At 40.4% G+C, this 144,179-nt stretch overlaps 3 protein-coding genes across 4 annotated transcripts; all 3 read left to right on the top strand.

Annotated features, from left to right (window-relative positions):
- The first annotated feature begins 5,854 nt into the window (after positions 1-5,854).
- sema3ab (sema domain, immunoglobulin domain (Ig), short basic domain, secreted, (semaphorin) 3Ab) lies at positions 5,855-29,662 on the top strand. Its single transcript, XM_044355816.1, has 17 exons — positions 5,855-6,691; positions 14,515-14,675; positions 15,108-15,170; positions 17,875-17,994; positions 19,046-19,136; positions 19,887-20,006; positions 20,379-20,521; positions 21,713-21,827; positions 21,957-22,026; positions 22,138-22,282; positions 22,380-22,599; positions 22,749-22,840; positions 22,940-22,981; positions 23,581-23,738; positions 25,133-25,200; positions 26,407-26,552; positions 26,884-29,662. The coding sequence occupies exons 1-17, from the start codon at positions 6,574-6,576 to the stop codon at positions 27,433-27,435; spliced, it is 2,424 nt and encodes an 807-aa protein (XP_044211751.1). The 5' UTR covers positions 5,855-6,573; the 3' UTR covers positions 27,436-29,662.
- A 12,767-nt stretch (positions 29,663-42,429) lies between these two features.
- sema3e (sema domain, immunoglobulin domain (Ig), short basic domain, secreted, (semaphorin) 3E) lies at positions 42,430-66,739 on the top strand. 2 transcript variants are annotated; one of them, XM_044357677.1, is made up of 17 exons: positions 42,430-43,521; positions 54,354-54,514; positions 54,870-54,929; positions 55,355-55,474; positions 57,451-57,544; positions 57,814-57,930; positions 59,567-59,709; positions 59,809-59,923; positions 60,898-60,967; positions 61,052-61,196; positions 61,524-61,749; positions 62,091-62,182; positions 62,619-62,660; positions 62,911-63,077; positions 63,450-63,517; positions 63,836-63,969; positions 64,674-66,739. In XM_044357677.1, the coding sequence occupies exons 1-17, from the start codon at positions 43,401-43,403 to the stop codon at positions 65,172-65,174; spliced, it is 2,376 nt and encodes a 791-aa protein (XP_044213612.1). In that variant the 5' UTR covers positions 42,430-43,400; the 3' UTR covers positions 65,175-66,739. The 2 variants fall into 2 exon arrangements, with proteins under 2 accessions (XP_044213612.1, XP_044213611.1); XM_044357676.1 differs by having other exon boundaries at positions 63,447-63,517.
- A 13,752-nt stretch (positions 66,740-80,491) lies between these two features.
- pclob (piccolo presynaptic cytomatrix protein b) lies at positions 80,492-140,988 on the top strand. The gene is made up of 34 exons (XM_044357005.1): positions 80,492-81,626; positions 82,060-82,899; positions 85,198-86,031; positions 86,188-87,084; positions 87,291-88,280; positions 88,535-89,431; positions 90,373-91,230; positions 91,427-92,704; positions 93,066-94,130; positions 94,984-96,159; positions 108,299-109,246; positions 109,919-116,882; positions 117,394-118,961; positions 119,155-119,420; positions 119,792-120,629; positions 120,820-121,870; positions 126,071-126,159; positions 126,306-126,381; positions 126,477-126,602; positions 128,211-128,319; positions 128,542-128,609; positions 128,709-128,950; positions 129,841-129,888; positions 130,025-130,155; positions 131,072-131,098; positions 131,568-131,661; positions 132,615-132,686; positions 133,039-133,339; positions 133,745-133,939; positions 135,999-136,134; positions 136,283-136,345; positions 137,129-137,262; positions 137,388-137,533; positions 138,802-140,988. The coding sequence occupies exons 1-34, from the start codon at positions 80,589-80,591 to the stop codon at positions 138,943-138,945; spliced, it is 23,709 nt and encodes a 7,902-aa protein (XP_044212940.1). The 5' UTR covers positions 80,492-80,588; the 3' UTR covers positions 138,946-140,988.
- The last annotated feature ends 3,191 nt before the right edge of the window (positions 140,989-144,179 follow it).

The following is a 144,179-nucleotide window of genomic DNA, read 5'->3' as shown; positions in this document are numbered from 1 at the left end:
CTAGACCGCTGTCACTCTGAGCTGAGCCAATAAACAGCATCAGTGATGAGTTTCAGCTTGTCTGTCTCCTGCATACATGCGTGCACGCACACAAACACACACACACCCAACTGACAGCAACACAAGAGACACATCAGCTCTGCAAACATCAAGTGATGTATTACTTTTCTATAGCAAAACTGAAAAACTGAAGCAGTTTTACAAATTGTGAAATATACAATTTATATGACAAATAAATAGAGTTTACAGAAAGTATGGACTGTGTTTCAGGTTTGGTTGTGCAGGTCTTATTTTCTTGTTGCATTTCTTTTTTGGTATTTGTCTCCCACCCACAAAATATATTTGTTCTAAGCATCCTATTTTTAGTATAATACAGGGTTTGCTTTGGTGTGATAACATTGAATTTCTGACTATTTTGGGACAGAACCAAAAAGTCAAGCATATGTGTAAAATTTGTCTGCATATGTGTTTTTTTAGTGAGGAAGTATTTTTGTGTGCTGTCAGGATCAGTGCAGATAACTATCAGTGAGCCATTCAGTATTGAAATAGTTTACAGTTTCCAAACTTAGTTTATGAAAGGGTGTTTGGAAAAGTTGTACAGGATCATAGAGCAAGTGACAGTTTCTTTCTGAGGAACCAATAGCACTAATATTATTCTCCAGTTAATGCATTAGTGGATAGCTAAGGCATAAATGGAGCATGACTTAAGCGCACTCTGTGTCTGGTTTGTATCACCCAACCATTAAAACAAATATGAGACAAATACAGTTTAGAACAGGAGCTGATTCACCATGATAGCAGATCACTATAAAGGGAAGACCAAGCATGGAAAAGACTGTGAACAAAATTAGATTTGTCTGCCAAGTGGTGCTGCACAACTTCACCAAGGAACTTGGAACCACAAGTGGAAAGGTTTTGGTGTTGAACACCTCATCCTATCTCCACATATCAATAATATAATTGGCACTTTAGGTATAAAGTTAGAGTCCATTAGCAAAACCCTGAAATCCTTACAGTTCCAGCTCAAACCTCCAAGAAATAAGGGAAACACTTGGGCTTTTGAAGTCATCAAAAGTTGTGCTCACAGAAGTCACAAGGCTTACTGTTATTCATATATAACCCACTGCTATCTATTAGTCTGCACTTTTGTACACATGTTCTCTTATATAGCTCATAGTGTACAATTGCTGAATTGGTGAAACATGTCTTGTTTTATGGATCAATATGGTAGAGCAATGGCTTGAAGAATTTTCTACTAATTATTTTAGAAAATAAGATACAACACACTCAACTCACCAATTAATAAACTCGCTACTAATTATTCTCCAAACTATGAGACTGGAAGTATACAAGCCCATCAATGGCATCAACATTGTCTTTAAGAATTTACAGAGTGGACCTACTTTGAAAAGAGAAAAAAACATCTATTTCATGTCACTCATTTGCAAAGGGGACAAATCATAACATTTGCTGAAGATATGAATTGAACAGGGCCACGGTTAACCACTCTGTAGTTACTGGTGCTGTCACAGCCCCTGTCCTTGTTCGTGCAATCTCTGGGTAGCCACATGCGAGTCAGAGAGAGCCTGTTTTGTTGTTGTTCCCTGCGGAGGTGAGAAGCAGGTAGCCTGAAGGTTGAAATATTGATGGATGATGATAAATTCATGTAGCTGGTGAAAGAGTGAAGCACATTTCCTCTGATAGTGTTTATGCCCGTCTGTGGCAAACTGGTATTGTCCTCAGGAGAAGCGATGCTGTGAATGAAATTGAATTTACATTCTTCTTAATGTGTAGTGGAATTTGAGAATGTGATATGACTATGCTTCAATTTTTGGTGTGCATGCACAATGTACATGTTCCTTTCATCGTTATATGACATGCACATAATATATACTCAGTTTTGCCATAGTGGACCCTCTGGTTGCCACAATAAGGGTGTGGTTGCTTCGGCGTTAAAGACGATACACTGTTCCCAGTAATTTATTCATAGCTCTGAGGTCTTTGGTCTATTTTCATCCATTTTTCATTAAAAAAAGAGTAAATCACCAACAGCATGTGGTTTATTTAGTCATGAATAGTGCATGGCATACTCTGTCTATTTATGCCCCACTCTCATGAGCCTGCTTACTTAGAAGAGTTGGAGTGGAAAAGAGTTTTTCCACAATTTGTTGAAGGCAATGAGGGTGATGACAGACAAGCTCAAGTATGATTTTATTTTGTCCCAGCTAGTGTTTAAAATGGTTCTACTAGTGGTGAGCGTTAGTCTAATCTGATGTGTTTTTCTTGTATATTGTCTCACAGATGCCCTGGTGTAGGTTGGTCAGGACTTGAGCTGATCCCAGTAGCTTGCAAATTGAAGAGAGGCCTTCCTTTTACCTCCATGCCTGCTCAGACAGCTGCCTTCCATCACTGTAGGTTTGTGTAATACAGCAGTCCTGTCATAGGCAACAACCCAATATCCATGGCAATCAAACTTCGTCACTACATCGTATATCTTATCTCATCTTGGGTATGAGAATTAAATGTCATACAATAGTATTTGAATTTTTTTTTATGGTAATTTATTCCACACAAAGGCACGGAAGGCAGATGGACTATGAATACCTTGACAAATTACTTAAACATGTGATTTATACCATGATAAATTTTATGCATGCACTTTACACATATGGGAGCTCTCCATTCTTGCACACTGCCTATTCCATTCACTCACTGCCTATCTTAACTACAGCTGGGTGGGTGGATGCAGGGGTGAATTATGCAGGCTGGTATTGTAAAGGGTAGGTGGGCGGCAAATGTGGTTAATTTGCTTGTCTTGGGCTTGTGGCTCATTTTGCTGAGCCAAATCCTCTCATTTAGGGGATTATGTTCCCAGGCTTGTGAAGATCCACAGGAGAGTAGGTGGAGGTCAGAGAGGATGAAACAGAGAAAAGGTGGAATGGACAGAAGAATGGTGAAAGTGATGGAAGGAGTTTTCGGTGGGGGGTAGAGGTGCAGAAGGATGGGGAGACATGGAGGCAAATGGGGGGTAATGTATGTGCTGGCGTGGAGATGGGGGAGGTGATGATCAGAGAGGAGAAGAGGAAAGCAGCTTGTGTGTGGAGAGATCTGAGGGTTGGGGGTGTACTTGTGTGGGCAGGAGGTGTGGTGAGGTGGGGAGAGTATTGTTTAAGGAGGGCTGAGTGAACTCTGATGGGGGGCTCCAGCTCTCAATGTGTATCGACAGATCTTCTCTGCTGCTTCCCCTGCTCCACAGCCCTCATCAGCCCCACTTCCAAACATACCATGGCTCTCCACAAATTAGAGAACTCCCCCCCTTCCCTCCCCTGCTGCACTCAGTTCTGTTGATGAACTCTGAGATGGTCAGAGTACTCTGGGCCCTCTGTCTTAGTGAATAGAAGAGTTTAGACCATGAGACTGAATTGGTGCTTCAGAAAGGGGCATTCTCCTTGAAACACGCAACTCCTGTTGGGCTCTCAAAAAACCCACACATAGTCAAGGATGTGTCCCCCTTTTTATTGGACCAATGTTATTCAGTATATTTTTTAACCATAGCTAGGCTGAGAGGTGAGACCACTGTGAAACTTAAAAAAATCTGAATCTGAACACATTGAAAACTTTTTTTCCAGGACAATTAGAAACACAAACATTTTGAAGACTTAATAAAGACCCAGGGCAAAGTATAGAAAAGAAAAAGATCAAGAAACAACTGTGAGAGAAAGAGCATAGAATGGATGAGTTAGAATATGATCTGAATTTAGAGGGTTCAGTGGAGGAGTGGAGAACTCTTGAGTTGGAAGCTCTGAATGCCTCCCCTATGATAGGAACTGGGACATTCTCACCGCTGCCTTCTTTCTCTTTGAGGAGGATTTAACAGCCGATTTTCAAGTCTGCATATGCATTTTTGATAAGAATCAAACAGAATAAGTGACAGTAACTAAGAATGTAGATGGCATCATTGAAGATTACAAGAGGCTGTCGTTCCTGTTATCCACTTAACACTTGAATGTCAAATACATGAAAACACTCTGCAGTTATCAACATGCAAGGAGTATGGCCAGCAGAAGTGTGGAGTAACATTCTCAAGTGGGCCATTCACTCCTAATTCACCTCAAACAATCGCTCCGTCTGGCCTTAGTTATGGCAGATTGTGTTACATGATCCCTGGAATAATGAACTGGTACGTCAACACTGCCAATCCCACGTAGAAAAGAAAAAGATCTGTCTGTTCCAGCCCCTAATCCAGTCTGTTTGGGAAGCAGAGACTGTGGCGTGACACTTGTTTCCTATAGTCTCTAGTGTTCTCACTGGAATCTCCGAGCGCCAGCTTCCATTAGCATAACCGTGAGGCCCATCCACTCACTACAGGATTAGTTCAGCTCTCCTCCCACTGTCTGATGGCTCTTTATCCAGATGGATTCAGCCTGTTAGAGGTCCTAACCACACCATGGCCACTAAAGTCATTATCATTCACCACGAGAAGGAATCAGCTCACTGAGGGTCTGGTGTTTAGAGTGAGATTGACATCTCATTTGGGATGGTTTGAGAGAAAAGATGGGGGACTTCCCTTTAGACTATGATGGAGTAGCCAATAAATGCCCAATAAATCTGTCTTTATGCTTAACTGACTATTTAAGATTGTTAATCTGGTCTTGTTCCTGTAATGTTTTTTGGAACATTGATTTAAAATGTGGCCGATTCTCACAGAGCACATAGAGGTTTCTCACCAAGAGCGGCTTAAGCTGTTTACTGTTGTTAATAGAGGTTTGTGCATGGTGTAAAAGTTCTTAAACTTGTTCATTTCAGTGCTCGGATTTGGTAAATTTACTGTATGGGAATGATGTCAATTTCTTGTTTTTCAACAGAATGAGATCTGTCAAACTTTAACCCATATGACAGACTGCAAAGATTGAAAATTAAGTTAAGCTTGAAAATAACCCCATTCTAGGAACTTCTGTGTTCACCCATGTGATTGTTGAAGTGGCGCCATCACCAGACAGATGGGCCTGACAAGATGTATTTGTCTATTGTCCAGATAGTTCCATATAAACCATGAGCTACAACACTGTAATGTCAGCTTCACCACTAATCCATCAGACTCAGGTAAGTTGGATCGCTGATGTTTTTACTTTGCAAAGAAGCCAGTAAAAGAGCATGCAATTGGTATAGTCTCTTTGCAGTCATACTGTCTGGCGTCTTCTCCCAGTAGATGAAACTATATTTGTGATGGAGTCACTGATATTCTTTACTGATACTATAAAGCAAATATCAGTACAGTAAAAGTTGACTTGGCATTTTGGACTTGGACTAATGCATGTGAGCAAAAGGGAAATTAAATATTGGATTGGATTCTAATTCAGTGGACCCAACACTTTACAGGAACCACAACTCTTATGTTCTCATTTGTTATTGTACCAGAATAATGTGGTGTCTTTATGTCATGTGTCGTTGCTAATTGTTTGTCAAAGTGACATAGATTTAATTAAAAAAAATACATATTTATTGTATCTTAAGGTCTAAAACCTTTCCTCTCACTAAGACTGAGTTTCCACAAAATGTTCCGCTTTTATGTTCCACTGTTTTCCTGTTTTCATACTCTTTCTAACCTCTTGCCTTGCCCTAACCTCTCCTCTCCTACTACTTTTGCTTTCACAGTTTTCTTTTCTCTCATGCTTTCTATGCTCTCTCTCACCCTTTCTCCCACCTACACTGCACTCTCTTCTTTTTCCAATCCTTCTCTCTCTCTCTCTCTGTCTCTCTCTCTCTCCGTCTCTCTCTCTCTCTCTCTCACGCTCTCTCTCCCTCTCTCTCTCTCTCTCTCACTCTGACTATGCTGTCTGCCTCAGCTGTTCTCAGTTGCACTGTGTGCCTTGTGCTGTGGGGACAGGGCAGAGCTGCGCTGAGTGGGGCTGAACTAGTCCAGAGGAGTGTTAAGTAGAGAGAAAGGCAGATAGAAAAACAGATTGAAGGGGGGAGAGAGAGAGTCAGCACAGATTGTGCTTAGCAAGCAGACTGGATTAACAGCTGAAACAAACTGGACCTGTTTTTCTTTCTTTAGCTGAAGGTAGAGACTCAACGATAACGTGGATGGCTGTTTAGACAGAGCTGCATGCTGGTTAGGTACCAGGACAGGAAACTATGGCAGTCATACCCAGACCTTGCCACTCTTCCTAGCATTCAGCATGCTGGTGCTCCTCTTGTATTAGTGCTTAGTTTGGTTAAGTTTACCTTGGACCTTGGACTTGCTGCTGTTGGAGGCTGTCTTGCAGTGACATTGACCCATAACCCCCAACTCTTTTTGCAGGTTCTGCCTCCCCTGGAGTTGGACTCTAATTTTGGCTTTTTGACCCCTGGAACAGGAACGGGTTTTTGATCTGGCAGGGGACATGACCTGCTGAGAACCAGTCTGGACTGACCCACCAGCGTTTACTCATAATCACGGGACAACAGGAACTTTTCTTCCAACAGCATTATCCTCTGCAGCACTAAATCTGAGTTGACATTTAGTGTCTTTAGGATTGCGCTGGAGGCGTGTATTTAAAGGACCTCTCTGGCTTTTCTTGCCCCAGGACCATGGGCTCTCTCTGGGGCAGTGTTGTGCTACTGTGTGGGGTGGTTCTGCTCAGGACAGGGGGCGGTGGAGCCCAACAGACCAAGAACAATGTTCCCCGGCTAAAACTTTCATATAAAGGTGAGTACCTTGAATTTGTACTGTCCTTCATTAATGATAAATCTCAAAATTATTTATCTCATTTATCTATATCATCATTTTGTTTGAGGCAAAGACTATATCCTAGCTTCTTACCTTTTGAGCAAATACATTTAAATCCCTAAACAAAAGTTGTTAGCAAAATTTAAAAAAAAAAAATGCCCATATAAGTTGTAGTAACTGCAATATTCTTAATGGCCCTGTGATGCTGTGGCTCTGATTACCTGTAAAAATACCAGCAAAGAAAACTGAATTGATGCATTTAAATTCAGTCTTTACCACTAATGTCCTTTTTTTTGCTTTATCAGGTGTACGCTCTGGTTGTGTGACAGATTCATGCAGATACTGTATGTTGTATATAATTTCAGGAAGGTAGTTAAGATCCATTTTTTAACATAAAAGCTGTTTTAAGGGTGTTGGATCATCTGCATTTCTCTAAAGCAAGTTCTCATTTAATGTCCATTAGTCATGCAGATAACTTTTCCAAATATAGTGTTTATGTTCCATTCATGTTCCGTACATTCAATTCAGCTTGACAAAAAAACAAAAAAACAAAGAAAACAAAAACAAAACAGAAAAAAACTACTCTCCCCACACATAGCAGTAAAAAATAGTATTGTTAATGAATAAACAGCTGGGACTAATAGTTTGATGGGACAACTTTATTAAATATACTGTTATTATGCATTTAGGGCATGGCAGGTACTTAATTTGCCAAATCAGAAGAAGTGCTCCTGTCTAATGTATCTCTACAGTACTACTGAACAGCGTCTTACAGAAGTCTGTCTCCTATGCACTCTCTTGTCCTGTCTCCCTGTTCCTGTTCTGATCAAGTGCTGTTGTCAGTTTTGCAATGAAAAGTGGTGCCAGACATTGACTCCCTGGCAGTTGAGCGTCATTTATTCCTCCCTCCCTTTCTTTTTTTTTCCTGGATGTCATTTTTCCACTCCGTTCTTTAGTGCATGGTAATTATACTCAGGATGAATGGTGTAGGTCTGTTTCAGCAGATGGCTTTCCCAAAGAGAAATGTTTCTCGCTCAGCACTGGGAGATCCATAATTATACACACAAACATGCACACACATACACACGCACACATAAATACACGGCCATCTGTAGATAGCTAATGATACCTGTGAGCATATCAGTCAGTTAAAACCACATGCTGTCAGTTTGGTGAAACACGCCCATGCAGTGATATCTGTATTAGAAGTCGGGCCCTCAGGTAGCAGCCTGGCCAGCCTGGTTATTTGGCTCCCATTTCCACATTCAGCAGTTCCATTATACATCATTTGCATTTTGGCTGGTGGGGATAATATTTGGCGCCATTGCTGGCTGAGGAGTTCTAAGATATTGGACAGGTATAATTTTCATGCCTGAAACATGGTGCAAATATTATTCATGTAATACTGTAGATTTTCATCAAATATTATCCACTGTAGGTCCCATTAGGCAAGTGACATGGGATTATTGCATTATGAATCATTTATATCATCATATAAATTATTTATTACCCCTGTGATAGGTGAAGCAGACTCACATTTACTCATGGAAGGGAGGAAATCAGATGATTCACTGTGGCGAATTAAAGAACAGTACCTTCCTAGACAGCCTAAGAAGTCTTGAGGAAGGGAACGTTTGATCAGTGACATATGGGACTGTGAGGTAAAGGAACTCTGACCCCTACAGGTCACTGGGAATACTGGGAGAGAATCTGTGTGTGTCCAAATTACTGTACTGTGTCGTGTGAGTGCAAGCAGACTCACACTTGCAGATGTTTTCTCATATGAACACAGCAGGGTGGTGTTTATCTCGAAGGCGTGAATCTGAGCAGCAGCCTGCTTCCCCCATGGTATGAGCTCCTCACTGAACATAGTTATACTCTCTTATGCATTCTTTCTGACCAGCCACCACACACGCATACACACACACTTACACACACATCCCCAATCTCCCTGCTGAACCCCAGGGGATTCAAACTGATCTTTAGAAGTTAGGGTTGAGGGGCAGAAGGGCAGTGGAGTAGGGGGAAGGAAAACAATGGTACCCCATGGCTACCTAAACATGAGCTAAGGTCCAACTGTATCAACAATTAAGTGAATGGGTGATGATGAGGTAGTAGGTGGCTGTGGATTTATAGTGCATTGCAACACCTTAAATTAATTAACTTCACATATGATATACTATGTCATAAATTGATATGAGACCGATTCACATCCTAGGGGTAAATGGATCCTCTTGGGAGTAAACAGAGATCCATATGGTTTACAAGTTTATGAGCAAAGTAGAGCACATGTTGTTTACTGTCCAGGGAAGGGAAGAGAGGGTTTTATAGGATATGGGTGTACTGCCAAAAGTACTCCTTCTCTCTGACCTGTCCACCCCTTTCCTGAGCAAAGCCAAGGGCTTGCGCACAAGCACACGCACACTTCCACACACACACTTCCACACATACACACACACATACACACACACACACACACACACACACACACACAGGGAAATACATTCACACAACAGCACAACCAAATCGTTACTCTTGAATACCAAGGAAAGGAAGAGCCAAGAATGGAAACTAGAAACTACAGTAGGAAGCCCTTGTTTTCACTGCTCGCAGAATTGTTCTTCTAGTATCATATATTAAGCTGTTTTGTTTATTGTGTGATTCTTGTTTTCACCGTGGCGTGAATTGACTTTAAATCAGAGTTGGAGAATGGAGACGTTCTCTTAAAGACCTTTAATCCAAGCATGTTAAGAATCTTTGGTGCGGAGATGGGTTTCTCAGGGTGTGTACAGTATAAAGTCTTGGCCATGGGAAGGCATCCTATACATTCAGCGAGCTAGATGTTTGGAGGCTTTCTCGGGTTTTGAAAAGTCTGCTCCTCTACAACCATGTGGAGAGTGTGTGTTCAGTTTATGTTTGACTTGTTTCTCCAGTAGCTTTCAGAGGAGTCTTTGTAGTCATTTGACTTAGTCATCATCTGCACTGGTTGCGGAGTATGACACTTTGAAGAATACATTTTGTTTAAGAAAGTCTGCTTGCATAATCTTCAGTGCTTATGGCTATTAACAGCATAGTGTGATGTAGGGCTGGGCACTGTGGTTGAAATCAATATCACAATATTAATGAGAGCATTTTTCCGATACCGATACACAGTATCACATGACTGCAGTGAAAGACGATATGCAATCATTTTGAATTATTGCTGGGCCATAGTGTGACGTATGTTATGCTGCTGACACAAACCTTAATGCCTAAGACATACAAAATTTTCCTGTCCAGCTTGCCATATATGTGAAAGTTTGAGGAGGTGATTGCTCGCATTTTTTCTTGACACTGAACAAATTACTTGACTAATGAAGCTTTGTGGTGCTTTCCCCGAGGCATGGGTGAACCAGTGACTGTATACACTTAAAGTGACGCAGTGATACATTTTGTTTTGTCGGTGTGCAATCATACACTCAACCATGTGAACAATGAACGTCAATGAAGCTCCTGAGCCTGGGCCGAGCATCATTGTTCCTATTTACAGTACGGCCACACGTGGGTTATTGTTAAGACGTGTTTCTGCTTTTTCTTAGGAAGCACTTAGATAACACTCCCCATGCCCTCCAGTCGAGAACGAGAAAGAGAGAAAGACGGAGAGAATGTAGGGTAAAAGAATTTATTTTTATCAGTCTCACATGGGACTGTTGATTCTTTGCATCCATTCCATCTGCCTGCTCATCCCTCTCTCTCTCTCCCTCTGTCTTTTTCTCTCTCACTTTCCATTTCTCCCTCTCGCTCTTCTGCTCTTTCTGTCCCTCACTCACAAATTCATTGTAACAGAATATGGCAGTGGTAAAAGAGAGAGAGGATGAAATAGAGAGAAAGGGAGAAGGAAGAGAGACAGAAAGGAAGAATAAAATAAAATGTTTTTTTTTTTTTTTATTAAAGCAACTGGGGAGTGTAAAGGACATAAAAAGAGACAGTGAAAGAAAAAGTAGGCAAACAGCTGGTAAAAAGTGACAATTGCAGAGTGACAGGCCTGCCTCAAACATTGTGGGGTGAAAGAGAAAATTAGTAAAATATGGCAGGGCAGCAGCTGACACCTGTTACAGGCAGCATATCCTCCTATCCACCTGTCTGTATGTCGTTGTCTTTCTGTCTGCCTGTTTGTTTGTCTGGATGAAGGAGTCTGTATCTTTTGGACTCTGAAACATTACAGACAGGCTTTATTATTTATTTATTTATTTATTATTATTGTGAAAGTTTTGTCACGGAGCTTCAAAACTGATTAAAAAATGTGGATTTTTGGCTTGAAGTTACAGGTTAAACAAGAAAAAGGTGAAAAGCATGTGTTGCTTTATGCATGCATACCCACCTGTTATAGTTGACCAGAGGGGACACCAGTTCAGACATGTATGCGCTACCACCTCTGGCGTGGCTTGGAAACATCCTGTCTCTTTCCAATAACACAGACCACAGCATGCTGCATAAACACAAATATACACAGAGAGGTCCACACACGATACCCATAGAGTATCTGTCTCAGGATGATTAGCTTTTAATAACTTAGCGGTAGTCTCTGTTGAATGGTCTGTTGCCATGGACACTACTCCCATAGACTCATCTCCGAACCAGAGGCCAGTGTATGTTTATGGTGGGTGGATATGGTGATGCCTTTCCCTATTCTCTCACACAGGGATGTGGTTTGAGGAGAAATGTATTCATCATGTCTGTGCAGTTTTCCTGCAGTTCCTTGACACCGTGGTGTTTATAAAACAGGTGTATTATTCTGCCAGCAGTGACTTATTTCCTTCAAGTAGACATATTATATACAAATTACACAGTTTGTGCTGCTGGCAGTTTGTTTTAAGGACCAGAAGGATCCTTCCTTTTTCTTTCTTCAGGGGCCTCATCACTGTCGCTGGATTCCATAGTAAGGAATTTGCTACGATTTGCAGAGCCATGCGTATTTCTTACAGTTCTGTGGAGCACAAGTAAAAATATCATATGTGGAGGATGGCTTCTCTAGCTTTCTCTCTTTGTCTTTCTCTCCCACACACAAATGCAGCCTTGGTGCAGGTGAAAAAGGGTCAGAGGTAGCAGGCGGGTGTTATTGTGTTGTCAGTGAAGGGCTTATAGTGAATCCACTAATGATTGATCACCATGGCTACAGAGGAACATAAATCTGGGACACAGCTTTGGACTGGGCTGAGAAGTACTTTTACAGCAACTTTTTCTGACCTTGAGTTTCTTTCCATTCTTAAGATGGTGGCCGTGTTATGCGCAGCCCAGCAATCACTTCGTAAAATTAAATTACACATATTCCAAATTAATTGACCCAATAAAATGCTAATAGAATAACCTACTGTAACTTGTCCCAGATCAAGCAGAACTTTGTCTGATTTACAGGCACATAAAAACACTTGATGCAGATGAATAATGTGGATAGTGGGAAGCATTTCCTGAAACATAATTTAAATTGTGTAAGGTTTTTCATGGATAAAACAGCTCTGGCTTGCATTGCTACTGTATGTCTCAACCAGCTTTTTGGATTTGGAACCAGTCCCATTATGTATCTGAGTGACTATAGACTAGATCTGTTCTTTACAACCTCAAGAATGCTCTCAAATCCCTGAGGTCTTATTAAATCAGGTTTAGATGTTTAAGTTCTCAGAAGACTTTGGACTGGGGAGTCAGAGAGCCTGAGGGCTGGGTCACACAGCACCATCAGTTTATATTTGTCTAAATCTCTCCCCATCAGCACTGAGGCACAGGAAACCAACTAAATCACAATAACAACAAAGACAGGGTGTCAACCCATTGTATATTACTAACCTGTGTGTGCAGCACATGTGAGTGAGGCACGCATGCATGTGCAGGCATTTCTATTAGCGAAAATGTCTGTTTTTGACTGAATGCCAATGCCAAAATGTTACATGTAGACAAGGAAATTTGGAATTAGAGCCAAGTGGTTGTTCATTTTTTCATTTCTTTCCCACAGCTGTGTTTCCTCACCCTTTGACATTTAACTATCATTTTAAATCCATTTTTTTTCATGTGTCTCATCACCCTCTATTTTTTTTCCACTTCCTATGTATGGCTATTGTTACCAGCATGCTCATACTGGCCCCCAAAACAGAATATTCACTGACTCAACTCTCCACAGCTTGTTAATTTAAAACAGCTGAACATTTCTATACAAAACATTGACTGGACTTACATGTAGATAATAATGTTTCTATTTGTACAATATATCATTATAATTGTGCTTTTATTCATCCATTATGCTTTGATGCCACAATGCTTTTATAATGGGTTAATAAAAAAAAGTCTAATGCGTCCATTATTATCCCACTTTTACTACTCCCCATAAAGCTTTTTATATAACTTTTGTACAAAAGATGCCTATGGCTGGATATTAAAAAACTAAACTGATGAAAACTCTTTTAATTTGTTTCTCTCTTTCTCAGCTGCCAATTTTGAACAACTTTCATGACCCATGTTTTTCCCTGAAAATTCTTAGTAAAATTAGAATGTTTATGAATGGACAAATAGGTCAATTTGACGCCCTCTCCACTCCAATTTTCTTTTCTTTTAAACCAGCTTTGCTTTAGCTTGTGTCTTCTCACTCTCTCGGGTTCTGACACACTTCAGAGAGGGGGCATTCTCCCTGCTAAAACATTCATGAGCTTTTTTGTTATTTACTCCCCGAGAAATAGGGAGAAAGCAAGAGAGCGAGAGCACCAAAGGAACCAGTTCTCCACTGTTCCATAACTCTCCACCCTTTTGTGTGGGTGGTCAATGGGAGGGGGTCATAGTGTGGTTTTGCGGGTGAGAACAAAATGTGAGAAGGAAAGAGCATGAATATGTGTGTGTCTGTGTCTGTGTGTGTATACACATATTACACAAAAGGTGTCATAATGCCATAGTCATAATACCACCTTTAGAGGTCGTTACGGTAATGAGATCTTCAATATCTGTTTGTGACAAGTTTGGCTTTCCACTGTGAAAGCAGTGTCGCTTCTTTGGCAGACTTGGCAGACCCTCAGATTACACAACAAAACGTGAGCTGTTGCCCCTAGTTACATGTTCTAATAGTTGCTGCAGTTCGCAGTAATCCTGCAGTTTAGACTGTGGAATATTAGCAGAGTAATATGACATTAAATATTCCTCCCAGTTTTCCACTGTGAGTGGAGTTCTGCTTGGCTGCTCTGGTCAAGGTCACTTCCCCATGCAGACAGTTTGATCGTTGGCTCCTAGTGCTGGCATTACCTGCCCAGTTCACTTTGGCTTGGCAGTGCCTCTTCACTATCTGTCAGCTGCCTTGCTTGGCCAAGTTGCACAATTTCTAGTCCTGAGATCATTTTGTAAAGGAAAGGCGATGAACATTTTACACACAAAAATACGTAAAATTATGTGGTAAAAAGAACGAGAGCACCAGTGTATATAGGCAAAACATCCTAATCTAACATTCATTCTGATTTATTCAGCATGTCCTCAAGGCATAGAGCAGTGATCCTCAGTGGCAGTGCATATGGCACATACAACAGGGCAGACAGACTAGTGAATGGAGAGGTGAAGTTGTGGTCACAGGAATTCTAGGTGGTTGGAAATGTTGAAAGCTTTCTAAAACTAAGGATGTTTCTTTCAAGCAGCCGCTGGAAATTGAATAAAAAATGTAATATAAATATTGACCTGATGGATTTTCTACAACTGAAGCATATCTGTTTTCATGCTGCCCTCAGTTCTTTTCATTTTCATGAAAAAGATTATCATATTATGCTGATCCTGACTTTTCTTTCCTCTTTTCTCTGCAGATATGTTGGAGTCTAACAACCTTGTGACATTTGAAGGCCTGGCCAACAGTTCGGCTTACCACACCTTCCTGTTGGACGAGGAGAAAGGGAGACTTGTGGTGGGAGCCAAAGACCACATCTTCTCCTTTAACCTCCTCAACATCAGCAAAGACTATGCACAGGTAAAAACACCATGTTTGATTTTCTGTCTGTCTGTCTAGTGGTTTCAAACATTCATCCATCCATGACGGTAAGTATATTTGCGCTTCTGACCGACTTAATATCTACCTTGAGTGTGTGCATCTTCATCCAGAGTGCCAGTCAGGGGCTCAGGTATCTCGGGACTCACTTTTCTGTTTCTACAGAAAAGTGTCTCATGAATATTTCAGACCAGTACTGTCGCACACGATCACACGCTGTGCCAGGCATGTTAGCTGCTCTTTGCTCACCTGGATGAATAATGGAGTAAACTGAAACAAAGTGGATAACAAATCGCATTGTGACCCCTTCAACCCTCATATATACACATGCATGCACACAAGCTGTAGCTCTATTGACTGACTCTGTGTAGTGATTCTTTTCTAACATGCTCAGTAACTGTGTCTGTGTTGCAGATCCCTTGGCCAGCTTCTCCCGCCAGAAGAGATGAATGCAAGTGGGCAGGAAAAGATCTCTCGGTAAGAACTAAAATCATCCATCTTGCGAGTGGGTGTCAGCATCTTGCCCCTACATCCCCATAGATCTTTTAAAATGTCTTTGTTCTTCTTGTACTGAGAGAGATGTGCAACTCTGCAGTTCTCAAAGTAAACCACACATTTTGCACTTGTTGTTGCACCGGGATTACATGGCATATGTGCTCCATATAGACTATATATTGCATTTTAATCGCAGACAATAAAAGCTGCTATAGAAAAGCTGCTAAAGCAATAAAAGTTGCTTTTATATCTCTTAGCTTGTTTTCCCTAGTGTGTTGACATATCCAATCTGTCACATGGACAACACACTGCCTAGCTCACCATAGGCCTGATCATAATCTCAGAGCCGAGAAATAGAACATCATTTGACCTTGTTTCTCTGTTTGTGCTGTTGAATTTAAAAGTATGTGTGTACATAAATTCCCCTTTTTTGAAAGATATTTTCCTCGAGGAACAAGCCAAAAGTGGAATTGTCCCTGACTCACTATAAATTGAGTTTGCAGCATTTAAATTGGAGAGACTCATTTATTAATTTTAAATTAGAGGAGCTGCTGCCTGTTGGAAATTAAGTATTCAAACACTTTCAGTTTAGCTACAGTAATAAAGACAGCTAAACTATAGTGGAAACTACATCATAAAGCATCATAAAGAGCATTATTATTATCTTGAGCCTATATTATCATATATCATCCAGTAATATATTTGAAAACACAAACACTTAATCACCTGGGACGTCTAATAATTTGTTTAGGGTGATAATCTTTCATCAGATTTGATGAGTTCAAGTCAAAACTGATACAAAAGATGAGCTGATGTTGCAGCATTAAGATCTAAGAGCTTTTTCAGATTCCTTACCTCACTCAACCCCTTCATGACAAGCCAAGCATCACATCTCCCCGTATCTGGCCGAGTGCAGTTTTAGAGCAGCTTGTTTGCTGTGGTGAAACTTTATGTAAACACACTGAGAGGTTGTTTCTTCCCCCCCGCAAGCTGCATTATGAATTCTATCTTCAATAAGGCCTAAGGCAATGGACTGGAATGTAGGATCATGGTGATTCTGTTTGTGCCTCAGTTCACAGCCTGGGCTTTGGCCAGGACATGGCAAGCTCTCCTATCCCCTCCTATCCTTTGTATGGCTGATTTGAATGGCCATGAAGTCGTTTGTCTGTTTTCTGTAAACACTGTGGCATGGATGAATAAGGTGCCCTTAAGGGTGGTCTTTCCGTTATAGAGTCGGAGGAGAGTGAGAATTAAAGGGAGGTGGAGAGCGATGGAGAATGAGTTCACTTATGCCCCCTGATGCATTGAAAGCAAACACTTCTGGAAATGAAGCATAGAGGAGAGAAAGAGATAGATGGGTGTGAAAGGTGTGACAGTCCACCCACAAGAGAGAGGAAAGCTGTAGCTCCTGCCTATAGCAAATATGTTTATACTGTATCACCTTCTCGGTATCATGATGCAAAATATTCAGAGGTGTCACAAGTGTCACGCTGCAGAGAGACCTTGCAGATTCTTATAATAGCCTGTTATCGCCTGTAATAGTAATGTCAATTACTCACATAAATGCATACAGTATGTTGTAAATCCAAGGAAAGACACTGCTGAAATGACAACAAAAGCTTTCATAAACAAAGGCTGCTGTCTGCTGATGACCTAGTAAAGCCAGATCAACGTAGTCATGCATACTTTGTGGTGTTATTGTCTTTTTTCTGTTTTTTTTGCTTTTTGAATATGTGATGACACATTCAGTTTTATTTGAGGTCAAGTCTGCTCAGGCATGTGCTACCAGAGCATGAGGAAATATATGTGCCTGCCATATGGCACCAGAGCAATATATACAAAACACATACAGATGCCTGTTGTACCACACAAGGAAATAAATAAAAAAAACAAGATGGAAATAAATCCCAGATCTGGAAGATTACGCATAATAAGTAAGTAGTAAGCGCAGCCACAGAATCCAAAAAGATACTTATTATCTCAATATCACAACATAATGATAAAATAAAGCCATAAGAGCCTAGTAGAAGGCAAAATCATGAACAGCACTACTGACAGACTGACAATCAGCCAATATACTGCTTTATTCTACTGTTGTAAACTCCATTTTGGTATAGGGTTATTATGGTTGACTTCCCTCCTTTATGGATTTCACAGTAATTCCATGGGACATTATGCAGCTCAGGTGCATAAAAGCTCTGCGGCCAGCAATGACAGATGTCACTGAGTTCAGAGAGAAAGACTGAAGCGCGTATGTGTGTCATGGTAGATGTGCAGCGAGGAGAGCTGTAAGAAGAGGAGGTGAAAAAATACAGAGTCAGGGATGATCATGCTTAATCTGGTCATAAATTATTTCCAGAATCATTACTCAGCATCATGCTGGGATATAGTGGGCCATCTCTGGGGAATTACACTCAGCTGTGCTCTCTCTTATCATTACAGATCTTTTTAAATAAGTATCGGATTTTCCTCTATGAGAGGTCTGACCTATTTGTTTATCCTGCAGATCAACAGTAAAATGGATTGGCTTCGGTGTTAACCACTTTCTACTGACCCAAATGTGCTGAGTGCTTAACCATGGCACCAATGGCCACTGTCAGAAAAGACTGTAAAATTTGTTTTGTGGCAATGGTCAAAAACTCCTCTATCTCACTGATTCATATGTTCTTTGTCTCTGACCCATCAGAGGGAGTGCTCAAATTTCATCAAGGTGTTGCAGCCGTTCAACCAGACCCATTTCTATGTGTGTGGGACAGGAGCCTTCCACCCTGTGTGTTCCTACCTGGAGGTGGGAAAGAAACCAGAGGTATAAGCACATTTCTTTTAGTATTTTTTGTAGTAGTATTTGTTTAAAGATGTGAAGGACCATGTCTAGTTGGGTGTGAGTGCATTCTCCTCCCAATAAATGATTTGCTAAATACATACAAATGGTTTCATTCAGCAAAATGAGGTGGAAAATTAAATACGAGTTTCCATAGTCTGCAAGATTTCCAATTCATCACTCTAATATGGAACTGCTGTGTGTGTGTGTGTGTGTGTGTGTGTGTGTGTGTGTGTGTGTGTGTGTGTGTGTGTGTGTGTGTGTGTATGTTTGGTGTGTTCATTTATGTATGAGAGAAGGAAATTGCTCTCTTCTCCTCCAAATGTCACTGAGTCAGACTTATAAATGTGCGTTTCCTATTCATTAGACAGCTATTTACAGACGATTAGGGGTAGGAAATATCCCTGAGAAAAGCCATCTACTGTATATAGATCATAATCTAAAAATGTAATTCATCTGATGGGTTCCCTATGAGTGCCAAGGTCACTAAGTCATAAAGAATGATGAGATTTATTGTTTTCACTCTCAAGCCTTTCCTGTTATAGTTGTACCAGTGGAAACATGGTTTAAAGTTAGTTAAAACATATCCTGTACGATAATGCTGCTTGTTAAAACGACTCTTTGAAACAAACCACAATGTCATTTGTCATCATTTGATGACTACATCATTAAATTATGTTATTCTGTGAATCAACATAAGAAATTTGTCAACTTCATGGTCTGGACTAAAATCTAAAAATCTGCTTATTGAGCAGCCAAAATGATTGGCTGCTCAATAAGCCTTTGTAATAATATCTTGACTGAGTGAAAATTGGACTTAGAGGCTGAAACAAACCAATTAACCCTCAAATAAATAAATCCATGTATTTTTTTAACCTTGACCGATTGTTTTTGATGGTTTTCTCCAAACCTTAATGTCATGACATGCTTTTAATGCATACTGAGGCAACTCCCTTTTCCTGAGTAATCCGTACCTTCAATGCCCGTATTTAACACTTCTTTACAAGTCCTGTGACTTTCTGTCTCTCTTGTCCAGGACAGCGTGTTCAGACTGGAGTCTCACATAGAAAATGGGCGAGGGAAGAGTCCCTATGATCCAAAGCTGCTCACTGCATCCATGCTAATTGGTGAGTTTAAGACCGGATACTCTGTGCTGCTCTTCTATGTGTTAGAGGAAGCTCACATAAAAACATGGGAGTCCTGAAAACACCCTCTGCCTTGCCCTTTCATTTTAGCAGATATATAGGGTGTAAACTAAATTCCTGTCATTCATTATAAGTGGATCTGCTCTGTAGTTGGTATTTACACATTGTGAACCCCTCATTGGCAGACCTGTAAACTCTTAAGTGTTGGGCGTGTGGGGCAGGTTACATTTTATTGGGTTTTCTTTGCATTGAATCCACAGTTTTTGTCTAATAGAGCAAGATTGTGTGTGCATGACTTTCCTCTCTACCCCCAATTATTGCCAGTCACATTGTGTTATATCACAACATTTAACCTACCAGATGGCCATTTTCCAGTCCATCACCCCTCATCTCCTCTCCCCTTTCTCTCTCCCCTCTCACCAGCATTATTATGTACTCCCCCTGTCTCACACCTCTGTCCTGTCCCTCCTCATCTGCTCCACCATCCATTCATCCTTCCCTCGCCTCTGCTCTCAGCCCTGCCTACTGTTTTAATGTCAATTTCACACTCCTGATGCTCATCACGTCAGTCACTATCTGTGTTTTCTCTCAGGACTTCATGTTTACCTGTACAGTTAAGCCCCTGAACAATTCCTCAGACTTTTACACCTGCATCATTGGGGAGAAATCACCTCGGACTGTTTTCTGATCCAGTGTTACTATGCTAACACACTTCACTCTTTTTACTGTCAGATGGGGAACTGTATGCCGGAACATCAGCTGACTTCATGGGGCGGGACTTTGCCATCTTCCGCACGCTTGGCATGCATCACCCAATCAGGACGGAGCAGCATGATTCCCGTTGGCTCAATGGTAAGTGAGAAGAGGAAAATCATTATCTCTCTCTCTTTTTTTAAAACCTATTTATTTAAGAAATAGAAAAACTATCAAATTAAAAAATTTCAGTGGTAGTTGATGATGACAGATCTGATGATGCTGTTTTCACTGCCTCAAGGGTCTGCTCTTGCTCTTATTTTATTTCCTACTGTATCTATATGCTACCATTGGGTTTTTACATTAGTTGTTTTAATATAACTTTCCACTTTTGTATAGACAACACTCAACTGTACTTGCTAGATACTTCATGGTAAACGCTTTTCATTGTGAAGCACTTTGTAACTCTTTAACAAAAAATACTTACATGATTCTGTTTATCCCAAATCTGTGCGTCCATATATATTGTAGATCCCAGGTTTGTGGGCGTTCATCTGATTCCAGAGAGTGACAACCCAGAAGATGATAAAATCTACCTGTTCTTCAGAGAGAACGCTATGGATGGAGAGCATGCTGGGAAAGCCACACATGCTCGCATTGGCCAGCTCTGCAAAGTACGTGTACACTCAGCTACATGTCCAAGCAAACACACACTCACACATACTGGCTCTCGCATAGGGAAATTTAGACACACAAAATGACACACACACACACACACACACACACATACTCATACACTCACACACCCACACCGGCATTATGTGAAATAGCTTCTGTATCTGGAAAAACACTTGACGGGTGTCTGAGTGGCTTTCATTATGGCAGCTTTTCAGAAGCTGTTATCTGTGATTATTTTTAGCCTGGAGAAGAGTGGGCTTTGTTGTGCATGGTACAATCACCCCCTGAAGACAGAAACCTGAGAGAAATGTTAAATGTCACCAGAACCTGAGAGGCAAAGACGTTGTCAATGGCAGCACTGTTATCCTAATGCCCTGCTTTGGCACTGATCGGGCCTGCTACACCCTCCAGCTCCAGGGGACGGTTATGTTAAATCGCTGGCCCTCTATCAGCTTTCACATTCCACATCCTTTTCATATTTATTAAGCAGAAATCCACGAAGTTGACTGCAGATCAGTGAGTAATGTCCAGCCTCAGCCTCCCATTTTACTGCATGTCGTGCTTCCCTCATAACAGCCTGATTGCCCAGAATGTCAGGAATCTGCTATGCTCAACACAAGACAAGACATCCATTATGCAAGATGCGGTATTAATTTGGTTCTATGCATATTTGGACACATTGTAATTTACTGTCATAAATCAACACCAAGATGGATAGATTTTTATGAGCCAGCAATTCTCTGTGTATGTGCGCTATGTTCTGGAAGACAAACACAATACTGTGAGGCACACAGGCACATATTAAGGGTGTGTGCTGGAACATACTTAGACATCTTCTGTCTATACAAGACATAGACTATACAATGACAGGTTTGTTTAATAAGTACGATAAAAACACATTCTGCGTTCCAAATATATCATCACCATTAATGAAAAATTTCTTTTTCAGATAGTAAGCGTTAAAAATCTACTTCATGGAATATATTTTAATAACACATTTTCAACAACCAACAAACACAATTAATGGTATCCCATGGTCAAATGTATGTTGGAAATGGTAAAGTAACTGTAGAAAATGAAACATTCATGCCTGTACTCTGCCTGTACAGTGTTCTCTGAAATTGAAAATTAACTACTTGTCTGAGTTTTACAATTAAGTAAACTTCTGCCTGTGATCTGTCCAACAGAATGACCTGGGAGGTCACAGGAGTCTGGTAAATAAGTGGACCACCTTCTTGAAGGCTCGACTTATTTGCTCTGTGCCTGGCAGTAATGGAATAGACACGCACTTTGATGAACTACGTGAGTGAATGTTCCCTCATCGTAAAATGTGTTTATACACACATTATTTGCAGAAGATGAAGAAGACATGCCATATTTTCAGTGGAGGATATGTCTGTAATATATGTCTGCCTTCTCTTTGGCTTTCAGAGGATGTTTTTCTCATGAGCACAAAGGATCCCAAGAGCCCAATCATCTATGCAGTATTTACCACTTCCAGGTACTGTGGCTAAGATTGGAATAGTTGTGGCCACAATCACTGATTGCATGACACGTTTTCAACAACAACCTGCCCTTTCCTTATCTGATTCATTTTCTTTTTTCCATTTAGCAACATCTTTAAAGGTTCAGCTGTGTGTATGTACAGCATGACAGATATTAGGAGAGTATTTCTGGGTCCTTACGCTCATAGAGATGGACCCAATTATCAATGGGTGCCCTTCCAGGGACGCGTTCCCTACCCACGACCTGGCACAGTAAGTGTGATAACCTTGACTTTTGAGTATAATCTTAAAGTAAATTTTCCTATTTGTTGCTTTATAGATGTTAAAACAATTACCATTTTCTCCACAGTGCCCTAGCAAGACATTTGGAGGATTTGATACAACCAAGGACCTTCCTGATGAAGTCGTAACCTTTGCCAGAAGCCATCCGGCCATGTTCAATCCTATCTACCCAATTAACCATCGACCGATCATAGTCAAAACAGATGTAGACTATCAGTTCACCCAGATAGTGGTAGATAAAGTAGAAGCAGAAGATGGACAGTATGACGTCATGTTCATAGGCACAGGTATACCCTTTTATACATTTGCATATGCAAACAGAAACATTAAAACAGTGATTACTTCATCTGACTGATTTAAAGACATAATGAGTGAGTGAGCATGAACTGTAGACTACATATTAACTCAGGTAATGTGTGCTTTCGTTGTGTGCTAGACATGGGGACAATTCTGAAAGTCGTGTCCATCCCCAGAGGCTCCTGGCATGACCTGGAGGAAGTCTTACTGGAGGAAATGACTGTCTTCAGAGTAGGTTATTCTCTCATCACTTGCATAACCTCTCCAGGTCATATAGGATGACAGTAGTGTCAAATATTGATTTGTAATATTTCAATATTATTCTTACAGGAGCCAACAGCCATTAAAGCAATGGAACTTTCAACAAAACAGGTATTGAATTGTCATTACACAATCTAACATGCATGATTCATGATTTAACATAGTAACACATGCAGTAGGTGAAAGCACTGTAGCCATAGCAGAGACAAGAGACGGGTGAGTGACAGTATATGACAAATGTCACAAGTGACTACTGTTTTTTTGTGTTTGTCTAAAAAAAAAATCCCCATGGTTTAGAGAGTGAAAGCTCTTCTGTATAGGTGACACACCTTGCTGCAGGGCTGAAAGACAGAATAAATATTTGTCTGCACATTTCAAACACATTGAGATCAACTAATGTGTTATCACACAAAGATCTCAATTGTTGGCTTTTAAACCAAGAAAGAACTAGCCCATCAACTTAAATTGCAGGGAGAGACAAAAGACAACAGCTAACTGACAGGTAGGGGAGTGCTGAGCACCTATAATAAATTGGTCTGTCCACATTCCTGACTTGTATTTTCGTTTCAGTAACAAACATAGGCTGAGCCAAAAATAGATGTATTACTCAAAGCACACCATCTATACAGACTTAAAATCAAAATTTTGGCTCTTAAGACATAAAATATCTGATATTGAAAATTTAGGTTTTTTCTCCTCTATTTCTGCAGCAACAACTGTACCTGGGCTCAGACATTGGCGTGTCCCAGATGCCTTTGCACCGGTGTGAGGTTTATGGGAAAGCCTGCGCTGAATGCTGCCTGGCCAGGGACCCTTACTGTGCGTGGGATGGCACTGAATGCTCCAGATACTTCCCTATGGCTAAGAGGTACAGTATACATACTCTACATTCATACTTGTCATGCTGCCATCCTGCCATACTGTTTAACAAGCTGCTTAACACCTTGTACACATTGACAAAGTGCTTCAAAACACTGAGCAGACATTTGTGAAGTTTGCCTAAAACGCAATATGATACTTCCAGCCTATCTCACAACAGCAGAGCTGGCCAGGTAATAATAACTATTTATTTTTATATAGGTACACACACAGAATATGAAGTATGCTTTGCATAAATCAACACATTCTCGAACTGAAACCCACTGCAATGCTTAGGATCATATGAAACCACACCTCAATGGGAAGATGTATTTGTGTTTTACTTAAGAGCAACCTGCTTTAGATTTAAACATGACAGATGTAGAACACATGTTTGAATCATGCTTGTTTAAGAATTACTTTTTGTTAACATACAATATTGAGGGAACTCTAGATCAGATAGAGGGGTTTTCATGTACAGTAAAGATTGAGGACATTTGCATTCAGGGCTCGCAGTAAGGCACACTTACTATATAGTGCAGGCTTTGTATATTTGCCAAAAAACCCCAAAGCTACAGCATCGTATTTCTACCAGAAAGCTAGAAATATAACCTGCCTCATGTGTTTACTGTAAATTAGAACCAATGTTAGCAGTGTCTGGAGGCTGTCTGGGTGAACCAGGGGTGAAGTAGGTGTTAGAGGTTTACTTGTAACAGTTATAGTAGTGGACTGATCTGTGTGTGTGTGTGTGTGTGTGTGTGTGTGTGTGTGTGTGTGTGTGTGTGTGTGTGTGTGTGTGTGTGTGTGTGTGTGTGTGTGTACTTGTGTGTGCTTACTGTACAGCCTCCCACTCATAGCTCCATGGGGCTTATTGATTTGAAAGCTAGCTGCACAGTATCAAGTTCTCGCTGTTAGTTGGACTCCAGAGTCTTACATTCAGAAAGAAGGCAACCAGAGCAAACTCTTACCTCCAATTACCAGCACACCAATGCTAGGTTAGAACAATGGGAGGCAGAGAGGGTGAAGTTACCAGTTTGTTTTGGTGTCTCCATAGTTTCTTCAATAATTATTTACAGAAAATATCCTCAGGGCTATGTTAGACACTGTATTTGAAACTTCTCCTTTGCATCTGCAACCCAGAGAGATGACAGGCTGGAGTGATTGATTAGGTTTGAATTCCTCTGTCATACACACCCAGTAATTAAAGATTTTCTATGATGCTACAGGCTACCCACTGTTAGTTTATCTATTTGCTTTGGCTTTCAACTATTGCTACACAAACACAACACATTAAAATATACACCTACACACAAACAAACTCCCTGTGCATACATATTCACACGGATACAAAGAAGTAAATGTCTCTGCTGACTCATGAAGGTGTTTATATTTGTGTTTCTGCAGGAGAACAAGGAGACAAGATATCAGGAATGGAGACCCACTCACACAGTGTTCAGATCTGCAACACCATGGTACATATACAGAAAAATATGTTTTTATGACTTAAGTATTTTAGAAACTATGATAATAATCAAGGCGATGTTTGATTAAATATTTTTCTATTGGTTTTAGTTCAGACATCATAATAACATACTGTATATACACTTTTCAAATAGTTTATTGAAGCAAATAAAAAACCTTACCATTTTACCAACTGCACAACATGTGATTTTGTGTTGAGGATTTCATTCTACTTTGAACATAGAAATGGTCAAAGCAGCTAGCCTTTCCTGAGGTGATCAAAGAATAGAAAACTCTGCATGAATGTGTGTCATGTTGTGTCTGTGTGTTTTATGTGTTTCTGGTGGTGTGAAGATTAGAGTCCGTCCATGTGAAGCTTACAATTAACAAGTTCAGGATTTGTCCAAACCCTCTGTCTATCGCCAAGCCCTCCACTCTACTGCTCTGTTAGTGGTCTTAGTTCAAAAATAGGACTCATACTGTGGTCCAGTACACAGTCTTACTCTCCTAATTTTATTTTATACTTTTATTTCATTTAACTGGAAAAAGAAACAAGAAATTATATTATTTAAAGCTGTGGATTTGAGGAGGATGAGTTCAAGCACACACAAATATTTTTAACACTTTTGATTTGTGCAATTTGCTCGTAGATCCCCAAATGTGAATTATTAGATTTACAACAAGATTTAAGAAGAACATATACCTTACAGTGCAAAAATTCAACTTATGTGCATGGCACATACTGCATAAAACTCAGGTTTCAGTTATAGCCCATTTCCACAAATTACGGCCTCTGTGGTGGGGGCCGCCTATTCTAAAAATGATTGAGTGTGATAAGAGAAGAGACAGAATAATGGCACAAAATAATGTAAAATGCAGTCACACACTCACATGCACACACACACACACACACACACACACACACACACACACAAAAAAAAAGGAATTCAGGCCCCAAACAGAGGCAGTTCTTGGAGAACAAAGCTTTGTACTTTTCAGTCAGAGAAAAGCACAGCGAATTGAATAAAGAACATCCCAAAAGCTGGATATAGCTGCATGGGTATAGAGTTTCCAATGTATCAGCTTGTTAAAGAAATCACATAACATTCAGCCATAACCACAACCAGTTATCAAACTTGCGACAAACTACAGAAATCATGTAGTTACAGTAAACTAAAAAATCCTGTATGACTGATATATTATGATTGTTTGTCTAGATGAACTAACTGGGCAGACAACTCTCCTGGATAAAACTGTGTATGGTGTGGAGAACAGCAGCACTTTCCTTGAATGCAGCCCAAAGTCCCAGAGAGCCCTGACATATTGGCAGTATCAGCACTCCACTGAAGACCGCAAACAAGAGGTTGGCACTACCTCAGCAGCACACACATATCTATTTTGTTGAAATAGACTGAGATACAATCTCTTTGCAGAGCTTATAATTAATGATAGATGGTACTTCTTAATGAAGATCATTTTAGATAGTACAGTATCATATTTTATTAAATGCCATCGTTGATCAAGTGAAAGACATTTTGTGTAATCAAAACAGCCATCAGACATAGCTGGTTAGATTTCATGACCACATGATATTATAATTGCTTATTCTGAAATATTGAATCTAATTTCTTTCCTGTCTATATCTTTCTGGCCTTCACTCTTTCTCTATCACTTCCAATTTTCTCATGCTGTAGATCAAATCAGAGGAACGTTTCATCCGCACAGACCAGGGCCTGCTGATTCGCACACTTAACAAGAAGGATTCTGGCATCTATCTGTGCCAGGCGGTGGAGCACGGCTTCATGCAGTCGCTTTTGAAGGTGACCTTAGAAGTCATTGACACTGAACGCCTGGAGGATCTGCTACATCGTGATGAAGAGGCGGCTGCCAGTGCCCCCGTCCAGGACCTTACTACACCTCGAGAAACTCCCAATCAAAAGCTGTGGTACAGAGACTTCCTGTCTTTGGTCAACCACCCGACTCTGAACAGCGTGGATGAGTTCTGTGAGCAGGTTTGGAAGAGGGAGAGGAAGCACAGGAGGCAGAAAGCTCACCTGGTGCAGCAAGTACAAATACACCAGCAGCAACAGCAGCAGCAGCAACAGCAGCAGCAGAAGGTTGTGGTGAGCCCTCACAGCCACATGCATGCTCAAGGGCTGGCAGCCAAGTGGAAACACCTGCAAGAGAGGCAGAAGGGACGCAACCGCAGGACCCACGAACTGGAGAGGGCCCCCCGCAGTGTCTGACTTATAGACCTTGACTTTATCGCCAAACCTGAAACCGTACCCAGTTCTTATTCTGTAACCCTGATTAACTTACCCAGTTTTTTCCTTCATACTGAGTTACAGACTTCTTCCACAGTGACTGGATAGAAAAGTAAAAGTGTAATACTTCCCTGATCTGCCGGCTGGTGCGTTCTGTGCGTGGGCAGCCATGTTTACAGTACACCAGTAAAGAGGACTGCAGGAAACAGGATGTTGTATCACACCAGACCATTGGAGCATATTATCTCAGCTGGCCTCTGTGGCCTGAACACCGCAGAGGGACAGTGTCAACCAGCACAAGAACTGAATATATAAACCCACCCTATAGACCTGACTGACTCCATGTTGAGATGGCTGTGTCAATGGCATTGTCTCATGGCATGCTAGTTAGGTGTCTTTGTCAGTGTGCAATTAATGAGATACCTGGAAATACCTGAGAATCTCTTTTCTACTACACAAATATGAAAGAAGAGGAGGTGGGATTGTATTAAAAAAAAAAAACAGCCTGGACATTAAAGTGGACTTGCAGCGGAAATACAAGCACGAAATAGGTGAAGCTGATGGAAAGCACAAGATGGGTTTTTGCTATTAAAGTTAGTTTAATCAATCAACATGAGAGAGAAAAACGCCCGAGCACTGCACGAAACTGGGAGCGACACTCACCACTTGTCAACAAATATAACTATGTAGCTACGATGTGTAAATACTGTATTCTGTGACATCTCATACTAAAGGGAATGGCTTGCAGTTGTCTTGTTGCTTTATGTTGTTTCCCATGATAGAAATTTATTTATGGAAAAGTCTTTTGAAAGCAGTTGTAAACATGGAGATTTTGTACTAGTCTGTGTGTCTACGCCCTAGATAAGCTTCCCAAACAATAACAAAGGTTTTATTATTCTGTTTTGTTTATCTAGTGGTTTTTTTTGTTTTTGTTTTTGTTTTTTTGGTGGGGGTGGGGTGGGGGCATCATCAGATTCCTTCCAGTGTCAGCAGTCATAAAGTTGACTGTCACTTCGCAGGGACGTCTGCCAACTGCATCATCTCAGTGCACAAAATGTCATCCTGAGTTCTTCCAAGTTGACTTAATTCTTCTTTGTATACACTTTGTTTCCACTACATGTGTATTTATTGATATACAGTTATGTACATTGTGAAAATATTTTCCGATGTGCAGTCTTTTTTTGTCCCTTAGTATGATCTATCTGTAATTTCTCATTTGATTTGATTATTTGAGTTACAGGACCAATCTCCTAAAATAACTGTATTATCAGAAATACTGTAATAAGACTGGAAATATCCATGAGTTATTTGTCAGTATAGGTCAATATTACATGCATTGCATATCAAATGCACTGAGCAATAACCCAGTATCCATATTGTATTTTTCTTCCACATTTATTGCCTCATATCCATATTCTTCACAGGCAGCGCAGTGTAACATCTCCATTTCACTGCATGAAACATAAGAAACCTCTAGTTTTTGGGCATAACAATTAATATACAGCACACATAAACACAAACCTGGAATGTAGCTGTGAACATTATGTAAATAGAAATACTATACTCTATGTTTGACAAGTATGACACTGTGTACTAGTGCATGTGAATACTATTGTAGTGTTCCTGTTTTGCCATAGCAATGATATACTAGTCTGATGTTGTCACTGTTATTCTGTTGTTTTCTTATGCAGTACACAATATTAACTATTTCAAAGATGTAAATATTATTTCTGGTAGGACTCTAAACTGTATAATTGATAATTCCTGAGGTAGGTATTCAAAAAAAGATATAAACATGATCTAAACAGGATCTCAGCGTGGATTTAAACATCCGCAGACCAGGTAACAATTAACAATGTCAGTGGAGCGTTGCAAGACGTCAGTATGTCAGATGTCTATTGAGTGTTTGCAAGCTTCATCTGCTTTTGGAATCTATGATGGTGGAAAATAATAAACAGTTGGAGCCAGTCTTGAGAAAGTGATTTTAGGCTAACTAGACAAGTTGGAAACCAGAGTTGTGGAACTTTCAGTAGAGATGGGCATATGATAAGATCATCATTATGAAGAGAGAATATAGGGTTCCTCACTGCATCTGTCATGGACATACAGTGAAAGTGAGGAAATGAAGTGCTGCTGCTGCTGCTTTTTTGGCATGATTATGATGATGGTGATGTTATTCTACTGATCTAATAAATGTCTCTTCATAAAGTGCTGGTTTCATTAAATCTATTTTTAATGTCCTTCTATCACAGTATGTGGTGAGTGAGAAGAAAAGTTTCCTGTAGCGTAGATGATCAGATTAGATTTTGGAGCACCTTGCTGCGTACATTTCCATATAAATGAAAAATGTTTTTTAGAAACTTGTGTAACTTATCCTTAATATTGAGACTCATATAGTGAAGTACTTTCTGTTATGTCGAGACAAGTGCTGTATACTGACATAGAAAAAGTAGTGATTTAATTAGCTGAAGTAATTAATATGACTGATTATATATTAAAAATCAGCATGGTTAAGGAAGAATGTCAGTCAGCTCATGCCTCTTATTTTATAATGCGTACTGAATAGTACAGCAATGTACTTTGGTGTGCCTCAGGCAGTAGAGGAATTACTGTAAGTTGTTATTAAGACCTTGATGTGAGATGTGATGTGAATAATACATGAGGGTCCCTACAGTTTTCAACTGAGACCCAGCTGTTTTATTTGCATACCAACAGGAGTTGGTGGTTAAAGATACAGTACGTAACTCAAACAGAATCAGTAGAAATAAAATGTAGAAAAAAACAACACATTTTGTCAAAAACACATTCTCAGTGGTTTGACAGAAGTTAATTTCAATATCCTGCAACAAAATATAAACTGTGTCATACCACTGCCCTCTAGAGGCTGTAATAGAAAAGCACATGTTTATCCAAAAATGGAAAAGATTTCATTTTTTCCATCTGTTGTATAGAAAATAGTGATTATTATGCTATTGGTGATTGATATAGATATAGCAGTTCTGGAGCTGCAGTTGAAAACAAAACAGACTTGTTGTGTCTGTTGACATCTTTGGTCACCTTTGATACAAGGTCAAAGGTCAGATGACATATGTCCCATGTGAGTTTTGACCTTGACCTCCAAACTCAGTTCAACTGCTGCTGTGGGAGCTTGTGAGTTTCAGTCCAAACTGCCTAAGGCGCTTCAAATGGAACATTAATGATATGTTTTGATGTGGGAGAACACACACAGTTTTCATCTGGGAACAGATGGATACTTTATGAGAGGTTGTGGAAAATGAGATGCATGAGAGCCACTGTTGTTCTTAAGACACAACACTACGTGAGGCTCAGACAGAGAGAGTAACCCCTGGGCCACACTGGATGCGTGAGCAGCGCGTGTTCGTCACGGAACCTCTTGCTTTTCATTTCGGCGCCCATGTTAACAGGTTAGAGCGGCCACACTGCCCGCGTTAGACGTTACGTTACGCCTGGGACACACTGGATGCGTGGGCAGCGCGTGTGCGTGTGTGTCGCTGAACTGCTGCGTCTCTCACGCTTGCAGCGTTCACACTGGAAGCGTGTGTGCTGCGGCGCTTCTGCCACTGGCAACCCTATCTTTCTCGTTTTCCCTGTCCTGCTGAGAACCGCGCGCGTCACGCGGAGAAAATAGACGATACCTCGAATCTCTAGATGAAGCGACGCAGCAGCCTCTAACCTGTTAACATGGGCGCCGAAATGAAAAGCAAGAGGTTCGGCGACGCACACGTGCTGCTCACGCATCCAGTGTGGCCCAGGGGTTATACATACCCAAGTTAGCTTTTATGCTGGGTTATGACCTGACTTTGTGAGCCTGTTCTTGACCATGGATGTTGCCCGAATTTAATATGAAAGGGTGAACACAAGTGTGTGTACTAAACCATACCATACCATACTGTAAAAATCTTTTGGAATCACTATGAAATTATATTAAATTAGCCGAAACCAAAATGCAAAGAGTACTATAGGCAGAAACAGAGTCGGGGAGAGATGCAGATTTAATTGTATCCCTATGAAACAAAAGTCCTGCATGCAGTCACACATTTTGTGGCTTTTTCTCCATCTGCCTCCATTCACAAAGGTCCTTGATAGAATTGCTCTTTGGCAATGTTCATACCTGTGTAACACAGAGCATGACTGCCCTCCAGTGGCTGAGGGGAAGGCTCAGCTGCAATATCCAACTCAGCCTAATGGAAAATAGTAGTTCCCCCCTTGACTCCCCGCCAAGGTCATGGATGAGTGAGAAGGACCGCCCTGACACTCACATAAAGGACTGCTACACTCAATGGAAAAACTGACACATGAATAGAGAGATCAGGGAGAAGGTAATGACCTTCTTGTTGATGTTTTTATTGAACTGAAACTGCTCTGGTACTTTAAAACTGTTTGTTTGTGGAGATTGTTGGTCAGTAAAGAAGTTTTGTTTTAGAAGCTTTGGTAGGAGTTAAATGATCTCAAATGCATCTTCACACCTCTCACAGCTCAAGTCAATTCAATAAAATCCAATTTTCTGATAGAAACTTCTTTTGCAGAGGCAGATAAAACATTTTTCAACGGGTATACAGAATCTAAAATGAATATTATATATCACAATACCATTCAAAAGCACTGGGTAACACTATGATATATGACTGAATAAATAATCTGAAACAGAGTAACTGGAGAGACTTTCATAGACCTTGTCTGTTTCATCATGTGCCCACCATCTTGCCCACATATATGTAGACTCTTCACAAGAACAGTCATGAAAAAGGTGAGGATCAGGAGTCATCTGGCAGACAGCTGAGTGAATAATGTAAAAGACACTGTTTGCATGCAGACACACACAGTGCATTAAACTCTTTTCCATGGACACTCATCATCTTTTACTGCAGCTTTGGGGAAGAGGCATCAATGTATTCCCTTCTATGGGGAGGCTTGGAAAAAGTGAAATGGAGCAGAGATAGTAATTTATTTTAAACTAGTGACAATACACCAGCTTTGACACTTCACTAGGCCCAGTGGGGTTCTGCTGCAGACATGTACATGCATGCACAGATAACTGGGGGGGTACCAACTGGTCCGTTCTGGGTCACCTCAAGAGATAACACATTGGTTTATCTGGAAGCTTGATGGAAAATTCCAAAAGCAGAAGATTCAGCAGTAACATTAAGTATATGCTATACATTGACATAATGTTGTTGATGTTTGGCTCATAAAGCAAATCACTGACATGGATTTTCCCACATGGATTTTGCTACTCTCCCATAGGAAGACAGCTGGGAGACATGAAGAGAGCTACATCACCTTCAGAGCCCCAATATGCAGTCAAACATGACCCAATCAGCCACAACATGTCTGACATTTACTCAACTTAAGATTGACCCCTGACAGCATCCAGCCCATTATCCAGGCGAGAAATAACATTCATATGTCATAGAAGAGTATGGTATATCACAGTGCTCTCTGAATGAGGTAATGATCTATTATTTTCCCTCCAGCTGTCACTTATCAAAGCCATGTTGCTTTCTGGCAGTGTTCCTGTCTGCCGTCATAGGGTCAGTAGTGGTGGCGGGTGTGTTTATATGTGAGTGTGAGTCGGGGTTTACAAAGTGATTTTCGGGAAAACCTAATTTAGTATGCTGGCAGGGGTTTACTTGATCATCGATGGATAATGCTTTGAAGCGAGGTCAGGTTTGTGTCTGTGTGTGTGTGTGTGTGCTGCTCTCTATTAGACTTTGGTAGCGTGTTAGCATTGTGTTAGTATGCAGCGGCACACCCCTTGCCTGGGGTAACACAGAGGACAGAGTATTTAGCTGTGGCAACTTGGCAGCAGGTGGTGTGCTGTACAGTTGGCAGAGACCTCGAGTGCCTCTCTGCTATGAGTGACAGCATGGTGCAAGAGGTTTAGACTGGAGTTATGACAAGACCTTTAATTCATTTCCTATGTGGGAAAGACCAGCTCCAGTGTTGTCACATACTCAGAATGTAGTCTACATACTCTTATGGAACAAAAATGTACTGATATTATTATGAGCTATATTGAAAACTATATATATCATAACTTAATCCTATATAACCTTCATCCTATATAAATTCCTGTGGTTAAAGCAGGCATGATGGGATTACAGACAATATTTCACCACTCCATGTCAAAACTGTCAGATATAATATAACTGTAAACATAATAAGTGTTTTATTGTTACTCCATAAGTACCACAAAATTACACTGTAATTTGCAGGCTGTCATCTAAAGTGTTGTCACTACAGTTTTGACAGTTCACAAGTCTAAATCTCATTTTTTAATCGGAGGAGGGTCTGTCAGTTTATTTCCTCCAGACATTTGATGGAATCAGTTTTGAAACAGCTTACGGATCTAGTCAACAAAAAAATCGGGAAGTCTTTTTCTTCCTTCACCCTCACTAGTTCACACTTGACTCATCGAGTGCACTGGTAAACATATAATTATATTGGAATAAACTTCACCACGAATGGTCAGTCATCCTATGTCTCTTTGTAAGCTCCTTAGAATTGTTTGGCCAGAGGCAGATATACAAGCTCAGTAAATCAGGTTACGTGTACAGTATGGTGTTGTCTAGACAGTCCATTATTAGCATTGGCAAGAATGTGAATCTGAGACAATTTGAATAAGAATGTGAATTTGAGTGGTTATCTACCACATCATGGTCAGACTGATGAATGATAATGTAGATATGGAGTTTACACTGATAACTAAAATCCACAGCTGCCAATTCTTTTCTCTACTATTTATGTGGTAAATGTGTTGATAGACTGACAATAATGCAGAAACAAAATAGAAAGTTGATGGCTGATTATCTCCCAAGCCCACAAGGCAAAGGCTGTTGGCTGAAGCAGATATCAGGCTAAATGCATCAGAAGGGGCAATGAAAACAAAAGCATGAAAGCCGCTGAAAGGAGCTGATGAGGTAGGATCAGCCTTTGGCTTGACTTTAGGTGACCCTGAGATGGATCAAACGTCTGTGCACCAAAGAGCAGAGGTCAATTTATCTAGAGAAATGTGTCTAGGTAGCCTGCCCTGAGTCTGACTGTTGGCTGCTCCCTTCCACACTTCTAATCTCTAACTGATTGAGGTCTGCTTAAGCAAGGTTTGGCTGGAGCTCCTGGAACACATCACCCAGTGCAAGGCTTAGCTTGGTGTCATTCTGGGTGGAAACCAGGCCCTGCTCTCTGAGTATTAGAGGGATAAAGAGTCAGTGACTCCTCATTTGAAAGAAATTGATCCACACAAAATTTGTTAGAAAGCACAAACACAAGCCTAATCTGATTTTGTATGTATCTTTTGTCAAATATAACCACGAGCAAAGTCTTTCTCTCAACTTAACCAAATTGTTAAAATGTCCAAAACACTGCAAGAATTTGCACATATACACAAATAAATCCCCCTCTCCATCTCTGTCCCCTTCCAAGTGTAACCCCTCTCTCTAAATGTGGTTCACACATGTGCACGTGAAAAATGTGTTGATGTTATTTGTGATAAATTAGAAACACTGTAACCTAAACATTCACCTCAAAAATTAATCTTTGTCAGCACAGATTAGCTATTGCAGCCATATACTGGAGAGCATATGCTTTTCTGGTAGCACTGAACATACTCTTAGCCATTTATGAAAAATACTGCTATTTTAGTCTAGCTGTAATTAAAATCTACGGCAGCAAAACAAATATTTATCAGCATAAATTTGCAATTCTGAGTCTGCTACACACAACACTTGATGTGCTTACCAAGCAGCATGCATGTAATAATAATAAGAAATCCACATTGCTAATTGACTTTATAGTTTCTTCTATCTTAAATGTTCTTTCATGTTGAAAAGGAAAAACAACAAATGAGAAGACATACAAGACAGTCAGTGATCAAGTTTCACTCATTTAGTATTGAGCAAGCAAATTCCATACATTTTATGCAAAGCATACTGTGCTTGCTCAGTCTAGTTGTCTAGTTGTTACAGATATTTTTACAAGCACAATCTTTGTTTTTTTTTCTTCACTCCAGCCACAAAACTTTAGCTTTCTATATTGTGTCCTAGGACCAGGACTTGTATGTGCTATGGCCATGTAATAGATAGAAAGAGTACTTTATTAATCCCGGAAGGAAATTGCATTGTTACATCAGCTAAATCTTGAAAAAATAAGACAAACAGGAGATGTATAAGGCACAAAGTACGGTAAAGAAATCACAGCACACACAGATCTGTTTGTTGTAAAAATGCAGGGGCTGTATGGCCTTGGCCTTTGACAGTCACTGGGTTGTTTTCAGGGAGTATTTTGATTTATTGATAGCTGTCAAGATGAATGTAAGTGTTGTTAAACAGGAACTTTAATTACAGGTGTTACCTTCAAGGTGTTTTCTTGTTTAAATTTAACCATTAGCTGATCTTTTTTCATGTGGCGAACAGATGAAAATAGCACATCTGTTATGTGTTGTTGTCGCATTATCCAATTAGTGGTCGAGGAAAGAAATTCTTTCAGCCACTGCATGATCTACTTTTCACAGCTCATGCCGGATGTGCAAGACTGTGCTGATGAGTATATACTGGTTGGTCAAAATATGTGACCGAAAACAAGTGTGTTTTGTTCCAGGAAAAGACTTTTTCAGTTGATATAAAACGTTGATTTTATTGACTCTGAAAACCCCAGTGTTTACCTCCAGTCCTCCTCACAAAGTCTGTGGAATTGTTAATCCAGTAATTACAGACACATGAAGTGACAAACAAAGACATTGGAGTTTACAACAGAGAAACTACTGCAGACACCAGCCTTAATGGCATTGCTCCCATTAGTGCCACAATGGCGTCAGTCTGAAACTGTAACCTATTAATAATTTTATATCTTAAAGGATTGTCTTTTATTTAATTTGTGTAGAAGTTGAAGGAACTGCTGGGAATTATTGTTTTGGTTGGAAGGAGACATGTGCGGAAGTTAAGCTATAATGTCTTTGGTCCAGCGGGGAAAAATGCAAAGGCTATCTTTGTTTTTCTAAGGTTATGATACTGCCTACTACATTCTTGGTCTGTAAATGTGTGTATGTTTGAATGTCTACATGTGTATGCATACAGTTTGAAGGCATGTTTGTGTTTAGATATATCTGGAATATGTCTTATTCTGATTGAATTGACTAAGGTTATTAATCAGAGTTAGGGAGAAATGTAAACTTTTTGGCATCTGCAGATGGATTAACATGGGGATTTAAAACAGCCAGAGTGATATAGTGTAGGTTAACAGGTTAACTGATACTTCTGCCAGAAAGAACAGCACATCTGGAACAAGCATTAGCCCTGATACTGTCAAACCCAATTCTCATCTTCCCACTCACATTCTTACTTACTATGTTTGACAGTGACAAACACATACGGCAGGTCAGTGTCTGAGCAGTGTGTGCAGGTGAAGTGCAGTGAAACTTGTCGGTACTGAAGGGTCGTCTCACACCTCGTCCCCTTGATAAGCAAGTCATGAGCTCAGATAGGGACAAGGTGTTGATGTGAAACTGGCATTTGTAGGGAGGTAACAATGCAGGAAACAACACATACTAGCCCCTAATTTACTCAGAGAGATACACCCAAACTATGACTCACACCGTTAATTCATGGATGTGGATATGTACTATTTTTTCAAGCATTTGGTCTCAATAAACTTATTTGTTTCCAGTCTTTCTACATCAAACAGGGGCTTCTTTTTTATAAAGTTTATTTGTCAGATTGGTTGAGAAATTAGTGTCAGGATTTAAACATGAGAGCGAGCATTTATTGGTCACAGGCAATCATTCCCTATAGGATTTGGAGGAACTCTTGCTGCTTGCTGAGCCACTTCAAAGCAGACTGTCATAAAATGGAGGCAGATAGAAATTGCCACAACATTTCCCTTGTAACTGCAGCGCATGGTGGTCCTGCCCTGCAGCAGGATGGGATAACTCTGATTCGATTTACGTGTCACTATTCATATTTCATAAACACAGGCATATGCATAAACATATGCAATGTCTCTCACACACAGATGTCATGCACTCACACACACACACAACGCGCACCGCATACACGGTACACGCACACCCACAGTCACACTGAGAAAAGTTGTTTTCTCCAGTATTTTATATGGAGAGACCTTCCTTCCGCAGAGCTAAAAAAATATTGTTTTGATGCAATGTAGAACACTGCATATCCCCCACAATAATTCAAACTCAGCTGTTTTTCCAACTATCCATCCATGTATTTTAGCTATGGTGTTGAATGAAATGTGTCTGACATCCCTGTGTGGGCACAAACCAGTGAGCTGGGAAAAAACTGCTGTAACTACATGTTGAAGGCAGATGTTTAGTCTATACTTGTCACCTTTATTATTATATCTATCTCAATTTTGTCTGCTAGCAGTGATCATAGCTAAGTATATTTAAGAACAATGGCTGAGAGACAGATGAGACTGAATTAAAGAAAGCTTGTCAAGAGGTCTGGTTTTTCAATCCTAAACATTTCTGCAAAAATACACTCATGTCACTATGCCAAGCATGACGGATGACAATGCACAGGAGGATAAATCAGTAGGTTACTTCCACATGTTAGTGTGCTTTTTTCTTTATTGTGCACAAACCTGACAAAATTCACCTGAAATCACATAAACACAGACACACAATTCACAGCAGACACCATACCCACGCACACACCTGTAAACGTGTGTGTGTGTGTGTGTGTGTGCACTTGTAAATGTGATGGTTACCATGATGATGGATGAGAATACACAGGAGGCCAGATGGTCACTTCCACATATCACTCCAGAGGCGTAACCCATTCCTCCTCTTCACCATCTGTGACTGCAAAGCAAAGACTTGGGCTGGGTTTCCCATTACTAACCCTGTAACTAAGAAAAATGTCCTGAGAGTTGAATCACAGGAAGCAAAGAAAGCCAAAAGAGTGGCCACGTAGCTTTGATAGCAACCGACTGAGCTTGAATAACACACCGTGGTTCCTGGCTTTATAGTTGCCAAATTGAGAATGTGTTTACCAGAGCCTGTCCTCCCAAGAAAAACGACATTATAGGTCTTAATGTCAGTCGCTAACAGACCTATATGACCTATAGTTACCTTTGAGTGTCAGACGCCATCTAGTGGCCAGAGTAATTATGACCCGGAGAAGTGACGCAGTTCAGATGACGTCTGTATAAGGTGACAAATTTCCATATTCGGAGGTGGCAGGTTGGGTGGCTAGATCCTAACTTGCAAAAAGTGGACTTCGGACTTTGCTGCAGGAGATCACTGTTTGCTCATATTTGCTTCCATTTCCAACCTCGAGTTGTTGTTTTTTTAAAAACCATAACTATGATTGTCGTGGTGTTTACTGTTGCCATGACAATAAAGGTTGCCTAACTTTAAGGAAGAAGTAACTTTAACCCACACCACATTTCAAGTGATCATTTTTAACCCAAACCATGATCTTTACCTAACCATAACCAAGTGCCTAAACCTAACCAGACCTTAACCACAGCATTGTCACACCATAAAACATCATTATTTATTAACAGTGATTTGTAAGGGTTTTGGAAACCAAAGACAAAATATGTTGTCCTGCTGATTACTGCAGATAGAGGCGGCATATTAGAAAACAATCCTTTGGGTTGGACTTGTTGGTTTACTACATATTCATGCCATGGCACTCATGCGAGACATGCATCTACTTTGGGCCTCACCTGAGGATTCATAGCACTCAGTAGGGTCGATGTTGGGAAATAATGGAGTGTGACTGAATATATACAGATTTCTTTCCACTTATCCACAGACATATGTTAAAAGTGGCTGCTTACGTTGTACAAATAGGAATTCATATGTGTGAAGGTGTGCATAGCTGGTTTTATACCATAATGTTCGCACTCAGCAGACACAGCTAAGCCAACCATAACACACCTGGCTTCTCAGTCAGAGTAGGTCTGCTCCTGCTCTGCCGCTGTCTACCTCTCCCCCAGGTTGTTCATTTGTGGCTCACAGTGACTCACTCTCTGCATGGTATGACACACAAAGCAACATGAGCTCTCTGATAGAATCTGTAAACCACTGATATGGGATAATAGCCAGTCAAATAATATCCTCTAATCACTGATGTATTGCAAGGAAACAAGTGCTGCTACCTGCCTTCAAATTCTGATTGATGTGTCTTTAGTCAGTGTGGGCCATCGAGACAAACCTCACTGGCCATATGATAGCCACCTGTGTAAACGGTTGGAGTATCTAGTGGCTCTGAAACACTGGATCCTTAGAGTGCTGCTTCTGTTGCCGCGGGAGACCACAGGCCTGACCTCTCTTTAGCAGAGGGGAGCCCTGCAGGCAGTCAATGGTAGACATTACACTAACATACACACAATTTCATGCATAAATGCATGTATACATACTCACCCACTTATGTCTATCTGGCTTTTAATCTCTTAGTTTCCTTTTCTCTCTCACACTGTAACATATAGCAGTTGAGTGCATACAAAGCACTTGCATGGACATAAACAGTGTATGTTGAGGAGGAGGAGAAGTGTACATGTCTGTCTCCGTGGGTCAAACAGGAGGTGAGAGAGGCTTCTGTTGAACAGGGCGGATATTGACACAGCATTAACATGAATGAAAATATTTTCTATGTTCAGAGAGCATGAAAGGAACACCGCCAGACGTTTGGACATGGCTTATTCAAACAAACGCTAGACATCAGCACTCAATCAAACAGTCTTTTCACACACTCAGGCTTCCTAAAACAGCAGCTAAAGGTAGGAGGCATCCAGTGATGTGACAAGGCTGCAGGTCAAATTTTGTGACCATGAACAATACTGTTTTGAAATTTGACGCATTCATAGAGCTCTGCAGAGCCAATACCTCTGCAGTACACTTGTACTGAATAAAAATTCGAGGTATTAGAGGAATCCCAGGGACACACGTAAAGATACAGAATTTCAGTGGAGGTGCGGGTGTATAGCTACTGTGGTTACTATGTGTAGGAGTGCTGCATGGGAGGGTCCTTAGCACAAGCTACTAACACAGCCAGAATCATACTAATGGAAACATCAAGAGCTGAATGTACAACACAAATCAAGAAAACGGGAGGCAAGCATGGACAGAGTGAGAGAGGGATAGTAAAAAAGGAGTGGAGAGGAGGGGGACTGAGCTGTTTCTGGTCTGAGTTAGATTTCTGACTGATTACTGCTATTAGACTGGGTGAAGGGAGGATAGACTCATTGAGTCACATAGGGGCCAGTGTGAGTAAGTGGATGCTGTGCCTACTGGCCTATGTGCATTAGTCTCTTTAAATGGCCATTAATCTGAGGTAGTGGCTTAAGAGATCGGAAATGAAAATCTTCCAGAGCTTTCATCAGGATGCAAGACTAAAATATGTTCCTACACAAATGCTCAGGTTCAAACTGATGAAATTGTGTGTCACAGTCAGTGAAATAGTGTTGGCTCCGAGGAAGCTGACGCTGAACAGTTGTCTCACCCTCAACAACAGATGAGAGTCCATAATAGCACCCAGCAATGGAATAACAGAGATAGTGTATGTTACGAGACCTCCACACACACAAAGTCCTTCTGTTCTGGCAGAGAACAGGTGCAACGTGGGAGTTGGAGTCATCAGATCCCATGGTGGTGCAGGGGGGTATGGGCAGCTGCTACAGCCTGATGCAATCATTTCCAATTTCATATTTCTGTATGTGTCTTACTTTATAGGCTTGCCATTTGGTGATGGGTACACATTCACACTCTGTCCACATCTCTCTCTTTCAATTTTTACCCATTCATTTTATTGAATCATTGATATTCATTTGCTTTGTTTGTGTATGAGTTTGTGCTATTTGTGCAGTTATTATTTTTTCCATTAATTGTTATTTTTTCCATCAATGCAGAAATCTCAGTTATGACTGCGGATTACCACTGGGAAATGTTCTCATTAAATCCCTGTTGTGCAAATTAAAAAAAGCAGTCATAACACCATGTGAACCAGACACAGATTTGTGAAAAATAAAGGAAACTCTTTTTTGCAGACTGATGGAATGCTTCCATGTTAGGGATCTTCATGACTTAATGTTTATGTCACCGCAGAGCCATGAGAAAGAGACAGAGAGAAACAGATGTATTCCAGAGAGCTTTACGGGAGACAGACGACACCCTGCTCCAGTAATTGGACACCTGTGGGACTTTCTTGTGGTATATGGGCAAATTCAAAAATGATTTCTGTCGCATCTTGGACATTTATGTGTGTGTGTGTGTGTGTGTGTGTGTGTGTGTGTGTGTGTGTGTGTGTGTGTGTGTGCTTTTGCTTATCAGTCAGAAAGCTGTGGGCCTTGAGACAAAACAAAAGACTACAAAGATATGGTGCAAGATTGCATGTTAATGAGCTCAATGTGAATATTTTACATTATACTGACAATACCTGAAATCCTGTACTCACACATAGGTACACATACGCAAACACTACTGGAAAAAGAGACAGATACCAACTTAGTGACAACAGAGTACAGTGGCAGATAATGAGAAAGAATATCAAAAAAGAGAAAAAAGCCTGTCAAGCAGGAATTGCTGGACACAAGGACACACTAATAACTGGGTTTTTACAGAACTGAGCAGTGCGAGAGAGATGGGAAGACAGATAAAGAGAAGGAGATTAAATGGGCAAGGACAAGAAATTGCCATGAAAAAAACCTTGTACATGGAAATCCATGGTAACAGTCATAATGGCTGTCTACATGGAAACAAACACAAAGAGGACAACAATTGAAAATGAAAGAAGTGCCACAGTTAAGAGGCTGAAAACCTTGGCTCGGGTCCATGTTAATGCAGTGGAGGTAGGAGCAAAAAGGAGGAGGGCAAGGGGAGAGGAGAAGCGAGGGGTGGTCTGTAGAGTGACATGAGAGGCGGTATTTCTTAGAGGAGAGCTGGGGAGAGTCTTACAGAGCCTGTCTGGGAGGCACAGCGCACTTAATCCAGCTGCCTGGGAGGGAGGGAGAGAGATCTCAATGCAATCTAGAGGAGGGAGTAGGCAATTTTCAGCCATTCAAACTGATATACACTCAATACATTACCAACCACACACACAATCTTTTCCTCACATACATACACCACACCATGGCAGGTGCCCTGTGCCCAGATCAGTGGCAGTGGTAGAGACCATCTTAACTGACTCACTGAGGTTTGAGCTGAGGTCTGGATCCTCTCTGACTGTTAGAGCGTGAGCAGAGTTAGGAGCTTCACTTTCCCCAGTGCAGCAAGACCGCACGCCAGGCACGAGGCTCCCCACTCCTCCCCTCTCCCACTCTGCCTTTTCCTGGGCTTCTGTCCAGAGAATGACTGGCTCCTGTGGACCCAAGAGGAGCAACGCAGCCTGAAGATACTGTACACATCTCCAGCTCTGCCTCCCTGCTGGAACAGACAAATGCAGTGAGGTTTTTATAAATCGGCAGCAACAACACCTTTGTGGGATTCATTTTCTTTCATCAGATCAGAAAGAGTGGATCTGAGCTGGGCATACAGACAGACAAACAGACGGACTGACATATGGACAGAAAGCAGCAGGCACTGCGGCGTGAATGTAGCAACTGGACTTCTCTTCTCCCTGGTTACTAAAACCAAACAAGGATAATAGACAGAGCTATCCTGTCCACCAAGGTAGTGGGTGGATGCAGCTTTCAGCAGACGGCTATAGGGGAAAGCACAGACTGTATAGAAGCTGCAGACATACATCTACTTGATCCACATTGTGGTGATGATCAGAAAATGGGCTGTTACCTTTAAGTAGACTCATTTTGGATTGCTATACTTAAGCTCATCCCTTATTATACAGTGTTTGCAGGGAGTTGCAGAGCAAAGAACTGTGGACTTTTTCTCTTTTCATAGACTTTGCTGCCCATGTTGAGCGTACTTGCAGGCTTTCTGTGTAGATGAACGTGGAGTGTGTGCCTCGATGAGGATGGCAGAGTGCATAAGGACTGTGTGTGTGACACTGATGCTGCTGTATTTGGCTCCGCTAAGCACGGCTCACACAGCACACAGCGTTTACCCAAGGATACGGCTCTCCTACAAAGGTAAGAAACACATAGTGTGTGTTTATGTGTTTGCATGTTATTTTTATTATAATTTTAAAGTTTGGCAACAAATTGTTATATTGCACAAATTCAAATGTTCCAATGTATTGCACCAATGTAAAGGTGGTGATTGCAGCACAGTGTGTAGAACTGTCAGGAATAGTCAATGCAGCCTGAATAGAAACTTGCATTCTCTGCTCAGTGCCTTCATGGCAGATTGAGAATAAGACAGGTGTAACAGTGCAAAAAGAATTTCACACTTTAATTGACTTCTACTTTAAATTTATTGCAGTATATATATTTTTGTTAGTAACAGTGAAATGATTTAAATGCATTCATAGAGATAGTTGTTATGATCAAGGTGAATTTAACATAGTTTCTGACATGTCTTTCTCTTCAACATATACGTAGAATGCAAGTGTAATGGTGAAAACTAGTGTGAAAACACACTAATACCAAGATCATACTGTGAGTCAGTAGAGAGGCGGCATCCTCTGTGAGTGAGTAAAAGAAGCCGCAGGTTATCATTACCATGTAATGAGATGGTCATCCATCAAGATTTATGTTTTAGCCTGAGAGAAAAAGTTACCATGCAGAGCTGGATTGGTGATCCTCTGCTCTGACACTGTGAAGTGCATACATTTTTTTTATTGACTGTTAATGCTCAAGGAGCCTGCTTGTGGTTTGTTTTGGTCTTTTGGCCACGGTGGCTGAGAATCCACAATGTGGCTTTCTCTCATGCTATAGTGGCGGAGTGATGGAGGAGGTATTCAGGCTTGGGAATGGATGGTGTTGTGTATGTGTCTGAGAGAAGAAGCGTGTGTATGTGCGTGTTTACATGTGTGTGGGAGTGTGTGATATAGATGTTCATGCACTGGTATGCAGACTGATTGTTGTGTATCTCTTGGACAATAATGAGGGTTTTATCTTTGTAGATAAAACTCTTGAGTAAACATTGCCTTTTTTCTCACTGCTTCTTTGATCTTTATAGCAACTGAAGGTGGTGATTCCACATAAGCCTGTTAGTCATGGTTGAATATAGGTGTGGAATTTGGATGGTCGATAACTCATAAATACGGCGCTGTTGGTCCTTTATGAGAGTTGACAAGTCTGGTTCATCAGTTACATCTTTGAGGGGGGTTTGGTGTTTATTGGTATGTACTGTAAGACTTACTTACATAACTTTTTGCAACTTGTGTTAGGCACAAGAAAATGAATACATTTAGTAGGAAACAGAGAAAGACACAATGAAAAGTAATAGAAATGGAAGTAAAAAATAAGGAAAGACAAACTAAGACAAAAACATTAGAAAAAGAGATTTGGACTTTACGCTAGAGTAAATGCAAAGTTCATATATCAACAAAAGTGCGCAGATTAGTGCTGATGTATTTAGTAATAAATGCCACATCAACATCTGTTATGATCATGACTTTCATATACTGTACCACCCAATTCATTAACTGCCTGAAGGGAAAGCTGCTACAGTGATTGACACTCCACCTCTCTCTCCCTCGCTCTCTTCTGTGATACATGTTCTGGCTAGCACAGAGCGCTATGAAAAGGCTTCAGTTGGATCCTATCATTATGGAATGAAAAACAACTAAGCCTTAATATATGCCTCATGGGCTTTGCCAGTGATTTTTGCACACACCCTTAAGTTCACACAAACTCATACAAACACACACACATGCACAGGCGGAATACTGTGAATTCTTCACATGCCAATGACTTGGATGCGGTTCACAGAGATGAAGCGGGATGTGGTTTTAACTATTCACCCTTAGGACAAAGAGAATATTACCATAACATCTGGTATCAAAACAGTATGGCAAAAATAAATAGATTCTCCTCTTTGAGAGAAAGCTTGATAATGGCAAGGAAATATTTATAATATCAGTGCTGAAATTCAACCCGCTTCTTGTCAGATGGGCTGATATCAAGTGTGGGATCAATAAAAATCTCAATAAAATATCAACTTTCTCCTGGTTTCTGGAAATTAATTCCTCTGGGCACATTATCATGTGTTTCAAGAATGACCTGACAACAAAGCATTATGGATCTCTGCATGCTTTGATGTTAGCCACACTTCACACATGGTGTGCAATTACTATTCTCTTCTCTTTCATCTATTCTTTATCTTCTTGTCTAGACTTCTGGGCCAGTAATTTTTTTTCCAAATGCATTTGATGCACTTTCATCCCAGGCATCCTTTCATTTGCTTACACCCCCAATTAACTCCAGTTCCAAAAGGTTGTTACCTAAATCATGTGGAATATTGAATTACAATCATAGACTTTCTGCTGTCTTTGGAGCAGACTCGACCCTAATCTTTGGCTGCACATCTTTCAAAGACTTTAAACACAGGCTATTGATGGTAATATGCCTAAACTGCTTTTGGCCAATCAAACTCCTTAATTCCTGGGCCATTATATGTAGAAATACCCTGCAGTGAGATTCGTTCACTAAAGAATTGAAATGAGAACGTTTGTTTTTGTTACTATGTTTGTCCCTTTAGACACAGTTTCATTAGTTTTGAAATTGCACTGTCCTAGGCTCTTGGCAACAGCTTCTTCAAATTCTCCAGGCCTGTGGAGTGAAATGAACTCTACTTTTAGAACAACCATCAATTCTGCTGCTAATGGAGCTGTTGCACAGCTAGCATGTGTCAGAATCACGGCAGGTTGCAGGTAGGTGTCCCGACATACTTACTTCTCTGCCTCTACAGCACTGTCATCATGCTTGGCTTGAGCTGCAAAGAATGTGGTGCAGCAATTTTCATTATAGTGATGACCAAATCAGACCAAAGTCATTTACAACAACTTTTCTGCATAGTTTAATATGCTAGATAACATAGTTATCTTTGTGCTTACCTCTGAAGGTGAGGTTGTGTTGGACATTCAGTTCCTGCTCATTCAGTCACGTTAGTTCATTTCAATCCAGCAGTGTTTTCAAACAACTCAGGATAATGCATACTTAGATACTAGGGGTGTGCCCAAATATAAATACATTATTTGGCAAAGCAGAAATAGAGGGTTTTTTATGAATATTTGTTTCATACAAATATTTTGAAAATTATTTGTTTTCGAGAAGAAAAAAAACCCATGTCAAATGCCAGCATGCAGGTCGGTTACATCGCCATCTCAGTCTCTCTCCTCTGCTCCGCTGTTACGTCTATCAGCCGGCCTCAATGAGGAGAGTCACATCCACCTGCTACATGATGCACATTTCCTTATTTGGACATCGTTCCTGGAGCTGGGGGTGTTCACCAGAGATAGAGCTGAGCTACTGACACACACAAAGTGCTCCCAAGGGACTGTCCATAACCTGTTGTTCCCCTTTTCCTTTCCACAAAGTTATGTTGTAAAAAATAGGCAATAAATGAAAAGTGCACAGCAATAATCTCCTTTGAAGTTCTTCCCTACACTTTACAAGGTGTGCTGTCTCTGCGTTATGAGTGTATAAATAGGTAGAGGTCTGTCTGCAATGAGGCGATGAATAAAGTTTTAGCTCAGTAGTCAGCACAGTTGTCTATGATCTGGGAGACTCCAGTTTGAGAGCCGGTGTGGGGACCTCCTTTGTAAGGTAGTTTATTCATGAACACTTATTGTAACACTTTAATTTTCTAATCATCTTTCCACTTTTATTCAAATACAAATACAAATAATTTTGCTGCCTCAACAAATATAGATACAAATACAAATACTGGGGCCTCTGCACACCCCTACTAGATACATAATAATAGATATCTATCCTATCCAACTACTCTGTCAATGTTTATTTACAGCAGAGAAATCTGTTCATGAAAATATAGAAAACAGCAACATCAAATCTAAATTCTTCCCTGAGTGAGTCTAGGTGTCATCGCTTCTGTTTGCAGTAAAAAGAAAAAAATACTGGATTGTGATGTGAGCAGTGTAATGAAAAAACAAAATCTAAAAATGTTTTTCTCATTCCTGAGAAATAACACAAGTTACAGGTTATTATTGCAGACAAGCTTGTCTCTCATGAAAACATTTTTTCAATTCAGTAAAACTATTTGTCAGAGCAGCAATGGCAAACACATGGAATAAAACGTGACCCCTTCATAATAATTAAATTGACCATGCATACACTAAGCATGTATGCCATGCCAAAGACATGTTTACCTAACAGTCATGATCATTTAGTAAGATATAAGCTTTTCTTAAGCTTGTCTGTAAAAGTGAATAAAGTTATCAGTTGATGTAAAACTCTTCTGACTGTATATATCAGCTTATATAAATAAAGGCATCTCCCAATTTTAGCCCAACCTTTACCTCATAGAAAATTCAAACAAAAGATGCTTAAAGCACTCAAGACTGAATTTAATCACACACTATGTGAGTGTGTGTCAGGTGTACTAAAAATGAATGAATGAGAATTTAAGCACACACAGTATAGTGAGGCTATTGAAAATACTGGCCAGCAGCAAATGCTAAAGCTTAGATGTTTTTTTTTTCTTTTCCTCCACATTTACTGAAAATAGATGAGATACAGGCATGTGTGAACACAGTGACTACTCAGGTAGTAATTACAACTGTACCAATTACTTCTGTAATTTTAAACCTTCCTCTTCAGAGAAGAAAAAACTTTCTCTATATATTTTACAGTCTTGAAATGATGTGGCTGTAGGTGACTTTCCTCTGAGGTTGAGATGGGGAATACCAGTATGGCCTAAAGTTGTGTCTGACAGTAAAGGGGGGATTTTTATCTTATATTTTTTCTACTTAAAGCTAATGTGCAAAGTGAGGAGTTCCATTAACTTTCTTCCACCTACATGAGCAGAGACCTATAATTAACATTTACTACGTTGGATCGTGGCCATAAGGCAGTCATACCTTAAATCAAACCACTGGAAAATGGATGAATGGTGACACCTTTTAGGTCAGCAAAGTCAAAAGGATATTTTTTCCCGTCTACCCTTCCCTTCCTTCCACATTCACCTCTCTCCCTCTTTCTCATTTTGTCTGTGTACATCTCAGCGTCCTTTTCTCTCCCATTGTGTTAGGTGTGTGCTCTCCAGTTCATTAATGAGATGTCCAAAGGGGAAGGCAGCTGGTGAAAACCTAATATCCTTTCTGACCTTTTCCTGGTGAAGGGACCAGAGAGAGGAGATGAGTTAAGTTTGTGACATGGGAAAAGAAGGGAAGGCACAAAGATTGTTTGAGTCTTCTGAGTTTATGTTGCAATAATATTATAGACCAGAAAAACAGAATGAAGGATGGTAGGCACTTCTGAAATGCCAAGTGGATATTGTTTATTATAGGCTAGTAGTTAAAAGAAAGCTAAGCTTGTCTGTCTTTATTTGACTTTGCTTTTGGAGGACAGAGAAGAAGCAGAGAGGAGAATGGCTACACAAGTTGGAAGTTAGCAAACTTTTTTCTGTGCTGTATTCAATAGATATTAGATATTCACTGCAAATGACTGTTCATGTGTACTTTCACAAAAATCCTCTCCACACATTAATGTATCGAAAAGTAATTTTAATGTGGAATGACACTGATACATTTGGGCTCTGAGGTCATACTGTATGCATGTATGGTTGAGGCTAGGGTTTAATCCTGGGAAACAAGATTCCTGGGAATACTCATCCAAACCATTTCCAGTTTCCCAAGAAATATAATAATGGGAAGAGAGGAAAAACACTTTTTCAAACAATTACAACATACTGGAATATATTTAGAAAATATGTAGGCATACAGTTTACTTTCTTAAAAGATATATGCAACAACTGTGTGCGTGTGCAGGTGGAACACACTGAAAGCTTACTGTAATTAATAAACACAAAGACCCATTAATTCAAAGCCCATACACTTGTGACCTTTTGTGATTGCGCCATGACCGTTAATGCAATTAGTATGGTAACTTCCTTTTGGCCCACCGAATTCATCTGTTGTAGGCGCTACCATCACTAACACAACACAATGTCTGCCACCAGCTTTGCGTGGAAATACTTCTGCTCTGTGAACAAGTGATCAAATGTGCCAGAGGTTCAACAATATTTAACCCACTGAATTTGCTTAGATGAACATTGCACAATGTTGAGGTAAAATAAAGAAATGCTCTGTTAACTTTGAGTGATCATTGGCTTTGTTACTAGGCTATATCTAACATTACTTGACTATTACAGAGGGCTGGCACCAGCAGCCTCTGAACACTTACAGAATATGGAATCCATCTCAGTTTAATAGAATTACTTTGAATGAGCCTACTTGCTAGGAGTGTGCCCGAATACAAATATGTTATTTGGCAAAGCACAAATAGTGGGTTTTTTTTTAACAAATATTTGTTTCATACAGATATTTTAAAAATTAAAAATAAAAATAAACTCAGTCTCTCTCCTCTGTTCCGCTGTTACATCTATCAGCATGTCTTAATGAGGGGAGTCACATCCACCTGCTACATGACGCATATTTCCTAATTTGGACATCATTCCCAGAGTTGGGGGTGTTCCCCAGAGATAAAGTTGAGCTATTGACACATGCTTCATGAACAAGCTTCATGAACACTTATTGTAACACTTTAATGTACTAAAATTAAAAGCGTAATAAAAACAAAAACAGGATTTTTAAGCCTTTTTCCACTTTTATTCAAATACAAATACAAATTCAAATACAAATAATGTTGCTGCCTCAACAAATACAGATACAAATACAAATGCTGGGCCCTCTGCACATCCCTACTACTTGCTTTAATGAATTTCATTTTTTTATACAATGAAGAATTGACAAATAGCCTATCAGTTCCATGAGGCTGTTGTCAGGTCACAGATCACAGGTAATGAACATTGCATTTCATATTATTCATATATATTCTAGAGCGAAGTTCAAGCTGCATTCAAAGTTTATATTAGGCTATGTTCATTCTAATGTTGAGTAACATAAATGGTGTTCTTTTGCCTTACTAATTACCACCAGTACCACCAAACAATGCTCTAAAGAGGTCAGGTTGACAACCCATAGGTTTATGCATATTTCTTCTTGTTAAATTTAGTGTTGCTTGAAATATGACCAATGCGTTTTGACTGTAGCTGAAGTTGTCACGTAAAAACAAGCCCAGTTCCCAGGATTCACAGGATAGTGTGCTTTGGGATAGATAGTATCTCATTTTCAGGAAAAATATGAATCCCTAGTTGAGGCAGTATGGCCTGGAACAGAAGATGATAGACATTGTTTAAATGTCAGTCAAAATGTCACACTCCTTTATTTGGAAATCCTTTTTAAAAGATGACACATGAATATGTTTGTGAATGTCTGTACTGTTTGATAAATAGGTATCTATTGGAGTTAATCAAAACATGAACTGCCAGTTGTTAGGGTATTCTCCTGATTTATAATATCAATTAGGTTACAGACTTGCACTATGTCTTTATTACAGAGAAATAGAGAAACACACTTTGCTCTCTCCCTCTCCTCTCATCCTGCTTGGACACTCCATGTGGCTTTCATTTTCCTCCGTGACATCATTCTCCCCTACACAAGGGGATTGTGGAACACAAGGCCATATACCGATAATGGCATAACACAGTTCTCCAGCTCCTGACCCCCACCCCCAGGGGCTCCGCAGTCTCGCTCCGGCCTTAACAGCACAAGGAGAACAGACTCCCTCCTTATTCCTGTCCCCTTTAACTCCAGTTCATTCCAATAATTCTCTTTGTTTCTGTTCCAGCAGAAGTCCCATTACTCAATGTGTAAACATAGACTTTCTCTGGACTTCTCTGGAAATATGAAACTGCTACCACAAGTTTAACATCTGACATGAAAGTTTAGTATTGGCAATAGATCAAATTATGTTAGCAAATTTAATTTGTGTTTTTAAGTTTTTTATGATCTCCTGTGTGCATTTATCTTGGTTTCTTTGACTAAAAATGAATATTTCCCGCCCTGCTGCTAAGAGACCTATAATTCAAAGTAGCTTGCTATTGCACACACAAACACACACATACACACACACATATTGTTCTTCCTGGTGCAGGAAAACACTGTTTCCATACATGGATAAAGAGGAGATCAGAAAGTTTATTTTGATTTCACTTCACCAAATCTTCTCAGGCATCTCTCAGCGCTCCTCAGACAGCCGATGAAAGTGTCTGTCTTGAGGGAGTCCTTTTTCTCTGTGTTTTCCATTTGAAGTGGGATCACAGTAGGGCCATGTGTCTCCCTGGCTCAGTTGCTGATGGAGAAACACCCTCCTCCTTCTCCTCCTCCTCTCAGTTCCTTAGCTGATGGCTAAGAAGCGCTCGCTGGCTGCAGACAAAACTTGGAGAGCAGAGAAAAAAGACATAGAAAGGATAAACGGAAATCCCCTCTTTCTCTTTTTCAGTCTGGGCAGTGGCCGCAACTGTCTGTAGCTGGTGCACATAATAACAGGGGAGAAACTTTTTAAACAGCATTGTGCACACCTAAGCATCTCTTAGTGAGTCAGTGTAATCAAAAGATGCACCAAGTGCGTTTTATAGTAACTGTGTAATTATGTGTAAGTCAGCAAATTAATGAACACCTTATTTTATTATAAACTTGATTATAGTTTCATATACTGGTGTTTCTCTCTTTTTCTTTCTTTCTCACGGTGGTTACTGTTAGAGTTTCCTCCTTTTGATTAATCAAATGAACAGGGAATGGAAACATCACATCTAAGATATCATATTTACCATTCTACATATGTAAACAATCCCAGAGTGAAACCTATCTGCGTGAGTGTGTATGTGTGTGTTTGAGAGAGAGAGAGCTTGCACATGGCTATGCATCTCATCGTGTGTATGTGTCTATATGCATCAGCTGCCACTCATCATTATTAACAAAGACAAGTGAAAAGTAGATGGAAAATGGGTTTGGCATATGCACTGTTTACTCCATCGCTTTAAATAGGCATCTGAGTCTGTCAACTAAATAAGTGGTAGCAGATCTGACTTCACATAAAGAAAGAGCTGATTGTTCGGGAGCCAGCCTAACACTTATAGAAAAGTTGGAGTGGAATGTTATAGTACCGTCCTTGATCTAAGTTCAGCTTAACTCAGAGGCAACTATGGGGAGATATAGGGGGGAGAGAGTGTGTGTGCACAAGAGAGAGGAAGAGACAGAGAGCTGCAAGTGTGTGTGGATTAGATAATTACAGGAAGCATGTCTGAGCCCTGGCAGAACACCACTGCCACATCCCCTCAGTCTCTGCCACCTAACCACCCGAGATCTAATTCTATTCAAACAAACAGTCGCCTGTTTCCACCATAGAAATATTAATAGCAACAAAATATACACACTCACCCACTCCTCTGTGGATACCTAATCCTATTTTAAACAAATAAAATCTTCCATGGAGTGTATGCTGTTGCTATGAGTCATCTACAAAATGGGATAAACACACTCTCCTTATATCTTGGAGATCAAGTATCACTAAAAATATACAGATGTTAGAAAAACATATCATACAATTACCCCCTGCAACCCCAGCATGTAGAGACACCTCAGCATCATTTGAGGTAGTTGAAAGGTTTGCACGTATTACAGTCATGCAGTCTTTTTTTCTCTCTCTTCATTTAAAGAGAGTTTGCTGAGGAATAGTGCATGGATGGCATAAGTTGTGCATAAAATAGAACACATATAGAACACATTTGAGAACACAGCCTGTGCAATGCTGGAAGCCTACTATAAATTTTATCACAAACCGTAGCTTGTCTGCTTAAATCTGTCTGAAGTTTCTAAAGTTCTGCTAACACACTCCAGATCCCCGTTTCTACTTTTACAAGGACACCCAGGCCAACCCGTTTGTGTGTTAATGAAAGCTTTTTCAGGCCAGTGCAACTCACAGGAAGTGCACACCTGGGGGTGTGCACTGGGGCTTTAGCACTTAGTTTAAATCTTTCACCCTCAACCCTGCTCTCCAGAAGCTCACAGAGAGCAGGTATAGACGAGGTGACTGTCAGGTTCAATCAGGTAGATAGAAGTGGGTGTGTGTTTTGCATGTGTGCATGCACATGCAAACTAACTGAGAGTCTGCCGGCGTAGAATATGAATAAGATACTTTAAAAGATCTGTGGAGTGTGTGTTTATATTACGGCTTCCTTTTTTTAATAGGATTTCAAATCACCTAAAGGAGGACTGACAGGGAGTAGCTTGCAATCTCAAACTAATGTCTGATTAAGAGAACGGTTCCGTTTCCTGTCTGATAAAACTGCTTCCTCCTCGTAGAAAAGACTGCATACATCAAATGGCCCTCTCAATAATCACAGCATCTTTCCCAGGACTCATATGTTCCACTTTTTCCCTGATTCTGAGGAGAATCTTTATAGTTTCCAGAGTGTCTTTGTGGTTGAGCTATGTCAAAGGTTAGCAGTAGTCCTTATAGCAATTTAATGGTATGTGGTGCTTGGGAGGGCTGCTTTGAACTTCCCTACATACTTGTTTATGAACTTTTAGTGATGATAAAAACAAGATGTCTATAACTGAACCAATGACACACTGTATGAGAGTAGCTGAATTGAGTGAGAGGAGGTATAGGTGCCACATGGGAGGGAGAGATGAGATGAAATGATAACCCTGCTGTTGCTCTCTGCCATTCTCTGGGGAAGTGATGAATCAGAAACATATGTTGCAATGTGCCCTTGGCCATGGGAGCAGTTGGGACTTAGGCACATGGAGAAGAGTTAGAAATCCCTTGAGAGAGGGCTTGGGTCAAATCTTACGGGTAGCTAGCAAGATATAGTTTTCATTGAAAATATGAATTTTAATCTTGCTTCTTGTTTGCTATCTAGCTAAATATATGTAGTGCTTCTGTCGTGTTGTTATAATTTCTATCTTGTTATGTTATTATCTCTACAGAGCTTTGGCAGCTGAACAGGACCTGGGTGTTCCAGGGGCATGGAACAGCTCTTCAGCCCCAGACCATGCTGTTGGATGATGGCCATGAGAGGCTTTATGTCGGGGCCAAGAATACTCTGTTCTCCCTAAGTCTGGACCGGGTTAACACACACTACAGAGAGGTAGGCCTGTTTTCACCCCCCATGCCCCACCCCCACCCCTGCCTGCCAGGTAGTGAGACACATTGATCTCTTTCACCCATGGAGCAATAAGTCAGCCAAACTGGGTGTGCATATGTGTGTCTGTCTGTGTGTATGTACACAATGCGTAGTTTTGAATTAGAAACTGAAATAGCATGGTACAATACCCTGTCAGATTATTTAAGCAATATGTGCTCTCACATTCTTAAAATGCAGTGGAGATAATATTGTTTGGTCAAATTTTCAACTATTAACCTAACTTTGTAAATATTTTTTTTCTTTTTTATATTTTAAAATGAAATAACACTGTTGTAAACGTAACTGTCTTCTCTTTCAGATCCAGTGGGCCAGTACTGAATCTCAGATAGAGGAATGTTTGATGAAGGGGAGGGAAAAGGTAAGGGACACTCTTTACAGATTAGTAAAATATAACTGACAGCATGACTGCATATGTTATCATCTGAGTGCTAATATTAGTGTGGTTGACGATCAAGGGCAAAGCATAAATGCCCAGTTGGTAATGTGAATTAACTTTATGTGCATTTATAATAGTATAATTGATGTATTCCAGTTTGTGGGCAGATCAATTATAGAGATAGATACTGTCAGCATGTATGGATTGATTTACATATCTCACTGTGCTCATTAACCTTTGTTTAACCTGAAGTATTGATGTTATTGATGATGCAGTAAAAGCCTGGCAATTTTCCATTTCCCCATCTTCTCTGTGTGGCCTCAATCCTCCCTCACGACCCTTCTACCACCCCCACCCCCAACCCACTCTCCCTACCCACTGCTTCATCTCTGTATTTCCTCCAACAGTCGGAGTGTGCAAACTATATCAAGGTCTTGCAGCAGTACAACCAGACCCATTTACTGGTCTGTGGAACAGGAGCCTTTAACCCCATCTGTTCCCTGGTCAGGGTGGGACACACAGGGCAGGTGAGTCCCAAGGACTGAATTTGGTTTAACAGCCAAATATTTAAGTTGTATTTTTTAAAGTCAAACAGCACAGTGACCTGACATTTTGGTCTGGTTATTTATTGTGGAAGTTTCTTGTTATGCAGTGTTTTCCTTTGCCTGTGCACCAGATTTTCACTGTTAATGACTTGCAGCAAAACAGCCAATCATTCCAATGAAAATGTTGCAGATTTCTGTTATGCAGCCAGCCAAATTTTACATTGTACTCTTTTACTCTACACTCTTTTCTCTTACATAAAACCTTGTATAGCCAGAACCTTCTTCACAGTGTTTTGGAAATATTTTAGCCAGAAGCTCTTAGTAACTATTAGTACAGCTTGGACCTGAGCTGTTAAACACACAAGCTACAAGATGAGTTTATCCTCCTAGCAACACGGAGTAATGTGAGGTAGAGCTGGAAAAGACAGTGAGTGAGAGAGGGTGGAGTTTTGTTTTCCTTGCGGGGAAAGAATTTGCCACACGGTTCTCATTTATATTATAAAAAACTGAAACCACCACCGGTCAGGTAAAATGGGCCAGGTGCTGCTTTCTTTAGGAGGGATTTGGAGGACAGGAAAGACTAATGTTCTGTCTCTGTACTCTAGGGTCAATTCAAGTGTGTATGTCAGGAATGTTTGTGCATACTGTTGGGCATGCAAAATTGCCTGCATACATCTATGTGAGCATGATTGTCTAGACGTATGACACGTATCTCCCAGATGTCAAACACTGAGCAGCCCTTGGGTGCGTGCGTGTGTGTGTGTGTGTGTGTGTGTGTGTGTGTGTGTGTGTGTGTGTGTGTGTGCGTGTGTGTGTGGGGTGTATTTAGAGAGAGAGGAGGGGAGAGACCTTCTCACCCTGCATTCCTTCACTGGTCCAGTAGATCGACCAGGCCAGTTACACCTTTCAAACAGGAACCACACTCAATCATCACTCATATCATTGGAATGCTCATAGAGTGAGCAAAACTGGATCAGCTATGGCTGGTTGCTTTATGTATATGCAACCAAATCTCTCTTCAAGCATGAATTGCCTCACATAAATTTCCTCTATGTTGTATGAGATTACATCTTGTCTAGAATTACCATTAAGCCTGAGCTGAATAATATTTATGTAACGATAAATTAAGATAAGGCAACCACTGGCTAAAAAACTGAATATTTATGCCTACTGGCTCTGTTATTTTAATGAAAAACACCCCATGTTTCCGAGCATGTATGGTGATAGTGATTCAACGTTATTTTACCTATTTTCTGTTCAGTTTTGACAGATCACATCATATGATGAATGAGTTTAACCCAGAAACTGACTTCTGTTACAGTCACGCAGGGTTTTAGTCACAGCACAGTGGGGTTCCTGCTCTACTCATAAATCAATGACATCCTCTCTGATCTGCCAGTGACAGTCATAAACACTGTGGTGGCCCACAACATATGAGCTAGTTCTATAGGAAGTTGAGGTCTGTCTTTATGTGTGTGTGTGTGTGTGTAGGGGGTGGGGTGGGGGGGGGCGTCTGTGTTTCTGCCACCTGCTGTGCAAGGCATCAAGATCAGAAGAGTAGTAGTTAACTCACTGTGATATAAGAGCATAGCATAGTGGGTTATACAGACAACAGTCCTTCATTTGGTCATCCATCACTCCTTGTCTCATCTATCTTCACTCCTCCTTCTCATCCATCACTTTCTGATCACTCCTCTCTCTAATTCACCTCTCTCTTTCTCACCTCCTGGGGTTCGTCTGGATGTTGTTAAAGGCTTTGTACGGGTACATCTTTTGAATATGTGCTTGCAACGTTTATGTTTCTGCATATTTGTGTGTGAATAACTTTGAACTTTGTGCTTGCCTGTGCGTGTGTCTCTGTGTGTGTGTGTGTGTGTGTGTGTGTGTGTGTTTGTGTGTGTGTGTGTGTGTGTGTGTGTGTGTGTGTGTGTGTGTGTGTGTGTGTGTGTTGTTCACAGGATAGGCGGTTTGCTCTTGAAGAGGAGAGTATTACAAGTGGCAGAGGACGTTGTCCGTATGACCCCAACAGTCCCTGCACATCTACATTCTCCAGTAAGAACTTATCACCTCACCAACACTTGTGAGACTACAATGTATGTTTTCATTTCAGTTGGGTGAATACATAACATACAATTCCACTGAAGAGGTTTGCTCACTTTGTTGACATCTAAGGATCCAATACTGCCATCTTGTGGTGCTTTTTCATGCCGGTATTTTAATCACAGTAAAAGGGGTTTGCAGTTTTGATAACACATATCTTGTTATTAAGTTTCTGCTTGATTGTGTGTGTGTGTGTGTGTGTGTGTGTGTGTGTACATTAGGAGGAGAGCTGTATATTGGCCTGTACACTGACTACTGGGAGAATGACGGTGCTTTGTGTCGACTTAACAACCAGACCTACACACGCACTGAGAGAGACGACAGGCAGCAACTCAATGGTTGGTGTATATTACAGAATAATTACATGTCCCTTATAGTCTGCTGCAAATAGATATACCTTATAAAAAATCCTAAGTTTGTTCTCAGAAAATAAATAAAAAAATGTCCAATAGCGCAAACAGTAAGATGTTACTTTAATGAGATGTTATTAGGGCCCTTCTTTCTCTTCGTCTTCTTCTTCTTCTTCTTCTTCTTCTTCTTCTTCTTCTTCTTCTTCTTCTTCTTCTTCTTCTTCTTCTTCTTCTTCTTCTTCTTCTTCTTCTTCTTTCATCTTTATTGTTACGCCACTTCAACCCTTAATTTGACCCCCTAAACATGCTCAAAAACTCACCAAATTTGGCACACACATCAGGTCTGGAGAAATATTTGATAAAATGTAAAAATTAACTCCTAAAGTGCCAGAATGTGCTCTCTAGAGCCACCTATGTAACTAAAATTACGGCCCGTAGGAATGTCGTAGAGAGATCAAACCAAAAGTCAATTATTCATCTCATCAAGACCTACAAATCATATGCTGACACCCCGACCTAAATCCAACAGAAAGTCCGCAATTAGCCTTTCAAAATAAGACTTTGCCCCAATTTTGGCCCCCGAACAAACGCTATCTCCTCCGAGGGCGTTAATGGTATCGGCTTCAAACTTTAATGGGTGACTTATGACACTATGCTGAAAAAAAGTTGCTAAAAACTTTGTAATAACTCGAATGGTTTGGATTTAATAAGCCCTGAAAGTTGCAGTGCCATATCACACCTTACAATGTAAACCAATGGGGAGGCAATCTATGGGCATGAACTTTGTGTCAAACAGAGGCTTCTGACGTCAAAACTATAAGTCTGACCACTTTAAAACCTGTATCAATGTATTCGCAATGAAATTTCCTACCAAGAAATGTGATTTTTAATGTAAGCTTTGGCCAAAGTAATGGGATTTATGAGGAGATTTCACAAAACAGCGTACTCTAAAATCATCCTCTCCAACTGCTCCTGGTGATGTCACTCACTCAGTGCTGTGAAACATTCTGCAATACACACTCATTATAAAATCACAAGAGGAGCAAGAAGACTTTAAAACTCACACTCTAATATCTCAAAAACAATAAAAGATAGAAAAAACATGTAAATTCAAGATTTGTAGGTCAAAGTCTCATCACTCATTTAAAGTTCAAATGAAGTTTGTATCTAAAACTATGTGGAAGCAGTAAATGTTCAAAAAGGTGTGGGTTCTCAAATTCTCATCCTGTCAATCAAACTTTCAAAATAAAAGCACATCACACTTGTAAGAAATATCTCTCATTTTTAAAAAGCAAAATGATCTGATCCCGACCGACCAGAGTGCGAGGTCCCGACCAATGCTGCTTGAAGCTTTAATTTAGTTTGTGTTTTAAATCTATTTTATTCATACATATAGGCCTATATATATGTAGATGGTCTCAGACATGACTTGACAAATATTAAATTCTTTTTTCAGACCTGCATACCATAAAAGACGTGAATTTTTACCATATGAATTTTACCAGCTTATAATGAGCATACTGTTTTCTCCACCTAGTGACATCAACAACCTCCACTTTTTAACCTTATGTAAACTTTATGTTTCACTGCAGGCCTTTTTTGTTACAAATTCTACTTTCCACAGAACCTAACTTTGTGGGGTCAGCAGTTATCCCTGACAATGATGACAGGGATGATGATAAAGTTTACTTCTTCTTCACTGAACGAGAGATGGATGCTGAGGGGGCGAACAAGGCTGTGTATACCCGTGTTGGACGAGTCTGTGTGGTAAGAATGCAAATGCTGTGCACCTTTTCTGGACTTAAACCAGCCAAAGCCAAAGTACTGACAGTGCCGTCACAATTTATATCTTCCCTCATTTCTCAGAACGACCAGGGAGGACAGAGAATGCTGGTGAATAGATGGAGCTCTTTTCTGAAAACTCGTCTTATCTGCTCAGTGGCTGGACCCAATGGCATTGATACACACTTTGATGATCTTGGTAGGGCTACGAGGACATTTTTTTTGCATGTCATCGGATTTATTGATTATTAAAGCGATAGCTTTTTAGTATCCATCTGTCAAGATTTGTTGAGGTGGGAAAGTCAGAATGGTACTGAGGATTTTTGTTGCTATATGTGTCTGTGCTGCAGCAGTGCTAACAAATTTATTTTTTTATTTTTTTATTTAGTAATGAAGCAACACATCACAATACTTGAGATTGTTTCTATAAGATGTACAGCCAGCAAAATTTACTACATTTCATGTAGAGTGACACTCATTACCAATTTTCACTTGTTCAAACTACATGCACATCACTTACAACTTCTTTAACAGACAAGACTAGACAAGTACAGTTTTGCTGGACTGTGAGTGAACCCAGGTTAGTGACTATAAGATCAAGTTACTCAGCAATCAAATCAAACTGCAGATTTGCAGAGCAGTGTTGGTAACTCTCTTCAAGGGAAAGTAGTTAATATCTACCTAAAAAGTTGACTAAGTGTTGTGGTTATATAAAGATACATTTACATGAAATTATCCAAATGTTAGAACTAGTGTTATTTCTCACAATTTTAAGTTTATTTTAGGAAAACATTCTCAAATAGAGATCCTCTGTCATCCAGTAATTTTATTGGATGTTAGAGAGGGTGTCCCATTGGTTGGTCTTGAAAATGTTGCTTATGCACATTTGAGCAATGTGTTTCAGTCATATTAAGACCTTGACTTAAAAAGCACCCAAAAAATGTCAGTACTTTAACAATACTATGAATTTGTAGCCATATTTGCTAGCAGCTTTGCGTGGCTATAGTTAGGCACAGCCATGCTTTGAGCTAAAGTCATTATTACAACATACTCACAATGACAATATTAACATGCTGATCTTTAGCAGGTAATGTACCACATTCACAATGACAATAGTTGTCAAGAAATTTCACTAAAAAAACACAAAAAAAAATTCTACACTTTGTGTTTCAGAGGATGTCTTTGTTCTCAGAAACAAGGATGGGAAAAACCCAGAAATCTTTGGCCTTTTTAGCACAACAAGGTGAGTGGAGGAAGACATCAGCATTTCATTATTCAGGCACAATTTTGTTATCCATTAAATTACCAATAAAACCTTCTTTTGCAGTGCTGTGTTTAAAGGCTACGCTGTGTGTGTCTATAACATGGAAGACATCAGAGCAGCTTTTAATGGTCCATTTGCCTACCGGGAGAGACCTGAGCATCGCTGGTCACCTTATGAGGACAGAGTCCCCTACCCTCGACCTGGATCTGTGAGTTTTAATGTCTGAATAAAGTCATTTTTGTGGAACTTCATTTCTTGATGCTCCAGCATTATGCATTCACAGCACTCTCCTTTAGTCTGTGTCCGTGACAGGCGTCCTTAGAGAGGGAAAGTGTTGTGAGCATGTAGGACACTCTGGTGAATGTCAGCACTGTTGTAGCTACATCAGCAGGTCATACAGGGACAGTCTGAGCCAGACTAAAGCATGTCAGCTTTTTTTCTTTTTCTCTATAATACAGACAGTGCAGATGCAATTAATGACCCTCCTCTGTCTCTGCCTTTGCTCCTTCCTTTACTCTGAATTCTTCTTTAACAGTGTGCCAGTAAAGTGAACGGTGGTGGCTTCTCCAGCTCTAAGGACTTTCCTGACGAGGTTTTGCGGTTTGTGCGTGCTCATCCTGTGATGTATCATCCAGTCCTTCCCCAGCATCGTAGACCTGTCCTGTTGCAGACAGAGCCAGGCAGGAGAAAGCTGACCCAGATTGCAGTAGACAGGGTCCAAGCCCAGGATGGACACTACCATGTTCTCTACATCGGCACTGGTATATACATACTGTGAAGAATGAATATCCACTGCAATAAGCTTATATATGCATATATGCAACAAAAATGCATATTAGTAGTTGCAAAATAAAATTAAAGGAGGCACTCTTAACATTTAACACACATGATGTGACATTTTGATGGCACACAGTCACACTTTAAACAAATATTAGTATAATACTGACACTTGTTGCATGCTAAGACAATTTTGAACCTGAATTGATTTAGGAAATAACACATTTTATTCATTCATTTGATGTCAAGGCAACTACATTAACTGTAAAACTTTTGTTTAAGCAACAGTGTAACATTCATGCCGAGTACTTCTTCTTTTCATTAGATGACTCAGTGGTGTTGAAAGTTATCACCATCTACAACAAAGACACAGACACTATGGAGGAGGTGCTGCTGGAAGAGCTGCAAGTATTCAAGGTACTCTATTTTTAGCTACAAAATGTGAAAGCAAATTAGACTTTGTCACCACACAAATTCTGCATTTTACTGCATATTTATCATAGTCCATTACTGCTGCAGTTGCACCATTAGAGTGACTGTTTAGAAAACACTGCATTGCTGATTTACTTCATTTACATCATCAGAGGAGAACATGAATGGTGTGATATGAATATATCAGTTCTACTTAGAGCAGTTATTTGAAAACTAGTATTAGGGGCAAGCAGTGACTGCTGCCATTTTAATTAAGAAATAATTTTGGATGGATAGAAGCATGACAGGAGGGCTCCAGTGACAAAGAACTATATGCCAGCTCTTACTGGCACTTTATTCTTACTTTATTCTAACTTTTGATGAACCACTGATTCAATATCATTGTTGAATACTGTAAAAGCAAAATATTGTCTATTTGCAGGTGCCAGCACCAATAAAAGAGATCATAATATCACCAAAAAGGGTAAGAGGAGCATCTGAATCCATATACTGTTGTTCATACCTGCAATTCTGTTGTTTAGCCACAAGATGATAACATTGCAACACTTTGCTTTACTTTGCATTGACATTGACAATTTTGATGTACTGTAGCCTACTTTTGTGAGCCTACTAAGTAGCCCTGCTAGATGAGGTAAAAACAGAAAGGATATGTAACATTTGATTCCAATTAAATTTTGTCTTGATATCAATGGTCCATGTTTTTGGGTCCACAGCAACAGCTGTATGTGGGGTCAGAAGTGGGTGTGGCCCAGGTCAGACTACATCAGTGTGACCTCTATGGCTCAGAATGTGCTGATTGTTGTCTGGCCAGAGACCCTTACTGTGCCTGGGATGGCCTCACCTGCTCCAGATACTATCCCGCTGGAGTCTACACGAAGAGGTAACAGCACACAGCTCCGAAAGAAGGCCTGTTTTTCTTCTTCCTGCAGATGTGTGTGTGTGTATGTGTGTGTGATATCAGCTGTTCACACCTTTACTAGTACACCTCTGTTCCATCATAGCATCTTGCCCTGAATGTCACAATGCTCTGCTGCCAGACTATCAAGCCATTATCACAGGCACTGAGAGACATGACAGCCAGGTGTTATGCAATACTGATCAGTATGCACTTGGTTTCCACCCTTCTTCTTCTTTCAGTTTTTCCCTCTCTTTCTCCCTCTTTCTTTCTCTCCTTCCCTTCACTGATCCCTCACGCTTTCATCACATGTTCAAAATTTCTCTCTCTTTACTTCCCTCTCTTCCATCTCAGCAGACGATTCAGGCGGCAAGATGTTCGTCATGGCAACGCTGTCCAGCTGTGCAATGGAATGCAAATTGATGGTTAGTGTATAAGTGACTGTGTGATTGGTGTGTGTACGTGTGCGCAGACTAGACTGTGTGTAGTTATGCAGTTATTGGCATCTGAAATGTTGTCAAACGAATACCGTAAACCGCAAGGAAACGATGTAGTTCTTCAGAAGCACTAGACAGAATATAAATACCAACTCTTATGTATCATTGCATTTGGCTAAGGTGAGGTTAGTGCGGTTTTATAATGGATGTAGATTGTGGTAAAACAATCCACTCTTTGCCATCTCACTTGCACAGGCACTATTTGTTATGATCTTTTATGATGTGTATGTGTATGCTTGTTCGTAGATGAAAAATGGCACAGAGCCGAGGAGAGGCTGGTGTACGGTGTCGAGAGCAACAGCACTTTACTTGAGTGCGTCCCTCGATCACTTCAGGCCAAAGTCCTCTGGTTCTTACAGAAAGGAAGAGAGAAAAACGAGGTGAGTTTTATGTCCCAAAATATGTAAAGAAATGCAAATGCAACCATATAGAAGACACTACACCATACACATGAACAAATGATATGAAATTATACAATACATTGGAAAAAAGAAAAGTATAGTACAATTAAGGTTCCAGTTACAAACCCATATCGTATTCTTCCTCTCACTAGTCTCACTAGTCATACACATAGTTTTGATTTGACTTTAAGCTGATATTTCTGCTGCTACCTCAGTTTTTGGCAAAAATCGACATTTAAATAGTGAGGTCTGTGGATTTTCCTGAGGACATTGTTTCTGTTTTTCAAATGTAATGTTTCAATGCACCACAAACTAAATTCAGTTCTCCTTTGTACTGGAGTGGTATGCATCCCAGCAATATCTCAAAACACTGGGAAATACATTTAAAAGAATCTTTATATCTTAAATATTTAGATTTAGATATGCAGTATATATTACCATTAAACAAAAACTGGTATAGTTATTTACTTCACAGAACCTTAAGTATAGAAATCACTGTATCGAGTGCACTATTGGAGGACTACCCTGCTTTAATTTATCCTTTTTTTAATTAAAATTCTTCTAGGGAGAAGAAAAAAAATCAGCAGCATTGCTGCAGTTGTCTGAATCACTAGAGTAGCCTTAAAGAATGGCTACATCACAGGCTAATACTATATATTCTTTTGTTTTTTTCCTCCATGTAGGTTCGAAGTGATGAGCGAGTTATCATGACCTCCCACGGGCTGCTGTTCTTACGTGTGAGAAGCTCTGATGCTGGTGTGTATGTGTGCCAGACAGTGGAACACGGATATGTGCACACATTATTACGTGTCACTCTACACGTGCTGAAAGGGGAGAGGGTGGAGTCTGCGATCCACAGAGCTAATGATGGAGAGGGAGAGAAAGCTGGAGCTTCATGCCACCCCCCAATGGGCTCCCTGCCAGGCCCAAGCATCAGCCCCAGGGCTCTAGTGCCGTCCTCAGTCCCAGGCCCCCACTCCAGGCTGTGGTACAAGGAGTTCCTCCAGCTTATTGGCTATGGGGATGCCCAGAGAGTAGAAGAGTACTGTGAGAGAGTGTGGTGCTCTGATAAAAAACGTAAAAAGACCAAAAGAAGATATGCTCCTCCAGGTGGCGAGAAGAGAGGGAAAGGGAGGGGAGAGGAGAACTCCCACAGAGCACCCAGGCACACCTTGGACACCTGAGGAGAACAGAGATTAACTGCACATACACATACACACACACACACACGCACACATACATAGTCTAAAGGTCAGACTCACTCAGTGTTTGCACCATGTAAAAGGTTTTCACTTTGCTTTCAACAAGAGCAGTAACGCACAAACAACAGTAGCCAGCTGTCTCGCTACTGTAGCTACATTTATTACTCAATAGTTTGACTATGCTGTTACCAATTATTTTAAAAATACTAATTATCTGGCGCAGACCCTGAGTAAATACTATAAACGTCAGTGTCAGTGCAAAGCAGAGGCCCTGGAATGAGATGGGTGACTGATTACACGACATTGCCTCTGATCTGAAGAGGCAGAACATATATATCAGCTCCTGTGGACTGACCCAGCCCAACCCAGCTGTCAATCCAAACGCACACAGAGACTACTTCACCAAATCTCTGCTCTATCTCTCATTATGGCTCAATATGACTCTTACTGTATCAGTTATGAGAGAAAACAACGTGTTAAAAGGTAATGGCATTCTTTTTTTTTTGGTACAATGATAACTTATTTTCTTAGTTTCTACTTTAAGTTCTGTAGTTGTTTAGATGTCATAAACTGGAAAAAATAGTGTTGTTTTTGTACAGTGAAAAATGCTTTGAGCTTTATGATACTGCTTTGATTTTAATGTGGTCATGGCTGTGGTGTGTGTGGTTACAATAGCCACAATTCATACAGTAAAATGTTGCAATGCCACTATTATGAATATTTGAAACATGTTTTAATTATAATTATGCCCTCAATGAAAGTAAGTACTATTTAAGCACTTGTAAACCCTGTTACAGTAAACCAGTGGATATTATTGTTATTTTAAGTGTCTACATTTAGATCTGCAGTTGTGGTCAAATGTACCAACAGTATTGTGTGTATTGTATATTGTATTTATCTAAAATTAAGGGTGGTCTTTGTGTGCACATCTGGTAACTGTGTATTCAAAAACTCACCCTTCTCTGCTATCCCCCCCTCTTTCCCTTAATCTCTCTCTCTCTCTCTTCATCTCTCTATCAGGCCTTACTCCCTCTTCACCGCCCCATTTGTTTGTTTGTAACAATGTTGCAGATGGGATTCATAATTACCACCACAGACAATAATGTAGAACACCACATGTCCCTTAGAAGAGACAGACAAATAAATGTTAGGGTGACCATCCAAGCATGTCATTAGGAAAACTGATGAGTCAGCCCCATGAATATACAGCTACTCCTCAGATGACAGAAACATCAAAGAATCTGATGTCAACATGAAAAGTATTGTAGTGGATATGTTAATAACAGAGTCTGGGGGAATCACGTCTTGTTCCATGTCGTGCCTTACTTACTTATCTCTCGGTTTTGTCACTTTATAGTTTGGATCTGGCTGTCTTTACCACATCCATAATGTGGTAAAGACAATAGCTTGGTCTCTGTCAAGGCCTTATACTCTTATCTTCACTCATCATTCTCTTTGAATGTTTTGAAGAGTTTTGACTTTGATTGAAAATGCTGTGTCTGCTATACCCCTTATAAATACCTGCCATTAAAAAAAGATGGACCATCCTTCCCTGGTGTCATCTCTGTGGTTTGGCCATCTATTATGACAAAGTATACGCTGTGCATGTGCAGACACACATGCACATTCACACACTCACAGACACACACTCACACACATAGAGGCTGAGCCAATGAAGCATAAAGAGAAGAGAGACAGCCTTGTGCAGTCGTCACTAGATTAAAACATAGAGATTTTGTATTATGCAACACTACTACAATTCAATTAGACAATTGTTTACAGATTAGACTACAACAAGTGTTGTAGTCTAATCTTTTTTCTAGGTATTTTTTGCATTGAGCCTCTTCTTGTTGTGGTACTGTAGTGTGTTCTGGGAAGATTCTGTATGTGAATCTTTCTTTTTTTCACAGACTCACAGTGTGCTGTACACTGGGAAACCATACTCATTCAAATTCTGTCTAGGTCTACCTGAGTGGGTGGGGTGCTGAAGGCATCTGAGAATGGAATCCATGCTGCTGATTTATTCCACATGGCTACCATAGCAACAGGCTCTGAACCAGTTCAGCTCCCCTCCTCATCAAAGCTCTCTCCTCTCTCTGTCAAGTTTAACAAGTTTTACTCTGGCCCCTGGGCCCCTCTAACCAATGGTCCCTGTAGCCACTCATATATCACACTCTAATGTATGAGATTGGTCCTCTTACTTAAGCCAAAATGTGTCTTCTTGTCCTCTGGGACTGACGCTGGCATTTGCATACAGGATGGAGCTTCTGACCCCACAGATAGATACCATCTGAGCAGCTTTGGGAACAGATGCAAAAATAGTGCACTAATCTAGAGCTGAAATCATACATTTCAGGGTGCCAGAGGCCAATTTAATGTAACGAGATGCTGTAAATCTATTCATTGATCTACAAAGTGACAAAAGGTCAAAGGCCACTTCAATAAATGGGTGACAGTACATGTTTCTGTCACTGTGTGAAGATGACAGTGCTTATCCTTTTCGTCTATTGGCACTCTCTCCCTTTTTGACTGCCCCCCTTTTTTGTCCCCACACAGTGCTGTTTCTATCAGGATCCAATGCAGCAGAACGCTTTATTGCAAATGAAAATGTCAGGGAGGGATGGAGAGGTTATGAGGCAGCGGAAAATGAACATTGGAATTCAAACAGTAATCGAGCCTCTACAGCTAGTAACACTCCACATGTTGTCAGTGGGCACGGTATACTGTGTGTGTATGTGTACAAGATTTTGTGACTTTTATGTGCATTTGCATACAAGCCCTCATGGTTATGTCTGTGTAAATAAGGATGAAAGCCCAGTAAATATCAACAGATAGATGTCTCTCTCTTCCTCCTTTGATTAGTGTTATCAGTGACATGCAAGGCTAACCTTACACACACATCTTGAGCACACCCCTGTGGCAAAATGTTTCTCGCTTTCATAGCATTCACCTCACATTTACTTCATAAACGCTGTCTCTTTTTTCTTCCATCCTGACCTGACAGATGTTCACATTCTAGATTACAGTGCTCAATTGCACTGCAACATTTGTAATATTTTCACAAAGTTCACCTTTTTAGATTTGCAAAGGTGCAATAATTCTATAATAATGTTTCATATTTGTGTATCAGTTGCTCCATGCAGAAGCAGAGGACAGAGCAAGTCTTTGTTTTTATCTCCTGATGTTCTCAGCACATAGGTGCGCCAAGTGAAGGTTAAACATCAAATACAATACTCTTCACACCGATAACAGCTCTGATAAGCACAGGGAGACTATTATCAGTGGAGGCACAGGCAGTAGCTTGTCCTGCATATCAGGTTAGAACAAAAAGGAGTCCAGTTTTTGAAGTAAGGTGTATATTTGTCACTAATAAACACAATGACGACATACACGCACAGAGATACACAGGCAAATACACAGAATACACAAAGGGGAATCCAAAATGATATACAGTAGACATCAGCACACTGTACACACACAGCAGTGTGTCAACATGTACTATGTGTTATCTCGCTGACACAGCTGTCACTGAGGTACAGTATCCCCCCTCAGCAGTTCAGTACATTAAATAACCAGCACCAGGACTGACCCCTGCAAAATGTCATTTATTGCGTGTCTATTTATTCATCTGTTTGTGTCTATGATCTTTGTTTTTGTCCCATACATGGCTTCCAAATGTGTATAACATCGATATAGCCTTATAAAAATTAATCCATTCATTCAGCATGTTTCACTAGGCTTCACGTGTGTGTGTCTCTGTGACAGCCCTGGGAAGAGTTTGTATATATAAAAGATGCCTACCACCTATCATTCTGTGATGTTTCCCACAGCTCACATACATCAAAACACACAAGAGGCTTAGAGAGGACAGCCAAGGGAGTGAGAAAGATGGGAGGTATAGATCATCTGGCTTTTTCCTACTACTGATAGCCAAGGGAAAGCAGAGATGGCAGAGTGATTCAATGAGAGAGAGAGTGTGAAGTGAGCGAAGCAGTGAAAAGGAAAAGGAACAGGGGGAAAAAGGAGAGAGCAAGGGAACGTGCATGTGGGGAGGCGTGTGATGTGAAGCTCTACACTCTCCTCACCTTGGGGTTTTGCCTCTCATGGGACCAACAAGTCTTTGAATTATATTGCTGCCGTATCTTGCAACCTGAACTAAGTCTCTAGTCTCTAAGTCTGTCGAGAGAAGTGGAACAGGTAAATGATGCAAGTGAGAAACACAGATGCCCCAAATATGGTGAAAGCGAACGAATGTCAGACAGGCATAAATTAGTGATGCTGTTTAGCATAGCCAAATATAAGTTTCAGTGTCATGTGTTTATTGTTAGAATGCAGTTCTAGCAGAATGTCTATAATAATTTCTATTACATAAAACCACTCATGCAACTTTGTTAGGGTGCACGTGTCTGTGTTTTTATGCATTAAAAGTACATTATGTCCAGTGAAAGTAATGCCCATGCCATGAATGTGTGCGTGTGTGTGACACAGTGAGTGCTGTGTCATTAATCTGGGTGTAATCACTACATTCATGTCCCTGTGGGGGCTGTTCTACTTTCTAATCCATCCCTTTATCCCTGCAGCTTTCTCATTACATCATTCTGACCTTTGCACTGTGGCAGCCCTAGCAGCTGGCCAAGGCTGTTAAACAACAAACAGCACATGCAGTCAAGCAACACACCGTATTGTTTTACATAGTGAGGAAAAGAGGAAGAGCACAAATCAAAAAGTGCGGAATTATACACAAAAGGCTATACCACAATATGCATATGATACCAGGGTTTCGAGTATCGCTTACAAAAGCTTGACTATAAATACAGAGATATGAAATATGAATGCTTTGAGCTCTACTCTCAGGGATGGAATATAGTAACAAGAATTCATTTTCATCTTGCCAGAAATCCCAAAAGATTTTAATAAAGACATGCATGTATTGGATATTCAAGGTCTTGTGTTTGATTAATATACTGTAGGCAGCTGTTATGTTTGCCTGTTCCACTGGAGTGAGCTGGTTGTGGACTGAGCTGCTCTATTCGTCTAATCAATATGCCTACCTTGATACTCTTTAACTCTGTTTGTCTGTTTATCTATATGAAAATTAGTGCAAAGCCAATAAGCATGACTAAACATGCGACTAAACATGAGAAAGGGAGAGGGAATACGTTTGAACATGTTTTTTCTGAGTTGTGCTCAGAAAGCTAATTCTTTATAAATAAAAAGAAAAGAAACAAAGTATAAAATCCAAATTGTTTATAAAGTGAGAATAACAAATAGCTTAGCTGTAAGAAATTAAAAATTAGTATATAACAACTTAGAGCTTTCCCTCATTGCAGAGAAGAGATAAGTGATAAGGAACATAAAACACAAGATGTTACCCAAAAGTCAGTTAGGCCTCATACTCAAAGCTGCATTGAGAAACACAGTTTAAGGCAGCTAGATATTACAAGAGCTGCAAAGACAGAAATTCAAAAAGTAAGGATTTATATGAGTGATTTCATTAAAAGTATTAAGCAGATTGTTCATCCTTTACGACAATCTTCAAAGCTTCTTGTAGTCCACTAATACTTTGGTAAGAGAACACACCGCGGTTCGTGTGTCATGATTAAATATGATTTGCCTCAGCTGTAATACATCACAGATTAACTCTCACAGCTTCACTTTAGCCACCCAGTGCTTGTTACATGAACCCCTACAATAGTAGAAGAGTCAAATGCCATCTAGTTTAATAAATTTGCCTCAACAGTGCATGAAAACTTCATCAAACATGCATATTTGAAAATAGTGCCCTTGCACATTGCTTATAATTGTATGTATTAAAGTGTGTTGAAGAATTGCTTGAATTAATTTCCCCCACTATCCTTCATCCACAGCAGTTGCATTTGCAGCACCAGGCTGAGCTGACAGCATTTCATGACAATGTGAAACAAGTCAGCTATGAAATTCATTCCTCCAATGGTATATCACCATGAAAGGCAGCAGATACTGTAAACTGTGTATCTTTCTCTGTGGCTGGCTAAAAAAATTCTTTGACAGGGAAAACACACGGACTTCCAGTAAAACTGTCTGTTTTTCCATATCTGAAGTGAATGATGAATGTTGGTGAACTGCTAAGTTGAGTATCTGGGAGGGAGGTTACGTCTTGACCTTCTTTGGCATTTTCTGTGTTCTGCCAGCAGTGTAATACTATACTTGCTTATTTTGAGGAAATATTTTTGACTAATCTAAAATAGTGTATTTATAATTTTAGAATGAACTTTAGAATGTGGTGTTTGGTACTCTTATGCTGTTCACTGTATTGTTAATATGTAAGATTATACAACATATATTAAGCAACATCATTACTTAACTTATTGTTTGTTACATATGTATTATTATTCATATTTTGTCTTCTGTGTTACAATACAATACATATTTTGCTAACTGTGTGTCTGTTCCATCATTCCTCTTCAGCACAAGTTTCCATTTTGGTTATGGACTTCTTGGTATTCATAATTTATAGGTTCACATTTGAGTCATATCAGTTTCAAGTCACATACAAGATTTTCTTCTTTCAAAGGCAGTAATAAATGCTGATTAATGCTACCATTTTGATAGACTGATTCATTTCCCACTTTAAAGTTACCCAATCACATGTTTAAGCATTTCCTTTAAGTTATTGTAGCTGTCAGGAAAGAGGAAAAATAAAGCATTAAAAATGCATGAAATGTTTTTAAAGTATATGTGAATGATGATGCACATTCACATTAGGTGGGGATATTCTGCACTGGAAGTGCATGGGCAGGCCACGTGTTTTTCAGTTGATCTACACCCAGAAATGGATTTTTCTCTTAGAATTTAGCAACTCAGCCAGCTTGTATTCAAGTGGGAGATTTGCTGTGTCCAGGTGTGTATGTATGGTAGTTAAACTTGAAGCTGAGCTGCATAAACCTGAAAAAAATGATCCTCAAAATGGACTGTTCAAATATTTTATGGGGCACTTTTTCCAGCGAATACATCAGGCACCCATAACAATGCAATGTGTGTGCATTATAGCAGCAGGCAGCTGGGAGCCTGTGGTTGTTGGTGAATATTTGATGAGAGAATGGATCCTCTCCCTGGGCAGGTTGAGTACAGTGTGCATACTCAATCGTCTGCACACACACACACACACACACGCAGTAGTACACGGATGTACACACACACCAGGTGGTACAGTTTCTCTGCTGTTCCACAGTCTTACGCCAAGCAGGTGCCAGTGAAGGTGATATTAGAGTATACTGTATAATTCCCAGTGGAAAAGCACACCAAAAAGTGACGCCTCTTATCCTCAACTGTCTCCCTCTTTGCAAATCATTGCGACACAAACTCATGCACACATCCAAGGTCATCTTCTCTTTCACACTGATAGCTTTCCAGTGGCAAGAGAGGAATACTAAGAGAGAGTCAAAGACAGGGACGTCCAGAGATTGAGCAATTACTAGTGCACTTGTCCATTCTTCACCATAATTTAGCATCCCACACTTAGAGGAACCTACCAGCATTTATGCATGTTTTAGCGCTTTCTAGAGGTAAGATTGATTTTATTTTATTTTTTCTGTGCAGTACTGTGCAGACTTTCAGATTAATGTAACTCCATTTAGCATAATTTAGCATAAAATGGTAACACATCTCTAACAACAAAACAATCAGACAGGACCTTCATTTTGATGAAGTTTTAAGCATCTGTAAGTTGTTTATCACATTGTAGTAGAAGGAAGAAAAACACAAATCAAAAATCTAAAACGCAATACAGAAACTGATATATATGTTATTTGTGAATGGTAAATAGATTTCAGGGGTTTAAACGCCCTCGGACATGATGGAAAGTGTGACTGAAATCATACCGTCCACCAAAATAGAATTCAAATATTTGTTCACTCATCTATATCTTTAGTAACAATGGTACTGAATGAGTCTGGGTTTATTCAAAAGAAAAAATGGTACAGTACCTACATGTTAACTGAACAAAGTTTATCTCTGACACTGTACACTGGTGAGGCAGGAGTACTCTGGTAGTCTAAAACCCCATCTTCTTTTACACCTCTTCAATTATATACAGACTGCTGTCTAGACCTTATCAGAGCACCTCTACAAACATTCTGATGTCTTACTGCAGAGCAGCAAACAACACTGTGCGCCAAACAGCAATATAGAAACACCAACTATTTAAGTTTTATCTTTGGAGGTAGGGTGAATTTTGTTTCTGTGATTTTCTGTTTTTTGGTTGAAATTTGTATTTCACAGGTTTCATCATACTGCCAAGAAAAAAGGAAGAGCATTTCTGAGAAAACAATGTAGATGTGCACAGTATTAAATCCAATATTAGATACCACTAATTGCCATAAATGTTAGATACGTCTGGCGCAAGAAAGACAGTGATGAATATTAACTCAAGGCATTTGCCACTTCCAATAAAAATTTACATTAGCACTGAAGCGGCTGCAGCTCTGCCACATCTTCCTTCCTTTTCTATTTAGAGCATCATTGAGACTGCTTTTCCACTTGATTCCTGTCCTCACATCTGGTGACTTTTTTCTCTTATCTTTATGGTATTTATCAATTCAGCGCCCTCATTTCCATTATCAGGCCAGATGTATTTTTATCCTGCCCTCTGTTTTTTTTATTCTCATTTTCATTCTCTCCCATTCTTCTCTCCTTTGCCAGTCTGACTCTGATCAGCAGTGATTTCCTGCTCACTGATTTGTAGGATTTGGGGGCGTGAACTGTGTTATCCTTAGAATTCTCCCATGACAAGGCAACAGAGGGAGGGGCTGGTGGGAAAAGCGAGATAAGAACAGGGGAAGTAGAGATAAGGATGTACTGATGTCTCATGGACACTGTCTCTTTAAGAGTATTTTTAGTATAGCAGTGGTCACTCCTCTGGAAAAAAAAAAGGCTCGGTGGCATGAGAGACTTGTGCAGTGCTCTAGCATGATGCTGAGTGAGGAAGGGAGAAGGCGAAGCATATGCTCCCTAGAGATATGCAGCAGACTGCCAAAGCTTGGTAACTCTACCTGCGTATCATGCACATTCAAACACAATCAAGTTATCAGTCAGTCAGTTACATTGTTGGAACGTTTAGAATGTGTTACAAAGTACTGGCTTGAATCCCTCCAAGAGTAAGCAGGTGTTCAAGAGGAAAAGGGACTCATGATGAAAAGCTGTTTAACTTAAATATCTGTCCGTTTCTATCCAAGAACCACTGAGACAATGAGCTAATATATTCTAGCAGTTAATATGATAAAAAAACAACATGGCAGATTACATGATGCAGTTTTTATCTAGTCCTAAAAGCCATACTTTAAAATCAAATTGATTACAGTCAACTTTAATTTTCTATTTGCTGTTTTGGTCCATTCCATTGGTCGTTTGGTTCCATCTACAGAGTAGTGTCGTGAGTCCATATTTTCCCCTCCTCTGGGCTGATATGTAAATTTAATGACACTGGCAAAGTGTGTGTGATCAGGTTACTGTATAGATTACATGGTGACCCTTCTAAACACACAGGTACAGAGACCTAGAGACCTAGAGAGGACAGCAATACCCTTTCATGCAGGTCACAGCTCCACACTGCTCCGGCTCTGCTCCAGGGAAAACCATGCCGGGAAAAAACTGCTTTGCCTTCCTCAAGGGTCAACGTCAGAGGTGCGTCTTTTTGCAAACTATTTCTTTTTCCAAAAATAGTTTTTAAAAAAGGCGTTGGAAGCAACTATTTTGTTGCTGTTATTTTGGAAGTTGCAGTCTCATCCATAAGAATTACAGCTGAGGGACTTAGAAACTGCTATGCAGCATAATGCTCCACTGTGTCGGCTTAATTAAAATGAGAGCAAGATAAGTACTGCTTCTGAGCTCTGTTTGTTTGAGAGTGTTTGTGTATGAGAGAACCAGATAGAGAAAGAGAGAGAGAGAGAGAGAGAGAGAGAGAGAGAGAGAGAGATGGGTTTGTGAGTGCCAGGATCAGGCTCAACTGTGCAGTGAAGAATACAAATGCTGTATAGATGTGATGTCTTTCTAATGGTGTATGCCTGAGTGAGCAGAAAGGCAATGCTGCAGAAAAGAGAATTACAGAGGCGTCTGGTCAACTGTCAGACAAGACATGCCCTAATGTCTGTATTAATGTTTGGAAAATGGAAATCAGGGCTAAGTACACTCTTAGTTAGCATTAATAGACTCCAGGTTTGTCCCAGGGCAGCAAGGTGGTTTGGTGGTTTGTACTGTTGCCTCTCAGTAAACAGGTTCTAGGTTTAAACCCAACCTGGACCTGCAGGTTAGGTGCACTGAAAACTCAACTACTAAAGCACCGGAAGGTTAAACGGCATGTTGGTGTCAATACACTTATCTTCATTTGTAACCCACATCTATAAGTTGCAGGATATACAGTTTAAAAAATGGATGGATGGATTTGTCCACATGGAGATAAATAGTTTAAGGTGCACAATAGTTTGTACTGGATTGAATTAGCACACAGCATTTTAGACAAACCTTAAGGCCTGTCATTACAACAACCCTTTGAACATATAACATTATTGCCTAACACTTTTCATCATTAATATTTATTGTGAAATGCTAGAGTGAGTGTTTGGTGTTGACGCTACAAGAAATACAAGCCCAACCTTTTGTAGATCATACTGTATACCTGAACTGAAGAAATCATGTGACTTGAGGGGTAAATTATTATGGGCTCAAACCACAGAGAGACAGCAGAGTGACTGATGCTGCTCATCTTTAGAAATTACTATTGTGAATCCTGTCTGTTTTCTTAGAGAAGCTGCTTGAATGGAAAAGGGGGAAAAAAATAATAATAAAGAGGCCCTTAAAAGAAATTTTATCTCAGTCCCTTGCATGAATTTACTCACCACACACATGGTGAAACGAGACAAAGGAACCCACAGGCAAAACATGTTTTAATATTCAAGCTTTTCAAATGGTTCCCCATGAACAGCTTGAATTCTTTTCACTCCTCAATACACACGAGAGCATACAATTCATTTTGGGGTTCCTCTCTATGAGTGACTGATGCTGTTAAAGTCCGTGATGCCTCAGCTGTGTGAGCGCAGGATTTAAGTCTGGCCTGGTGTTATCAGAGAGTGCGTGGGAGAAAAAAAGGATGGTGACAGTGGAGATTGTGGTTATTGCATTTAAACTGACAAGCGGGGAGTGATCAAAAGAAAAGAACATGATGGTACCGCATCTGGTGATTGCCTGCTGTCTTAAAGTCTTACATAATGTTGTTGATTTATAAACACGGCTCATTTATGGTGCAGGATGAAAACAGTTTAACAGCATCAGAAACATTCATGATAATGTTTTGGCATTTGCTTGTTTACCATCATGTGCTTTAACAACCCAAAGAACCACAGTCATGCATTATTCTTAGGATATTAAGTGGTACGAGGGTTAGACGAAATTTCCAGTTACATATACCACCGGATAATAAATAGTGACTTAAAAGGACATTAACCTGTTTTTATATAATTCCTATTCTGATACTCCACAAAAACAGGAAGAGGATCATCACTTATTATGTCCACCAAAAAGATTTTGAAGGACCAGATTGTGAGGATGAGGTAGATATAAGCAGTCTAAGATTACCTAAAGGATTTCCGGCCTATGCACAATCCCACAGCAAAGCTACAGCCTATATCCACAGATGGAGATTGTGCTGATAAATGTTTCCTGTGTGTGTATGTGTGTGTGTGTGTCTGCAATGAAGCCAAATCTGGCGCTTTCCAAAGAGAGACCATAGCGATTCTACTGCTCACGCATCACCCATGACGTAACTCTTCCACACGCCCACACACCACTTGCTCTCCATCCGTCCCACACATCTCACACACACTACCCACGTACTGAATAGGAATTTATGGCTCGTGTAAATTTGCATGTGAGTGTGTGGGGGCATGTGTGTCTCATTGAAGATAAATCCTTTCCTCAGATGATAAGCAATCATTGGTGTTGAGTTCTTTCTCTTATGGCAGAAGGGTGATCTATAGAGGTGAGATTTTTTCTTCCACACTTCTTGATGTATTCTCCTCTTGTTCTTAAATCAAGTCTTCTAAACCTCCAGATTGTATTCTCTCAACCAATTTAAGCAAATGCTTTATTTTAATGCCCTATAAGGCATCAAGTGTGCTGTTTAGGTTGTAGGAATTTTATGATTATTATCATTTAATAGATGTGCATATTCTACAGAGTTGTATAAAGATGCTTTTAAAGGACCATGGTCAATTCATGGTTGAAAAGAAGTCTCAAAATGTCTATTCGTCTGGCCTGAGCTGCAGAAAAGAAAGCCAGCAAGTTTTGTTTTCTTTTTTTTTTTTAATATCACACTGACAGCGGCACTGGATGAGCTTGCCCAGATTGTCTCTTCACATCACATCTGCTCTGTAGAAAAACTCTTGTGGGAGAAATGCCAGAATAAGAAGGTCGGTGCAGGAAGAAGAGAGAGGTTACAAAAACTGAAGAGGTGCTTTGTGGCAGTGGGTGTTTGCCTTTTATTACATACATTTTCAATAACTCTGTCTACTAAAATGCAAACAACAGCACAACCTCTAATTCAGATCCAAGAGGAAATGCCAAGACAGTGTATGCACAGTGTGCAAATTACTGCATACCAAAGACAGGTGTCACTGTATGTTAGGCATATAGTGTGCAGCAGAAGCTCATCTGGAGGGAAGTCTGTATGGATGGAGCAAATGAGCTTGCTAAACTGACAAGGAGACAGAAATATAAAAAGCACATTGTAGTGATAATTCTGAGGCGTATTGATTTCTGTCTGAAATTAGTTGTGTTACACCGTATATAGACAGGGGTGAAGGATGATGTTAAAGATATGGAGGTAAGACGGAGATGGATGATCTATGACAATAATTTTCTTGTTGAATAGTATCAGGTATGGACAGATATCTTCATAAAGTCAAAGGGGACACATAGCTGGCTCACTTTGAGTGATGACCTGGCATGCAACTGCACACATATAGCCTACAGTATGTGAAATACTCTGCCTCACCAGTGCTCTTTGTTAATTGATATAAAGTAGCCTATACATGATAAACAACAGGAAGGGTGTGGGCATCATAACACACTGTGATGTCTTCAAATAATTTAGCCTAGAGAGAATGGGATAAAAAAAATGAATTGAATAGGTTACACTTGATATTGCTGTGATGGCTCAGCACACTCGGGGCTGAAATCACATTATCCTTCTTTATACTCATGATCACCACTATGACATTTCAAATATGTCAATGGTCGCTTAGAAAATGTCCAACTTATCACGCGTGAGGGTAAATCTTAAGGTCTTCGCCGCTGATCACACGTGACTCCGGGGAAATAAATCTTCTTGTCCCCTTTAATTTCAATTTCCGTGCGTGATATATATTGTGATCACCTGTCAGATGCGGCGGCTGCGCACTGGAGAGGGAGGCGGAGTAGATGCTGATCGCTCTCTATCTGCTGCCCTGTGCCCTCCATCCCTCGGCGATCAGACAGACACGGACGGGGGATATCCGAGAAGGTTTGGGCGAGGATGGGGAGACAGATCTGCTGTTGCTGAAGGTATAAATTTCCATCGCTGTCACTGGAATACCGCACTTCACTGTTTGACATTGTGACCGTGGAGGGTGAAGGATGCTCGGCTGCAGGATGGGAGGAGATGAGCGGGGAGACACGGAGCGGATAACAGATGGTATTTTTGGGGATGCCACCGATGACAGGGCTTTGCTGGGTTTCCTCGCTGATTTGGGCTGGTTTCGAATTATTCAGAAGAGTTCAGCATATGAATTATTGCCAAATCTGACCAGGCTCCTGGTCAAGGGCACACAAATATGTGATTATGTGTTTTCTTAATCTGCGCTCACCCGCGACTCGGAGCTGTCATCACCTCGTACCCTCTGCGGACTAACATATTGTCGGGTTTAATGTGGTCGGGTGTAATGTAGGCTCCTTTTTCATTATGATAAAACACTGTGGATAGGCTACATCAGATCTTTTTAACCGACTATGGGTGACCGATTGCTGCTTGTGAGTGTAGTAAATCTGAAATCCAGCTGTTATAGAAAGACAATTGTTCATCACACACCCGAATTGCCTTTGGTGTTGCTTTTAAAAATGAAACTATCAGTATTAAATTCCCCATGCATTATTTGATGGGCCCCTACCCGGATGTGCCTGCAGTTTCTCCAGAGAGAGCGCTAGATTTCCTGTGTTTACTCGTCCTGCTGCTGTAAAACATGTAGCCTACTGGACGAGATTTCTCACTCCCTGACACTCGGTGCCATTTGGGTGATGAATGAGGAGAACAGAGGGTCAAATTCATTCACCGTGGAAGAAATATAGTCATGTGGACCAGTGAGTCCACCTTTAATGGTCATTTAAATTGGGTTTGTAGTAGCCGGGTCTATTGAGTGCGGTATCCGCCTCCTGTGTTGCTCATTGGTCTGTACTGTATTGCTGGCTGTAAGGGATCTCTGGGGTTTGTATACGCTGTGATCAACAGAGCGGCTCTGACCCTGTCCATGGTGCTGAAAGCAACAGACGGAGCGGAGTAAATCAAAGTGAGGCTGAATCATTAATGGCTTTCGTTAGATAGAGGTGACGACTGCTATGCAAATGATAATCGTTTCAGGCGGGATGACAGTATTTTTTTTTATTTATCAAGCGCTGTGGTGTGTCACAGATGCAGTTTCTTATTTACAGTGTATTGAGATGTAAATTCCTTTAATGTAAAATGTGTTTACCGATCTAGAAGACGCACCTCTCTAAACAGGAGAGTTAACCACATGCTATTATATAACACACTTGGTGGACTTATTAGTAATAACTTGTTACAATCCTGTCTCAATATGTAAGGAGATGATCAAATATCCACCTCAGACGGTGGATAAGTGGATGAATGGTATTATGCTTCCTCTGCATCCATTATACGTTAGTACACTGTTGCAGCATGTTGTAATTTTGTTTACCAGACAGCATATTGGCACAGACAGCACTGTATACGTGGTTCACAAATTCTCACACTCTCTTTCATTGTCCCCCCATCTTGTCTTGTTTCCTGTCATCTCACACTTCGATCCTTCTCAATCTCCCCACTCTGCCTTCCTATCTCATGCATTTAGGAAATCTGATGTAGATGCTGAGCCAGAGGAGAGTCCAGGGAGCAGCAGCAGTAGCAGCAGCAGTGGGGCTGTAGATGCCCTCTCCACTGCTCAGGCCCCAGTCCCCCCTCAGGCCTCTGCAGGAGAGCCAGGACAGAGAGGAGACAGCTCCTGCTCTGACTCTGACAGTCCTGTAGATTCCAGCTCCTGTGAGGAGGAGGAGGAGGAGGAGGAGGAGGAGGAGGAAGAGGAGGAGGAGGAAGAGGAGGAGGAGGAAGACCCCACTATGTTCTCCTCCAAATTCCTTAGCGGGGCCAACCCCCTCAATGCTGTGTCCTCTGCTGTGAATAAGTTTGGTTTATTTGGAGATGATGGGGAGGGGGGTAAAAATCAGAATGCACCTCCCCAGCAGGGGCGGAAGTCATCTGGAGAACAGCAGCCAGGAGCAGGCAAAGGCCCTCAACAGCAGCAGGGACCCCAAAAATCTGGCCAGGGCCCTCCTTCACAGAAGAGCCAGCCTCTTCCTAAACAGGAATCACCACAGCTGCATGGAAATGGACAGGCAGGACCGCAAATCAAGCCTGGTGGGCAACAAGCTGCTCCAAAGGCAGGAACGCAGCCTGGCAGCCAGCTTAAAGGACAGCCACAAAAAACTCAACCTAAGGGCCCGCCACAGCAAGGTTCACCCAAGCCTGGAGCTCAACAACAGATTCTGACTAAGAGTGGAGCACAACCAGAATCTCCAAAGACATCATCACAACAACAGGCTCCACCTAAGACAGGTATGCAACAACAAGGGCCCACTAAGACTGTTGCACAGCAACAAGAACCTGCAAAGACTGCGATGCAAGGGTCCACAAAGGTTGGGTCACTAAAAACTGGCTCACAACAAGGGTCACCTAAAGTAGGACAGCAACAGCAGGGATCACCAAAAATTGGACAGCAACAACATGGGTCACCGAAACCTTCACAGCAACAACAGGGTTCCCCTAAAGTTGCACAGCAACAACAGGGCTCACCTAAGGTGGGGCAACAGCAGCAAGGCCTCAGAACTGCACCCCAGCAGCAGTCCTCTGATAAGCCTGGGCCTCAGCAGCAAGGCCCTAAGGGACCTAGTACACCTGACCTGTCCCGGGCAGGGTCTTCATCACCAGGAGCAACCAAAGCTACATCTCAGTCAAAAGCAGTATCCAAGTCCCTTTGTCCAGTGTGTAACACAACAGAACTCAATATGCACACCAAGGAACCACCTAACCATAAAACCTGTACACAGTGTAAAATGGAAGTATGCAGCTTGTGTGGCTTCAGCCCACCAGACTCTGATGTAAGTAGTGGTTTGATGTTGTATATAATTTTTTTTATATTTTCTGAAATTACTATGCTTTGTTCAAACTGAATGTGCATGTGCAGTATTTTAGATCTGTAAAGTACAGAACATAGTTTTTGCAACTAATTTAATATGGTTCTGTTTGACAGCTGAAAAGTCGTAGTAGGGCAGTCTTAGTGGATGAAAGTTCACTCAACATAAAGCTTTTTTTTTTTTTTAGAGCATATTTGGTTTAGATTTACTATGACACATATACTTTCAATACATTACCCTGTCTGACTTGAATTAAAATAAAATTGACCATGAATTAAAAGAACATTAAAGCAAAATTTTAAGCAACAGGTCTCAGACATGTCAATGAATAAGGCCAACTATGAATGTATACTAATGTATATACGTTTTTTGTTTGTTCGTTTGTTTCTTTGTATAGGGACGTGAGTGGCTTTGTCTTACCTGCCAGATACAGAGAGCTCAAGGAACTTCTGAAACACAAGGACCTCCCATGAAAAAGCCAACACCTAACAAAGTCTTAGCTGCACCAACACCTGCTGCACCTGTTAAAAAAGAGACATCAGCACCAGGTTCACCTCAGAAAATGCAGTCTGCATCAGCAAAAGGGCCAGCAAAGGGTGAAGCTGTTAAAGGACCAGACAGTCAAAAACAGGCCAGCCCAGCGTCTGTTCAGAAAATGACACATGAGACCCAGAGAACATCAGGGTCTCAGAAACCAGATCAGACTAGTCAAACTGGACGCAAGCAAAGCAGTGCCACTCCAGCTACCCAGCAGGAGTCAAGAGGTTTGTTTGGCTTTGGTGGTTCTAAAACAGAAGCTGCAAAGCCTGAGGAGTCAGTGAGTGGGAAGATGTTTGGTTTTAGTGCCTCCATTTTCAGTTCTGCATCTACTTTGATAGCCTCAGCTGTTCAGGATGAGCCTAAAACTACACCACCAGTTTCTCCCAAAATGCAGCCTACTAAGCAGACCAAACCACCTACTGCCCAAAAGTCAGAGCAAGACAAGAAACAAGAGCAACCCCAGCAGGCAAAGGCTCATCCAGCAGGACAGGCCAAAGTGGACAAAGCTCCATCCGAGACACCAAAAACAGCAGTGACCTCCAGCAATGCTACTAAAACAGGCCAATCTGCTTGTCCACTCTGTAAGGTGGTGCTCAACGTGGGCTCAAAGGATCCTCCCAACTACAACACCTGCACTGAATGCAAAAGCACTGTGTGCAACCAATGTGGATTTAACCCCATGCCAAATGTTAAAGAGGTAAGACGTGGGATATTTATTGAATTAACTAATTAATTAATTGTTTACAAGAAGAAGAAAAATATTAATTTTGATCACAAAAAAGTTAAATACCTGTATATCACTTTACAATTTTATAATTTGTTTTCTGGGTGATGCGATTGATCTTACAGAAGTTGTAGGAGTTGTTACACTATTGCCTCAGTGTCTCCAATGTGTTCATTACCTAGATTTAGTGCTGTAGAATGCTCATAATACTTAGAATTAAGCTCTTTGAAGCTGTTAAGTTCCCATTTGATGATCAGAGTGCTTTCTTAAGTAGTTTCATTTTATTGTTTTAGTGCAATCCCCAAATGGTAGACCTCATTTACATGAATAGATGACAAGTGAGGCAATTCTTCTTTTCTTTTCTTTTTTGTTTAACTGTATATAGTTGAAGTCCAGCTTATGGCCTTGGTATGTTTTGGAAATGTCTTCAAATTTTATTAACAGATACACCAAACAAATATAAACAGAATCCACACTGAAGTGGTGTTTGTCTTTGTTTTCACTGTGCACACCTCTAAAAATGTTGTTAGATCACTGAAAACAGAAATCCTTGAATTTAAGTTTCAAAGTTTCAAAGCCATTTTAATTCTATATCCTACTCACAGTGCTTTTAGTCTCTAAACAGTGAGAAGGCCATGAGTCAGACTCTTTAGCCAGACCTGGCAGACAAGGGCTACACTCGCATACAAAAGCAGCTCCACACACCTCTGGTGTCACAGTACAATGAATTACAGTTTATTTTTTTGTAATAACATTACTGGGACTATTTAGACTGTGTTAAATACTGTTGCTGGAGATACTTGCTTTGAAAACTGTATGCAAAAATGCACATACACATACACACCACATACACCTCATGGGGATTTTCTTGTAGGGAAGACCCCGTACTGTATATGGTAAATGGACATGGCATCTTCCAGGCTACCTGAAGCACAAAGGACTTGACATTTGACTCTGTAATTCAATGCACAATGCAGAGTTACTAGGCTAGCTTGCCAAGATAGTCCAAGGCTACTTGATCTTGTGATACTGATGTGTTCTGCTTAAACTAATGACTAAAACAGCGGTGAACCAAGACCAAGATGAACATATCATTCTGTGCATGTTTTGACATGTGTATTTTATTTGAATTTCGTACATAGAATTTACAAAAAAGGTTGATCAGCAAACATAAATACATATATTATGGACTTGTATATAGTGCGTTACTAGCATATATGCTTTGCTTACACACACAGGTAAACATAGACTACTCAAAGGACAATTTGTGAGTTATGAGTTTGTAGCATAAACATTGCATTACCACAATCAGATGCTACAATACAAAAAAAAGAGAGAAAAGGAGAAATAAATAAAATAAATCAGGAAACCAAAAAACAAAAGAGTACAAGGCTGTATCATATGACATTGAGGCTATATAAATAATATAAACCTTGGTATTACAAGAGGCTGAGATATATCTTTAAGGTCCATTAAGATAGTTAAGAAAAGTTCCCCATTTCATATAGTACTTGTTTAATCTATCCATGAAGGAAAAGGATACTTTTTCATATGCAGCCACTCTAATAATCAGGATATGTCAGTCTGTAAGTGATGGGACATGCACTGACTTACAGTGGTCCTCTGAATGCATTCATCAAAGAATAGAAGAAATTTTATCTATTAGAGTGGAAGAATCTCCTAGTATGAATAATCATGGGCAGTAGGGAACCTCCTGATCAATGTGATATGTATAGTTTAAACCACTGAAATGTAGTCATAACTGTCACTTGGTTTTATAATTTGTCCTAAGGAACAGGTGGCAGGTGTTCACTTTTTTATTAGCTTAATTTTGCACTCTTGAAATAATAGAACTTTAAACACAATTAATAAAATACAAATATCTAACATCATGCAATTTTCCCACCTAGAGTACCAGCCAAAAGTTTGGAAACACTTTCTTATACAAGGAAATGAGAAGGTGTGTCCAAACTTTTGACCAGTGCTGTGCATCAGTCCCATTTGGAGCAACCCAGTCCCGTCTTCATCTAAATTGCTGTATCCATCTACAGAGTCCGTTCACTGTATATGTATGAGGCACTACTGTCACACAACTCTTTGTTTGTGTGTGTGTGTGTGTGTGTGTGTGTGTGTGTCTGTTCAGAATAGAGCACTTCAACCTATAGCCTCTATTTGTTTTTTTTTCTTTTATTTATTTTAGAGTTTTTATTATGAATTAATTTGTTAAATCATTTACATGTATAATTTGTTTATTTGTCTGTGTTTTTAAAGGCAAAGGAGTGGCTTTGTCTAAACTGCCAGGTGAAACGAGCTGCTGGAGGAATAGAACCTCAGAAAGACACATCTTTGGTCAATTCATCATTAAAAAAGACTACTTCAGGACAGCCTGCACCACAAAAGACTTCTGCACCAGGCTCTCCTCAGAGGAAAGTATCTACACCAGCAGCAGAGCCAGCCAAGGCTGAAGCTGCTAAAGGACCAGACACTCAGATACAGGCCAGCCCAGCTCTTGGCCAGAAAACACCCCAGGGGAGCCAGAAGACAGGTCCTCAGAAACAACCATACCAGACAAATCTAACTGCACAAAAGCAAGGAAATGCCACTGCAGGTACACAGCAAGAGTCAGGAGGCTTCTTTGGTTTTGGTGGTCCTAAAAGCCAGACCGATGCTGCAAAGCCTGCAGAGTCAGTGACTGGGAAGATGTTTGGTTTTGGTTCCTCCATCTTTAGTTCTGCTTCCACTTTGATTTCCTCAGCTGCTCAAGATGAGCCCAAAAGCACACCACCAGTTTCTCCAAAAATGCCTGCAGCAAAAGACTCCAAATCCCCGGCCAAGAAACCAGAACAGGAGCAAAAACCAGAACAACCCCAGCAGGCCAAGGGTCCTCCATCAGTACAGCCAAAAACAGACAAACCTCTGTCAGAGCCTCCAAAGAAAGCATACACTCCCCCAGTTGTTTCCAAAGCTGGTCAGTCTACCTGCCCTCTCTGTAAATTGGAACTCAATGTGGGCTCTAAAGATCCTCCCAACTACAACACCTGTACTGAGTGTAATAACATTGTCTGTAACCAATGCGGATTTAATCCCATGCCAAATGTCAAGGAGGTAAGATAATAAGACTACTATAGATTACAGAAAAGTTACTTGAACAATTCTTCTTACATTGCGTCTTTTTTTAATATGTTGGCAGAAGTAAAATAAAATGTATTGTGTGACAACACTGATCTAAATGTTACAAATTAACTGTTTTCTCTTACATAGGTGAAGGAGTGGTTATGTCTCAACTGCCAGATGCAAAGAGCGCTAGGAGCATCTGAGCCACCAGGAACTCCCATGATAAAACTACAGGCCTCACCAAACAAAGTTCCTGTACCTGCTAATACCCTAGAGAAGGAAGCGCCTCAAAAATTTGAAAAGAAAGACATTCCAACACCTGCTGAATCTCAAATTAAGGAGACCTCTGAACCTGGGTCCTCTCAGAGGAAATCACCAAGATCAGCAGAACAGCTAGGAAATGCTGAGGTTGTGAAAGGACCAGAAAGTCAGAAACAGGTCAGTCCAGCTCCTGGTCAGAAAACTCCACTGGAGGGCCGGAAGACAGGTCCTCAGACAACACAAGACATGACAAGTAAAACTGGACGTAAGCAGAGTAATGCTACCTCAACTACACAAGAGGAGTCGGGAGGGTTCCTATTTGGTGGTCCTAAACATCAGCCTGATGCAGCTAAGCCTGCTGAATCAATGAGTGGAAAAATGTTTGGCTTCGGTTCCTCCATCTTCAGCTCTGCATCCACTTTAATAAACTCAGCAGTTCAAGATGAATCCAAAACACCACCACCCTCTGCCAAGATACCTGCTGCAAATGTGACCAAATCACCTCTTGCTCAGAAACAAGAGCAGGTGAAGAAATTAGAGCAAGTCCAGCAGCCCAAGACTTCTCCATTGGTCCAATCAAAAGTAGAAAAAGGTGCATCAGCAACTCCAAAGGATGCAGCTGCTTCCATAGCAGCTTTGAAGGCAGGCCAATCTACCTGTCCACTCTGTAAGGTGGAACTCAATTTTGGCTCTAAGGATCCTCCCAACTACAACAACTGCACTGAATGCAAGAACACTGTCTGTAACCAGTGTGGATTTAATCCAATGCCAAATGTGGCAGAGGTAATAAAAGCAAAGATGACAACATTTCCCAATTTCCCAAATAAAATACTGTACATAATTATGAAGTGTAAAACTAAAATGTGACAGCCCATAATTGAACAGGAATACATAATGAACTATAAATTCATATTTTGACATGGTGAAATGATTACATGCAGATTTTGCAAATGCTTTGCATTTTAAATCAACATATTTTCTTTTTTCAGGTAAAAGAATGGTTATGCCTGAACTGTCAGATGCAGAGAGCTCTTAGTGCATCTGAATCCCACGGACCTCCTTTGAAACCTCACAATGAAGCTAATAAAATATCTCCATCTGCTGTGCATCAGAAGACAACAGCTCAAAAACAAGAGGAAACTATAAAGAAGGAATTATCGAAATCCAATGCACCTCTAAAGATGGAGACTCCAATGCCTGACACACTTCATAAGAAGGGAAGTTCTGCACCAGGTTCCCCCCAGAAGACACAGCATACAGCAGCAACACAGTCAACTAAGGTTGATAAAGGACCAGAGAGTGACAAACAGGCTAGCCAAACCCCTGTTCAGGAACCTCCTCTGGATGTCCAGAGGACATCCGGTTCTCAAAAACCACCTGACCAGACAGGTACAGCTGGATTAAAACAGAGTAAGGTCACCCCAGATACAAAACAGGAGTCAGCAAACTTATTTAGCTCGAGTGGCACTAAAACAGGGCCTGCTGTTTCAAAAACAACAGAATCCATGACTGGGAAGATGTTTGGCTTTGGTTCTTCCATTTTCAGCTCAGCATCTACTTTGATATCATCTGCGGTTCAGGAGGAATCGCGCATTACACCACCAGGCTCTCGTAAGATGTCTGCACCAGTGCAACTCTCTCCCAAGATGTCTGCTGTGCCCAAGATTTCTCCCAAAAGTACACCAACAGTTTCTCCCAAAACATCTCCAGCAAGAGAGCCCAAAACTCTTGTTCAGAAGTCAGAGCAGGAGAAGAAACCTGTGCCATCACACCAGAGCAAAGAGGACAAAGCTCCATCACAGCCTCCAAAGGCAGCCACAGTCTCCCAAACTCCTCCTAATGCAGGCCAGGCAAACTGTCCACTGTGTAACGTTAAGCTTAACATTGGCTCCAAGGACCCTTTGAACTACAACACTTGCACTGAGTGCAAGACCACTGTCTGTACCCAGTGTGGATTTAACTCCATGCCTATAGGAGAGGTAAGTGAAGGAACACATGAAAACAAATCTTCTTTGTGATGAAAGAAATTGAATATACTGCATACACCGACACTATATTTACTGTCAGCACATTTAAAATTAAATTTCTTCATTGAACTGTGATCTGTGACTTATTTATAATGATTGACCTGTAGTGCAGTTTTGAGTTGTTAGTCTAACTATTCAGGTTGTTTTGAATTACTGTAATTCTCATTACCAAAGCAACACATAACCAAGTGTCTACTGTATTTTAGGTGAATGAGTGGCTATGTCTTAACTGTCAAATGAAAAGAGCAGTTGGAGCATCTGAGCCCCCAGGCTCTCCAACAATTAAGTCTCAAACATCATCCAGTAAAGTTCCTACACCTGCTGCAGTCCAGTTGAAGGATACTTCCAAACCAACTACACCTCAAAAGGACAGTCCAGGCCCTGTTGTGCAAAAGAAGGAGACCTCAGAACCTGTCTCCCCACAGAGAAGACAGTCTACATCATCAGTGCATTCAGGGAAACCTGAAACTGCCTCTACAACATTGAAACCGGCCAGCCCAGCTCCTGATAATAAAACACCACAGGAAAGTCAGAACACAGATCCCAAGAAAACACTAGCTCAGGTTAGCCAACCTGGACATAAGCAGAGTAATGCCACTGCAGCTACACAGCAAGGGTCAGGAGGTTTATTTGGCTTTGGTGGAGCTAAATCTCAACCTGATGCTGCGAAATCTGCAGAGTCAGTTACTGGGAAGATGTTTGGCTTTGGTTCTTCCATCTTCAGTTCTGCATCTACTTTGATACCCTCAGCTGTTCAGGACCAACTCAAGACTACTCCACCAGTTTCTCCCAAGATGTCTCCTGCAAAAGAGATCAAGTCCCCTTCTACTGAGAAGCTGGAGCAGCAGAAGAAGACAGAGCCATGCCAGCAGACCAAGCCACCTCCATCAGGACAGATCAAAGGGGGTAAAGTCCCATCAGTGCCTCCACAGGCTGCAGCAGCTTCCCAATTAGCTGTCAAACCAGGCCAGTCTACCTGTCCACTCTGCAAGGTTGAACTCAACATGGGTTCCAAGGATCTACCAAACTATAATACCTGCACTGAATGCAAGAACACTGTATGTAACCAGTGTGGATTTAACCCCATGCCAAATGAAGCAATGGTAAGATTAAAGAGAACTAATGTAAGTATATATATATATATATATACAGTACTGTGCAAAAGTTTTAGGCACCCTAGATGTATAGATTCTTATCCATTATGCAATACCATCAGGGAGGTGTCTGATTGGTCCCAAATTTATTCATGACATGACAATGACCCCAAGCATACAGCTTGTATAGTAGTCATAAAGAACTATTTTCAGCAACAAGAAGAATGATGAGTCCTGCAACAGATGGTATGGTATGGCCCCCACAGTGTCCTGATCTCAACATCATGGAGTCAGTCTGGGATTACATGAAGAAGTACCTGAGATGGCCTAAATAATAAATCCACAGAAGAACGTTCTTTCTCCAGGATGGTTACAACAACCTACCTGCAAGTTAACATGAAAAACTGTGTTAAAGTGTACCAAGGAGAACTGCTGCTGTTTTAAAGGCAAAGCTGCTCATAGCAAATATTGATTTCATTTAGGTTTCTGCTGTTTACTCAACTTTGTAAGTAGTTAATTGATAAATTAAAACAATTTATAGCAATATTTTTGTAGCATTCTCACTTTACTTTTATTGCCTAAAATTTTTGCACAGTACTGTACGTGTGTTTGTGTGTGTGTGTGTGTGTATATATGTATGTATACTAATATATACATGTGTATGTATGTATGTATGTATGTATGTATGTATGTATGTATGTATGTATGTATGTATGTATATAAACATATATATATATATATATATATATATATATATATATATATATATATATATATTTAAGAGTGTATCTTTCTGGAACACTGAAATCCCCATTTACTCTCTGTTACTGGATTTATAACAGCTACTGAAATAAAACAGAATAAACCAGACTGCCTAACAAAATGAATATAAAGCATTGTGTGAAATTATACACAGATTAACAGTCCAAACTGAACATTTCTTTTTTTAGGCGAAGGAGTGGTTGTGTCTCACCTGCCAGATGCAGCGGGCTCTAGGAGCAACACAGCCTCCAGTAGTCGCTTCTGTCAACTCTCAGATACCTGCCAAACCCCAAAAGACAGACATCACCAGCCCAGCTGAACCTGAAAAGAAGGAGTCATCCACACCGCACTCACCTCAGAGAACACAGTTGGCTGTAACAGCACAGCCTGTTACAGCTGTGGCTGCTAATAAGCCAGAAGGTCAGAAACAGGCCAGTCCGGTTCCTACTAAGAAAATTCCACAGGAGCCCCAGAAAATATCAGGCCCTAACAAATCACCAGTCCAGACAAGGCAAACTGAACGTAAGGAGAGTAATGCCACTTCAGCAACACAGCAAGAGTCAGGAGGCTTCTTTGGTTTTGGTGGTGGTAAAACTCAACCTGATGCTGCAAAGCCGGCAGAATCTGTGACTGGGAAAATGTTTGGCTTTGGTTCTTCCATTTTCAGTTCTGCATCCACTTTGATTACCTCAGTTGCTCCGGACCAGCCAAAGACAACTCCACCAGTTTCCCCCAAGATGTCCCCAGCGAAAGAGATCAAATCCCCTGCTGCCCAAAAGAAAGAACAACAGAAGAAGCCGGAACAGCCCTTGCAGACCAAGACACCTCCATCAGGACAGGCCAAAGTGGACACAGCTCCATCAGAAACTCCAAAGCCTGCAGCAGCCTCCCAAGCAGCTGTCAAACCATCCCAGTCCACCTGTCCACTCTGTAAGATTGAACTCAACATGGGGTCCAAGGATCTTCCAAACTACAGTACCTGCACTGAATGCAAGAACACTGTCTGTAACCAGTGTGGATTTAACCCCATGCCAAATGTGTCAGCAGTAAGTGAGACTCACTCAAGATGTGTGTATTATTGGTTTTATTTTACACTCAAAATTGATGAGACAGTGTACTTTCACATAACATATATACAAATACACACACACACACTGCCCTTTTTGTGCTGTACTGTAATGTTATCATCATTTTCTATGTTTTACAGACACACTCACTCAAAATAATATGTTTTTCCCACAGATGAAGGAGTGGCTGTGTCTGACATGTCAGATGCAAAGAGCTCTCACAGCAACAGAATCAGTAGAGCCTCCATGGATGAAACCACAGGCATCACCCAACAAAGTGTCTACACCTGCAGCTGCCCAAAAAGACGCCACTGCCAATCAAAAGAAAGATATCATTTCCACACAAAAAGCAGACATGCCAGACAAAAATCAGAAGGACAGTCCAACACCAATTGCACCACAAAGGAAAGACGAAACCAAACCTTCTTCTCAAATGGATATAACCCAAACATCAACCCCTGCCTCTCCACTTGCAAAAGAGACCCCAGGTACTGTTTCTGCCCCAACAAAAGATGAGAAAGCTGGTTCACCACCTACCCACGAGGTTCCAACCTCCACTGCTCTTCCCACCAAAGAGTTGGCAGCTGAAAATTCAGACCTCAATAAACCAATGGAAGCTCAAACTTCTCCTGTCAGCAAAGATAGTGAAACTTCCTCCAAGAAGAAAAAAGATCTTACTCCACCAACCTCCCCTGCAACTAAACATGTATCAGAAACGAAAGAGGAGAAAGTTGAAACAGTTCAGAAGTCTGCTGATCAACTAGTCAAGTCATCTGATGAGGTACAGTCCCAACAAGCCCTAAACAAAGAAACAAATCCTGTTGAAACACCACTTGTCAAATCTGTTCCCACAGCAGCACAGCCAACAAATCAAGAATCAGGAAGTTTCTTCAGCTTTGGTAGTCCTAAATCTCAGCGTGCTGCCTCAAAAACGACTGACGCAGTGACTGGGAAGATGTTGGGATTTGGTTCATCCCTCTTTAGCTCAGCATCCACTTTGATAACATCTGCAGTTAAGGAGGAGTCCCGCACAACACCACCAAGTTCCCGCAAAATGTCTGCCCCAGCACAAGTCTCTGACAAGATGTCAGCATTGCAGATTTCTCCAAAGTCCAGTCCTCCACCTTCTCCAAGGCTAACTTCAGCAAAGGAGGCTAAACCACCTGCTGCTCAGAAACCAATTCTGGAAAAGATACCAGACCAAGCTCAGCAGGCCAAGGCTTCTCCTTCAGGACAGGACAAAGTGGACAAAGGTCCACTAGAGCCTGCAAAACCAGAGGCCTCCCAAGCTCCTCCAAAAGTGACCCCCAAAATGGCCCAGTCTACTTGTCCACTCTGTAAGGCAGAACTCAACATGGGCTCCGAAGATCTTCCCAATTACAACACCTGTACTGAATGTAAAACTGCAGTCTGTAACAAATGTGGATTTAGTCCCATGCCAAATGTAGCAGAGGTAATTAAACAACTAATTAAAATAAAAAATACTAGAATTATTTTCCCATCCATAATTATTGGTCAGCAGACTATGTAATAAATTGATCTTTTTTATCTATATACGTATGTTGGCTATTGAGTCACAGTTTTTACTTTTGTTTGGAATTTTGAAATAGAAAGAACTTAAAAATTGATTAATTGTAAATCAATTTCCCTTGTTCCCATGCCTTTTAACTTATTAGGACTTTGCTACTTTTCTCCAATCTCTGTTGTTTCTTCCACCCAAACAATATATTTGAACCAATAGATTCACATAGTGTTTTGGGAGTTTGTTATTAACAAATGCAAAGAATGTTACCCATGTTTTATTTGTTTTTCAGGTGAAAGAATGGCTTTGTCTCAACTGCCAGATGCAGAGAGCACTTGGGGCTTCTGAACCTCTAGGCCTTCCCATGATAAAACCTCAACCTTCACCAAGCAAAGAGGTCCCTGCCCCCACACAGGGGAAAGACACACCAATATCAACTTCTCAGGAAGACATCCCGAAAGTAGCCTCATCCAACAATGAGCTTGTTAAGGTTGCCACAACCAAAGAAACTGAATCCCCAGCCCTTAGTGAACCAACAAAGAAAGTTACCCCTGCGGCTGCCTCATTGCCTGACAAAAGTGTTACATCCATTATCCCAAAGACTGATGTTCCACCGGCTTCTCAAAAGCCTTCTGGAGGGACACCCAAAGGACAACCTGGAACACCCCAGCAACAGCCTCCAAATGCTGTGACTTCTACTGTTAAGTCTGCTCCTCCACCAGGTACAGACACAGGAAAGCCACCCCCTCAACAGTTTCCAAAAGCTGGGACCTCTCCAGCAAAGTCTGTACCACAACCGGCTCAGCCTGCAAAACAGGAGTCAGGAGGCTTCTTTGGTTTTGGTGGTCCTAAAACACAGCCTACTGCAGCAAAAACTGCTGAGTCAGTGACTGGAAAGATGTTTGGCTTTGGGTCATCTTTCTTAAGCTCTGCATCCACTCTGATAACATCAGCTGTTCAGGATGAACCTAAAACTACACCACCGACTCCACGTAAGATGTCCACTACAGTCCATGTCTCTCCTAAAACTACACCACCAGCCTCTCCTAAAAAATTACCTGCAAAGGACACCAAACCACCTGCTGTCCAGAAAACTGAGGAGAGGAAACCAGAGAAACCACAACAGGAAAAGACTCCTTCAACAGTGCAAACCAAAGTGGACAAAGCTCCACCAGAGCCCCACAAGGCACCAGCAGACACCCAAAGGGTTCCAAAATCAGATCAGTCCATCTGTCCTCTCTGTAAGGTGGAACTCAACATGGACTCCAAAGATCCTCCCAACTACAACACTTGCACAGAATGCAAGACTATTGTCTGCAAGCAATGTGGATTTAATCCAATGCCCACTGAGGCAGAGGTAAATCAGTCTCTCCATTAATATTGCATTTGCTTTAACTCATCTTTTTTAAGAAAATGGAAGAAGAATGAGAGCATCTAAGCATCTCACAACTGAACAATACACATGGGCATTTTACAAATTTAATCATCATTGTTTATGGGCCCGGCAGTGGAAATATATAATTCAATATGAAAGTTCAATATTGTTTAATGATCAATAGGTTTGACATTGATCAAGTTTAGCACCACAACTAGAATTTTTTTATTATCAACTAATCTGCCAATAATTTTCCTGATTGATTGATTAATAGTTTGGTCTATAAAATACTAGAAGATAGTTAAAATGTCTATCACAATATCCTCCAGTCCAAGGTGATGTCATCAGTAATCTTGTTTTGTATGACCAACAGTCCAATATCCAAAGATATTCAATATACTATAATGTTAGACAAGGAAAAGCAGGAAATTCTCACATTTGAGGAGCTGGAACAAGAGAATTTTTGGCGTTTTACTTGAAAATAATAGTTGGCTTTTTACTTGTCTGTCAATCATTTAATTGAGTAATCGACTAATCGTTGCAGCTCTTATCAGTTTAACTGCATTTTACCTGGAATCTGGATTTTTACTTTAATTCCATAGAAAGTAATTATAATTGCCAGAATTGCCTAACCCTAACCCACATTAATTAAGAAGTAACATATATTACCATAACAATGGACATGATTATAGTTCATATACATGAATGATAAATGAATAAATACATGTGACATGAGGATATTTGTGCTGTAAGATCATTGTTCCTTCATTTGTCTATCAAAACATTGTGTACTTATTTTTAATAACAATTTATACATTCCATTGCTTTCTTTTAGGTAAAGGAATGGCTTTGTCTGAACTGCCAGATGCAGAGAGCCCTAGCAGCATCTGATCCCACTGGACCTACTGTAGTGAAACCACAGCCCTCCCCAAGCAAGGTTATCGCACCTCTCAGCTCTGAACAGGAGGATATGCCAATATTAGGCCAGAAGGAGAAGTCTACAGAATCTACAGCAGTCAAAAAAGATGTCACTCAAGCAACTCAATTCAAAAAAGAAACCCCCAAATCTGAGGCCCCAGTGCCAACTTCAGTCCAAAAGACGGACTCACCACGACGTGATTCTATGCAAAAGACACAGGTCCTTTCAGGTACTGAACAAGGACAAGCCCAGGATGTGGCTGCCCAGCAGCAGCCTGTTGGGAAACCCCCACAAGTACAGATTTCTAAAACTACAAAACCAGAAGTCAAGGAAGGTCTTGCAAAACAAGAAGCTGGAAAACCACCACAACAGCCCTCAAAATCTACGACTGCCCCAGCCAAATCTGCACCACCACCAGCTCAGCCTACTAAACAGGAGTCTGGAGGCTTCTTTGGCTTTGGTGGTCCTAAAACACAACCTGCTGCAGCAAAGTCTGCTGAGTCAGTGACTGGGAAGATGTTTGGTTTTGGTTCCTCTATCTTCAGCTCTGCATCTACATTAATAACCTCAGCTGTTCAGGATGAACCTAAAACTACACCTCCAGTTTCGCCTAAGATGTCCCCTGCAAAGGAGACCAAGCCATCTGCTGCACAGAAATCACAGCCACCTCAACAGGTCAAGCCTGCTCCATCAGCACAGGCCAAAGTAGAGAAAGCTACACCAGAGCCTACAAAAGCCACAGAAGTGACCCAGGTTGCTCCTAAAGCAGGTCTGTCAACTTCAGCAAAGGAGGCTAAACCACCTGCTGTTCAGAAACCAATTCTGGAAAAGATATCAGACCAACCTCAGCAGGCCAAGGCTCTTCCATCAGGACAGGACAAAGTGGACAAAGGTCCATCAGAACTTGTAAAACCAGAGGCCTCCCAAGCTGCTCCCAAAGTGACCCCCAAAATGGCCCAGTCTACTTGCCCACTCTGTAAGGTTGAACTCAACATGGCCTCCAAGGAATCTCCCAATTACAATACCTGCACTGAATGCAAGAACACTGTCTGCAATCTTTGTGGATTTAACCCCATGCCTCATACAGCAGTGGTAAGTACCATAAACATTTATGTCAATCTTACATCAGTTTTTTTTTTCAGGTTTGGTCCAGAAAAAATTTTACCTCATGGTCTCCATGTCAAACTTTGCCATATAGGCAAATACTAATGGCGAAAACAAAACCGGCAAATTTATAAAAATGCAACTGAAGAAAAATCGTCATTCAGATCTTTACCTTTAAAAGTGTCTCATGTCTAATATGCACGTTAATGCTTTTATTTAGAACAAATTTGCACCTCCACTTGGAGAAAATGTTGTCATGTGTCATTGAATCACAATGTTACTGGTCAATGGTTTGGTCTCATGTCAAAAATAAAACTCAGCATGGTTCTACATATTATTAACAGCTGCCTTATGTGCTGTAAGTGCTGTCTCTTTGTATTCCCTTCAGTAAGCCATGTCATATGAAACAGTTCATTTGATAGTTCTTACTTATTTAAGAACACAATTTCTTGTGCTACAAAGTACTTATACTTGTTATTTCCCTTGCTGTTTATTGTTAATTCTCATGCAGTCAAACATGGCTTCCTCTTTTTCCTTAATGAATATGCAGTGTAAAGGGTAAAAACAAATGGACAGTTTGGCTGCCATACAGTCTTTTATTTCTAATGAAAATACCACACATAATAGGCTGAATTTTACTCTGTTGTTGATTTGGTTTGCTTGACAAAGAACATACATTTTATAACTATAGTGGAATAATAATGAAGATACCACAGCAGAGAACATATAAATCTTTGTGCAGTTAATTAATTAAATCTATTTCAATCATTGACCGACTTTAAGAGATCTCAAACAAAATTAAAACATACTAAAATGCAGACTACATCGTGGATGACTGTCGTGGCTATCCCCCCACTGTAGTGGCCTGAGTTACAGTATTATATAACGGTTCATGAGAAGAGTCCTTCAGCAGACCAGCAGCACTGAAAATGTATTAAAGTGATTGAGGGTTGTGCAACAGCATTAGTGAGATGGGATCTGCTGTCATAGCAGACCAGCGACCAGGGAATCTCCAGCCCCCGTGAGAGATTTGAGATGGCAAAGCCCTGTGATATGCCAATAAGCAGAGGTGAAACAGATTAAGTCCAACACAATACAGTGCAGGACATGAGAGCAGCAGACATTTCCTTTCAGGCCATCTGCTCTCATAGATCAGTGGCCTCCACGTAATTCAACAATTTCCCCTTCATTTTATTTGGATGGCATTAGTACACATGCAACTTAGCCACACATGCAGGTTAGTGTTGAATGCAAGGCTGTGTACCCTTGAATTTTCATATCCTTCAGGTTAGGTGCAGTAATACTTTGCTCTCCACATCACTTTTTTTCTGGGCTGAACAGCTCACATTTCCCTGTGGGGGAAGTCTGTTTTTCTGGCAAACAGTATTAACAGTTAATGCCTTAAATCATTTGTTTTGTTTTGTCAGACCCATCTAGAATTATTTGGAAAAAAGGCTTTTATTCTTCTGTCATAGTTATTGCAATAGTCACTTTGAAGGAGTTCAAATGATACAACACTGTGCTACAAGTATTTAAAATGTGTGTACAGTTCAATAATGTGTAATGTCAGTCAACAGTGTTAGTCATTTTACTGGAGGCTTTCAAATAAGGTCATTTTTGATGCCAATACTTTTGTAATGGGAGATAATATTATATAAGAGAACATTTTGGTTATTTTAAATCTGATAAATATGCATTTATTGAAATAATGTGACCCTTTATTCAGTCGTTTTAGAAATAGTAAATTTGTATTTCTGTCTGACAGTTGTTTGTATGAGAGCTGGGACAATATTCTTTGCATTTTGTTGACACTCGGTAAACAAAACTAATCTCTGTTGTAATTGAGTGACTGTGAGAATTACTTTTTCTTTTTTATTTATTTCTACCCTCAGTTTGGTTTCATAGAGGCAGATTACCACACTCTCAGCCCAAATGGCGGATTAGTAGGGAGTAATAACAATGAGAGAGATGTGTCTCTTATGTAATTGACACTTCTCACGTTTTTCGTGGACACCAGAGAGGGGGAAGAGCCTAAGGGTAGCGGTTGAATGGGGGAGGGGACAAGCGTGAATGATTGCTGCTGTGTATACAACATATATTTATTCCCCTTAATAGCCTAGCAAAACAGAAATAGCTTAGCTTTAACACAACTGGATAGGATGAGCCACTATTGCTGTCCTACAACCTGCTTTATCATGAAAGTGTGTGGCTTTTTAGTAGGAAAGCAGAAATCCCCATTTTAAAATATGAAAAGGACTTGTAAGGTTCGAAAGAAGAGGGGCCCACTTTGGATAAAGTGAGTGCCAGCAGCAAGTCTATCCATTTTTCCTTTTGCCTGTTCTGCTTCAGCTGATGCCATCAAAAGCCTGGGAGTGACTGCTGTCTGATAAGTAGGACACACGTGTGTGGTGCTTTTCCAGCTAAAGCTTTGTGTTTGACAGATGAGACAGAATGATAGTTCCTCAGTAATGTTATTTTTTATGGTACCAGGTAGCTATTTCTCTCACCTCTACGATGCTGTGTACAAAGCAGTCACTACCTCATATTTAATAAAATATATATTTATTATAATATCATCTCATCGGAGGAACTGTTTTGGAACCAATTTGCCAGGACTATGAATATCCAATGAGAAGGTAAAAGGTAACTTCACACTTTTGAAGTCTTTTAATTAGCTTCAAAGTTTTCGTATTCTTTACATACAGGAGTTTTATGTAAAGGCAGATGTTTTTTCTGTTGGCGGCCACACAACAGTAGACTGTTGGCCCTGTGATAAGGAGGAGACACCCCCCGGTGCACCTAGTGACAGCGTTAAAAATAGTTTCTCTATGGAGAGACCATGCACAGTCTACCTGCTGCATCCCTACTCCTTTTCCACAGCCATTTTTTGAGACTACGGTGGGCGTAGCAGTGCCGAAATTGACTAGGCTCAATCTTTGGTCTTGACACTGCATTAGAGCATTTTTGAAATAGTCATATTATTGTGATAAATTCAATCATTACATTATTGGTTTATTGCCACTGACCTCAGTTCTTTTTTATATTATTGTTTCACTCTGTTGGCTTTTAGTATGCTGTATGTTTCGTGACACATCCCTCAAGCTACTATGATTTACATGAATATGAGAAAGTTATCCATGTTGCTATTGTATTATATATGACGTCTTTCTGTCAGAGGAGAAGGAATAGGACCTCCCCTAAGAAGTTCAGCTTTATTAATGTATAGTACTTCCTGGTGTCTAGCATTTCAGTGTCCTCATTCTATTTATACCACACCCTTTCACTCCCTCTTCTACCCCAATCTTCCCCCCATTGCACCTTGCCATCAAAGGAAAGTTTGCTGATGCGCCATTTGTCAGATTGGAAAAAGCAGGGGGTGTATTTCCTTGTCTTTAGAATGAAGCACTCTGCTTATTACAGATTGGTAGGTCAACGTTCTCTATTATCAGAGGGCTTGATTTATGTGGAGTTCTGCTCTGTAGGGGCCGCTGAAAGCCAAGTACATTAGCCAGCTACAGCTTGTGCCAAAGGAATCTGCCAGAAAATCAATCAGAAACTCACCAGCCCCAGTATCAACAGCAGGAAAGCGCTGTAGAGAGGCTGAGAAATCGTGATGTAGTCAACAGCCCAAAGGCCATCCCTTTAGTGTTGTTATCGTAAATTGTAAATTTCAAGTGGTTGCTGTCTTATAAGAAGGTTTGGTTCGTACAAATTATACAAATTCGAATTAGTGGATTGATTCATTAGTGTGGAAATGCAAGAGTTGAGAGCTGTTTGATAGATATTTGGGCATTTGAATTTTACATTTGATTTATAATGTTTTTGTTGAACCATACCTGGTGTACACAACACTGATAGTGAACAAGAATTGTTCCCCTTGTCATTTATCCATTAATGCACTGTGTACACTGTGCCAAACGTGTATGAAGGATATGAATACCAATAAATAAATAGAAAATATTTTGATTTTTTTAAAAAGTCAAAGTTTGAGGGAATTTTGTGCGAGAAGTGAAAGGTTTTGCACAAATGCAGAGTGTCTTTTGCTGTGAAATAAGTGAACAGGACAATTTGTCATAAAGCTACAGTAAGCAGATCCAACCTAATGCAGTAGGCCTGTGTGTCAAGAGCATCATTTCCTGACTGCTGTCATTGTGAAAGTCTGGTAATCCAGCTCACAGGCTAATCGTGGGGAGCAGCCTCTCCCACAGCTCGCTGCTTGGGGCTTCTGCTCTTTACTCATAAAACAGATTTAATTAGACAAAAGGATGATGGCGACTTTCCAAACCCCGTGGCTCTGATGCATGGCTCGGAGACTGAGTGGCTATGAGGCAGTAACTGGCGCTGAAGGGGAATGTGATGGGATTAGGTCTTTATGTTGACTTAGATTTTTTTTTTTTGCAGACTGATTTAGAATTAGCAGGTTAAATGAGTTATACGATGCAACGTCGGTGCAGTGAGGGAGACTAATAGTACATGATCTGTCTCAATCAAGCTTTTGCGATGTTGTGGCTACCTTTATTTGATAGTTACCCTAACAGTTTGATGGCCAATCCAAGACCATGAGGCTACGCAGTACCAAATGGTGCAGCCTGTGATACCTGCCTCTGGTCACTTTGTGAACATGGTGGGAAATGAAAGCCTGTACAGCTCAAAATCATTGTGCAGAAGAGGAAACATGTTTGATATAGGCCTAATCATTTGCATACTTCTGTAATTGCTCTGTCCATCTGTTCTTTACTTTGGTTATAGATGGTAAAAAAAGGTCAGTTATCATGCTGAGACTGGGACCTGTGCCACACCAACACCTGGAGAGGTGTGAGGGGCAGGACCATATTTAGACTGCAGGAGAGGGAGAATAGACCAGCAGAAAGACTCAAGAATGCATGGCCATGACTCAGCCATCTGTGAACACTGCTGTTTGATCTCTCTCGGTCTTTCTTGATAGTTCCTTTTAAGTTTGTCCTGTTAGAGGGAAGCAGAAGTAGAGTGGTGAATTGGCCATAATGTTGAATTTTAATGTGTTATGCAAATGTGGTGTTTGACAATCCTGTGGTTTCTTCATGTATTGTTAATTATGTGTTCATTTAAGTGTGCAATTATTGTCAGTGGCTGAAAATGAATTTTGGTCAAATCCAGTTTTCCATAAAGTTAATGCTATGAAGTAGCAAGCTGGTGGAAGCACAATGATGGACATCTTAAGAAAGTTTAGAATCTAATGTTATTATATTTATTGACACATCAGCATCTCATTGCCATTTTATATAAAATGCAACCTGTTATTACAGCTTGTGCTTTTTCGTTTCCTATTGCTTCAGACTATGGTTGTGACAGCTCATGATGTCATCTACAAAGACAAAATATATATTTTAAATATCTCTTCTTCTAAAATGGCAATTATATACTGGTATAATTCATTTTATTTTCATAGCTGGCATATGAGCTGTCTCTGATAAGGCCATTGTGCTGGGTGTATAAGATGATCAGAAAAGCAGGAGGTGTTGGAGTTTCTGATTACTAATTTATCATCTGAAGGGCCTTGCTAGTGACATGATTTTGCTGATTAGCATATGTATGTGACAGGAGCATGTTCCTTGTTAAATGTAATTGCATCCTGCAAGCGTGACAGAGGAGGAGAGGGAGAAGTAGAGGGATATGTGGGGATTATACCACTGAGGGATGTTTAAAGCAGAATATTGAGCTTTATAGGTTTGTCATTTAAGAAAATCCACACATAATGTACAGATTAGCTTTAATAATGAACTATTTTATGAAGTCAATTTAAGAGGCACTGAGCTATTCTGTAATCTAAAAGAACTAGATGCAAGTATGACAGTGTCTTCATTTTTTATGAAGAAAAATAAATTACCTTAAGGTTTAGCTTTTATTTGCCATATATAACATATGGCTTAGTCTTTGACCAACATCAAAGGTAGATTTCAATGAGGCTGAGCTTAGGTTTGAATGATTTAATGGTTAACATAGTTATCAGCATCATGCACAATGCTGATGAGGCTTTGTTTGTTACCATTAGGAACAAATAGGATTACCATATTCCTGACTAAACCACAAATGACTAAACAAAATTATCTCAGTATCAACGTAACTGGATGCATCAGTATCAGTTTTCAGTCAAGCACTGTTCTAGATTAATTAGGACATTATTTTTAAAGACTGTATACACTGGCTGTAATTTTGTTTGCCATGCATATATCTCAGTAAGTGAAAGCATTTTACAGCAATGCAGCTAATTGTACTACTGTCTTGCAGTGTTGCTGCTATCAACAGTTTCAGAATAGAATATGAATATTTATATTTTCAGGCATGCAATAGATTCATGCTAACATGTTTTTACCCAAATATCTAATCTCTGTAAAGAAATTGGACAATTTGAAGTTTGAAACAATAATAGTAATCTTCAGCAGGACAAATACAAATAACATGTCACCATTGACTTCGTGTGATGGTATTTTGCCAGTTTTGACCAATGATACTTAAATCTTCACTCTGGGCTTGTCTTTCTATTTAAAAGTATGGGTCTTAGCAGTGTTATTTTAGGCTTGTTTATGGGAATAAAGATGAGATGTCCAGTACAGCTGGATTTTAAGAGCAGGCCTAAGCCAGGGTATGACAGAGGGTACATTACATCACTCTCTAAAGCTAAACTCAGCACACAAGCCCATGAACTATGTTATTTGTTTACATCACTGGATCCCAAACCAACACTAATCTCTAAGACGTAACATGTGTGTTTAGAGACACATCCACATACTTCTGCATGAACATGAGTGCATGAACATTAGTGTGGCCATATAGCCATTGTGGTTCCATAATCAAGAGGTGTTAAATGTGTACAGGCTCTAATATTTTATCTCATCGATAAAACAATTAAAATGTGTTGATTCACAAACAGAATGTGTGCAATATAGTCTCCTCCTCTATAGTGGTTATTAGAAGTGCTCTCCCTGGCTCTGCAGAGGCAGGCGCATTGCTGTGATTTGGTCTGCTACGTTGCTACAGACTCACTGCTTTGTCTATTGACAGCTTATGCTTTCCTCTCCTCCTTAGCTGTCTATTATTGGAGCTTAGATGTGATAAGAAATGTGTCTTCAGAGGATTACATTTTAAAAGTAATAGCATTGCTCATAAAATGTGATTTGCTCTTTTTCAAGGTAAGCATTTTTATTGCTGTCTTACAAGTATCGTTAGTTTTAGTGTAACAGCAGCAAGCATGTTAATAGTAGAGACCATAAGTTTCTATTGACAAATGTTATTTATGGTTAATATTCCTGTATAAATGCTTTGGTTGTTTGAATTGTCCAGCTACAATAGTGCTGGGTGAAGACTGAATTTATGTTACTTTGGATGCTATGGTACTACTCTGCATAAGAAACTATGTTATATTGTAGCATGTGGTTGTCTATAACAAGTCAAAGACATCTTTGGTAGTAGAAAACATGAACGCTATGAGTTATTATCTACTGCAACGCACCGCAATACCTAATTACCTTGGCACAGATTACATTATGCTGTTAGTGTTTGTTTTGTTTTTGTTTTTGTTTTTGTTTTTGTTTTTGTTTTGTTTTTTACTCTTGTTTTTTTAATACCTCACATTCATGTAATTTCAACTTTACAATTACAGAGACCTAAACATGCCAAACTACCAAAAATCTGATTGGAACCTGATTTTACTCACAGATTCAATAAAACAATTTTAATATTAAGACTTGACACCAGAGAACTAAGTACATGTTATAATGTTTTTTGTTGCAGGTTTGTTTGTGTCTATAGTCTTACTAAAAACTGAAGCAAAATGTAGGATAATTTCACAAAAAAAGAGTTAAGGCATTCTTATCTCAGTAAATCAGGCTAATTTTCAGCAAATTCAGTTTTTAAAAATGAGCTATGTTACAATGAAAACTATAATTCCAGTCTAAAACTGAAACCCTGAATCTCTGTCAGGCTGCTTTTTAGGGTTTGCTCAGACTCTTAGACTTAACTACTGTAACAATCTTTGATCAGACTAAAATGCTGACTCTGTTGATTTCCATTCCTTCCACTCCCTCATCGCTGTTATAATGACCATAATTCTGAATAAAATGCAAAGTAAAGAAAAAAAAGGATGCATCAAACTTAGTAGGCACTTCTTGTTACTTTCATTATTACTTACTTGCACTAGTGCAAAGTCTCTATACAGCACACACACCGGACAACAACCACAAAGAGAATTGGAGTAAGCAGAGCACAAGAAAAGTCCTCTGCTTACTCCAGTTATCTTGGTGAACAGGTACTTTATTCAGTAACATTTTATAATAACAATCAGTAGTAAGTCATTTTTAAGACATTAGTTAACAATGGACTAATCATAAACAAAACATTAATATACCTTTGTAAATCACTTGTGAGCTATTCAAAGCAATTATAAGAAATTATGCTATTATATGAAGAAAGCATTGTCAAACAATTCATAAATAATTCATTTTTATGTGGATAAGCATTTACAAATGATTTACAGTCAGGGCAAATACACAGACCTACCACCAGAGATTTTCAACCTCAGTTTTCCTGTGTTTCCAGTATTGGCCAGGTGCTTCGTAAAACACAAGTGGCAGTGTTTGTGGGTCTGTAGGAGTGGGATAATGTGAATCCCCAACTACTTTCATCAGTGTTCCGTATCTGTTATAAATGATGTGAATATGAATAAATCATTTATAATTCATTTACAAGTGCTTTTGCATCCCCCCAATCTAAAGTGTAAACAATTCATCATACATAAATGTCTAACCTATCACTTTCAGATTACTTTTACCTGTTACAAAGGCTTATGCATGTACATAAGGCTTTTACAAATCTTTTTGCATCCCTCTAATAAAGTGTAAACAAATAAGCGAAGTAAAGTCTAAGTGAAAAAGAGAGGAAAAAGGGCTCAACCAACTTCATTAAAGTCAACATATGAATTATATCATTCAATTAAGTAAAACTTTAGAGAATTTTCAATAAAAAATGAGTTGTATCAACTGTAACAGTCAATTTTAAACATTTTTACCAACTGCTCTTTTTTAAGTATGATGTCAAATATATAATATAAATACATTAATATAATATATCAGAATAATACATTGTCACATTTTTTAATGAAAGCATAAATATACAGTTCAAGAGACAGGTGATGCTTCATTCCTTTAGTCTTGCTGGAGAAAAACATAAAGCTTTATTTGTAAAGATAAAATCAACAAACAACATCTAGAACAAGCTTATCTTGGAATGTTTTTTTATAAACTCTGTAAAAGAGCCTTAAACACACACAGTGCCAGTCAGGAGGAGGACATTTCTCTTTGTCTGATAACGTTAAAAGCAAAGTTAGACTTTGCTGTCGGCTTCCCAACTCATTATTTGAAAAAACGAGCGAAAAAGATGGAGAGAGAGCTGCTGTGGTCGAGTGAGCTGGAGAGTGAATGAAGAGAGGGAGCGCTGGTAGTGAGAAAGCCGGTGAATCAGATCAATAAAACGTTATTTTCTGATTGTTTCACAGCGGTTACGTTCTAGAGCACAAATAAACATGCCCACACTCCCACACACCTCCGCTCACCCCTGCGGTGGTGGGCTGCACCACCTGATTTGGTTGGCCTAACCATGATAATGCTAATGTTAATTTTTGCTAGCAAAAAACAGGCTTAAAACCATTAAAACAAAATTAAATTACCGGAAAACTGAACATCTGACTCCTTAGAGGGTCTTTTAGTACATCCAAATGCTGAACAAAACTTTTTTGAGCAACCAAAATGTTACGATTAACTTTAGTGAACTGAAAACACACTGAAATAACAATAGCTACAGCCATCTGGAGCCAGGCTTATGCTCTGTGAATCCAGGGTTGCACCATGTTTATGTTACCTAACCAACGTTGTCGCCATGGTAGGGACTTGTCAATCGCAATGTAGCCACACCTTAAAGCCTGACTTTATCATAAAATTTAAATTAAATGGGACAATAGTTTACAAAATGAACATCATACTGTACTGAAGAAGACTTGAAACTAGTGATTGAAAACCCATTAGGAAACTGTTTACTGAGGTAATAAATCAAGTGAGAAGTAGGGTCATTTTCTCATAGACTTCCATACAAACAGATTTCTTTTTGGAGCCAATGGAGTAGCCCCCTGATGGCCATTAGATAAAATGCAGGTTTCAGTCACTTCTGCATTGGCTTTATTTTTCAGACCCAGAACTACCCGCTTGATCACAACTCATGCATTTACCCACTGTAGATTGAAATATGTTCTTACTCAGGTGGTACAACTTTACATTAACCAAAATTATAGAAATAATCTGTTGTCTACCAACATGCTAACATGGGCTAGCATGCTAACGGGCTAATCGCAACTAGCATCACAACTTTTACAAACTGCATCAAATTGATAGTGTTGAAAATATACATATATGTATTTACCTTCTCTAAATTGCACTTAATCCTATATCAGGTCGTATAACTCTCCCATTAACCGAAAGTTATTCTGCCAAATATCTGTGTCTACTTTCCCTACCTTCCCTATGTTATAGCCCGCAGGTGCCTCTTGTAGTGTTGACTCTACACCAGTGACTAAAACTCAGATTTAAACACTGAATAATTTTATTAAATTCAATTCAATTCAATTTTATTTAGGCTATATAGCACCAAATCACAACAGATGTTATCTCAGGGCACTTTTTTACATAGAGCAGGTTTAGACTGTACTCTTTATTTTACAGAGACTCAATAATCAATCCCCCATGAGCAAGCACTTGGCGGCTGCAGCAAGGAAAAACTCCCCTTTAAGGGGAAGAAACCTCAAGCAGAACCAGGCTCTAGGTGGGCGGCCATCTGTCTTGACTGGTTGGGTTGAGAGAGAAAGAGGGAGGGGGAGGGGGGACAGAGAGACACAGAGAAGCACACTAACAACAATAATAACAATAACAACAACCATAATAATAGAAATATGACTAATCATAATAATAATAAGAGCCTACTTATGTGTCTTTAGTAGAATATAATTCACATGAGATTCCACACACAACCGACCCCAACAAAGCATCAGCACTGCCAGCACATCAAGTTCAACCTGGTTCTGTGGAGCAGGGCGGGTCATCAGTAACTTTTGATATAAGCGTAATTATTGAGTTATTGGACTCAACTTACTACAAAGTTTTCTAAACCTTGATTTTGTAACACCTCTTAAAAAGGACATGTAAATGTATAAATTAAACTTTTACTATTCATGTGCAAAGCTTTTTGCAGACTATTAAGTTGGAAAACAATCTACAGCCAAAGAATGTGCATATATAATGAAATAATTTCATATAATCGCTTTGAGTGGCTCACAAGTGATTCATAATATATCAACAAATCATTAATTAATCATCCAGTGTACTAATGATTTTTTCTTGAAGATTCTTCATAATTACCTAATCATTTAGATGACTTACAACATATCTGTGATATGTTACCATAGAATTAAGTAATCATTTACAAAGGTATATTAATGTTTTGTTCATGATTAGTTCATCATTGACTAATGTCATAATTGGCTTACAACTGATTATTATTTTAAAGTGTTACCCATTATTCTGACACATCACATTAGCTCTGAGTTGGCTTTGCGGAATAGATTAATCCTGGATCAGTAAGTTAGGTTCACTCAAGGCAGACATTCCACAATAGACCCCTTTCACAGCAGACATTCTGACTTTTGAAAGCAGTAAACGCACAGCTGTAAATAACAACACTAATGATGGCTCCATTCCATTAAGTATACCACTAAGCCATGTCAGTGAGCATACACAATGCCAGAGCCCTGGAACTGGCTCACCTAAATGCAATTCAGCCATCATTAATGTTACTGAATCCTCCTGTGCTTGATAAGTCAAAATGTCTCCTGTGAAAAAGGTAAAAAAAAACAAAACCAGAAACACTCTGTCCGTATCCTCCTTTATGAAATACTTCTCTAAGCCTTTGAATTGTAATCTGTAAAGAAACCAGCAAACTATTGCTTTAACATTGACTGAATGTATAACTGAGTAAGTTATATATGTAATATATCATATTGGTGTAGTGTGTAATCATATGTTGTGTTGTGTTGTTTGTTTGTTCACAGAAGGAATGGCTGTGTCTGAACTGCCAGACTCAAAGGGCTTTGTTGGGGCAGCTGGGAGACTCAGGAAAAATGCCACAGCCTTCCCCTGTATCAGCCAAACCAGACACCCAAGCCACACCTGCAGCCAAAAAGGCAGAGCCCAAAGCTGCCCCTACAAAGACAGAGCCCACACCTGTGGCCACAAAATCACAGCCCACCGATGCCCCCACCAAGGAAGTAACAACAGTTCAAACCCCAATAGCAAATACAGAGCCTACATCTGTCAAGATGGAAACCACGGCTACAGCAGCTTCCACACAAAACAAGCTCGAGACAACACTCACACCCACAGCACCAAAAGTTCTACCTGTCACAGCAGAAAACCAGCCTTTAGCAGCATCTACAGCAGAGCCCATTATACCCACTATGGCTCCTGTGCAACAGACAGTAGCAACACCAAAAGTTGAAGTGCCAAACATAGATATTCCCAAGACTGGAAAAGTGGAAAGTAAAGAAGAGGCAGTGAAAGTGGAGCTCAGTGTGACAGAATTTTCCCAAGCTGAAGAGTCTAAACCTGACCCTCCAAAAGTCAAAGTTGAAGCAGGTGTAGCTGCAGCTTCCTCTGTCCCTGTGACGGAGGCTACAGTTGCACTCACCTCCCCTATTGCTGCAGACATTGCTATGGCTGGAGTTGTTCCAGGGACTGACACAAAGCCAGAATTGTCTGCTCCAGAGAAGATTATCAAGGAAATGCAACCTGCAGATCAAATCAAATTGACAGAGCCAACAAAATCTTTACAGCAAGTTGAGCTGGAACCACAGTCACAAGAACCACAGCTGGTATTGGAAAAAGAACCACTCACAGTAGATGACAGCAAGCAAGTGGCTGACAAGTTGGTTGAAAAAGTAAATGATGTCACCTCAATTCCAGAGCCACAACCAATATCAACAACAAATATCACCATACAAGTAAGAGCAGCTCTTCTTCATAAATAAGAATTGTTGTATTGACAAATGTTCAGTAGGACATTATAAAATCAACATTATATAAGAAAATAATTAGATACTATGGAAAGCCATTCTGTCATTACAACCATCCTGGCGACCTTCCCTATATTTATAAAAATTGAGGAGCTTGAGGATTAAATACAGATGTTGTCTTTGAGACATATAGGCATCTACTTCCTAACTGATTTTGATATTGCTGTTTGGCTAACTATATGCAGCTGTGACAGTAGGGAAGACGGTAAAGTTGTGCAACAAGCATTATTTTAATATACAGTATATGTTGTATTTTAGCCATTTCATGCAGATTTTTGTTAATCTCACTTCAATTATTTTCCATTTTGGTGATAAGTGTAATGACACCAAAACTAGTACATATGACACTGATTATCTCAAGAGGGGGAGGGGGACTACATCTTCATTATTCATGTGTCTTCTGAAATATGTTCACTGTTATCTTATATGGACAATACTTGGGTGATGCACCTCTCCACCCCATTCCACCATTTTCATAATTACATCTAAATAACATGCTACAGTTACAAATAAAAACAAGGTAAAATATCTGGCACTGCAAGTCTGATTCTTTCTAATACGAAATGTATTTACTGTCATTTTGTTTTCTCACATTTTCAGGACCAAGATGAAACCAAACAAGAACCAATGAAAGAAGGAAAGGACTCCATTCCTACTGGGCAGGTTAAATTGGCAAACACTGTTGTCCCTGTGACAGCTACTCAGGCCAAATCTAAAGCAGAGAAGAATGATGAAGATCAACCCCAGATTTTACCCATATCACAAGAATTGAAGGATGGGCAGGTGGTTAGGGATGTACCTGAAAAAGATATAAAAACAGATACATCCATGCCAGTAAAGGAGGAGGTTAAAACTGAGAGAAGGCGCCTAAGTTTCCAAGCAATGGAAGAGAGCAGTGAAAGTGAGCTCACACCCTCACCTAAAGTTCAGAGGAGAAGGCTGGAGGTAAGCAATATTTCATCCAGCAGTGAGGACATCAAAACTGAAAGTGCTGACTCCTCTATAGAAGATGAAGACTTCATTCGCAAGCAGATAATGGGTATGGGTGATGAAGAAGAAATGTCTCTTTCAGAAGATGAGAAAGAGAAGAAATTGGCAAATGAGGAGGCTGAGCTTGATACTGCTTCAGTGGAACTCAAATCACTGTCCACAAAAGGTAGTACAGATAATGAAGACAGCCCAGCCAGGAGAAAAGCCCTCCTGAAAACTGATGCTGCAACTACTCAGGAAGCTCCTGAAACAGTGCCCAGCACCACTTTCAAGAAAGCTATTCCAGTCATGAGACAGAGACAAAGCACTGATGAAGAAGTAGAGAGCATCACAGAATCCCTGTCAAAGGGATCATCTAGTGTTCAGGCATCTAGCTTTACTCCAGGATCTTCACCTACATCTGCCTCATCTCTAGAGGAGGACAGTGATAGCAGTCCCAGCCACAGGAAAGTCAGTGGGGACAAACAGTATCGCAAAGGTAAGCACAGGCAGCCAACCCAGCCTCTCCCCACCATCGAAGACTCCTCTGAGGAAGAGAAGATGAGAGAGGAAGAGAAGTCTAGGAAAGACAAAGACGAACTAATGCTCCATGGCCAACGTCTGTCTCCAACTGAGGATGCATCCTCCATAGAGGATCTGAGACAGGTCACCACAATGGATGAAACCAGTAGAACATCTGGCTCTGAGTACTCTGGCAGTATAGAATCGGAACCGGAGGCTAGGCGAGCTGTACAGAGAGGACGTAAGCCTTCACCAACAGTGATACCATACACTCCTTCTGACCCATTTAAAGAGAAGCATATGGTGTCAAAATCTTTAAAGAGTGCTGAAGAGGCATATGAGGAAATTATTCAGAAAACAAAAGCTATTCCAGGGGAGAGTCCTCCTGATATTGAGCCACTCTATGGGGGAATGGCAATAGAGGACTATCTTTACGAATCCTTAGTTGAGGAGCCTGAAGTTAGGATAATTGAATCTCAAGAGGAAGAACCCAAATGGGATACTGGCTCTGAACCGCTCAAGAAACTCAGGTCTCCAGAGGAGGTTTATGAAGAGATGATGCAGAAAAAGAGAGAATTGATGATGATAGAGCAGGAGTTTCAACAGGCCCAGACTGCCATGGAATCTTCCTTGTCTGAGCCTCCCTCAGTTGCTGAGACCTGTGTGGTGACCATACCTACAGAAGAGACATCCCTTACTGGACAAACAATGTCTCTTACAGGCAATGACACTACCAGTGAACTTACAGTCAAGAAAAAGAAACGCCCAGCTCCACCACGGCCCTCTGAACCTCCTAAGCGCCCTGAGGTGACTGTTGTTCCCAGCACTCCTAGTGGATCTATAAGTTTTGTTAGGCCCATGGTTCCTCAAGATCCTGCCCTCAGAAAGGCACTATTCCCCATACCAGACCTCAAGATTACCCAATGTTCATCTGGGGAGGAAGAGGATGACAGTCTTGCAGACGAGTATGGTGTTGGTGTTTCCTCTGATATTACCCCTAGTGATGATTCTGAGACTAAAGAAGATCTGTCCATAAGCCCACCTTTGTCTGAAACCACTGAAATGGACCCCATCTGTGTGGTCTGTGAAATTCCGGAACCAAAACCGATTCCAACTCCAATATCAGCCCCAGAACTAACCACTACACCTTCGCCTGTATCACCAGTCTCCTCTCCAACTTCACCAGCCACTCCAGATTCCAGTCTGGCATCTAATGCTACATCATCATCCTCATTCTTGGCTCAAACACCTCTTTCATCAGATTCAACTCCACTGTCTACACCAACACCTCCAACTTCATTTGTAACCCAGTCCCCTCCAGACATCTCGCCACCATCAATTGCAACAGTATCTCCTAGTGAGGGCCCAGCATCTTATCCTACTCCAACCACAGTCATAGTTACAATACCAGATGTGGTGTCTGATCCATCCAAAGCTCAAACAACTGATTTAGTTCAAGTTAAGGCTTCTACAGCTGAAGCTCCAACTCCAGCCCTAGTGGAGACTTCTGAACCTGTTGTTGTTCAAATGCCAGACTTGGTTTCATCTCCATCTCAGGTGCCTATTGAGGCTCCAGCTGTAATACAGGTCTCAGCACCAAGTGAAGCACCTGTTGTTGTTTCAGCTCAACCTACTGCCCTAGGTATAGCTACAACTATTGTAACACATCCACTTCCAGTCTCCACTCCAGCTTCAGCCCATGTTGTTTCTGCTTCTGTCACTCTGGCCTCATCCCCTGGGCCAGTCATAGTCCAGATGCCTGACCTGGTTTCAACTACATCTCCAATCTCTGCACAAACCCCACTACCAGTCTCATCTCTAATAACTACCCCCGCTCAAGCCCAACCCAAAGTGGTACACTCAGTCCCTGTTCAGCCAGCTGTCCCATCAGTGATTCCAGTAGTAGTCCCAGCTCTGGCTCAAACAGCCCAGGTGCCTCCACAAGCCCCAGCATCAACGACTATAGTCAAAAAGAAAGTCCCACCACCTCCTCCCCCTCGGTCTACTTCAGTTTCATTACCTGAGCCTACCACAGAGATGCCACTTGTAAGGACTGTTCAGCCTGTTTCTCCTACTATGACAACTACCATAGTTATGGGAACCATAGAAGCTGACCAGCCAATGCAGTCTGTGGTTGTGGATATACAGCCTAGAATGGAGGACTTACAGCCAGACAGTGTGGCTGTACCTCAAGTAGTGACCCCAACCAGACAAGGGCATGTAGTCATCATAGTGCCTAGTGTGGAAAACATATCTTTGCTCAGCCAAACTCCACAAGATATATCTAGCGCAGGGCCAGTAGCTTCCACTGCTTCTCTGCCACCAAGTAGTCAAATAGCCACACACCCTGTGGTTACCAGTGCATCCCCCTTTACCACAGCCACTTCAGATATACCCAGCACAGATACAGCTTCACTATTTGCTCAGGTGTCAGCAGTGCCAGTAGCTTCAGTTCCACCAGTTCTGCCAAAACCCATGGCAGAGACAAAAGTTGTAGACACAGTAGAAATACCTGTAGTAGATACACCTCCGCCATATCCTACTGCTTTACCCAAGCCCACTATTCAGTCAAAGCCACCTGTTCCCACTGCAGTGACGATTGCTACAGCCACAATAGCACAGGTTTCAGTTACAACAACTGGCCCCAGTCAAACTGTAAAACCTCCTCCACCCATACCACCTAAACCTATATTAATTCCAGCTGGACTAGTTTTCAGTCACAAACCAGGAGAGAGTGTCAAGCCACCTCCTCCTACCATGGCCACCAAAGCTGCGACACTGCCCAGGACCAAAGAACCTCCAAATGCTCTGTCACTTAGCCTGACCCGGCCTGTGGAGTCTAAGTTGGGTACAACATCACCTAAGTCACCTTTGTCTCCTAGACATGCCAAATGTTTGCAAACCTATGTGGTAATAACTCTTCCATCTGAGCTGGGCTCACCAACAGAAGGTATAACAGTCCAGGCACCTGTAAGAAGAGGCTCGATCCCAACTACAAAAGTGTCAGGGGTACGGACCACACCTTCAGAGCAGAGAACACCCACTGAGGTATTCTCAGCACAGGCTACAGTTAGGAGAGCATCTGTCCCCAGTGTAAGGCATCCACCTCCAATACCCATAGCTCCAACTGTTGCTGTAGAACAAGTGATAGCCTCTGAGGTAGTGGCTGCTAAAGTGCAAGCCAGAAGAGATTCTGTGCCCTTCTTAGTGCAACCACCACCATCTGTGGCTGATGACATGACAATTTCATCAGGTCAGCACACACCCATTCAGGCACATAGTGTTCCTCATCCAATTAAGAAACCATACATCCCCGTAATGGCGCAACAACAACCAATTATTCAACCACTGTCATTGTCAGAGGTCATCACCATGCCTCCAGAGCCAAAGGTTCTTATTCAACCACTAACAGTGGAAGCCACAGCAAGAGCACCATCTGTACCATCTGTTACTCAGCATCCACAATTTGCTATAGAGGTTATAACAGTTCCACAAGAGATTTCTGTTGAAGCACTTGTTCCTCAGACTCCAATACCAACTGTACCTGTACAGCCACACCCTCCGATAGAAGCTGTTGTTGTACCACTGCAGCCAGGGGTACCTTCAGATGCACTGGTTCCTCAAGATAGACCAGCTGCAGTCTCCTCAACTGTCCATTGTCAACAAGTTGCAACTCAAATAGAAATACTACAAGAAGAACAGCATATGCGAACTGACGACATTGTCCCCGAGGCAGTTATGATGAGATCCCCATTACCAGGAGTGGGTCAGCAAATTCCTGTTCAGCAGGAACATATGGTGGTTGAAGCAGTGTCTCATTCTACACAGCAAGAATTGCCCACAGGTTTCAATAATACTGACAACATTGCTGAACCACCATCAGTCCCACAAACTCTTCAGCCCTTAGAAGTTCTGTCTGTAGCGACCGAGCAATTATCTACACAGCAACCACTTCCTGCAGCTGAAGTGGTGACTTTCCCTACGAAGTGTGAATTACCAACAGAAGATTTTTCTACTGACACTGTTGTTAGAGTACTAGGAGTACCAACAGCATCTCCAGTAACTCATCCTCTACCTGTAGTAGCTGTTGTCCAAACACCTGAAGTAGCTATGTTGACACCACTACCTACAGATGCTAAGATAACTACTACAATGGCTGAAGTAACACCATCACCTGTTGTAATGGGTGTCCAACAAATGGCAGCACAGCCAGAAGTGCCTGCTGTTACTTATATGCCACAGGTCTATGGAGCAATTACATCCTCAGCCATGCCACATTCAACTCCTCCACTGGAGGTCATAGCGTTAGAGCCTGAACATGAGACACCTTCAGAGGTTATAATGAAGGATGTTGTTGTAAGAAGAGCTTCAATACCACCATCAGTGATGCAACCTCAGGCAGTGGTGGGGATGCCAGTTGGAGTTATTACAACTGAGGAAACCACCAGTAGGAGGAGGACATCGATATCATCCATAGTAGAGCCACCTTACACCACAAATGAGATATTTACCTATCCTACAGAATATGAAACTCCCACACAGGTGGTCACAACCGAGGCCTTTGCTGCCACCAGGAGAGAATCCATAACCATGCCAAAACCATCACCATTGGCACAGGTTGTAATCATACCGGCCGAAAAAGATGTTCCTATTGATGGCTATGCTGTTCAGGTCCCATACAGGAGAGGGTCTGTTCCTTCAGCAGAACAACAACCACATGTATTAACTTATTCATCAGAATATGATCACCCTCTGGAGATAATAACTACTGAGGCATACACCAGGCGAACTTCAATACCCACTGCACAAGACATCACACAGGGTGTATCTGTAGCTCCAATCACCATCACTAAATTTCAGCAAGAGTCTATTGAGAGCCAAGAGATTAGAGGACCAGAAAAGGTGGTCTCCAGTATGAGTCACATGTACTCTTCTTCAATTTCCACCTCAGGCCAGCCTCCAGAAAGTCTGCCTAGCCTGGTCACTCAGGTGGTCACCACTGAGGTCCAGAGGACCACTGTGTCTGTTGTCCATGAAAGATTTCCACAGGTCCCTCCACCCAGTGTAGCAATCACTATACAACCAGATGTAGCTAAAGTCCAACCTCTGCATAAACAGAATGGGAAGATAATCTATCCCGGCGATGTAATTGATTTACGTACAATGAAGGTTGACGTAAAGATGACTGAACAAGGCATGGACCTTACACCACCTGAGTCATGTAGACAGTCTTTTTCAAGTGACACTAGTGGGCGTCAAATCACAGCAGTGCAGCCTGAGATAATAAATCTTAGTGCAGAGGTCACCCCTGCAACCACACTCTCTGTAGTCACTGACAGCATCACAATAGTCACATGCACAGCCACCATTGCCTCATATAGCAACACTCCAGCAGAGAAACCTCTCGATTTGCAGGGCCCTGTTCCATCATTGCCTCTGCCTCTTACCACATACAAACCATTCGAACCACTAGCCCAGATTGTATATAGACCTGTGAACGCCCAGCCTGTAGTCAGTGCTGTAGCATCCACAGCTCAAGACATACCCATTAATCTTTCCTTTGGAGCTCTCGTTTCCTCAGAAGGCACACAGCCAACGACTTTGGCCAGTACAGCTATTGGCAGTGGAGGCTCTGTCCTTTCTCTAGAGGCCACAGGGGCTATGGATTTGTCAAACTACAGACCAGTGAGAGCTATGGTAGCTTTGTCTGGTACAAGCCCAGGAGTAGTGACCACTGTGGTAGAGGATGATGGGACTCCAGTTGACCTTACAGCTGGTAGGAGGAGTGTGTGCTGTGATGTCATCTACAAGCTGCCATTCACAGGAAGCTGCAGAACACAGCCTCCAGTCACAACCCAGCCTGACAACCGTTTTGGCTATAGAGATGACCACTACCAATATGATAATGCTGGACTGTATGGTATCAAAGGCATGAATGGTATAAAAGCATCGATGTCTGAGACCAACCTGACAGAGGCAGGACTGTTCTCCTATGATCCCAAGAATGACTATGACTATCTCAGTGGATCTTCAGATGGAGCTATAGACCTCACTGCTACTAAACTTTCTGCTGGTGAGTATGGGGAATTTCTGCATGTTTGCATTTTTTATTGCCATTCTTTATGCTTGTTCTATGGGCTTAGATTTGATTGATTTAATAGATTTGAAACTTTTATTTAAAATGTGCCTCTGCTTTTAAACTGATATTGTTACAGTCCAATACCTTGCTTTCTGAAGATGTATGTGGTGGTTTTACCTTTAAGTTTATTTACTCATGCTTTCCTGAACCGTTTATTTACTTTGCTATTTAATATGCATGTTTTCATTGTTAGATATTAATGCATGCTTGTTTTTCTTTTGTTTTTCTTTTGTCTTCATACAGATGCATGTGTGTGCCTGCGTGTGCTCCCTCAATATTTTGGTTTTGCTTCTTGCTAGCCAAAATGACTGCAGATATGCATGTGCAATGGAAGTCTTTTTAAATCCAAATTGCATAGCCTTCACTTCATATACAGTATGTTTGTTTCCAAAATTGTAATGTATTTGATAAAGTAAAATCTCTATTTTTTGACTTATTGTGGCAGGTAAAGCTCTAGACTACACTAGCAAAGCTACTGGAGCCTACCCTGGGATGACTACTGCTCCATATTCCCAGGTCCCTGCAGCTGGATTTGGTGTAAATAGTGTTCTAAGAACCTCAGATGGAATAGTTTACTCCTCTGTTGCTGCCCCAGTTCCATCCACATATGCAATTACCACTCAACCAGGCTCCATCTTTAGCACTACCTTAACACCTACATCCACAATCCAGAACCAGTCATTGCCCCATCCCTATGGCTTCATTCCCTCTACAGACCCAGGACAGATCATTCCTTATGACACAGGACTACCTAAGGAACTTCTACCCACAGCTTTGGCTGACATCATAACAGGGTATCCGGAAATGTACTCAGACAGCACCCTGGAGGCAATAGCTGCCTCTCTGGATGCCTTAGCCTCCTCCCCAATATTTCCTGGCTTAGACAACACTAAGATGGCCCAGTATCAGATGGAAAGAGAGTTTCTAGAACTAGAAAAACTTAAACAGCTATGTCTTGCTGAGGAGCTGGAGTGGGAGAGGCAGGAGATTCAACGTTACCGTGAACAGGAGCAGCTAATGGTCCAAAGGGAGCTGGAGGAGCTCCAGGCTCTGAAACAACAGCTTCTCTTGCAGCAAGAGGAAGAGCACCATGCCCACATGGTGGCCCAGCAGGAGACCTATGCCCAGCAGAAAGAGCAGTTGCAGCAAATCCAACAACTCCAACTGCAACTCCAGCGCCAGCTAGATGAGCATTATAGTAGCACTGGTACCACAGGAAACCTACTAGATGCCAAATATGCAGGGGTGGGGGACAGTGGCCAGTACTGGCCTGTCAAAGATGAATCTACAACTCCATCTGTTGGGACACAGTTAGAGGAAAGTCAGGACCAGCTTAACCTAGTAAAGAAGCTTCAAGCTGATCAGGACACTGGAAAAAAGATAATTGATAGTGGAGTGCAGACTGATGACGAAGATTCAGCAGAGAAGCAGCATGTAGGAAGAAGAAAGAAGAATAAGAGAAATGTTGACAGCTCAGCTCAGACAGATGATGAGGACCAAGATGAATGGGATGCTCCCACAAAAGCTCGACGGCGATCTCGAAAACATAGCAGTGATGGAAAACATGGTTCCAAGGTCTCTAGCATTGCTATCCAGACAGTGGCCGAGATATCTGTTCAGACTGACCACTCTGGAACTATCAAACGACCCAATGTCCAGATGGACACTAAGGTGGAAATCATCAAGCATATCTCAGCTCCCGAGAACTCTCAGAGAGGTGGTAGTCTGAGCTGTCAGACAGACTCAGACAGAAGGCACACACCCATTGAGGTGGGCTATAGCACACATCTGACAACAGATGTCCCCTCTAAGTCCAAAGTATTCTATACCCAAGTCTCCCCCCTGTCTCCAGAGAAGTCACTTGGAGGGCAGAGAATGCTGACTGCTGACCCAACCAGATTTTCCTCTGGCCCTCGGATATTAAAGGCTGGTCAGAAGTCTCTATCTGATCCTAAATCGCTTAGTCCTACCACAGAAGACAGGATGGGTGGATACTATGCAGACAGCTATTCTGTAAGTCACAGCAGATTATAAGTGGAAAAATTAAGAACTTTTTCTGTTAATGATTTTTCTCAGAATGTTGAAAATGCTGTGAATACAAAGATGATTGTGAAGTATGCAGAGAATTGCAATTTAATTTAGTTTGGATGTCTTTTAAATCATCATCCAATGATTTACAGATTTATGACTTATTCTTATTTCCTAGGGCCGAGGCTCTCCCTCTGGTACAGGTAAGAAGGTCAAGCGTACACTACCAGACCCCCCTCCTGAGGATGACTCTCTGACAGGACGGTCAGGGTACAGCACCAACTCTGCTCGTCGCCGTCTTGCCCGCAGTACAACAATGGCCCGGGCAAAGATCCTGCAGGACATTGACAAGGAGCTTGATATGGTGGAGAGAGAATCTTCTAAACTTCGCAAGAAACAGGCTGAGCTAGATGAAGAGGAAAAGGAGATTGATGCCAAGTTACGGTGAGATGCTACAGATTTAATATCAACACAATTTAGGCTTAGGCATTTGTTCAGACCCTGTGACATTAATTCATGAACCAATAATGTTAGTAACCAGTGTATATTATGTAAATTGATTACAATCAGTATTGCTGCATTCGTCCCTCTCTTGCAATCATTATTCCTAATTCATCTGCATGATTCCCCTCTTACCTTGATAGCTTATGGGCTAAAAGGCTGCCTTGACATCACTCAGTGAGACCTCTCCAAACTCACACATAGTAACAGGTATTAATGTGTGAGAACCCGGAACATTATTTGCTTCTTTGGTTGTAATGTTAATAAAATTGTTACTGCTTAAATTGTAAAACAATATGTGTTTTTCTCATTAGGTACCTGGAGATGGGTATCAACCGGCGTAAGGAGGCCTTACTGAAGGAGCGAGAGAAGAGAGAGAGGGCCTATCTCCAGGGGGTAGCAGAGGAAAGAGATTACATGTCAGACAGTGAGGTTAGCAACATCAGGGAGGCCAGGGGTGATGGACTGGAGAGACCACGGACAGCTCCCCAGTCTGAGTTTGACCAATTCATCCCCCCACAGACAGAAGCTGACTCCCAGTACAACACACTAACTAGTCCCTACTCTCACTATGCCCAGTATGTTCCCCAGACTCAAACTACCAGCCACTACACCCAACAGAACCTATATCAGCAGCAGTCCCTTTACCATCAACAAGTGTCTCCTTACCAAAATGTTCCAACCCTGTCCCTCTCACATGCCCAGGCTCAGTCTAGCAGCTTCCAACATGCTCTGCTGTTGCAACAGGGAAAGCAGCGACAAACCACCCTGTCTGATTTAGAGCCTAAGATCACTACCAACTATGAAGTCATACGCAACCAGCCTCTACTCATTGTGCCAACCTCCACAGAAAGCGGCTATGGGGTGGCACATCTGGGGGGCAAGTATGGCAGCTTGGACTTGAGGCTAGGGCTAGAGGAGAGGAGCATGGCCTCCAGTCCCATGTCTAGCATTTCTGCTGATTCCTTCTATGCTGATATTGACCACCACAATGCCAGGAACTACGTGCTGATTGAGGACATTGGGGAGCTCACCAAGGCCTCAACAGGGCTGGGCAACACAGGCTTGGGTTCTGGATTTAACCTGCCTGATAAGGAGTTGTCCAAAGCAGACAGACTACTCAGGGCAGCAGAAGTCAGGCGCACAGCAGAGGTACATTCTGTTACACTCCTCATTGAAAAAACTATTTAAAACAAATGTAGACATAATGAATTATGTGTATTTACCATTGATTACTTATTGTTGAGTTATATATAAAACATAAAATGCATGTGTTATTGTGTGAGTTCAAATCACACATCTGTTGAGAAAATACTCAACGTGTGACATTTTTCCCTTTTAGGTTGCAGATTTTTTAGGCTCATCTCGGCTTCAGGGTTATGGTAAAGGAGAAGATGACACTATGGAGGAGCCCTATGAGTTGAAGCTACTGAAGCAGCAGATAAAGCAGGAGTTCAGGCGAGGAACTGAGGGACTAGAACACTTAACAGGCTTGGGCCTGCCTCAGTATCTCCCTAGTGATAGCAGTTTTCGCCACTTCCCTAAAGGTGAGAAATATAGCATCGGCAGGCTCACCCTTGAAAAACAGGCTGCAAAACAACTCCCAGCAGCTGTGCTTTACCAGAAACAGATGAAGAACAAAAAGGCCCTGATAGACCCCAAAGCCATCACTAAATTTTCCCCAATTCAGGAGAGTAGGGATCTGGAGCCAGACTTTGGCAGCTACATGGGATCTGGAGCCTCCTCTGTGACCAATCTGGCAGCGAGGGCTAGGTTGCTTCAGGATGAGATTACATTTGGGCTAAGAAAGAACTTGTCTGAGCAGCAAAAATATTTGGGCTCCTCCCTGGGGGCCAACCTAGCTGGTTCTCTTAATCTTGGGCAGTCTCTTGGACTGGGATCCACTATTAGGGCTACTGTCCAGGATGATGGAACCTACCCAAGTGGCACCCGCTCCCGACCCTCATCACGCCCCTCCTCCCGCCCCTCTTCTGTCTATGGCTTGGATCTATCTATCAAACGTGACCTGTCCAGCTCTTCACTCAGACTTAAAACAGAGGGAGAGGTCCTGGATGCAGCATTTGCCCCTGGGGTGGCCAGAGCAAAGCCCACCAGTTTACCTATCAGCCAAAGCAGGGGCCGTATCCCCATTGTGGCTCAGAACTCTGAGGAGGAGAGCCCTCTGAGCCCAGTGGGGCAGCCTATGGGTATGGCTAGAGCCTCAGCTGGACCTCTCCCTCCCATCTCTGCTGACACCAGGGACCAATTTGGGTCTAGCCATTCCCTGCCAGAGGTTCAACAACATATGAGGGAGGAATCTCGGACACGTGGCTATGATCGTGACATCGCATTCATCATGGATGACTTACAAGGCGCCATGTCTGACAGCGAAGGTAAATGGAGCCTGAGACTGTTGCAGCAACTCAACTGTGTGGACCTGCTTGTCATGCATGCTAATGCTGAGTGGTCTTATTGACTTTGTGCATTAACTGGTTCTTTCTCAATCATCAGTGCTCCAGATAATTGTTGTTGGTAGTTCTTACTATATTCCCCTCTGTCACGGTAAATGTCACATGTTTGCATGCTGTTTCTTTCCTTTTTAATATCTCACTCACCGATACATAATACTCTTGGTCTGAGTTTATGTATGTTACTAATCAGTTCTATCCATGTTTGTTCTGTGATTTTATTAGCATGCTTTGTCTTTTTATTTTACAATGGTTTTACTTCTACACAGTTAAATATAGTGGTAACAGAATTGTTGTGCACAAAATCTATAGACTTGAACTTATTCATACATGTCCACATTATGGCTGCCTTATCCTTAGTGAGAGCCCAAAATTTATTCCAAATCTGAGCAATAAATATTTTATGGTCACCCTAAACACAGTATCTACGCTGGAAACATTTAGTGAATGCATGGTAGATATAACATTGTTATTGAGATTTTTTTTCCCACATAACTATTTATATTAAGAGAGGTTGTGGCACTAAGAGTATTTATTTAATCTAAAAAGTTAGATACCAAGAATAAAAACAAGACTAAAAAAGAAGACTTTTAGTACAAGTTACATATAGGATTAAGCTATGTGTTATGAAAAATCCCTGTAATGTATAATATGTAAGCTATTTTAAATAACAAAAAGAAAGAATTTAAAATAGAACAGTGTAATATTTAATCATCTTTCTATATGTGAAGTGCCTCATAAATGTAAATCAAGTCAAATTCTACTTACAGTATATAGAATTTACAGCTTTTAAAATGTGTGGTTAATGCAATTTAAAGTGTTTCTGACTTTATTTAGATCACCTGGAAGCTGCCTTAGCTGCAGAAACCTATAGTGAAAGACTTTACATAAAAGTATGACAAGGAGTGTCCAGGGATTCTCACTTTCTGTTTTTTTTCCTGGCCCTCTCTTACTAATCTGCAGAGTGAAATTGTGTCTTTGTGAGAAGTAGGTCATCGCCTCAGAAAGATGTATATTTACTTTTCTAAGGCACCCTTTCAGCTAGTTTGGAGAAAAACTGGCGGTAGTCATTTTTAAAGGAATACTGCTGATTCATGGTGTCTGGTGTGTGTTCCACAGTCAAGGCATTCACTTTGTGTAGTTACTTTTCTCTAAATCCTGGAAAGTCAGTGACACACCTACAGTACCAATAGAAGAGTAATCCAATTTGCAGGAATTTTCTTCACTTAAAACCACACTGCAATGCAATAACGTTTTCTCGTAATGTGTACTGTGAAGATTAACATTTAGCATCATATTATTGTGTCTTTGTGTTTTGTTAACTATATGTCTTTATTTCTATATATCTTTGATTTTCTATCTGTATCTGATTTTGCATCCTTGCATGTTGTGCAATACATATGTTTTCCATTTCCATCTTAATAAAGTGAATGTTTTCTGTTTGTTGATTGTTGCTGTGGATGTCTCATTGCCATGTGAGATGTCCATGACCCCTAGTGATTGACAAACAAATATTGACACATACTATCTTGATCTCCATAAGTGTGGGATTGGTAGTGTTCTATTAGGTTAAGTAAAACCATATCTGTAAATATCAATATCAATATCATACAGCATATGAAAATTAGTTCATCATTCCTAAGATTTAATATGATACAGTATGTTATGCGTTTAGTAGTGACAGGTAAACAACACACTGCATACAATACATTATGAAAGGACAATGGCTTTTGTAAAACACTGTTGCCTGCTTAGGGCTAAGTTTTGGAGTTTTTAACGAAATTCACATTGATTATCAGATAAGTATCCCAGTGACACAGTAACAAAAATGTTTAGCAACTTTGGCTTTCATTTCTGGATGGTTTCAAAGGATCAGTATAGTTAAGTTCCTGGTAAGATGATATGTGTCCTGACTCCACATAAAAGTGTCAATCTGCCTTGATTACAGCACTAAGTGAGTCCATGCTGGCTTTGAACAGAGATGATGCCAGAATCTTTCATGAAAGTATCAGACACGGTAGAGTATCTTACAGTACTAGTTAAAGATATTTAATCTCATGATACTACAATGGCTCAATCATTACATTAATTGATAGATGTTTTTTTTTCCCTAAAATGTATTTTGTATGTTTTTTATAATGCTTTTCCTTAAATTTGTAAAATATCTGACAGGCAAGTAATGTCAGACTCGTAGTAATTTCAAGCATGCATCTTACATTGACTATTGCTTTCAGTGCATGTGGTGAAGAACAGTATACTCACAATACAAATCTAGTCTTAGCACAATTCCAGTAGTTTGTTAAGTTTGTAGTTTGTTGAACGAATTTCTTTAAAAAATATATATATAACTTTGCACCCCAGCTGGAGGCCCAAACTGGAATATAGAAGGTGAGACAGCATCCCAACTCCCATGTAGTTACATAGAGACTGTATGCCTCCATGCCGCATATCATGGTTCTGAATGATCCACTTCTCTGGTTGATTTTGTAAACACACCAGACTCATTCTGGAATGACCCACATCTCAATGGTACACAATACATGTCATTTAGCAGATCTCTAGTAGTTGACATGCCAGATCCATTCTGGAATGAAACCCATCTCAATGGCACTAGATACCTTTATGTGTCATATACTGTAGTAACCTCAGTTATACATCATTCTGGAATGACTGCACATCACAGTGCTTCTGTAAACATATCAGACCCATTTCCAGTATTCATGTTCATGCACTTTTGCAAAAAATCACGTGTATATTGTGTGATCATGCATAAGTATCAAAACAAAATTATGTTTAAATTGGTATTTATTGCATATACTGTATGTTGAGGCATTTTATCCAAATTTTTTATAGAATTCTGAAGGTCAATGTTGCCACTGTCTACAGATCCTAGCTCAAAATGTACCCTATAATACTGATGAGGACTGATAAGTGCTTTCTAATCCAAGACATGCAGGTAATAGGCAACATTTACCTTCAGCGTACGTAGTCATCAGGCCATTTCTCTTCATTATTATTGGTGCATCTTCTTGGTGAAATTAGCTCACTGATAATACAGAGACATTTGGCAGAGCTGTGCACATTCTATCCTAATTGACAATCTATTAAATTAAACACCAAACTGATGAGTCACATTTCTAATGTTCCTTCCACACCAAGCTGACTTGTTATCACAGCTTTAGATTTTTCTCTATAGATATTGAAAGTTTGCTCAGCTTTGCAATAATGATGATAAAAATGTGACATATATACATTATTCAATGTCATCCCTAAAAGATTATTAGATGTGTAAGGTATGATGAGGTGAGGGAGGATTCACAGCACACTGCACTTAGTTCACTATTACATTACTTTAATACAGAACCACTTCACAGCTATGGTATTTTGATCTTATACCATAAGCTAGAGTGTAAGGTAAGGATTTAAATACTGTGAACATATTTTTTCATCTTCACTTTTCAAACTATTTTATGAAAAACAAAAAACAAAATACAAAATATACTAACAGTTGTTTAGAAAATGGCTATATTAATAAGATCCATTATTGTTATTTTAATTATTACTTTTTTACATTACTATTATTATCATCAGAATAGAAACACCTAAGTAGTTATGGGACAACGTCTACCCACAATGTTTTGGACTGAAATTATTGACACATAACACATAATGTTCTAAGGCTTCTTGCAACATTTCATATCTAGCAGCTATGAAAATGTGAACACAAACAAGAAAGCCCTCACACTCAGACGGGGAGCACTGCATGGTAACAAAAGCATGCCAGATTTAAAATGCTCTTGAAATGTATTCATCCTTCATTCAGTGTTTGCAGAGATCATTTGATCTCACAGAAGGTATGGATAGGGTGGAACAGAGTTTATACTTCTTTGCTTTCACCTATCCAGTCAGGACAGATCAGAGATCTTCCTGCGTATGAGCAAACAGCAGGATGGATGTGTGACAAACTTTGTGATGTAGAAACTGTGTTTCCAAAGCCTGCATTGCAAGATTGATCTCTGCCTCGTCATTACTATGTTTAAAATAGAGATTTATCAAGGTATCAGGGGTACAGAAAGTGTGTGTTTGTGTGTACATGGTTTTTAACTACTACTTCTCCTTGCCTAGCCTACCATCTAAGGAGAGAGGACACAGACTGGTTTGATAAACCAAGAGAAGGGCATCCGCAGAGCGGAAACATATCAGACAGGAGACAGGTGAGATCCAAGCTAACAGCATTCAACTTCATACTATGTTATTTCCTTATTCAATTTTTTCGTAGGTAAACCTTAAATTATTTCTGTGAGTGAACCATTTTATTTGTGTTGTAAATTATTTTTCACATATTGAAAATCTCTCTTAGATGAAACTGGTTCCTTACGCCTTCCCTCACACTCGCATTAAGCTTAAGAGAGACCTGAAGGACACCAGTGTATCAGGTACAACACACATACATCACAAACAAGGATTATGCAGACAATGATTTCTATCTTTGTTTTGCTAATTAGGTTCTGTATGTTTATTTTCCCCTCAGGGAATGGTCTTGGCATCCGTGTGGTAGGTGGGAAGGAGATTCCAGGGAGCCGAAGAGAGATTGGAGCCTACATAGCCAAGGTTGTCCCTGGTGGTGTAGCAGAACAAACAGGGAAAGTTGTAGAGGGTAAGAGGATAATGAGAAAAGGAGGAGATGTAAATGTTCATTAGCACCTGTGTTTTCTATGTTTTGTTTTGTTTTTTAATCAGGAAAATACAACATCCTTTGTCCTTTGTTCCTTAAGAAAACATATTCATATATTCAGCATTCATTTTTACTTTGCTTGGTAAGACACTGTACATGGTAAGAAGTGCCATTTATGAGGCCTGAGAGATTAATGGTTTAAAACCAAAATCTTTAATTTTTAAAATTTTTATTTTAAGGGCAGTGTAAGCTTTCAGTAAAAAAATGACTGAATGTCTGAGTCACTGAATTCTAGATGGAGATGTGAGAGGCTGCTGTAGCCTGCTTTGTTGTGGTCTGTCATGTCTCATTCTCTGAAACATCACATCCAAACTCAGAGAAAGCCTGTCAACTCACCCTCCACAGCACTGGGTTGTGTTAGTCATTAAGCTATATTTAGCATCATTATAGACACACAAATACACACAGGCAATCATATACCAACATACACACATACCATAATTAACTTTATGAAGTCCTAAGAATCCCTAAAATACATTTTCAAATGAGAAATTGTCTAACGTTTATTGTTTGGACAGAGAAGAGCTTACATATTGACTGTAATTCCTACAGTTAGAGGATATTTTTGTGGACAGAATTGGTTCTAGTTTATCCACTATAGTGACTGCAATGACTTTGCTATTGTACAAGAGAGGGAGTGAAGGACAAATCAGCTAATGTATTTCTTCTTGGTCTGAGGCTACTGTATTTTATTCATTTTTGACGTTGTTGTCTTGAAATATTAATACAGAAAAGCTTTAACTGGGTTCCCTTTTCATGGCATTATTAGTTGTAATAAAAGAGTAGGGGTAATGGTCAGGATAGCAATGTTTACCTCCTAGCGAATGCTGAATTATAACTATGCAAATGTGATGTTTATATTTCACTGAAAGAAAATGGCAGCGGAACATGCCTTCAGGTGCAAAGAGAAATAAAGTGGGGGAGGATACGGTGAATTATATTGAGAGAGCAGAGGGAATAATCTAAATGAGTTCTAGTTCATGCAGAAGGATATGGAGATATTAATTCAAGCTCTTATTGTCACAGCTGCTGGTGAGTTGCTTCGTAAGCAGAAGTCTAATCTGAAGACCAGGTTTCAGTTGTGTAAGTGAGGCCTCATACAGCTCTGGCCTTGGGTTGAAAGCTTGAGTTTGCTGTGCAGTGGTTTTTGTGCATTATACTATCAATATACATGTTAATATTAATATTTTAGATTTGTTATCTCACTGCTTTTACCTCTGACCTAGAATTATTTCTATGAGCCAAAAAAAGTAAGATTGTCAGTGTGCTGTGTGTGCAATGCAATAATGATGCAATGTCAGAACTAAAGCCAAATTGAAAATTTAATTGTTAAAGTTGTCCACTGGGTGCACTACAAACTGACGTATTCCTTCTGCTATGTGAGCATGTAGAGTGCACTATCCAGAACAAATCATATTTGAAATGTTGAGATGGGGAGATGCATTTGCCCATGGCTTATAACATATTGTCTGGGAATTGCTTACTCCCTTTTGTCTCTGTTTCTGCCTGCTTACCCTTATCACACCACAGGAATGCAGGTGTTGGAGTGGAATGGAGTCCCTCTGATGGGAAAGACTTATGAAGAAGTGCAGTGCATCTTGGGCCAGCCATGTGCAGAGGCGGAGCTCTGTGTGAGACTGTAAGTTACAGCTGTCATCATTTATCCCTCTATCCCACTGAAACTCCTACATGTTTAGCCGCAATATGGTGACTCTGCACCCATGTATACCTTCTGTCCTCCCTCTGTTCCCTTATTTTCATCCCACACCCTTTCATCTGACAAATATCACACTATGACTGATTACTGCTAAGATACACTGGTTGATATTCCATTATAAATTTCCTGTATGGATCCAAACAGCGACCTTAATATGCTGTCTGACCCTGAGCACCCACAAGCCCTGGAGCACCATGTCCAGCTTAAGGCTGGTATGTACAAGGATTTGTTGATATGTCTGCATGCATGCATGTATCTGTTTACCTATTTCACATAAACAAAATATGCATTACTATACACTTTTGTTTCAGTAGGTGGCCAGCGTTCTCCTGGTGTGGATCCTAAGCAGTTGGCTGCAGAGCTGCAGAAGGTGTCCCAGCAGCAGGCTCCTGGTGGGGCTGGGATAGGGGCTGGGCCTGGGGGTTTGGGGGTCCTCTCTGCTCTGGAGCGCTCTGCCCTCCTCCACTCGGGTACTGGATCAGCTGCCTCCAGTGGTGTGCCAAGCCCCGGCCAGCCTGCATCACCTGCCATAAACAAGAAACAGCGGAACAAGGTAGATTTGACTTGTTAGCATTCTGTCAGCTGGCTCATCTCAGAGACATGTCAGTTATGAATAATTCAGTCTAAAATGTGACTACAGGAAGGAATATAAATAGTGCACATCTGATTCATATGTCAGAGGATGATACATTGTGTACAATAAGAATCTAGACTGATCTGTTTTGCCAAAGTGTGGAACCCTGTGTCAGTGTGATCCATCATCCACCTTGGCTGCTGGGATTCCAGCAATATCATACAACACTTCAGAAGGGAGGTTGCATGTGAAGGTCAAATGGTATAACTGTGTTCATCAGAGAATGCCAGGTCACTTATAATGGAACAAGAGAATAGGGTGGTACAGTTCATGACCCTGGCTGTGGGTGTCCTTTATACATAAAATGTGCAATAAGCATAAGTTTTCTATTACAAGCAAATGTTTAAATGTTTGATTTTTGAAAGGCAGGTCACAGAAAAAAAGAGGATGCATTGTGTATCACACAGATGATAAATACCTAATATAAAACATGAAATATACTGTCAAAATATATATGTATTGGCACTGAATTATCAAAACTGAAATAGTACTAAAAGCATCTCAAATAATTGATTAACCTTCTCAAACTTTACTGGAGGACTTTTCCAGTCGATTACACAACTCAGATAGTCAAATCTCTCCTGAGGCTCATAGATCCAGTGAGAAAGCTTTACTCTGCATCTTCTCTACAAGGACAGCCCATTCATCCGTTAGCTGACAATATATATTTAAAGAGTGAAGCCAGAGCACCATTTACTGCAACCTAATATCAGGATAACGGCTGAAGTCTGTTTTGAACTTTTCTTTGTTGGTCAGGTCAGATCTGTCAGACTAATCATTATATCATTCATCTTATTTTTCTTTTTTAGCAAACAGAGATGGTGAAGACATCTCATCCCATCACTGGAGAAATTCAGGTATAAAACATACACTATCCCCATTAAATAACAAAAAATCAGGTTACAAGGATTTTCTCAACTGCAGAAAAATAAAGATGCAGTCAAATAGTTTGGTCTGTCTCACACAGCCTTTATTCCACTCTTCTTCCCTCAGCTCCAGATCAATTATGACAGGAACCTAGGAAACCTGATCGTCCACGTCCTGCAGGCTAGAAACCTGGCCCCGAGGGACAACGACGGCTACTCTGACCCTTTTGTCAAGGTCTACCTCTTACCAGGAAGAGGGTGAGTTCTGAGTGTGTTTGAGTGTCCACCAATGTCTGGTCTGTGTCTGCCTTTCAGCTTTTGTGTCTGTCTTGTTTTCTCTCCCCCTATTTCTTTCTGACTTTGTATTGACTGTGCTGTATGAAACTGACTAACTACTTGAGTTTGTATGAGAGAATGAGACAGGACATGATGATATGAGGCAGTCATTTGTAGTGTAATTTGATTCAATTTGATTCCAATACAGTAGATGGGTGTTTTAGATTTCATGAGATGAGAGGAGATGCTTTGCCATATTGCCCCATTATTATGTGTTAAATAAACCAGTCATAGATAGCCAACGTGCACATATAAACAGACACTCTGCTGAATTCACAGACTTTTTCTTAGTCTTCCCAAATTTAAAACAAGTATTTTAGTATGGTCACTTAGTATCAAGTCCCGGGCTTCTTCCTCTTATCCATGTCTGCTCCACTGTCTTCCCAAGAGCCTGTGAATAGCTAGAAAAGGGATCGATACAGCCTTTATCTACTCTGTAACAGTATCTGCTTTTAGATAATGACCCCATTAGACCTGTTTAGGTTAGAAATGAAAGCTCTGTAGGAGAGCACTTTTGAGTATTGTGAAATGTATTAGTCTGACATTAGAAGTAGTATGGACAGCCAGCGTATCTTAACAACAACAGTTTGGAATAGTGAATTATTCATTCACCCATGAGCCAGTTGTAATCATTGTGAGGTTTTTTTGCTCTTGCGTCACGTAACATTGCTTGGGCACAAAAACAGTGATACACTCTGCAGAGAATATTGATTGCCTCAGCTCTCTATCCTCTACTGCATTTTCTTTGAGCTCTCTGGGCTTCTCTGACTGTTTTTTGTGTTTTTGCTTTTCTTGTTTGTGATATCTGCCCTCCTCTTCCTCTTCTGGACTCCCTCAGCCAAGTCATGGTTGTCCAGAATGCAAGGTAGCGTGGTGCTGATCTTCGTTTTCAGTTGGTGTTTTGTTTTTTGTTCTCTAAATTATGTCTCCAAAGTGGTTTTCCATCCTTTTGTTGTGGCCTTTGTTGTTCGTCCAATTGTGTGCTCTATTTCATGGTGTTAAGAACACTCCTATCATTGCTTGTTCTCTCCATGCCTCTCACTTTTAACTCTCCTCTGCCTCTATTTCTGAAGTAATGTGTGATTTTGAAAAAGCAATCTTAGTCAAAACAAGCTATTTCAAAGAACATTTACATTTGAATAAGGTTGAAATCTGACTTATTTTTTTGATGTCTTCACAGTAAGAGATTGATCATATTACAAGTATCTATTCAATCCACATGTATTCAGTATATCACAGTTTGGTGAATGTTTGCCATGGGGTCAAGCAGGGAAGATTTTTTTTTTTTCAATTTTTTTACTGACAACCACCCATTCTGCATCATGACTTATCAGTGCTGATAACAAGAGAAGGACCAAGTATGCTCAGAAGACCATGAACCCAGAATGGAACCAGACTGTCATCTACAAGAACATCCACTTAGAGCAGGTACTGTGCAGAAGGACATTAACACACACACAAAAACACACACAAACTTTCACTCTATCTTACATGTGAAGTTACTCTATGTGCTGTGGGCCACTTTGGGCAGAGTGGATGTCTGATTTTCTTATTAGGATTCTGTCCTCATGCCTTATCCCTAGGGCTGTTTTCAGTATCCCTGTGCAACCTCTTATCAGCACTCCCAAGACTCAAGTTAACAACCATCATTTCTGCTCTCACAAAGTTTCAACACAGACAGCCTGACTGCGTATCATTTTAACAAAAAGGGTGATAGAAACTTGGTGATCATGCGCCTGTGTGCCTATCTGTCACTTTGTAAGTGCTACTGTGTATCTATGGGTGCATGTGTTTGTTCTTGGGTGTCTGTGTTTGGTAGGAACACGTGTGACAGAGACACCACCCAAATTAATAATTACAAGAATACACCCAGTAAAACTGTACCCAGTAATTACAACTGTAAGAGATGAGTGCAGATGCAGTAGCTTTACCGGTCAGAGAATAGAGGCCTTCTGTGAAGGCAGTGGATTCATCAGCTCCTCTGGGGCTGCCTTTTGTTAATCACGTCTCACTGCTGGCCGCAGCAGCTGAGCAGCCTTAAAAATGCTGCTGCATCGCTCATTTGTCCACTCCCCGCCCCCAAGATATGTTTCCATCCCCTCCCACACATTCCTATACACACATACACATCACAGGTATATGCACACATGCACAAACATATATTGGAAGAAACCAAATCTAATTGAACTCCTTGCCTCCTTTCTGATTAAATGACCTGCCGACATTTGCATTCATTCATGCACTGCAGACACAGTGTGCCTCTGCTGTTTTCTTTCACGCTTCCTCCACCCACATAATTATGCACACATAAGAAACTGCTCATGAATGCACAACCTCACCATATCTGCCCTTCTCTCCTCTTCCTCACTCTTTCCATCCAGTTAAAGAAAAAGACACTGGAAGTGACAGTGTGGGACTATGACAGATCCTCCTCCAATGATTTCCTCGGAGAAGTGAGTGCTTTTGGAATCTGATTCCATGTCTTAAAAAGTCAGATGATTAGTACTGTACTTCTCTCACACAAAAGATTTCTGCTCCCTTATTTTTTCAATGGACCAGCTATATACTGTATCTTTTGCTAAATGCAGTATGCACTACAACTGATTAGCAAATACTATTTGCACATACTGTGCTGTGAAGCTTCTTATCTACATGCAAACAAATTGAAGGTATCAGTGAGTCTTTTTCTACCTGTTGTAAGTGTTGGGCTTGGTTTTAGTGTCTACCATATTTAAAGACATATGTTTTTTTCTTTCATCTTCTTCTTAATGTCACGCCGTGTGTATATGTTTATTTGTATCTCAGGTTTTGATTGATTTGTCGAATACTGCCCAGCTGGACAACACTCCTCGCTGGCTGCCTCTGAAGGAGCAGAGTGAGAGCATTGAGCACAGCAGAGCCCACCAAGGTGCTCTAGGCCCACCAGGATCTGGATCAGGTCAGGGACATGGCCAAGGCCAGGGCCATATGTCAGGGCCTGGGTTGGGGCCTGGGCATGGTATGGGACAGGGTCAAGGACCAGGACAGGGAGAGGGGAGTTATGAATCACCTAAAAACTCTGTAATCAAGAGCAGAAGCCATGGAATCTTCCCTGATCCAGGCAAAGGTAAGAGAGTCCCCACATATGTCTGTTGTTTTTAGCCCTGGAAATATTCATACACATCCTCTATTTCCATAATTTTTATGAATCAGTTTATTGTATATGAGTAGTTATTCTGAAACATGACACTAATATTATTATGCTTGGCAGGTTTCTGTTTGCTACAAAAACTGTAATTTATGAGGTGGTCACTCAGTTGTCATAGAGATAGAAACGGCTGCCATAGAAACAAAAATGCTAATCATTTCTTGACAGCTGTGTTACTCTCCATGTGCTTGTCAGCTGCTACAGTACACGCTACAATCAGAACCGAGCAGAAAATATGAAATACTTTGAACTAAGCATGGATTATTTTCATCTACCTCTCCCCTCTTGTTGCTAGCTGCCATAACCCTCACCATTTTTCTACAGATGTGCAGATGATGCCTTTGGAAAAGTCACACAGCAGTCCAGGCAGCTCTAAGTCTTCCTCCGATGGCCAATTGCGTTCCCATGGCCCCTCCCGAAGCCAAAGCAAGAGCAGCGTCACTCAGGCCCACCTTGAGGATGCTGGGATAGCCATTGCTGCCGCCGAGGCCGCCGTGCAACAGTCCCGCCTGCAACCAAGTAAATCCTGCCCCTACCCGTGATACACTTCCTGTGACATGCTTCCTTTTTCCTGTGCATGCAAGCTTTGTTGAGATTGTTTAATGAAACCTGAACTGCTGTGCGTTCACCTCCTTAACATTTTTCCTTTGCCTTCTGCTCTCCTCATCTTAGTATTTTCTCTTAGCACAAAGTGATTTGTTTGGATCAATAGTTTTAGCTTAATGTCTGCCTCCTCAATTTACTAATTTAGTTGCTGAACAAAATCCAAAAAATATGGAAGGGAAATAACTGAGATATATTAAAACCCAAACTTGCTGTAAAATATAATTTTATTCAGTCTTTAAATGTAAAATTAAATATTTGTAAATTTGGAACATTTAGTGCACTGCATTATAAAATATTTTACATTTCACATCTGTTAAACATTGTTTTGTTTCTTGTTTATTCTTAAATAGGACATACAATTTTTTATATTAAGTTATGATCATAGCAAAAGAGCACACTAACTTTTAACAAAAGTAGGTATTTAAAAAGCTCCCAAAATCAGAGCCCAGTCTGTTTCTACACGGAGTGTGCATGTGCCGATCCCAAGCTTATGGTTTCTACAAAACCCCAGTGTGGCCATCTCCAACCCCAGAATAGAAACCAAGCTGGGATGGCAATCCCTCACATGTCTTGTACTAATGTAAATGTTAATAACACGGTTTAAACTGTATCCATTAATTTTTAGTGTATTTAATGTCTCAATCTGTGATGTCCTCAAAATGAAGAACTTCTGTATGTATGTCATCCCTTTCTGAGATAAGTTAGCCCAGTGTCAGAGCTATTTAAGCATGCAGTTGCAGCTTCCCTGGCTACTGTTCCTTGGCCACCGAGGACTTTGTGATGCTGCAGTCTCTCTGTGTGTGTGCGCATGCGTGTGCCATATGAATGAACCCTTAGAAAAATCACAAAACACACACAGACACACACAGTTATGGCACACAGGCTCTCCTCCCTACCCAGTCCTTTCCCATTCCCACTACCTAAAACAAAGGGGACACAAATGTGAGACTGAACCAGTCAAACCAGGAAACACAGACACACCAAGAGGTTCAAAAGTCAACAGGAGGCTCACTCTGCACTCACCGGCCATTGAGAGTAAAGCGGTCAGCTAACCATGAGAGGAGCAGAAGTGTCAAGGGAAGGTGAGGCAACATAGGAAAGATGTACTGATAAATATTATTAATCCTTCCTTAATAACCACAATGACGTAAATAATACAAATAAAAGAACAGATATCTAACATAAATTAAGTCTGCCATATAACCAAATGTGTAAATAATTGAAGTAACAAATTAATTTAGATATTTCTCATCTAATGATTTTCATGTATGTGAGTCTGCGAAGTCTGAGAGTTTGCGTGTGTGTCTCTGTATGTTATATGTGTGTGATATAATTATGTTTTTAGGGTTAGAGAAATGGGATTTCAAGCTATTGCCTTTGAGTCACAGACTGTGTGTCAAACATAATCTAAATGCTATTAGTCATCATTGCAAAGCAGATATAGAAAGTGGATTCTGTGACCATGACAGCAAAGAATATATCCACCCTTCGTCTGGAAAGAAACACTTCACATACTCCCTGAACTAATCACGCTTTCATACTGTATGAGCGTAACTCAATAGCAGCCAGGAGCCAAGAACAAATAATTACTTTAAATCTATGAGAGAACATCATCACATTAAATTTATTTCTATGTGTGAATTTAACTTAGACTTTCATTTATTTCTAGTGAAGGGATTTGCTGCACTGCTAAATGCAAGGACAAACTGTTGTCTGTGTTGATGTGTTCCTCCCTTGATATGCTGTTATGTGATGCTCAGTCAAAGCTATGTTTGACAGACAGCGTCACTGTCAGAGTGATAGCTGAGGGGGGTGCGAAGTGTTTCTGTATATCTGTTGGACATGCATGCATGTGTGGTAAACGCTGTATCAGTGATGACGGTCTGTGTACGTCACTATGTCCAAATAATTTTCAGATAGATAGGCAGATTTTTTTTTTCATCACCATCGTCCTCCCTTTTGCTACCCTCAGGACCAGGACACCGGCTGGGTGATGTGTCAGGATCAGTGGTGCTGTCTGCCCCGAGTCTTGTGGGAGACACTTATGGAGATGGGGGGGAAGTGGTGGGCACTGGAGTGGACAGCGCCATTTTTCAAGTGCCACACATGTAAGAGCATCTGTGACTCTTTCTAATACACGACATGCATCTATGTAGTGAGATGCTTAAAGCTGACAGTGGTGCTTAGTATTGCATTATCTGTTATTCAGTATGTGTCTGGTCTCTTCTGAATAAATGTTTGGTTTTTTTTTCATAGCGGTAAGACTATTCCCAATGGCACTGACAAAAACCAACTCGGGACCCCGGAAAATGAAGGCAAGTTCCAGAAATGTCCTCTGTTTACTGTAAAAACCTTGAGGATGTGAAAGAAGATGTCTTCTTACTTGGTTGTAGGTCTCCACCTGCTGGGTACTTTGTATAATGACACTATTTTTTTTTTTATTCATTTACCCAGCCACATATTTAACCACCGCTAACTGTGTTTTCATAATGACTCAATTGTGGAGTCAAATGTGCAGTTAAGTGGTTATCGTCAATTAACAATATTTACCCCACAGTATAATGGTTTGATGCATGGCTTAGGATGATGGAAGACAAGAGGATGTTATACTATCCTACCCTCTGTCATAACCATATCTACGCTTAAAGCAGCTCGGGTGTCGTGATGCTTCCCTTCAAGCTCTAGTTTCAATGTGTAACAAAGACTCCAAGGTCATTTTAGGCTGCAGCCTGGCAGCTGTTACACAAACGAGGGTCAAGGGGTCATTTCCATGGTGCCTGAAAACATGTTTAACACACTTAACTCAGCCTGTCTGAGTAAAACCCATAAAACTAAATTATCAATAGAGACACGCAACAGTTGATGAGACCTGGGAGAAAATGCAGAGATGTTCCCTGACCTTTCATTCTGCGGTGAGGCCAGTTTTATTGATGCATAATTGTTAAATATTTTAAATCAGCTTTAGTGACATTATGCTTTCCTATGCAACTGTAGAAATGTGCCTGGAAAGAAGAAAACAAAAAAAAAAGAATTGCTGACTTTATTCTAAAAAAATGATTTTCCACATCTCTATTTTTCTCTGTAATTTCTTGCTTTAGGTAGTAAAACACAAGTAATGGGAGAGATCAAGGTTGCTCTTAAGAAGGAGGTGAAGACTGAAGGAGACCAATTGGTCTTGGAGATCCTTCAATGCAGAAACATCACTTACAAGTTCAAAAGCCCAGACCACCTACCAGGTCTGAAACTAGTGTATATTTGTGTTCATGCATGAATGAAAATATGTGTGTTTTTATTAACTTTAAACAGTTTACAGGTTCACCAACCCATATTCAATGGTTTTTTTTGTCTAATTTGCCTTCAGACCTGTATGTGAAGTTGTATGTGGTAAATGTAGCCACTCAGAAAAGGATCATCAAGAAGAAGACCAGAGTTTGTCGACATGACAGGGAGCCGTCTTTCAATGAGACCTTCAGATTCCCCCTCAACCCAACTGGACACTCCATACAGGTACAACAGACCGTTGTAGATATGGATCTGTCTCTGTCTGCCAGTCAAAAGTCCAAAAAAATTGCAATACTGCTTTAATGTAGCTCATTCTTTGTAAAATTTTAGCATTAAAAAAAAAAAAAAAGGTAATTTGCATCCAACTATTCGACACTGACAGAAACAACCTTATATATATTAAATTACACATTACACCTAAACTGGAGACTTTTAATATCCAAGAAACTTCTTAAACCTGATTGTTTTATAAACTGATTTGCTGCCTCATGGAGCAGCTGGGAGATTGAACTACCTCCTGGCAGGCTGCAGGATATGATGATCTAAACATTTCTGGTAGTGGCTGTAAGAGGACAAATCTTCACAGTTTTAGTTGAAAGTCACCCTCCACTCAAAAATGTGTTTTGCTTGTTGTTATTTCACTTGGATGTTTGAGCTTCACTTTTCAGAATGATGTATGTGCAGAGTTTTTAACTAGATATCTGTTTTTACACTGATCTGCTGAAGAGGTAAAGTTTCTCTGTGCTCATTGAAAATCTGAGTTTAAATGGCTTGTGAGCATAATGACATCACAACTAGTTTGGAGGCTATTTGTGGTCCAGTACGCAACTAACACAAATGTGATTTGGACACTTGAAGTCTCCATAAACTGAGGATGAAGCAGTCTAGGAGTTAAATTTTTGAAATTAACAATATTTGCATATTAATGGATTTCAGATTTTTCAGTGAGAGAGAAGAAATAGATAGGATTTGAAGGTGTTTAATGAGGTAATTGCGCTTTTTTGTGGAGGAAAACATCTAAGACACATATTTTTATTCCAAGCAGAATATTTTAAATATCTTACAATGTCTGGAGGGGATCTTGAATTATTACTGACAAATCTTACAATCCCATCCCTCTTTGAATCTTTTTTTTAATCTCTGCTAAAGGGAAAATAATGGATATGTATGCAACAACTATGAATACATTTAATTTGTTTTAAAGGATAATATTAATTAATAAATTAAAATATTAATGTCCATATTTAATCCTGATTCAAATTTTGAATCTATGTAAAACAATTCTAAAAATGTATAAATGATCAATAGATCAGAATTTGTCATCTTCTAACCACTTGGCCCAGTGGTGCTTGTATTATTCATGCTGGATAACATACTTTTACCTGAATAACAGCATGTTATCCAGCTGACGACATCAATGAAAATCAGATATGAATGAATGAATATAGAGAATGAGCAATGAAATTTTGTCTCTCTTTCCTATGTACTTCCAGCTTTTCTTAGTTTCCAATGGAGGGAAGTTCATGAAGAAGACCCTCATAGGGGAAGCCTACATCTGGTTGGACAAGGTGGACATGAGGAAGAGAGTGGTCAGCTGGCACAAGCTGTTTGTCAGTTCCACTCAAACCCACCCATGAGCACCACGCCAAAAATATGGAGTTGCAATAGATCAACGAAAGGTGAAGCCAGAGTGTACTAGTTCAGAGTTCCAATTTAAGAAAAAGATGATTTAGAGAGAAAAAAATCCATTTAATTTGCTTCCTCATTTTATAAGTTATACAATAAGTAGGAAGGAATTATCAGTCCAACACTGCCAGCGCACATGTCCACCTCTTCCCATGTCAGGTCTTTGCTGGCTGTGGACTTTGCTTGTAGTATGCAAAAACATGCAAACACCACAGCAGGCACCGAAACAGACTCAGCAGCAATATGGCTTTGGGAGCAGTGATGTCGTTCTTACCATATTTCCAATTCCATTATCCTCATGAGACTTTGTTGTTTTGGTGCTGTGCAACTGGGATGACATATCTGTCATCAGAGGGGAAGAGGGGGGAAAAAAGAGAATTTGACTTTGATCACAGCATGATAAACTGAATTAGCATTGTGTTTTCTTCATATGAGAGTCATTGTTGTAATGCCTAAATGATGGTCGTGATGTGTGTGGACATAAGTGGTATTGAAGTATTTGATGATGAAGGAATGCAAATGTTTTGTTTTTTGTTTTTTTTTATGATAGTCTTTCAGTTTCATATAAAAATGTAAAAATAACAAAGCCTACTCTATGTAGAACAGAGTTAGAAAGTTGACTTTTGTTATGGGATGGGATGAAAATGTATATCACCTCAGATTGTAGATATCACACATACAGATTACAGAGCATATCAGAGAATTACATTGTACATTGTGATGTTTATATAATATAAAAATATCAGATGCCGAATATATCTTAACACAATATACAGTATAAGAGTTGTCTCTTGTCACTAGATTATATATACAGTAATTAAATATAGACAATAATCTCTGTTAGACTGAGGCTGTAGGTGGCGCACTGACAATCCAGTAGGCTACTTTTGTCTATGGTGTAGGCAGTCCTAATTGCTGTTATGTGAATGTGGAACTATGTAAGCTCAAGGATGTTTATGAGAAATCGCTCCTTCGGTCGTCTTATCACATTGATGCACCGCTGCTAGATATTCAACAGGGCTGTGATAATTTTAAAGGTCAAGGTCAACATCCAGTGACATATCGCTAGTTCATCGGTACGCTACTATGTAGAGCAGGTTAGAATAACAATAAAATGAACAGCATTTTTGTGCTCTGAAGCCCAAAGCACATGCTGTGTTGAATGTTACAAGCCAACCATAGAGGATGACAAGCGTTTATCACATCTGTATGACGTGTACAACATTTTACTTTAACGCTATTGTGGTTGCTCAGAGTATGCTAATATTTCATTCTGTGTAGCCCATCATGTAATTACACTGTTTGAATAGACATGTAATTCACACAAGTTGTGTCAAAACCACACATAGATCTGCAACTGTCATTACCTCACTATGACAGCTCGGCTTTCTGTGTATTAGTAAAGCCCCCTGGTTTTAGTTTTACCTAAAAATTATTTCAAAACAAAGAAAAAAAATGTTCTTACCAGTCAAACATCAAGGTTCCTGTATGTGTCTGGCTGTGCTGTAAAACTCACTGTGCTGTTATGTGTCAGTGACTCCTGTTGAAACAGTGAACCAGCCTTTTTCACTGCCTGTGACCAAAACACTCACTCAGGCCCACTGGGGTTCAGTCATATTTGGGTCAGAAGAACACGTGGGGCCAAGCGTCAGTATTAATGTGGTGCAGGTGACCCATGTATTCACCCATATTTTGCCACAATATCTACAATGAGAAAAACACTATCAAGTGAACCTCAGATCTACTGTTGGTGTATTTTGGCATATCACAGGGCTGATGCAATTTTTGTAGAATTTAATATAAGAGAAGAAACGACAAACACACTTAGAACAAGATGTCACTTTAACCTAATAACAAAGGAAAACACAAAAAAGAGAATATAATAAGGAAGGGAATGTGGAGGATTTTTCAGAAAATTATTTTGCTGTGCCAACCTTGATTTTTTTTTTTTTTTTTAATTCCAGATCCATTGGTTCTTTTAAGGTAATTCTATGCAACATAGATGTGTTTGAATGCATTTGTTTTTGAATTAAATGTTATATCTGTAGTCTAAAATATGTCTTATTGAAAAATAACTTTAATTTGTACATCATTGAAAGAAAATATTAAAATATATTGATTTTTTACTGATTTTAATATATATTGATGTTAACAGCTGTTAACATCTACATGGAGCTTGTGCACTTTATTATTACATTGTTTATTTTCTTGTCCCATTTTAACTGTCATGACATACAAGATTATGTGTTTTGTGTTTCTGCACTGAAATGAACTGAATCATGGTGTATGTGGTGGCAGAAAATATTGTGGTGTGCATTTTGTATCTATGTGGCAAAAGAAAAACATGCAGACACGTTGGGGTTCCTAAACACAATGCACAATCTGGGGAAAAATCACCTCACTACATCGTGCTCATAGTCTACTTAACAGTCTGTGTACAAAGTACAGTAAATAAGACATATTCCCTAAAATGCTCAGTCATGACTGTTTATCCCCTGGTGTTTCATTAGACTTCCCTCAAGCTAAATACTGTTTGTTCGGATCAGCTGTTGCCTGTATTTGTGAAATCATCCATTTGTCGTTGTTCTGAGGGGTGTGAATGTGACTCAAGTCCTTTGACGTGTACATAAAGTGTTTATTTTCTACAAAGACTGAATGTTTCTATTGTCTGAAGTATGAGCATGTGAGTGTCGAAAAAAAATCACAAAAGACTTCTAAATGTACAGCAATGCGTGTCTATAGTTAAGGGGATTTGATTGTGTAATCAAAACGTGTGCTGTCAACCAATGACTATCTGTGCAACCACGTCCCGTAAACGGCTGAAACAACATAAAGGGGAAAAAAAAATCTATTCAACTTCAATAGTTGTCTGAGACTTTATGTTTTGGATGTTGCATGTTTTGTTGATGGTTTGTCAGTATATTTTGCCTACAGATTATGTTTAAAAAGAGAATATGTATAGATTTATCTGTATGCTGACTGTAAAGAAATATGCTTGTAAAATTGTCTTGTTTTTCACTCCGTGTAAAAACAAAGAATCTAATGTTATGGTTTTGTGGTTGTACACAGGATGTGTTGAGATATTATGCAAATTGTGCTGTAAAAAATCAGCTGTTTCCCCTGAGTCTAAAGAATAAATATTAAGAAGAGCCTATATTACACATGCAGAGTTGAGCTTGGTCTTGTTTTAAATTATAAAAAACAAAAAAACATTTTTTCCCTCTTGTATAAGAACTTAACAGTTTTTAAGTGATAATGGGCCTTGTTAAGAGCAGACATTTTGACTTCTCATAAGATGAAAAGCAACAAAGCAGTGCACACTGTTGTCAGTCACAGTGTCATTCTTGATACTACCACCAGATAGTGCCAAAGTGATAGATTTTCAAATCCTACAAATTATGGTTTTACTTTACATACTTTTGAAAGTAACCCATCCACAACACTTACTCACTTACTTACTTTCTGAGTAGTTTAATCATCACTTATTAATTAAGTCTGCTAAAGGACAAGTGCATTTCATTTTTGATCCTCTGCTTTGCAAGTGTCCACTGATGTGAAGTATGTACAAGTAGACAGTTAAGCACCAATAACTGCAAAAATGCACTGACTTGAAAACATGGATGTATTAGAAGAGCTGCATAGCAAATGGCCAGAACCAGCCTTGCTGCCAATTTTGTGGTGCTGTCCATAAGGTGCCACATATAATAACTTTTTTAAATCGAATTATGATTTATTCTCAGTAATACTGTAGAAATGTTTTTTCTCTTTTTGTTTTTTAGTTTTGTCTTTTAATTTTCTCTTTTGGGTGAAATTATCCTGTATATCACTATCTCTATCTGTTTTAACTAAAAAGACAAAATATTTATTACCTTGCATGCTTTTCTTTTTATTTAATTTATAGTCAGTGCATTTACTATTTAATATGAGCATTAGGAGCATGGCATGTCAATGTCAAAGACTTCATTTGTACTGTGCAATAACCATCATCATATCCATCATGCCTTTGATGGTTCATTCAGCTGTAATGTGATCACATGGCCTCTCAGAGGCAGTGTTGACTAAAACTAACATCTTGGATTGAGCAGCTGGACTGTTATAAAGAAGAGTTTCCTGGTTTTGACGGAAGTGGATGGTGATATCCTGACCTCTTTAAATATAACACTCATAATAAGAATAGTAGACCTTAAGGTGTTTCTTTAGGAAATACCAACATGAATCAAAAGTTATTTTTTGACTGAGACATGTAATCTACATACACAACGGTTTAAGACTTAAATTGTTTAGCCACAAGCCACGCAAGCAAGTCAAGACAAAATCAGACAAAAAAACTCAAAACCAACGAGAAACTGACCACTGCAAAAAAAAAAGGAAATCATTATTTGTAAATTGAAGCCTTTTGAAACTAACGCTAACCATTTTTTTCTGCAGATTTGAAATTTTATAAACTTGAACATTATAAAATATATATATTAACAAGTTAAATGCAAGTCATAAAATTGCATGGTGGATTGATGCAAAAGTTTTTAGTAATTAGCAAACTATCTAGCAATTAGACCCCATTATTGTGCAGCATTGTTATAAAATCTTGACCCCACCTGGAGTCAAGATCCTAGGGGCCAGTAAAAAGACATGAATGATGGACCATTCCTCCTCCTGAAACAATCTGCAGGTGACAGTGGTGGTAGGGTACATTCAATGGGCCCCCATCAGCAGAGAACAACGATGCATGCTTGGTAAAAAGGCTATATCCCCAATTAAGATTAACATTTTATAAAGGGACTCAGAATATAAGGAAAACAACACCTCTGTGTTAAAAAATGATTTACTTTTTAAACATTTATTTTGAAAACATCTCTAATAAAATACAGGGTACCATTTTAAATGTTTATTTCTCAAACACATCTGTAGTAAAAACATGGAACTTTTAACATTATGAGAATTAGCTGTTTTGAGTAGTCTTGTCAGGCAAGCGAGAAGCAAGATTGGGAAATAAAAGGAAAATTCTTTTGGCTGTGACTTTGTATCAACTGATGCAGTTGTCACTGGCAATGTAGCATTTACTTGTTTTGAGGAGTTTTGTCAGCTTTGGGAAGACTGTGTCCACATCATTTTCTTTAAGATGCATAAGCATTGCTTGGGCATTGCTGGTAGGGTGAGCATAAGAAGTGGAACACCACTCAAAAGG

The sequence above is a fragment of the Thunnus albacares genome, chromosome 7, assembly GCF_914725855.1.
Source record: "Thunnus albacares chromosome 7, fThuAlb1.1, whole genome shotgun sequence".
NCBI lineage: Eukaryota > Metazoa > Chordata > Actinopteri > Scombriformes > Scombridae > Thunnus > Thunnus albacares.
The sequence above is the reverse complement of the archived record's forward strand: the minus strand, read 5'-3'. Positions and strand labels throughout refer to the sequence as shown.

What these genes read in the sequence shown, in the direction of transcription:
- pclob (XM_044357005.1), top strand. Translation starts at nt 80,589, where the DNA reads ATGTTCTCCTCCAAATTCCTTAGCGGGGCCAACCCCCTCAATGCTGTG. An exon ending in CCATGCCAAATGTTAAAGAG is followed by an intron (nt 82,900 to 85,197) that starts GTAAGACGTGGG and finishes GTGTTTTTAAAG; the next exon opens with GCAAAGGAGTGGCTTTGTCT. An exon ending in CCATCACTGGAGAAATTCAG is followed by an intron (nt 129,889 to 130,024) that starts GTATAAAACATA and finishes TTCTTCCCTCAG; the next exon opens with CTCCAGATCAATTATGACAG.
- sema3e (XM_044357676.1), top strand. Translation starts at nt 43,401, where the DNA reads ATGAGGATGGCAGAGTGCATAAGGACTGTGTGTGTGACACTGATGCTG. An exon ending in TGTTCTCTACATCGGCACTG is followed by an intron (nt 61,750 to 62,090) that starts GTATATACATAC and finishes TCTTTTCATTAG; the next exon opens with ATGACTCAGTGGTGTTGAAA. An exon ending in GCTGGAGTCTACACGAAGAG is followed by an intron (nt 63,078 to 63,446) that starts GTAACAGCACAC and finishes CTTCCATCTCAG; the next exon opens with CAGACGATTCAGGCGGCAAG.
- sema3ab (XM_044355816.1), top strand. Translation starts at nt 6,574, where the DNA reads ATGGGCTCTCTCTGGGGCAGTGTTGTGCTACTGTGTGGGGTGGTTCTG. An exon ending in CACTGCATCCATGCTAATTG is followed by an intron (nt 19,137 to 19,886) that starts GTGAGTTTAAGA and finishes TTTTACTGTCAG; the next exon opens with ATGGGGAACTGTATGCCGGA. An exon ending in TACTTCCCTATGGCTAAGAG is followed by an intron (nt 23,739 to 25,132) that starts GTACAGTATACA and finishes GTGTTTCTGCAG; the next exon opens with GAGAACAAGGAGACAAGATA.